Below are 144,179 nucleotides of genomic sequence, written 5' to 3'. Positions count from 1 at the left end.
GGCCTTGAGCATCTGCGCATGCTCAAGGCCTTCTGGCTCTTGTTCTCTCGGAGATCTCGTTCTTGGGAGGAAGGGCGGGCAGATGCCGCTTTCAGCACGGGGATGCTTTGCGGTTCTCGCGGGTTGGGAGGGGTGTTCACGGGGGGGGGGGGGTTGCGATGCTGGTTCGGGGGGGGTGCGATGCCGGTTAGAGCGGGGGGGAGGTGCTTGTACACCGGAACATGCTCGGTTTGCAAGGCAAAAGTTTGCTGAGTGTTTTGCTCATCTTGCAAAACACTCGTAAACCGGGTTACTCGCAAACCGAGGTTCCACTGTATATTCATGCGAAAGAAAAATCATCTTTCAAGACTCTTGACAAATGTCAGTGTCGAGTCTTCGCAGTGCTCCTACCAATAAAGTGTACTTTGAACTATATACCCCTGGCAGAATTATTGACATCTTATCCTCACGACTCTGCCGTTGTGCTGAACCACTAACAATAGCATAGTCAATGACAGCAGATAAAGACCTGAATGGTCCATCTAGGCTGCCCTGTAATTACATGCATTACAATTTCATGATTATGTTAGGTTACGTTAAATCGGGTTTTCTATTCCGCCTTCACCTGTTCAGTTCAAGGTTGGATTACATTACAAGAAGTTGGGTCAGTTACCTAGGTAGTTACAACAGACTGACATGGATATTCAATAGGGTTGCTAGTACACGTAGATCAGTACAAATGTTCATACAGTTAAGTCATATTTACGAATACATAGTTACAAGTGCAAGTAATAATAATAATAATTTTATTTTTATACACCACCAAAGCCATAGTAGTTTGAGGTGGTTTACAATAAGAAGAGCTGGACAGTCAACAATGAAGTCTTTGAATACATGAATATTTGTAGGGAGGGAGAGAGACAGAGTAAAAAAAGTTACAATGTAGGAACAAGAAGTACATATAAGTAGAATACAGTGGTGAGGCTTTAGAAGTTCTTGGTTACAAATTGGTTGAACAGGTTGGTTTTAACTAGTTTTCTGAAGTTAAGATTGGATGAGGAGTGCTTGATGATGTTGCCTAGCCAGCCGTTCTGTTGACTTGCTTGGAAAGCAAGAGTTCTCTCAAGGAATCTTTTGTATCGGCAGGCTTTTATTGTAGGGTGGCTAAACATATGTATTCTGCGTGTAGGCCTGGTGGTACAATCCAATTTAAAATGGGAGACCAGGTATAGGGGGGCCAAACCAAGAATAGATTTGAAACATAGGCAGGCAAATTTGAACAGCACTCATGCTTCTAGGGGCAGCCAATGAAGTTTTTGGTAGTAGGAGGTTATGTGATTCCATTTTTTTATACCGAAAATCAGTCGCACTGCTGCATTTTGTATAATTCGGAGTCTTTGAATGGTTTTCTTGAGAAACCCCAGATAAATGATGGTGCAATAGTTGAGTAGGCTTAAAATGGAAGTTTACATCAGTAAGCGGAATGATGCTGCGCCAAAGTACTTTCTGATGGTTCATAGTTTCCATAGTGCCGAGAAGCCTTTTTGATCAGTAACTGTGTAGATATCTAGAGTGAGGTAATGGTCCAGCGTCACTCCCAGGATTTTTATGGAATCGACAATAGGGAAGTTCTATCCGTTCAGGGAGATTGAAGTATCTTTGATTTTGTCATTCAGGCTCGCCAGGAAGAATTTGATTTTAACAGAGTTGAGTTTCAGTTTGAACTCAGTCATCCACAGTTCAATTTGATTTAAGGTTGGTGCTAGGTGATTTTTTGGTCTCGGGGGGTCAGGCTTTTTAGGGGACGTACTATGGTGATGTCATTGGCATAGATGTAAAATTTGATTTTTAATTTTTGTAGTAGATTCGCCAATGAGGTTAGGTAAATGTTGAACAGAGTGGGGGATAGGGGGGAACCCTGGACTCCGCATGGGTTTACCCAGCTGGAGGATTGATTATTGTCACTGTAGACTTGGTACGATCATTTAGTCAGGAAACCTTGGAACCATTTTAATACATTACCAGAGAATCCAGTTGTCTCCAAGCAGACAATTAGGATAGCCATTGTTGGTTCTTCGTTTTGTCCCAGGAGTTGATTAAATTAAAATGTACTTTTTCTTTGTTATTTCCGGGCTATAGACCTTAGAAGTCCACCCTGTACAGTCTAATCTAATCTAAGGCTTGGTTTTATACACTGAGGCATCAGTCCAAGAAAACTCGACTCCGTTTACAATAGTTAACTTAACAAATAAAGACCATGAGGAATGAGACTAAGTTTCGGGAGATTAATTTTCAAAGTGTTTAGCAAATAAAATGGTTTTTAAAGATTTACAAAAAAGTTGAAGTGAATAGGAACTCCTTAAAAGGAGTGGGAGATCATTCCAAAGTTGAGAAAACTTAAAATCAAAGATTGAGTGAAGCTTATTCCAGCCTATCCAAGCTCTTTCCAGCCTATCCAAGCCATCTCCTTTGAGGGATTCAAACCGAGAATAATAATAATAATAATTTATTTGTATGCCGCCATACCAGGGAGGTTCTAAATGGCTCACAACACAAGAACTAATACATACAATTCTGTAAAAAATATCCTGGTAAAATACAGCAAGGAAACTACCATATACATACATTTCAATAATGCATCAGAATAAAAAGCAGACCATATAAATAAAAATGCAAGTGATAAAATAACATAAATTAAGAGAGAAGCGTTAAGATATCAGCTTATTAAATAATTTAATCTTTAGCAATTTCCTAAAATCTAAATAAGAAGAAGCTTCTAACATCATTTTACCGAGCCATGTAGAAAGATTGTCCATTCATATTCTAATTAGAGATCCTCTGTGTTCATCCCACGCTTTTTTGAATTGTCAACATTTTTCTCTCCACCACCTCCCTCGGGAGGGCTTTCCAGGTGTCCACCACCCTCTCAGTGAAAAAGAATTTCCTAACATTATTCTTAGTCTACCACCTTCAACCTCAGTCAGGCTTTTAAGATATCCACAATAAATATACATAGTAACATAGTAACATAGTAGATGACGGCAGATAAAGACCCGAATGGTCCATCCAGTCTGCCCAACCTGATTCAATTTAAATTTTTTTTTTTCTTCTTAGCTATTTCTGGGCGAGAATCCAAAGCTTTTCCTGGTACTGTGCTTGGGTTCCAACTGCCGAAATCTCTGTTAAGACTTACTCCAGCCCATCTACACCCTCCCAGCCATTGAAGCCCTCCCCTGCCCATCCTCCTCCAAACGGCCATGCACAGACACAGACCGTACAAGTCTGCCCAGTAACTGGCCTAGTTCAATCTTTAATATTATTTTCTGATTCTAAATCTTCTGTGTTCATCCCACGCTTCTTTGAACTCAGTACATGAGAGAAATTTTCAGATATATTCTCCATTATATGCAAGTCTATCTCATATACATCCATTGTGAGTATCCTGAAAACCTTTCTGGTTTCCTGTGTCCTGAAGACAGAGCTGAGAACCCCTGAACCAGACCCATCATCTACCCCTTTCCTTTCTAATTCATAACCAAAATATGAGGGGTCTTTAAAAAGTTTCCGCACTTTCATGTTTTCACTGGAAATGATTGGGGCGGGAGAAGTGGTAAGAGGGCGGGTCTTAGAATGTCATGTGACTAGTCAGTCAGGCAAAAGAGGGTGATTAGGTGGAAAAGTGATGTAATTTGCTTTTGAGATGTTTAATAGTGTTGAAAAAATAAAAGTCTGAGGATCTCTCGTACATATTTATATCCCGTTTTAACACTGCTTCCCTGAAATCAAGCAACCTTTGATTCTCCTATCCTTTCTTGAATTCTGAAACCAAATTTTTTTCACAGAAAGGAAATAAACTGGAAACAAATGGAGATCTTAATGGTTTTACCAGGCACTGATGCAATTTTTTTTTTTGCTAGCAATGTTACTTTAAGAGGTGCTGACAGTGTAGGATTTCAAATTTGTACATGAACATCAGAATTTACATTAAATGAGGATTTTTGGAAGTCTTTAAGTAGGCAGATGACACTGGTAAAATATATATGTTTGGCCATCATGAGAGAAAAGAAGAGAGAAAAAAAAAAATTTTCTGCACTGTGATAGTGCATTTCAAATAATGACAGAGGTTAAAATTGTGTAATTAAACAAGGGATGATGAGACTGACTTAGCAGCTGTATAGTTAACAAGGGGGGTTTTATTTTCAATATGTGCGTCTAATGAATTTTCTGTCAATAATTCAAATTATCTGCTGTGTGCTCCTGTAGAAATATTGACAAAAATATGCTTTCCAAGTAGCATATTAGCTGCTCAGTCAAGCATTTTGTTTCTTTTTAATTTATGATTTGCAATTCAGCATGTTATGTTCCTTATCAGTGAATGAAGGAATAGTTCTAAAAGTTTTTAAAAAAAAATTCTGATACCTCCTAAACATTAACCCTTAGCCTGTGCCACTCAGATTGAAGGTCCATATGTACATATGGCATCTCAGGGCCCCTGTGTAGCTCATTTGTTCAGAAGCACTTACCGTAACTGTCATTGAATGTCTGCTCTGACTGCCGTGGCACTTTCCAGTTAGTTCCGGTGTGGTCCAGGGGCAGAGAACATATGAACATAAGAACTGCCATCTCCGGATCAGACCCATGGTCCATCGAGTCCGGCGATCCGCACACGCGGAGGCCCAGTCAGGTATACACCTGATGTAATTTTAGTCACCCATATCCCTCTATGCCTCTCGTAAGGAGATGTGCATCTAATTTGCCTTTGAATCCTAGCACAGTGGATTCCTTAATAACCTCCTTTGGGAGAGCATTCCAGGCGTCTACCACTCGCTGCGTAAAGCAGAACTTCCTGACATTTGTCCTGGACTTGTCCCCCCTTAGCTTCAAACCATGTCCTCTTGTCCGTGTCGTGTTGGACAATGTAAATAATTTATTTTCCTGCTCTATTTTATCGATGCCTTTCAGTATTTTGAACGTCTCGATCATGTCCCCTCGCAGCCTCCTCTTCTCAAGGGAGAACAGTCCCAGTTTCTTGAGTCGTTCCTCATATTCCAAGTTCTCCATACCTCTTATTAGCTTCGTTGCTCGTCTCTGCACCCTCTCCAGCAGTTTTATAGAGCTGGAAGTTACGAGGGTAAATCAAAAAGCAAAAGCAACAGAAGCACCTGTGAGCAATTGAACATAACACTTTTCCACATAGTCTCCGTGCATGACGACGCATTTGTTGTATCGTTCATCTAGCTTCTGCATTCCCGCAGAGAAGTTTTTCGGCTGCTCTAGAAGCCAGGCGAGCACCTCTTCCTTTACTTCATCATAGTTTGTCTTTTGCTCTCTGGGTCGCAGTGATGCACCCATGTCTCATCACCGGTGACAATTCCCTCCAGAATACTCGGATCTTCTTCATACTATCTCAGGAACTGGATCACAACCTCCACACGCTGTTGCTTGTGCCGATCAGTAAGCATTGCAAATCCGTAGCTGATATCCAAATTTGCAGCCAACTGAGACACCATTATTCGTTGGCCATCTCTAACCAAGGCATCACTCCTGTCAATGTGCCTTTGTATGTGTGATGTTGATGGGCGACCTGAACGACCTTCATCGGTTAAACATGTTCTTCCTGCTTTAAACCTTTTTACCCGCTCATAAACCTTTCGTTGGTTCATGAAGCCAATATACGACGGCGAATTTGCACAGGTTTCACTCCCTCTGCCCAATGAAAGCGCACTGCTACACGTTGTTCTTCAATGGTACAATCTTGCAATGGAACGCTGACCTCGTGGCTGCCACATGACTAAAGGCAGAGAGCTGCACTGTGCGTAGATGAACTCTCCAACAGGCAACGTACGAGTACATATGTTGCATTTCACTAGCTGTGTTCCGATTATTGCTTTATTTAACAATTGCCTTTCATTTCTGGTTCACCCTCATATCTGGGCAGCACCATAATTCAGTGCTGGTATCCGAACAGCTATCTAGGCAAGTAGGTCTTCAAAAATGACACCCTAACTCACTCAGCCATTTGGGTACCATCACTGAATGTCAGCTGTACCGTAATAACTTTCAGTGACTGTGCACGACCCAGATATTACATGCTGGTAACCACTAACACCAGCTTCTATAAACAGTGCCTGTAGAAAAGCAGCACCTTCTGCATGTCAATCACAGTTAGGCGCTCTTTGTAGAATTGAGCCTACCGGCATCTAAATCAACGTAGGCACTAGTAGGCGTGTTCACCTTGGGTGCCGGTATATTAGAAACAGAAACATGATGGCAGATAAAGGCCAAATGGCCCATCTAGTCTGCCCATCTGCAGCATCCATTATTTCCTCCTCTCCCTATTGGCTAAGGCTCTTAACAGTTGCATCTCCTCTTCCTATAGGCTAAGGCTTTTTACACCTGCATTGTGATGTCATAGAACTTTATGGTTATGGAAACATAGAAACATGACGGCAGATAAAGGCCAAATGGCCCATCTAGTCTGCCCATTTGCAGCATCCATTATTTCCTCCTCTCCCTATTGGCTAAGGCTCTTAACATTTGCATCTCCTCTTCCTATAGGCTAAGGCTCTTTACACCTGCATTGTGATGTCATAGAACTTTATGGTTATGGAAACATAGAAACATGACGGCAGATAAAGGCCAAATGACCCATCCAATCTGCCCATCTGCAGTAACCATTATCTCTTTCTATCTCTGAGAGATCCCACGTGCCTATCCCAGGCCCTCTTGAATTCAGACTAGAGAGTTGCGCGGGGACAGAAATCCCACCCGTCCCCATGAGGAATCCCTCCATCCCCACCCGTCCCCACGAGGAATCCCCTCCGGCCCCGCCTGTCCCTATAAACTTCAGAAATAGTTATTTCATTTAATTATACTACTGAATTAAAGGCTCTGGTAGAAACCCATTTACAAATAAGCAAAGAGACTTTATTAATTTGGAAATATTAATTGGGAAGAATACATACTTTGTAAACGGGTTTCTACCAGAGCCTCTAATGTTTATAAATCCTCTATTCCTCCTTACTCTTAATCCACAACCATCCTTTGGAGTTCCATTCTATCTTAATCCTGTAAACTGTGCCGAGCTCCACAATCGTGGAGAAAATGCAGTATACAAATCTAAGGTTTAGTTTAGTATAGTTTAGTTTAATATACTACTTTATCCTGAAGCAAAAAAAAAAAAAAATTGAATTGAATTTTTTTTCTATCTTTGTTGCCTGGTTTCTGCTTTTCTCATGTTCTCATTCAATTCTTTCCATCCACTATCTCTCTTTTCTCTGCGTCTTCCATTTGCTTTGTTACTGTGCCTCTCCCTTTCTTTCTTTCTGGCACCCATCTTCTTCCCTCCACTCCCCCCGTAGTCTGGCATCTCTGTCTTCTTCCCAGCCAGCGTCTTCGCCCCACTCTCTCTTCCTCATTTCCCTTCAGGGTCTTCTCCCCACTCTCTCTTCCCCATTTCCCTTTAGCATCTTCTCCCCACTCTCTCTTCCCCATTTCCTTTCAGCTTCCTTCTCCCTCCGTCTTTCCCATGTCCTGTCAGAGTCCTTCTCCTCCCTCTGTCTTCCCCATGTCCTTTCAGTGTCCTTTTCCCCCTCTGTCTTCCCCATGTCCTTTCAGCGTCCTTCTCCCACCCCCATCTTCCCCATGTGCTTTCAGCGTCCCTCTCCACCCCTTTATCTTCCCCATGTGCTTTCAGCGTCCTTCTCCCCCCTCTGTCTTCCTCAGTGCTTTCAGCGTTCTCCTCCCCCCTCAGTTTTACCCATTTCCCTTAAGCGTCTTTTCCTCTCCACTCCACCTTTCCTCCCTTTCTCCCTCCCTGCCCCATACCTTCATGGTGCTTCCCCGCCCACCCGACAACAGAACAGGCTCAATCTGACAAACCTCCCTGCCCTGAATCCAGCTGCTGTAAGAAGGTAATTTAGATTCGCGGCTACAGGGCAGGGAGGTTTGTCATACCGGGCCTGTTGTCGGTCAGTCGGGGGAAAGCGCCAAGAAGGTAAGGGGATCTGGCCTGCTCTGCACCCCCCCTAAGGCTGTCCCGGGGCGGACCGCCCCCTCCCGCCCCCCCCTTGGTACGCCACTGCCTTGAATTTTTCCTACTTGCCCTGCCGCAGCACACAGCTGACCGGAAGTCTTCCTGATGTCAGCGCTGACATCGGAGGGAGGGAGGGCTTTGCGTGTATGGCAGCATGATGCAAGAAGTTTAAACCAGCACTAAGTAAACATTGCATTTTTTGGGGAGAAGCATGGAATCTACTCGCATCGTGGTTTGTGAAGTGAGGCGGGATTTTTTAAATGAGATAAGTGCACTTAGGCCCTCTTTTACCAAGGTGCACTAACCGATTAGTGCACGCTAATTGATTTAGCGCATGCTAAATGCTAACGCGTGCATGTTAGTCTATGGACACATTAGCGTTTAGCGTGCGCTAATTCGATTAGCGCTCCTTAGTAAAAGAGGGGGTTAATTTGGCTTTTTATCCCTAGGGATTGTCTCTCCAAATTTTGGGACTGTAGTGCGATGATTGAAAGTGGTGCGATTTTACTTTTTATTTAAATGTGAAACGAGCACAATAGCGCTAGCGGTAGCCATTTTCTGAGCACTGCACAAAATCACTCTAAAGTAAACGAAACCTTAAGTTTGTATACCGCATCATCTCCATAAAGACAGAGCTCGGCACGGTTGACGGGTAATTCAATAAATGAGGGAAGGACATAAGAAATTACAGGTTATGAAGAGGATAGCTAGCTTTATATTTTAAATAGATAGCTTTACGTTTTGGAGAAAAGCCAGGTTTTCAGATGCTTTTGGAATAATTGGAATGAGCCTAGGTTCAGAAGCAGGGCAGGGAGGTTATTCCAAAGCTCAGTGAATTTGAAGAAAAGGGATTTCCCTAACTTCCCTTTTAATGAGAATGAGAAAGAGAGAAACAAAGAAGAGAGAGAGATTAAAAAAAAAGAGAGAGGAAGAGAAAGAGAGAGAAAAAAGAGAGAGGAAGAGAGAGAAAAAAAAGAGGAAGAGAGAGAAAAAAAGGAAAGAGAGAGAGAGAAAAGAGAGGAAGAGAGAAAAAAGAGAGGTGGAGAGAGAGAAAAAAGAGATGAAGAGAGAGAGAGAGAGAGAGAAAAAAAAAGAGACACAAAGAGAGAGACACAAAGAGAGAGAGAAAAGAGAGGAAGAGAGAGAGAGAAGAGAGAGAGAGAGAGAGAGATAAAAAAGAGAGGAAGAGAAACTAAACTAAACCTTAAGTTTGTATACTGCATCTCCATAAAGATAGAGCTCGACATGGTTTACAGGTAATTCAATAAATGAGGGAAGGACATAATAAGAAATTAGAGGTTATGAAGAGGATAGCTAGCTTTATATTTTAAATAGATAGCTTTACGTTTTGGAGAAAAGCCAGGTTTTCAGATGCTTTCGGAATAATTGGAATGAGCCTAGGTTCCGCAGTGGGGCAGGGAGGTTATTCCAAAGCTCAGTGAATTTGAAGAAAAGGGATTTCCCTAACTTCCCTGCATACATGACGCCTTTTAATGAGAATGAGAAAGAGAGAAACAAAGAAGAGAGAGAGATAAAAAAGAGAGAGAGAGGAAGAGAAAGAGAGAGAAAAAAGAGAGAGGAAGAGAGAGAAAAAAGAGAGTAAGAGAGAGAAAAAAAGGAAAGAGAGAGAGAAAAAAGAAGAGAGAGAAAAAAAAGAAGAGAGAGAAAAGAGAGAGGAAGAGAGAAAGAAAAAAGAGAGAGGGGGAGAGAGAGAAAAAAGAGAGGAAGAGAGAGAAAAAAAAGAGAGAGAGAAAAAAAAAGAGACACAAAGAGAGAGAGAAAAATAAAAAAGAGAGGAAGAGAAACTAAACTAAACCTTAAGTTTGTATACTGCATCTCCATAAAGATAGAGCTCGACATGGTTTACAGGTAATTCAATAAATGAAGGAAGGACATAATAAGAAATTAGAGGTTATGAAGAGGATAGCTAGCTTTACATTTTAAATAGATAGCTTTACGTTTTGTAGAAAAGCCAGGTTTTCAGATGCTTTCAGAATAATTGGAATGAGCCTAAGTTCCGCAGCGGGGCAGGGAGGTTATTCCAAAGTTCAGTGAATTTGAAGAAAAAGAATTTCCCTAATTTAGCTGCATACATGACGCCTTTTAACGAGAGGAAAGATAGTTTGAGTTTGTGGGCGGATCTTGTAGTGTCAGATCTCGAAGAATTCCAGGATAGTGGGATTAGGGGGGAAGAATGCCATATAGGATCTCGAAAATTAGGCAGGTACATTTAACGTGAATTCTAGAAATCACCGGAAGCCAGTGAAGTTTTGACAGAATTGGGGAAACATGATCGAATATGCTTTTTGCGAAGATCAACCTAGCCGCAGTGTTCTGGATCCGCTGAAGTCTTTGAAGATTATATACTCTAGTAATATATAATAAAAAGAAAAGCAATTGTGTGAAGATTTGATTTAGATATTGTGTTCTGAGATTGAGAGGTTACATATGATTTAATCCAGAACTGAATAATTTATTTTTGCATATTATGTTTAACTAAAATATCAGCGCCTATCCATGCCCAAACGCTGCCCAAAGCATGCCTACATGCCGGTAGATGCCTACATCGAAGTGGGAGGTTATCTACCAACTAAATTAAAAAAATCATTTTAATTGGTTTTTTATGTATAACAATTTTTATTGAAAGAATCAAATAATCAGTACAATAGGATAATACAAAAATACATTCAATACAATAAGAATTACAATAAATTTCATACAAATTTAAATCATTCTTTCAAATTTAATTTCCATATGAATTAATTCAATCTTATCTACACCCCCCTTAATTCCATCCCGTATCCACTATCATCCCCTAAATGAAATCCCTCACCCTGGATGAAAGTTGACAAAAATAAAGAATTAAAATAAATAACTGGAATGTAATTATTAAACCTAATTTTCATAATAAATCATTGATAACCAAACTTCGTATTTTTGGTGAAAGATTCTGAATATAAGGATCCCAAACGTCCATAAAAAGACGAGTTTTTTTAGGCGAACCTCGAACCTCCCAACTCTCAAATAAAAATAAGCGATGTAATTGATTCCTCCAATGCCAAAAACTTGGAGATTCTTTCTGCAACCAAAATTGCATAATACATTTATGCCCAATCATACAGGCTTTCTGAAATAAAAGACATTTTAGTTGGCCAAAAACCCCACAAGCTGATGCTTTACCAAAAAATATTCCCCTAGGACAACCCACTATCGAATTACCCCATAAAGAATCCAAAAATAATAGGATGGCAGACCAAAATGAGTTGATCAAAGGACACAACCAAAAAGCATGAGATATTGTGCCAGGATCTTTATTACATTTAATACAAACTGGAGTATCTATTAAATTCGCATGAAAAGCTTGAATTTGGGAAAAATAAGCCCTATGCAAAATTCTATAAGTACATTCTCTCCAAACAAACCCTTTTATAATCTTTGGTAGTCTATTAATAGATTGAGTAAAATCAAGAAGAGAAATCTGAATTCCCAACTCCTCATTCCAATTTTGTAGAATTTTATCATATGTATGGGTAGGTAATATATTCCGCCACCACTTGTGTAATAAAGAAACTGAAATAGGGACATCATCACATTGATTAAAAAAAAGAAATAATTCTGTCATGAACTCCACAAGAAAAATTCAATCTCTTCAATTTATTAATATAATTTACCAATTGCATATACGCATATAATAATCCAGGACCCCTTCCCACTAAAATAGAAAGGTTAGGAAAACTTGCGCATTCAATTATCAGCACCATAAAGGCAATTAAAAATTAAGTTGGGTGCCTAGATTGGCTAACTGTAAGTAGGCACCTTTTATAGAATCAGGGCCTAAATATTTGGCTCTAGAACAGCTCGTGATGGCCAGTATTAAAACAAAAAAGGCTGCTACTGGCTGAATATTGCCAGGTCATTTTTCTCCAGGTTCAATATGGCTTTTACTCTCCAGTCTTGCAATCATGCTTGATTGTAGGTTTGATTTTCATACAGTTGGATATGGTAAATTTCTCCTAGAACAAGGGTTTTAATCATTACACGCATTGGGAACAATGCTGTTTGGTTTGATTGTTTCTGGAATAAGAGCCCCAGTAGTTGTTCTACACACATTCTCCGAAGCAATTAAATATTAGTCTCTTGATCTCAGAAGTCATTCAGAAATAAATGCAGTATATAACGTCAAGAAGTCTTAAACATTATTTATTAGTTTTAATAAATCTAGATGCATACTAGCCCTCTCAGAATCTTGTTTCCTTCATTCATTTTTAAAGCATTGGCAAACATTCAGGAGAAATATACAGACCCACTGTTACTTTGGTGTTATTTGCTCGAGCTGTTAGCCAGAGGCGCAGGAACTATGCTAAGGGACTTGGGCCGGCCTGAGTTTGATAATTCATATCTCAGCTCTGTTTTCATGCCATGGTTCCGCTCACGTCTTTGACCTGGGTTAAGAAGCGAAGATGCTGCACATTTGCAGATAATACGAACTATTGGATGTGTTTGTATTTATCTTCTCTACGGCTTCCTATATCGCTCTCCTGTGGAGAGAAATCAAAGCAGTTTTCATACAAATTAATTTCACACAGAAAAGAACTTCGACTTAACACAGAAAAAAAACCCCCAAAATTAAAAGAGAGGGAGGTCAAGGGAGTTGATGCAAGCAGGCTCAAGGCAAAAGCATCACACTAGAGCAGTGGTAGGCAATTCCAGTCCTCGAGAGCCGGAGCCAATTCAGGTTTTCAGGATTTCCACCTTGAATGTGTATGAGATGGATTTGCATGCACTGCCTCCTTGAGATGCAAATATTTCTCATGCATATTTATTGTGGATATCCTGAAAACCTGATCTAGCTCCGGCTCTCGAGGACCGGAATTGCTCTACTGCACGACAAAAGCTTTTTGAAAGAGGTACATATATTCAATGCTGCCTTAAACTTAATGAAATGAGGCTTAAAATGTAGAACTGGGGGGGGGTCGAGGGTTATATAATGTAAGGACCATATAGAAAAACACTCTCTCCCACAATTCTATAAACTTTTGTGTACAATCAACACTTAGGGGGGAATTCTATCCATGGTGCTGAAAACATTGGTGCCCAAAAAGTACTATTCTATAAGCTGCGCTTAAACCCCCTCTTTTACGAACGCATAGCGTGGGTTTTAATGCCGGCAGGGGTGGTAACTGCTCCTACGCCACTCGACAGAGCTCCATTTCGCCACTTTCGTCAGGAGCGGAGATTGCCAACAATACTGTAAGGTGCCGACATCCACTATTAAGGCTTGTTGGTATGAGCTTCCCAAGCGTATAACAATCAAAACACTGGAAAAGAGGAAATGGTAATGGTGTCTTCACCATAAACCCCTTATAATTTATGGTGAGTCCCCCAAAGCCTACTATACCCACCTGTGTGCCACCCCAATAGCACTTATGGCTGCAGGTAGCACCTATATGGCAGTATAATAGGGTTTGGATGGGTTCATACTTAATACCATAGATGTTGTGATTTGAGTGCCTTATGGACCTGGGTCCCCCCTCTCTGTGGTTCACTAGCTCACCCACCGGGTAACTCTATACACCTGATGCTCTACTAGGCTTCCCCATACCAGATGCTGCTGTTCTAGAACTAGATAGGTACCTCTTTGTTCACATTTTTGTGTGATGGAAGGGGGTCCCTGAGCCTCAGGGAAGTATGGGGGTGGTCTTGATGCATACAGTGGTGGTCTGGTTAGTTTGGGCCCCTTTGTGGCCTAAAATAGGTTTAGGGCCAAACGTCTAAATTCTATCCAGGATGTCTTGCAAAACCTTTGATTATATCCACAAGACGTCCAAGTCTAATCCATCCTTATGCATGCCCAAAGCCCACCCATAACATGCCTTCACCTTTCTGTCTTGAGCTCTGGATTCACAGAAGCTGGGACATCTCGCTAGACATCCAGAAAGGTGGTTTTGATTATTGGCACTTGGTTACCTGGCGATTAGGACGTCCAAGTGCCGATTTAGGACACTTTTTGGACATTTATATTTTTTTATTTTGAGCCCCATTAATGTCATCTCAGTTGTAGTATATTTGCAATAGTATGTATATTTGTAAAAAGTGGCTGTTGAATAGTTTTTGCATACAAATAAGCAAATTTATTTGATTAATTGTGAATGTCTTGTGTACACAGAGCTCAACACTTGAACCGAGTGTGCTGTCTGGTATTAAAAAACAAACCAAGGAAAAATACCTCAAATCCCACAGACACCGAGAACAACCCTTTGTCTGTAATGTGATTATGAATAATATTGGTCAAGAAACCTTGTAGTTAATATTTTATTTTAACACCATATATGAACATCCCTAAACTAAACTTCCTCCGCTACCGGAGGAAGTGATCAGGCAGAGTACGGTACAAGGATTCAAACAGGGATTGGACGGATTCCTGAGGGATAAAGGGATCGTGGGATACTGAGAGAGGTGCTGGGATGTATCACAGGTATAGAAAGCTAACCAGGTAATAAGTATAGAAACCCAACCAGGTCGTGCATGTGCAAGACCGGAGGGTTAGGACTTCGATGGGAAGCTAGGACTTAAATGGGAAACCAAGGTGGCAAGGGGACCCCTTCTGGAGATTCAGACAGGTCGTGACCTGTTTGGGCCGCCGTGGGAGCGGACTGCTGGGCAGGATGGACCTTTGGTCTGACCCGGCGGAGGCACTGCTTATGTTCTTATGTTTGTATACCGCATCATCTCCACATTCGTAGAGCTCGGCACGGTTTACAGGAGATGGGATGGAAAGGAACTACAATGAAGGGTTAGAGGTCCAAGTATGAAGAGTTTTTTGAGGGTTTAGGATGTCATACATGGAAAAAGAATCAGATTTTTGAGAATAGCCAGGTCTTCAGATGTTTGCAGAAAAGTTGGAGGGAGCTCATGTTCTGTAGAGGGGAGGAAAGGTTGTTCCAGAACTCGGTGATTCTGAAGGGAAGGGAGGTCCCTAGTTTTCCTTTATGGGAGATGCCTCTTACTGAGGGGAAGGATAGTTTTAATTTGTGAGTGGATCTGGTGGTATTAAGATTTGAGGAGTTCCAAGAAAGAGGGATACATGGAGGGAGGATCCCATGTAGGATTTTGAAAACTAGACAGGCCCTGGCGATTATCGGTAGCCAGTGAAGCTTGGATAGAAGCGGAGAGCCTTGGCTGCAGAACCTAGAAATAAAACCAATCTCAAAAATCCTTTAATGTATTTATGTGGAAAAAAATGCAACTCAAATTGATATAGCAACATCTACACTTCTCCCTCCATATTCGCGGTTTCGACATTCGCGGTTTCACGTATTTGCAATTTTTCATCGGCTGGCTCCACCCCCCAAAATTGTGTCATGATTAAAGTTCCTTTCCTGTTGCTGTACAGCTGAAAAGTTATTTGCGGTTTTAATAGCAAAACCGCTGTCTCTTACAAAAAACTACGAATAACATATACAAAATTTATTCGCGGGTTTTCCATATTCGCAGCTATATCTGGAACGCATCCACCACGAATACGGAGGGAGAAGTGTACATGCTCAAGAAACAATATGAAAAAGAAACACTTAGGGTCCAATGTAGGTGCCTATCTTAGGGGTCTTTTTACTAAGGTGCGCTAACCGATTTGGAGCACGCTGCGCCTTAGTAAAACGACCCCTTAATTGGTTAATAGACTTAATTGGCACCTATAATTGGCACTTAACATCTCATAATTCCCGTTAATTGGAGATGATGTCCTTGCTGGCAGAAAAGTTCTTCAGTTGCAGATTAGCTGGGAGCACATGGCGTCATGGAGGTAGAAGAGAGATTCCAGCAAGGTGTGCTGCAGAATGTCCAGCGGTGATCCAAAGAGGAGAAGCTTAGGTGACTCTCCCCTTTTTATGGACTATAGGGGCTTGAAGTCAGGTCTAATCACAAGACAGGAATTCAATTCCAAACTGGTTCTTGTTCTGAGTGGATGATGTCACCTAGTTTGGCTCCCTAACTGGGCAGCCTTGATTGAATTTTAATAGGGCCCTTGTCTGGAAATGTCCAGTGGCTGTTCTGGTATCCGTATCTCTGATTGCTAAGTATTGTTTATGTAGACTGGGGGTAGTTAACACTTCTGATCTAAACTTTGTGTCCTTTTGTTCTACTCCAGCCTCTGTTTGCTGTTTACAGCTGAGGAGTAGTGGCTCGTGGCCAGTAGGGGGTGATGTTTATGGGACGGTAATGGAATGGATATCAGAACATGATAGTGCAGTATTTTTGTGGAGTTTTTCTACAAAAAGTGCCTATTTTTCGTATGATTCTGGGTAATTCTAGTTAGATACAAACATATGTGTTAGTTAAGGACACGCCCAATAGAAGCGTACGACACACTGGTGAATAAAAATCTGAATATAAATGAAGCTAAAGCCAGAAAAACACACTACAGATTAATATAAGGGAAAGAATGGTGTTCTTTTTATGTACTTTGCTGTTGGGCCAGATCATGGAGGAAATCATAAAGGATACATGGACTCCATTTTGGTTCTCTGTCTTTTCTATATATTCTCAGTCTTTGGAATCCATTTTGTTTTCCAAGTCTTTGTTCTCAGCATCGTGGTGTTAATTAATACCACATGTGCTTTAGACTGGTTAGGAAGATAACGTGTCCAAAACTAAGATATAACAGTAATTAAATATAGTTATTAATCAAGTTATGAATGTATGGAATGCTTGGCCAAGCAAATATGACTGAAGTATGTGATTGTGTGACTTTATTGAACAAAAGAATGGGTTTTGGAAAAGCATGTTGTGTATCTTTGCAACCTAAAGAAATCCTAAAACATCTGGAAATGAGTAGCAGTTTCTAGTGAAAAGAAGGGGAGACCAGCCCCTCCTCCTCCTTTTCTAGGAAGGCTTCTGTGTAATGGCTATGTAATTTGAACCTGTCAGTTTAGGGAGAGCCCTCTTTTCCTATAAGGCTGACTAATTTTCAGCATGGTTCATAGGGCTGAGAACATTTCAGCATCTTTTTAACAAATAATTTCTCTTAATATACTTTTGTGAAAATTATGATTTATATTCAGAAACGATTATAAGCAAATGTACTTTTCTGAAACTTTTGTCTTTGTCTAATTTGAAACACCTCTTTTGTTAATTGTTATTGGTTGAGAGACTGATGATGTCACAATGAGCCAAAAGTATATAATAGAGGGTCATGAGATCCTGAGGTGAGCTCGTTATCAGAAGGCCAGCATTAAGTAACTATAATGATCTCCCATTAGCACAACTGTTAATGCAAGCAATTATGCTTTATTCTTTTGAATCTCATAATGGAAAAATAGAAACAATAACTCAATAAATCTTAATTATAATTTTTAAAACCTTGTGCTGGTGTCATTTTGCATGTTTTATTATTTTTCAAATCTTGAGCTTTCAAGAAGGCGTCAATGTCCCTTGCTCACAGCTTGGAGAATAGAGTTTTGTTTAACGCTGCTGGACCTTCTGTTATTGTGCATATCTTGCAGAGTACCAAGCCCAACTATCTTTTTGTATTCACTGAAATGGATACTTTTCTTGTTCTCTCAGGGTTTTTGCAACGGGAATTGTGCTTGTTGCAGGTTTCCGGGCCTTGTTGCATCTTTGGGCTAGATTCACTAAGCAAACCGATCGTGTACCACTCTGTTTGCGCTCACTTTCCTACTAAGGCTCGATTCACTAACCTTCCTCCAGACCCCATCCGCACCCGATCCGATCTGCGCATGCAAATGAGTAAAAAGGCATGTAAATTTCTTAAGGCATCGATTCATGAAACCATTTCGTCCATACCGACTGGCCTTTCCATTCCAAAAAGTTTTGACTGCTGAGGACCAGTCGCTTTAAATCCTCGCCGACTATTCCTACCTAGAAACTGCCATGTTCATGTTAAGAACCCCATAAAAAATATATATCTACCCCGCAAAAAATCCAAAATATATCTAAACTTTAAATATATGTAAACTTTTATATACATAAGCATTAGAAATATTTTTTGGATTTTTTTTGGAATGCACATAGCGAGCACGGGAGTGAATCTCGGATTTGTAATGCGCATGGTGAGAAAATCGTGGATTAACCCTGTGCTCTCCTTGTGCATTGTACATTTCATATATCAATGCCAAATTAAAAAAAAAATCAAAAATAACTTTTAAGGGCCAGCTATCCCTCCCCCCTTCCTTCCAGCTAGATTGTCGCGTGCATCTGATGTCGCCTTTGGTTGCTTCGTGCTTCACGGCAGAAAGAGCCGCACAGCCTCCTGGCTGTATATAACAGTGCGTGATCCCACCGCATTCAACTGCTGTTAACTGTTATGCCTTCTAGCAACTTAGTACTTTTCCTGAGAGAAATGTTAAGCTATTTGGAACCGCGCAATAAACTTCGAGATTGATCCATAAAAAAAGGACAAACTCAAAGAATTCCACTGCTCACTCAGAACGATTAAACCCCGCCCCATTTCTAGGCAGTGAAGTCCTAAAGAGATAGCGTTATGTGCTTCAAAACCAATGAGACAGTGCGCACGCGCGTTGATCGATGTTACAGCGAGATGGGGGTGCGTGTTTATGATTTGATCATTTACATGGAGAAGCTTTACTGAATCGATCGGCCAGAATGACTCTGAAACAGAACATAAATAGGATCCATACCTTGGTCAGGTAGAAACCAACGTTTCAGCCATTCTATGAACTTTCACAACAAAACTCAAATTTCTGACCAACTGACTTTCCCGCCAAAATTCAAATTGGTGGACTGCCCTGTTCCCAGTCAGGTCAGTGAACCCACTACTTACAAAGTCACACTGCAGACTTCAGAGCATACCCTGATGAAAGCCACAGCATTGTGGCTGAAACGTCGGTTTCTACCAGACATAGACGCAGTGAGACTCGGAAACCTGCAACAAGTACAAGGATACTTTTCTTGATTTCAGGCAGGCTATGAAGATAGATTGCTAGGGCCTTTCATAGTAACATAGTAGATGACGGCAGATAAAGATCTGAATGGTCCATCTAGTCTGCCCAACCTGATTCAATCTAAAAATTTGTTGTTGTTGTTTTTTTCCTTCTTCTCCTTAGCTATTTCTGGGCAAAACTCTGCCTGGTACTGTTCTTATGTTCCAGCTACTGAAGTCTCCATCAAAGCTCACTCCAATCCATCTACACCCTCCCAGCCATTGAAGCCCTCCCCAGCCCATCCTCCCCTAAACGGCCATATACAGACACAGACCATGCAAGTCTACCCAGTACTGGCCTTAGTTCTTCAATATTTACTATTATTTTCTGATTCTAGATCCTCTGTGTTCATCCCACGCTTTTTTGAACTCCGTCACCGTTTTCCTCTCCACCACCTTTCTCGGAAGCGCATTCCAGGCATCCATCACCCTCTCCATAAAGAAGAATTTCCTAACATTGCTCTTGAATCTACCACCCCTCAACCTCAAATTACGTCCTCTGGTTTTACCATTTTCCTTTCTCTGGAAAAGATTTTGTTCTACGTTAATACCTTTCAACTATTTGAACGTCTGAATCATATCTCCCCTGTCCCTTTCAGATATCAGCTTGAGAAATAATTTATATAACTCCTAGCTATAACTTTAATCATATCATGTTACAATATTATTCCAGGAGTAGGAACTGTCTGTAGGCTTATCCATTCTTTTCTGTAGCTAGAACTTTCTGCCACAGGAAAGTCCTCCCGCACCGCTAAATGACAAATCTACTATTATGACAATATCCTCATCCGCGCAGAGTTACGACTCAGTATTGTTTTTCAGTTTTTAATCCACCTGTTCTCATATCGGGACTTTTAGGGACCTCTGAGGAAGACAGCATTGACGAAACACGGACCGTGATGGGTCTACAGTTCCCAATGGTTTAGGTCCTAGATATATTTGATGGGGATTATCAAATTGTATCTTCTTAAATAAAGCCTGCATCTTGAACATCACCATCTTCACAGAGTTTCCGTTTTCGCTGGATTTGCATTTTCTGTGGGATTAAGGGTCATTTTTTTTGTTTGTGTTCAAGGTGGTTCTGCCACTGTGAGGGAATGTCCTTAAAGGGAATGGCAACTTCCTAAGGACTCCCTCGCAACTGGGTTTATGAAAATATCTACTTAATGAAGCCAAAACAATCTCATACTTCGGAACTTTCCATCCCAGAGCTATAACAGATGAGTACGGTAAGATGGATGCATTCCCACTATTTTAAATGCATTGACTAGTTTATTCTTTAATATGTTTGGGCTTACAGCAAGTTTTTGCATCAACTAGATTTTATTGCAAAACAAATGTTCATTCTGTATAATTGTTGTTTTTTTTTTAATACTTCTGGCTCCATGGTCATGAGAATTACATTAAAATTTGGTACTTCACCGAGTTTTATATGTGGAAATCAAAATGCCATTGCAGAGATTCAGAACAGATGGGGAAAGGTCAGGGTTTCTTTGCTGCTAAGTGTGTTTCTATAGCAACTGCAATATGTGTATATTATCAGATTTGCTAATCTTCATTCCAGCTGCTGCATCACTAAGCCAGCAGACACTTCCTTTGGAAATTTAGAGGAGGGTATTCTGATTTTTGTTGAAAGTAATTTCTACTACCTGCTTATCTGAACCTTCCTTATACAGTAAAACCTTGGATTGTAAGTAACTTGGTTTTAACTTGATATACAAGCAATATCTTGCAATACAAGTACATACAGTATACACACATCACAACTGAGCTGATGGTTCTTTCTCTGATGCTGCGGGAGTGTAGTGACTGTTCTAAACGAGCAAAGTATTCCAATACGAGTACATACGGTATACACACGTCACATCATTACGACTGAGCCGATGGTTCTTCTCTCTCTGACGCTGCGAGAGTGTAGTGACTGTTCTAAACGAGCGAGGTCTTGCAATACGAGTACATACAGTATACACGCGTCACATCATCACAACTGAGCCGATGGTTCTTCTCTCTCTGACGCTGCGAGAGTGTAGTGACTGTTCTAAACGAGCGAGGTCTTGCAATACGAGTACATACAGTATACACGCATCACATCATCACAACTGAGCCGATGGTCTTCTCTCTTTGACGCTGCGGGAGTGTAGTGACTGCTCTAAATGAGCGAGGTCTTGCGATAAGAGTACATACAGTATACACGCGTCACATCATCACAACTGAGCCGATGGTCTTCTCTCTTTGACGCTGCGAGAGTGTAGTGACTGTTCTAAATGAGCGAGGTCTTGCAATACGAGTACATACAGTATACACGCGTCACATCATCACAACTGAGCCGATGGTTCTTCTCTCTCAGATGCTGCGGGAGTGTAGTGACTGCTCTAAATGAGCGAGGTCTTGCGATAAGAGTACATACAGTATACACGCGTCACATCATCACAACTGAGCCGATGGTCTTCTCTCTTTGACGCTGCGAGAGTGTAGTGACTGTTCTAAATGAGCGAGGTCTTGCAATACGAGTACATACAGTATACACGCGTCACATCATTACGACTGAGCCGATGGTTCTTCTTTCTCTGACGCTGCGAGAGTGTAGTGACTGTTCTAAACGAGCGAGGTCTTGCAATACGAGTACATACAGTATACACGCATCACATCATCACAACTGAGCCGATGGTCTTCTCTCTTTGACGCTGCGAGAGTGTAGTGACTGTTCTAAACGAGCGAGGTCTTGCGATACAAATATGTATAGTATTTTGTATTAAAGTTTTTGGGTTGTGGAACGAATCGTCTGAGTTTCCGTTATTTCCTATGGGGAAATTCGCTTTGATATACTAGTGCTTTGGATCACAAGAATGCTTCTGGAACGAATTATGCTCGCAAACCAAGGTTTTACTGTATTACTTATCTATCTTTCCAGCATTGTTCCCCTTCTGCCTTAATCTTGGTTAAGGCTGTACAAGTAATAGGTGTTTGTTCAGTTTTTGTTGCATTAATGGAGCCTTTTTAATGCTTATTTCATTTTGGGCCTGATTATGTAAATAACACCTAACTCATGTCATCAGAGAAGGGTGACAAAATTGATAAAAGGTTTGGGATGACTTCCCTATGAGGAAAGGTTAAAGCGGCTAGGGCTCTTCAGCTTGGAGAACAGACGGCTCAGAGGTGATTTGATAGAGGTCTATAAAATACTGAGTGGAGCGGAAAGGGTAGATGCAAATCGCTTGTTCACTCTTTCCAAAAATACTAGAACTAGGGAGCATGCGATGAAACTACTACATAGTAGATTAAAAACAAACTGGAGAAAATATTGAAACATCACCGTCTTCACAGAGTTCATTTTGGAACATATGTAAATCGCATTGGATTTGGACTATGCGAGGTAATCAAAGAAACTAAATAAACTTGAAACTTAATACCGTGTAATTCAACTCTGGAATTTGTTGCCAGAGAATGTGGTGAAATCACTTAGCTTAGCAGGGTTTAAAAAAAAAAAAAAGGTCTGGATAATTTCCTAAATGAAAAGTGTATAGGCCATTATTGAGATGGCCTGGGGAAACCCACTGCTTATTCCTAGGATAAGCAGCATAAAATCTGTTTTACTACTTGGGATCTACAGTATCTAGGTACTTGGGACCTGGGTTGGCCACTGTTGGGAACAAGATACTGGGCTTAAAGGACCTTTGGCCTGTCCCATGATGGCAATCCTTACGTTCAGTAAGTGCCTAGGAAAATAGCACCTATCACATGCCATTCAAAGTTGGTGCCATTTGTGGATTTACACCTAGCGGAGCCTAAATCGAGTTAGGTGCCGATAGAAGTCTGCAACTTAGACGCTGGTATATTAGACCAGGGTTTTAGATTAGTTTTAGTTTATTTAAGATTTGTTATACCGCTTATCATACTTCTAAGCGGTGTACTGAATATAGAATAAACAAAAACCAGGAGAATTACAAACTATGGGCTCCTTTTATCAAGACGCGCTAGCGGGGTTAGCGCGTCGGACATTTCATCACGCGCTAACCCCCGTGGCCGGCTAAAAAAACTAACGCCTGCTCAATGCAGGCGTTAGCAGCTAGCGCGGCCGGCGGTTTAACGTGCGGTGTTATGCGTGTTAAACCCCCCTACCGCAGCTTGATAAAAGGACCTCTAACAAAATAAAATTAAACGGACAAGGCGTTACAGACATATTGGAGACAGAGGGAAATGGGAGGGAAATCCATACAATATATAGAATAGGAAAACATTTAAGGAAGTACAATAGGAAGGGAGGATCTCGTTTGAGCAGCGATTGAGGTTTTTTAAATTTATTTTAAGGTTTCTCTGTATTTAAATACTGGCGACTAACTCAATCCATGCCCAAACACCGTCCCTAACCACACCCACTTTTTAGGTAGGTTCTGCTAGACGTCTAGGGCTTAATGGTAAGCACGTTTTATAGAATCAGGGCCTTTTTCTCCGTGTTTTGGTTTTGTTCTATTTTTAAAATGACACACTAAAAGGAAGGATGCTAAATCTGCCCTCTCATCTTCCAGCTAAACAGGTTCAGAAGATCGGAAACATAAATAAACATACCTGTAACCCATTCTGAGCTCTTTGGGGACAAGGGGATAGAAAAAAAATTTAAGCTTTTTGAGCTCCCGCCCAGCCCTGCGAGAACTGGCGGCAATCTTTCAGAGAGCGTCGCAGGGAAGGTGGGAGCTCGAAAAGCTCGCTCCTGCTTGCCGGCCCGGGTTTGCTGATGGCTGCCAATCTGCTTGAGATCGGCAGGAGGGGCTCAGGGTGGGATACACCGCTGAACAACCAGGGAAAAGGTATGCGAGGGAGGGAGGTAAAAAATTGTTAGTATCAGCCAGGACGGGAGACGGGAGGGATCCCTCCTGTCCTGGCCTAACGGCAGGCCTGCTGTAAGTCCGGGAGGGTGTCGGGTGGTCACTGGGTGATGACCCGAATATAGGCCGAAACCCCCTTTTTTGGGCCATTTTTTTGGCTCCAAAATCTAATCCTATATTCGAGTATATACGGTAGTTACAAGTGGGCACGGTTAAATGATTGATTGTGGGCGGGATTTTGAGTTAGGAGCCATTGGTATCTAACTTAGGTGCGGGCATTTAGGCCAAGTAAACCCTGGCATAATTAGGGTACACCTAAAAGTTAGCATGCTTAGGCACCACTATGCACGATTCTATAATGGGTGCCTAACTATTATAGAATCGCACTTAGGGCTCCTTTAACTAAGGTGCGTTAGGGCCTTAACGTGCGGAATAGCACGCGCTAGACCTTAACGCCAGCATTGAGCTGGCATTATTCTAAAAGCATACCGTGCAGTTTAGCACGCGGTAATTTTGTGCATGCGCTAAAAACGCTAGCACACCTTAGTGAAAGGAGCCCTTAGTGCCGCAGTAGTCGGTCCTGATTTTTTTAGGTGACATATATAGCATTAGGCCCTTTGCTTAGTTAGGCCAAATAAATAAATGCATGTGGAGGTGTACAACAAAGTGGAAGAAACAGAATGAAATCGTAAATTGAAATAATATGCAATACATGCTGTATATTATTTATGAGGGAGGGAGGATTTTCAATCAAAATTCTTTCTGAAATATTCATAGTAGAATTACCTGAAACAAACTATATTTTCTACCAGTCCCATTTGGCAACAAAAACATTTGCATTTTGTTTGAAATGTTGCTTCTTTTTTTTTTTTTTTCTGTAAACATGCAAGGTGTTTATTATTTTTTATACAGTGAGCTCTCAGACAGCTGCATATTAAATTCAAGTCTATCAATGTTTTTTTTCCCCCAAGAGCAACTGCATTTCTTACCGTGTATCCTGGAACCAAATTATATTTGACATTTATTTTAAAGCCCCAGATCTGTGCAAAACAGTGACAATAAATTAGGTCATTCAGTCTGATAGAGCTGGATATGTCTATTCCCGTCTCAGCTTTTCTGCTAATAGGGCAAATCCTGATGCTTGTTTTATTTTATGAGAATACTAGACCAACAAACTCAAGTTTAAAAGGTTAGTAAATACTAAACTATCCAACGCCCTTCTAACAAAGTTGCACACTCCTTAGATGAGGAAATAAGCCAGAGGCTAGTATATTAATCTTTGACAAAGCAACGCTCAAAAGACGTATTAAACACCCAGGACGAAGGCAAAAGCCTCAGAACCCCTCCCACCAATCTAAATTGGACAAAGTGTGGGAAATCAACCGGGGTAAATTACCTCATCGGCATAAAACGCATTCTCAACTGGTTGATGTCAAAAGAAGCCTTGTGCAATGCAATCAAAAACTACACAATCAAATCATTTCCGAATTTAATTGAATAAAAGGAATACTTATCCAAGTATGGAGTCACCTAAGCTTTTTCCTTCGTCCTGGGTGTTTAATATTTCTTTGAGCCTTGCTTTGTCAGAGATTGATATACTAGACTCTGGTTTATTTCTTCATCTACTTCCTGGTTTTCTCATCTACTTCCTGGTTTATTTCCTCATCTACTATGTTAGAAGGGTGTTGGATAGTTTATGAGAAGGAGGTTCAGGGCCAGCCATTAGATAGATCAGGCAGTCACCTAGGCAGTAGCTTTAGGAGGAGGGGGCACCAAAGAGCAGCGGCTATCAAAGGAAAACAATAGGCCCTGTTAGTAGCTACACAGACTCAGAGAAACATCAGGATGCAGTTTCACCCCCGAGAAGGCTGGGCAGTTTTCACATAGCCATATTTATCAAGATTATTCTGAGGAGGTGGTATTGGGGTGATTATTTAATATCTATTTAGCCCCATTGGGAAGATTGTTGCATAGTCTGGGAGTCAAATTCTTTATCTATGCTGATGATATTACCATAGTATTACCGCTTATGCCTTTTACAGGAGAGATAACAAACTGATTTTCCTCATTATTAATTCATATTGAGCAATGGACAAAGAGGGCAAATCTTAAATTGAATCCAGAAAAATCAAAATTTTTTCATGCTAGTCCCTCAGATAATATAAAAGAAAAAGAACTACATCTGAATGGTCAAACTTTTATAATTTCCACTTCGATTAAAATTTTGGGCATCATATTGGACCGCCATTTAACTCTCGAAGATCACACAAATTTAGCATAGAACAATGTTATACATTGGCAGGGCGAACAAGAAGTGTGAAACCTACAAGCAAGATCAGCATTCCCAACACTGAGGTGATCCGGGAGGTGACCTCAGCCTGTGCACAGACGGAGGAGAACACAGCACCAGGAAAGGATGTCTCCGTGCAGACCGAGAACATCCCACAGCAGTACATTACGGCCTCTACACAGACAGAGGAGGTCGGCCAGCAGGATGACATCATGCAGGAACTAAGGAGCCTCAGGGAGGAGGTGAAACGTCTGAGAGGCATTAGAGAGGATGAGGCCTATATCGATGGGATAGTGCAGGAGCTATCCCAAATCACAGAACGGGATCGTGACGGATCTCCCATGATGACACCAGTGCTGTCGATAAAGAAACCAACTGTTGCTGTTCAGGAGATGGATGGAGACACTGACTCCTGGCAGTTAGTGACCTCCTCCACAGGTAAACGTAGGAGACACCCCCCCCCCCCCATTTACAATCTCTTCACCTTCTCACTCTTTCTCTCACCAGGGCAGCTCCACATCGACTCCGCATCTGAACCTGAAGAACAGATTCCAGGTCTTGCAGGAAGAGACTACTTTTGTGGACATGGAACAGGATCAACACACATCTCCATCTCCAGGGACAATGGATCGACACCCCCAAAAGAGGCGTAGAGTGATAGCCATTGGGGACTCCATGTTGAGGGGCACCGAGGGACCAATATGCAGACCGGATATGCAGTCGAGGGAGGTCTGCTGTCTGCCCGGAGCCAGAATACGAGATGTGACCACCTGTCTTGATAGACTTCTCAGGCCCCAGGACCACTTCCCCATGCTGCTCATCCATGTCGGGACGAACGACACTGTCAAGAACACCCTGGAGGACATAGCTAGAGACTTCGGAGCTCTGGGAAAGAGGCTAAAGCAGACAGGAGCACAGGTAGTATTCTCTTCAATTCTTCCTGTTAGGGGCAGAGGAAGGGACGTATCCTGAAGACGAATGAGTGGCTACAACGATGGTGCCGGGAAATGAACTTCGGATTCCTGAATCACGGAGAGGCACTACAGGGACTACAGGGACCAGACGGACTCCACCTGACCAACAGAGGTAAGAATGTCTTCGGACACAGGCTAGCCCGCCTACTTCGAAGGGCTTTAAACTAGGTAAGTCGGGGGTGGGTACCCACTTTTACACCGGAGTAGTAAGTAACAATCCTGATGGGGCGAACCAAAACTCCGCTTCTAAGTCTAAGGTAAGTACCCTTATTGCTAAAGAATCACTAGGTGACACTTTAATTCAAATGGATGGCTCACTACAGGAGCTTAGTAAACAGAAAGAGTGGAGAGCTATGTATGTTAACGCACACAGCCTAGGGAATAAATTTCTAGAACTAGAAACAGAAATAGTTAATGCAGACCTGGACGGAGTAGCAGTATCCGAAACATGGTTCACAGACTCGCATGGGTGGGATATAACTATACCAGAATACAACCTGCTTCGACAAGACAGAGAAGGTAAGTTAGGAGGAGGGGTAGCACTTTACATCAAAGAGAACATCAAGACAACCAGGATCATGGATGTCAAGTATACTGGGGAATCCATCTGGGTAAACCTGGCCAGAGGCAGAGAAAAATGCCTGTACCTTGGTGTGGTATACAGACCTCCAAGGCAATCGGAGGACAAGGATGCAGAATTAATTGAAGACATTGAGAATATCACCTTACGGGGGGACGTCGTTCTGTTGGGAGACTTCAACATGCCTGATGTAAACTGGAACACACTCTCAGCAACAACTTGTGATAGCAGGAGGATATTAACATCCATGAAGGGAGTAAGGCTCAACCAAATGGTACTAGAGCCCACTAGGGCCCAGGCCATCCTGGACCTGGTACTTACGAACAGGGAAAGCGTCTCGGAGGTCTCGGTGCGAGAAAAGCTAACCACCAGTGACCATAACATGGTATGGTTTAACCTTAAGAAAGGCTTCCCTAGGTCAGAAACAAAAACAAGAGTACTTAATTTCCGAGGCACTGACTTCGCACGCATGGGAGATTTCGTCCATCAGACGCTGCAGGTTCAAGAAGTAACTGATAATGTGGAAACTATGTGGTCAACCTTGAAATTGACCCTTCATGAGGCAACTAAACGCTACATAAAATCGGTAACCAAACAGCAAAGAAAAAAGAAACCCCAATGGTTCACTGATGAGGTCTCGTACCTCGTCAAAGAGAAGAAAAGAGCATTTCTCGTATACAAACGCACGGGGGAACAAGAAGCAAACATTGAATACAGGACAAAGTCTGCAGCGGTCAAAACAGCAGTCAGGGAGGCCAAACTTCGAATGGAAGAAACTCTAGCGAAGAACATTAAGAAAGGGGGCAAATCCTTCTTCAGGTACATTAGCGACAGGAAAAAGAACGCAAACGGGATAGTACGCCTTAGAACGCCAGAAGGGAACTATGTGGAAACAGATTCCGATAAGGCCAAACTGCTGAATGATTACTTCTGTTCAGTCTTCACCTGCGAGGCACCAGGGCACGGGCCATGTCTGGAAGCAAAGCAAAGCATGGAAGACCCATTTCAGAATTTTGAGTTCACACCAGCTGATGTTTACAGAGAACTGTCAAGACTCAAGGTGAACAAAGCCATGGGACCGGACAATTTGCATCCAAGAGTGCTCAGAGAGCTATGCGATGTTCTGGTGCAACCGTTAGCCATGCTCTTCAATCTCTCCCTAAGTACAGGGAGAGTCCCCCTGGACTGGAAAACAGCCAACGTTGTTCCTCTGCACAAAAAGGGTTGCAGAGCAGAGGCTGCGAATTACAGGCCAGTGAGTCTCACATCAATAGTGTGTAAACTCATGGAAACTCTACTTAAAGGTAAATTAGACACGATATTGGATGAGGGAAATCTGAGGGATCCCTGTCAACATGGATTCACTAGGGGCAGGTCATGCCAATCCAATCTCATCAGCTTCTTTGACTGGGTGACAGGAAAGCTAGACTCGGGGGATTTCAGTAAAGCTTTTGACAGTGTCCCGCACCGTAGACTATTAAACAAGATGAAATAGATGGGGTTGGGTGAGAAACTAACTGCATGGGTCAATGATTGGCTGAGTGGAAGACTTCAGAGGGTGGTGGTCAACGGCACCCTCTCTGAGACATCGGAGGTGACTAGCGGAGTGCTGCAGGGATCAGTCCTGGGACCATCCCTTTTCAATATATTCATAAGGGACAGCTTGCATAATGAGACTCCGTGCCTGGTCCCTCTCGGTACAGATGAAACTAAACGAATCTAAAACAAAACTACTCTGGCTCGGCCCAAAATTCGAACACCTGCCCACACTTTTCGCACTACCCACAGGCGATACACTACAGCTCGAGTTCTCATGCAAGGTCCTTGGTATCACTATCGATTCCTCTCTCTCCCTCAATGACCACCTCAACTCCTTGGCAAAATCATGCTTTTTCAGCCTTCACATGCTGAGGAAAGCTAGATCCTACTTCAGCCAACAACACTTTGCCATCCTTGTCCAATCCATCATCCTCTCCAAACTAGATTACTGCAACGCCATCTACTTAAATCTATCTAAAAAAAGTATTCTAAGACTCCAGCTAATCCAGAATACTGCAGCCAAACTGATCTTCTCAAAACGCAAGTCTGACCATGCCTCCCCACTCCTTGCCAAACTTCACTGGCTCCCAATAATCTCCAGAATCCATTTCAAATGTTCCTGCCTGGCTTTCAAGATCATTCATGGAATCCTGCCTCCTCTTATCCCACTTTCTTTCAACTCCTCCAGTTCCGACTCCTCCAGAACTGCCCAAAGGCTTAAACTAGCCTTCCCCTCTCCACGCGGCATCCACTATTCAGGCAAACTGGGAAAATCCCTTCTCTTCAAAATCACAGGTCTTTGGAACGACCTCACCACCCCGTTGCGGAACCTGAGCTCCCTTCAGTTATTCCGCAAACAACTGAAAACCTGGCTTTTCAGCAAATTGTAGCTCTATCTTTCCCCCCTTTCTCTCCCCCCTTCTACACATAAGTTCATGTAATCCTTTTTCTTCTTCTCTACCCACTATTTTAAGTTCTTGTAAACCGTGTTGAGCTCCATTCTCATGGAGATGATGCGGTATATAAACTTAAGGTTTAGATTAGATTAGATTAGACCCGGGGGCTTCAGGGTAAAGTAGCACTGTTCGCCGATGACGCCAAACTGTGTAATATAGTAAGTGAAAGCAATCTCAAGGATAGTATGAAGCAGGATCTGATCACGTTGGAAAACTGGTCCTCGACATGGCAGCTGGGCTTCAACGCTAAGAAGTGTAAGGTCATGCATCTCGGCAGCAGAAATCCATGCAGAACATACACCTTGAATGGAGAAGCACTAGCTAGGACTTCAGAAGAACGGGACTTGGGAGTAATCATCAGTGCAGACATGAAGGCTGCCAAACAAGTAGAGAAGGCCTCATCCAAGGCAAGGCAAATGATGGGATGTATCAAGAGAAGCTTCGTCAGCCGCAAACCTGAAGTCATAATGCCACTTTACAGAGCCATGGTGAGACCTCATCTGGAGTACTGTGTGCAATTCTGGAGGCCACATTACCGTAAAGATGTGCTTCGAGCCGAGTCGGTCCAGCAAATGGCCACTAGAATGGTCTCCGGACTCAAGGGTCTCTCATACGAAGAAAGACTGGGCAAATTGCAGCTCTATACTCTAGAGGAACGCAGGGAAAGGGGTGACATGATTGAGACATTTAAATACGTCACAGGTCGTGTCGAGCTGGAAGACGACATATTCGTTCTCAAGGGACCCTCGGTCACAAGGGGGCACCCACTTAAACTCAGAGGAGGGAAATTTAGTGGTGACACCAGGAAGTACTTCTTCACAGAAAGGGTGGTGGATCATTGGAACAAACTTCCGGTGCAGGTGATCAAGGCCACCAGCATGCTCGACTTTAAGAATAAATGGGACATCCAAGTGGGATCCCTACGAAGGTCGAGCTAAGGAACTAAGTCATCAGCACTCAGACTTAATGGGGTGGGTCAGTAGAGTGGGCAGACTTGATGGGCTGTAGCCCTTTTCTGCCATCATCTTTCTATGTTTCTAACCTTGTGGAAACTTTGGACGATAAAATTTTTTTTGATAATGCATCATTTAGAATACTGGTACAATCATCCATTTTGTCCATTCTGGATTATTGTAATATAATATATTTGGGATTTCATAAAAAGCTTCAAAAGAGACTGAGACTTATACAGAACACGGCGGTCCATCTAATTTTGGGGTTGAAAAAATATAACCATATTACTTCATCTTATCAACAGTTGCATTGGTTATAAATAAAAAAAAAGAAATTAGAGGTTTTTGAAGAGGATAGCTAGCTTTACATTTTAAATAGATAGCTTTACGTTTTGTAGAAAAGTCAGGTTTTCAGATGCTTTCAGAATAATTGGAATGAGCCTAGGTTCCGCAGTGGGGCAGGGAGGTTATTCCAAAGCCCAGTGAATTTGAAGAAAAGGAATTTCCTTAATTTACCTGCATACATGACACCTTTTAACGAGGGGAAAGATAGTTTGAGTATGTGAGCGGATCTGGTAGTGTCAGGTCTCAAAGAATTCCAGGATAGTGGGATTAGGGGAGGAAGAATGCCATGTAGGATCTTGAAAATTAGGCAGGTACATTTAAAGTGAATCCTAGAAATCACCGGAAGCCAGTGAAGTTTTGACAGAAGCGGGGAAACATGATCGAATTTGCTTTTTGCAAATATCAACCTAGCCACAGTGTTCTGGATCCACTGAAGTCTTTGAAGATTTTTCTTGGTTAGACTTAGATAGATGGAATTACAATAGTCCAATCTGGAAAGAATGATTGATTGTACAAAGTCAGCAAAATGTTGTTGGCGGAAGCAGGATCTCACTTTCCTCAACATGTGAAGACTAAAAAAACATTTTTTTTTTACCAGAGAGTTGAGATGATCAGTAAAGGAAAGTGTAGAGTCAATAATGATGCCCAAAACTTTGCTTGAGAATTTGATCTGCAGTGTGGGACCAGAAGGTAGTGGAATGAGTGTGGGTAAACTGATCTAATTTCGGGCCAAGCCAGAGTAGTTTCGTTTTGGACTCATTCATCTTCATTGAACAGAGAGGGCCCAGGATTGGAATTTTGTTATGCAAACTGTTATATTTTCGGTGAGGTTAGTGAGGTTCGAATCTATCTCAAGAAGGACAAGGATGTCATCTGCACATGTAAATAGAGTTTCAAAGGGAGATAGATGGAAGAATTTCAAAGATGTTGAAAATAATTTCTCAGAGTTTTAGTCTGCAAAGAGGGGGTTAGACAAGGTTGTCCCTTGTCTCCTTTGCTTTTTGATATTGTATTAGAACCCTTGTTATTAGCTATTCAGCAAGCGAAGGAGATACAGGGTATTCCTTATTCAGATCGGGAATATAACATCTCTGCTTATGCAAATGATATTTTGCTTTATTTGAGAAGTCCTGAAACAACCATTCCATGTTTGCTTGAATTGATAGAGAAATTTGGAAAATTTTCAGGATATAAAATAAATTGGAGCAAATCAGAAGTTCTTCCACTTAATGTCCATTGTACAAAAGGTTTATTTGATTCATTTCTCTTTCTATGGAAAGAAGATGGAATAAAGTATTTTGGCATTTGGATAAAAAAAATACGCTGGAAGAAACAATGAAGGTAAATGATTATTACAGAAAGTAACGGAGATGTGTGAGCAATGGAATCCTTTACATCTGTCTTGGTGGGGAGAATCCAAACTATTAAAATGATGATTTCCCCTGTGGTTTGTTACCAAATGGGTATGATACCAGTTTTTTTCAGGGGTCCTTCTATAAAAAGTTTAATTTTATTCTTACAAAATTTATTTGGTTGGGTAAAAAAGCTAGAATTGCTTTAGTATCTCTACAAAAACGATTACAGAGGGTGGGGTAAATTTTCCAAACTTTTAAAGGTATCATCAAGCCTATATTATGCGCCTGGGTATGTATTGGATCCTCCCAGAGCCTGTGGATAATATCCCGGATTGGTTATGGTTGGAATGGCGACTCATGTTTCCTCTGCGATTGTGCCATGTTCTCAGCATCAAAATGCCCAGATTATATAAAGATAATAGAATATTAGTAGACACTTGGAAAACATTAAGATATGTGAGTAATTTAACACCTATTCCAATTCACAAATCAACAAAACAAACTATATGGTTGAACTCCAAGATTCAAATTGGCGGATTTAAGGTCATCTGGAAGCATTGGATGATTGCAGGAATAAGTGTATTAGAAAATGTTATTTCTAATGGTAAACTGCTTGATTTTTCACAGTTGCAACATAAATATGGCCTCAACAAATCACAAAGTTTTAGAGGTAATGGCAGAATAGAAATCTCTAATGTAATGTAATGTAATGTATGCAACTGAAGCAGGCCATTCAGGCAGGGTTCCCTGAATGGAAAAATCTTAATGATAAATATAGCTTGGAATTCTTATGTTTTCAAGTGGACTTCCTGGGACATCAGGCCGCTCAGTGGTACAATTTAGTATCTGGATTTATGAATAAAAAACCAAAGACTGGTCTTAGAGACATTTGGAGCATTGAGAATAAGCATCAAATTACTGCGTCTCAATGGCCACGAATTTGGTCTTGGAGGATGAGATGTAAAATGTTTGCATCTATGAGACAAACATGGTTTTTTTTTCTGTTGCATAGAGCATTCTGGACTCCTGTTCGTTTAAAAAAATTAGATTGCTCTAAGCCTGATAGATGTTGGCATTGTCATCTTGAAGTAGGGACTTTAGACCATTTATTGTTCTATTGTCCATTTATTATGGATTTTTGGAAATTAATTTGGGGCCAAATTAATAGTTTATTAGAAAATCATGTTGCATTATCTTATGATACAGTATTATTTGGTATGTCTATGAGGGCTAAGAGCCAAATATCTTCCAAAAATAATAAGCTCTTACTTATTTTAACTGGAGTTGCCATTCAGCAGATTACATTTAATTGGAAAAATTGGAATAGATTAAATTATAGTTTTTGGTGGAATTCATTGTGTCATATTTATAAAATGGAAAGAACTTTAGCTATTCAGAAAGAAAATTTTAATAAATTTCAAGATATGTGGGGGTCATTAACAAATTATTGTAATGAATAAGTATTATTTTCCCTAATTTGTACAAATGAAAGAATGGGGTCTGAAATTGGGTCTGAAGCCATATTGGCAAGGTAATAGAATAGAGAATCTCTCTAAGTAAGATGAGAGCTGAGTGGATATAATAGCCTTGAGCATTTTGGTCAGGAGAGGAATATTTGCTATAGGACGATAGCTGAAAGGGGAGGATGGGTCTAGATTAGCTTTTTCAGAAGGGGGAGGGGGGACTTTATTATATGGTGTAAGTGTTATGAAATGTTGAAAGAATGGGAGGGAAAAGGATAATTCTATTTAATATGAAGAATTGTAGAATTCAAGTAATGTATTTAAGTCAAAATGGTTGATACTTTTTGATGCCTTTGATGTAAGTTATAAAATGAATAAAGAATTTAAAAAAAAAAAAGAGAAAAGAAAAGAAGAGGGGACAGGGGTGATCCCTAGGGAACACCACATAGCGGTCTCCAAGGAGAAGACATAGTTTCATTCATGTTAACAGTGTAAGAGCGGGATCGTAAAAATTTCGAGAACCAGTCTAAGACTGTGGAATCAATGCCTATCTCAGAAAGTTGGTAAATTAGGATATCATGGTGGACAATATCAAAGGCCACAGATAGATCGAATTGTAGTAGGATAGCAAACTTATTACGAGATTGAAGTTGTTGAATCTTTGAGATTAAAGAGGCCAGCAGAGATTCAGTGCTGAAATTGGGTCTGAAGCCATATTGGCAAGGTAATAGAAAGGAGAATCTCTCTAAGTAAGATGAGAGCTGAGTGGATATAATAGCCTTGAGCATTTTGGTCAGGAGAGGAATATTTGCTATAGGACAATAGCTGGAAGGGGAGGATGGGTCTAGATTAGCTTTTTCAGAAGTGGGGTCAGGGCAATGTGTCCCATTTGTACGGAAAATAGGCCAGAAAGTAAGGCTAAGTTGATAAGTCTGGTGAGAGATGTAGGAAAGGTAGGAAGGGTCCAGGGCACATTTGCAGGATCTTAATTTGTGGCACAGTTTAGAGACCGGGGCTTCAGATACATGCTCAAAGACTGTCCAGGATCTGTCTATTGGGATAGGGTTAGTGTCGCTGGGAACCAGAGAACTGTAAGTGACTACTGATGGAAAAGAGCTTCTTATAGGGCTCCTTTTATCAAGCAGCGGAAGGCGGTTAACGCACGGAATACTGCGCGTTCAACCGCCTGCCGTGCTAGTCACTAATGCCTCCATTGACGAGGCATTATTTTTTGGTGTGTCAAGGGGATTAGCACGTGATAAAATGTCCGACACGCTAACCCCCGTAGCACACCTTGATAAAAGGAGCCCATAGTAGCAACCTTTTCGTTGAAGAATTTTGCTAGGTCGGCCGCTGCTGGAGAGGAGGGGAGAATAGAGGAGTCATTTTTAGAGGTTAAGGAGCGCAAGATGTTAAACAATGTGCTGCTTTGGTTATTGGATCTGGTGATTTTGTCACCGTAGAAATTCTTCCTTGCTTTTTTTAGTACTGTATTGTAGAACTTGATACTATCCCTCCAGGACTATCTGCGGGGGATTTAGATTTTTTCCATTTACGCTCCAGTACTGGGCATTTCTGCTTCAGTTCTCTGTGGTACGGAAGATACCAGGGGGCCTTACAGGAGTAGGAGACCGTTTTAGTAGATAGAGGGGCAAGAGAGCAGTATGCAGACTCAGAGAGGTTTACCAGTTGTGCCAGTTGGTTTCTGGAGTATCAGGTTTGGGACAAAAGGAAAACTATTGTGTAAACCGCCAAGAACTGATGGTTTGGCGGTATCTATATATATAAAATCAGAGGTATGTATGTGTGTATGTAAGTATGTATGTGTGTGTGTGTGTATGTGCCGCGATCACGCAAAAACGGCTTGACCGATTTGAACGAAACTTGGTATGCAGATCCCTCACTACCTGGGATGATATGTTCTGGGGGTCTCGCGGCCCACCTGCACACGTGGGCGGAGGTACAAACATAAAATCAGATTTCACCCATTCATGTCAATGGAAAAAATGTAAAAAGCTGCCATTCTCACAGTAATTCAAAAACGGCTTGACCGATTTGAACGAAACTTTGTATGCAGATCCCTCACTACCTGGGGTGATATGTTCTGGGGGTCTCGCGGCCCACCTGCACACGTGGGCGGAGCTACAAACAGAAAATCAGATTTCACCCATTCATGTCAATGGAAAAAAATGTAAAAAGCTGCCATTCTCACAGTAATTCAAAAACGGCTTGACCGATTTGAACAAAACTTGGTATGCAGATCCCTCACTACCTGGGGTGATATGTTCTGGGGGTCTCGCGGCCCACCTGCACACATGGGCGGAGCTACAAACATAAAATAAGATTTCACCCATTCATGTCAATGGAAAAAATGTTAAAAGCTGCCATTCTCACAGTAATTCAAAACGGCTTGACCGATTTGAACGAAACTTGGTATGCAGATCTCTCACTACCTGGGGTGATATGTTCTGGGGGTCTCGCGGCCCACCTGCACACATGGGCGGAACTACAAACAGAAAATCATATTTCACTCATTCATGTCAATGGAAAAAATGTAAAAAGCTGCCATTCTCACAGTAATTCAAAACGGCTTGACCGATTTGAACAAAACTTGGTATGCAGATCCCTCACTACCTGGGGTGATATGTTCTGGGGGTCTCGCGGCCCACCTGCACACATGGGCGGAACTACAAACAGAAAATCATATTTCACTCATTCATGTCAATGGAAAAAAATGTAAAAAGCTGCCATTCTCACAGTAATTCAAAACGGCTTGACCGATTTGAACAAAACTTGGTATGCAGATCCCTCACTACCTGGGGTGATATGTTCTGGGGGTCTCGCGGCCCACCTGCACACATGGGCGGAACTACAAACAGAAAATCATATTTCACTCATTCATGTCAATGGAAAAAATGTAAAAAGCTGCCATTCTCACAGTAATTCAAAACGGCTTGACCGATTTGAACAAAACTTGGTATGCAGATCCCTCACTACCTGGGGTGATATGTTCTGGGGGTCTCGCGGCCCACCTGCACACATGGGCGGAGCTACAAACAGAATATCAGATTTCACCCATTCATGTCAATGGAAAAAATGTAAAAAGCTGCCATTCTCACAGTAATTCAAAAACGGCCTGACCGATTTGAACGAAACTTGGTATGCAGATCCCTCACTACCTGGGGTGATATGTTCTGGGGGTCTCGCGGCCCACAACTCTATGTTGCTTGCTCAAGGGTGAATTTATATGTTCTTGCTCCTGGAGGTGAAACTAAAAATGTTGTTTATAATCACTTTTTGCGTTAGTTGTATTGTATTCATTTTGTCAAATATTTCACATTATAATTTGAATATATGCTTGTTTGTGTATGTATGTTTGTTCCAGCATAACTCTGAAACGCATGGAGAGATTTCAACCAAACTTGGTACACATATGACTTACTATCTGGGGAAAAATATTGTGCAGGTGGGACAGGGTAAAATACTGTGGGGGTGGGAAGGGGGTGATATGTTAAAATTATCAAAAGCGACTGATATTAATGTCCAACCCATAGTTTTCGGGCTCACAGAGATGAATACCCACACTCCCAATGCCGTTTAAGTCTAAGTTCAGCCCCATAGAGAGGGACATTCCTTTGGGACATGTGGAGGGTAGGGGGTTGGGACATGGGGGTGGGGCATATGGGACATGTGGGGGGGGGGGTAACGTGGGGGGTGGGACATGTGGGACATAGGGGGGTGGGACATGTAGGGGGTTGGACATTTTGGGATAAATAAATATCCGGGCAACGCCAGGTAATCAGCTAGTATAAAAATAAACTATTATTATTATTATTATAAAGCCCTAAGTTCCAGACTCTATAAAAGATGCACTTAGATTTCCTATGAGTGTCGGAGCTTTTACTGCAGCGACCTGCGAGAAAAAATCCTAACAGAGCTTGATAAAAGTGTGTGTGTGTGTGTGTGTAATTGTGTGTGTGTTTATGTAATTGTGTAATTGCATCACAATTTCATCAGATCCTTAGGATGCTATTATCATTATCTGTTTTGACGTAACACATCTTGCTTATATTACATTTATGCTTTTTCAGAAACTCTGCAGTTGTGATTGTGTGGAGTTGACCTTCTTGTTGGAGGAGTTTGTGTAATGGTTGGGAACATATGGTTTTTTAAAAATGTTTTCTAATGGTTTGCAATTGTTTTTATTAATTATCTGTTTGTTGAGTTTATATGTCCGTGCATATAGACTCTCGACGCAATCACTTGCTTTCGGGTCTTGAAATAAAAGTTGCTTCCTTAAGAATGTGACTGTTTTGTTGCGCCATCTGTGGCCTTCTACACTCTCTGTACGCCCATATATTCTGATCAATATATTTTGTGTTATTTTCAGTTATATAGCTTGAACTGGTAATATATGTGTGCAATTTTCAGTTGATGGCACCAAGTCCCTCCTTTTCATAGTTTGCTTGGTGAAGATACTAATCCCAGTGTGATCACATCAATAAGCAACCACAGCAGATGTAACACAAAAATCAATGCTGTCATACTTATCTTTATTATCAGGGCTCAGTAAGGTTGCAGTAAAGTTAAAATTGTCCCCCAGACTGCCATTGCTTCAGCACCATCAAACATTTCTTCTCTGAGTTCTTTATATTGCTGAGAAAACATTCCCGTCCTCGTTTCATTAGAAATAGACCAGTAGCTATCTTTTTGCCTGGAAAGCACCAGTTAAGGGCTTGATGCACTAACAGGTTTTCCTCATTTTGGGAGCAATTCTATAAAATGGACCCAACCATTTACACATTGATTGCACGCATCAACTCATGCTCAAGTCCTAGCAACTTGATGAATTGCAGATCTAAAAAGAAATCGGTTTCTTGCTAGTCCGGAAAGGTCCTCCAGCGTCAGCCCCACGGTTGTTTTCAATGTGTCGAGCCATCTGATCGCAGGTCGCCCTCTTCGCCTGGTTCCTTCGATCTTCCCAAGCATGACGACCTTCTCCTGTGATCTCTCTCTGTCTCTTCTGATGGTGTGACCAAAATAAGACAGTCATAACTTCTAGAACACTAAGGGCTCCTTTTACTAAGCTGTGCTAGCGGTTTTAGTGTGCGCAAAATTACCACACGCGCTAGACGCTAACGCCGCCATTGAGCTGGCGTTAGTTTTTACGCGTAGCGTGGGGGTTAGCGTGCGCTAATTGGCAGTGCGCGCTAAAAACGCTAGTACACCTTAGTAAAAGGAGCCCTAAGATCTAATACTCAGAATCTTTTATATATTCCCTCTATTAGACATTCATTTATTCTGTTAGCTTACCCGAACATTGGAACTCATTACCGGCACAATTTTTATTATTTTTAAAAAATCTTTATTCATTTTCAAACTTACAATAAGTGTGATAAAATGTCCAAACAAATTAACAATATCTATATCACTTAATAATCATCAATGGTAACAGTGATAAATACTTAACTCCCACCCTTCCCCCCTTACCTATCAAATAATCAATACTTATACAATACATAACTATAAAATTTCCCCCCCCCCCTTCCCTCACAATTGAACTTGTAAATTTAAGGGAAAAGAAAATTTCATCTAATCAGTACAATACTTTGTTAATGGCTCACAAACATCTTGAAATTTCTTGAAACTACCCCGCTGTATTGCCAGAAATCTCTCCATTTTATATATATGACATAAGGAATTCCACCAAAAATTATAATTTAATCTACTCCAGTTTTTCCAATTATACGTAATTTGTTGAATGGCAACACCAGTCATTATGAGTAATAATTTGTTATTATTTGTAGAAATCTGACTTTTTGCTCTCATTTCCATACCACACAAAACAGTATCATATGATAATGCCACTGGGTTACCCAATAAACAATTAGTTTGGTCCCAAATTGATTTCCAGAAATTCATAATAAATGGACAATCTATATATATAAAATCGGAGGTATGTATGTGTGTATGTATGTATGTGTATGTATGTATGTGTGTATGTGCCGCGATCACGCAAAAACGGCTTGACCGATTTGAACGAAACTTGGTATGCAGATCCCTCACTACCTGGGGTGATATGTTCTGGGGGTCTCGTGGCCCACCTGCACACGTGGGCGTAGCTACAAACAGAAATTCACATTTCACCCATTCATGTCAATGGAAAAAATGTAAAAAGCTGCCATTCTCACAGTAATTAAAAATCGGCTTGACCGATTTGAACGTTACTTGGTATGCAGATCCCTCACTACCTGGGGTGATATGTTCTGGGGGTCTCGCGGGCCACCTGCACACATGGGCGGAGCTACAAACAGAAAATCAGATTTCACCCATTCATGTCAATGGAAAAAATGTAAAAAGCTGCCATTCTCACAGTAATTAAAAATCGGCTTGACCGATTTGAATGAAACTTGGTATGCAGATCCCTCACTACCTGGGGTGATATGTTCTGGGGGTCTCGCGGCCCACCTGCACACATGGGCGGGGCTACAAACATAAAATTGGATTTCACCCATTCATGTCAATGGAAAAAATGTAAAAAGCTGCCATTCTCTCAGTAATTCAAAAACGACTTGACCGATTTGAACGTTACTTGGTATGCAGATCCCTCACTACCTGGGGTGATATGTTCTGGGGGTCTCGCGGGCCACCTGCACACATGGGCGGAGCTACAAACAGAAAATCAGATTTCACCCATTCATGTCAATGGAAAAAATGTAAAAAGCTGCCATTCTCACTGTAATTCCAACTATAAAACACTTTCTATGACACTATAACCACTAGGGACATCGTTCCTATTCTACCACGGACACCATACATATAGAGTTTGTATGTTCTAACTGTGTTTGTAACTGTTTCCTTCATGCACCCCAGTTCATAATGTTATTACATTACATGAGTACTCACATATCCTGAACTAGGAACACAGGTTCCATTCTGAACCGGGAACAAACTGCATGGAGTTTCTTTTCAACCTGAGTTTCCACATATTGAGTTGTTTAAATCAATACTGAAACTTTTGGATGCCACTTATTCCAACAGATCTTCCTTTTCAGTTTAAGAGATTGCAAATTCCAGTGAGACTTGCATTCTCTATCACAATCAACAAATCACAGGGACAGACTATTACATACTGTGGAGTGGATTTAAGATCCCCCTGTTTTTCCCATGGACAACTCTATGTTGCTTGATCAAGGGTGGGTTCACCCAAGAATTTATATGTTCTTGCTCCTGGAGGTGAAACTAAAATTGTTGTTTATAATCAAGTTTTGTGTTAGTTGTATTGTATTCATTTTGTCAAATATTTCACATTATAATTTGATTATTGTACTTTTTATAAAGCTGTAAAAAAATAATTTTATTCACCACTATAAAGTATCTTTATTTCAATCCATTTACTGTGTTATTGCTATAATTAAATACCCATGCAACGCCGGGACATCAGCTAGTAGAATAATAAATGATCTAAAGTCCCGGTGAGTCTGACCTCGGTTCCAGGGAAAATGATGGAAGCACTTATAAAAGACAACATCGATGAACATTTTGAAAGAAACAAACTTCTGACAACCAGCCAACATGGTTTCAGCAAGGGGAGATCGTGCCTAACTAACTTATTGCACTTCTTCGAAGGAATTAACAAACGGATGGACAGAGGTGACCCCATAGACATCATATATCTAGATTTCCAAAAAGCCTTTGACAAAGTACCCCACGAACGCCTACTTCGGAAACTGAAGAACCATGGGGTGGAAGGAGACTTACATAGATGGATTAGAAACTGGTTGGCGGGTAGGAAACAGAGGGTGGGAGTAAAGGGCCACTACTCGGATTGGAGGAGGGTCATGAGTGGTGTTCCGCAGGGCTCGGTTCTTGGGCCGTTGCTATTTAATATATTCATAAATGATCTAGAAACAGGGACGAAGTGTGAGATAATAAAATTTGCGGACGACACCAAACTATTTAGTGGAGCTCGGACTAAAGAGGACTGCGAAGAATTGCAAAGAGACTTGAACAAACTAGGGGAATGGGCGACGAGATGGCAGATGAAGTTCAACGTTGAGAAATGTAAAGTATTACATGTGGGAAGCAGAAACCCGAGGTGCAGCTATACGATGGGAGGGATATTATTGAAGGAGAGTACCCAAGAAAGGGACTTGGGGGTAATGGTGGATATGACAATGAAGCCGACGGCACAGCGCGCAGCGGCCGCTAAGAAGGCAAATAGAATGCTAGGCATAATCAAGAAGGGTATTTCAACCAGAATGAAAGAAGTTATCCTGCCGTTGTATTGGGCGATGGTGTGTCCGCATCTGGAGTACTGCGTCCAATATTGGTCGCTGTACCTTAAGAAGGATATGGCGTTACTCGAGAGGGTTCAGAGGAGAGTGACACGTCTGATAAAAGGGATGGAAAACCTTTCATACACTGAGAGATTGAAGAAACTGGGTCTCTTTTCCCTGGAGAAGAGGAGACTTAGAGGGGATATGATAGAGACTTACAAGATCATGAAGGGCATAGAGAGAGTAGAGAGGGACAGAAAGAGAGAGAGAGAGAGAAAGAGAGAGAAAGGGAGAGAAACAAAGAAAGAGAGAGAGAGAAGGAAAGAGAGAGAAAGGGAGACAGAAAGATAGAGTGATAGAAAGAGAAACTGGATCTCTATTCTCTGGAGAAGAGGAGACTTAGAGGGGATATGATAGAGACTTACAAGATCATGAAGGGCATAGAGAGAGTAGAGAGGGACAGATTCTTCAAACTTTTGAAAAATAAAAGAACAAGAGGGCATTCGGAAAAGTTGAAAGGGGACAGATTCAAAACGAATGCTAGGAAGTTCTTCTTTACCCAACGTGTGGTGGACACCTGGAATGCGCTTCCAGAGGACGTAATAGGGCAGAGTACGGTACTGGGTTTCAAGAAAGGATTGGACAAATTCCTCCTGGAAAAGGGGATAAGGGGTATAGATAGAGGATTACAGTTCAGGTCCTGGACCTGTTGGGCCACCGCGTGTGTGGGCTGCTGGGCACGATGGACCTCTGGTCTGACCCAGCAGAGACGCTGCTTATGTTCTTATGCTTCGAGATGACAGTGCCAACATTTATTAGACTTAGAGCTATCCAATTTTTGTAACCGAACAGGGGTCCATAACAATCTATGTAACAGAAAAACCCAAGTTTTTCTCATAGATGCCGACACTGTACATCTCATCCTTCAAGACCAAATTTGTGGCCATTGAGATGCAGTAATTTGATGCTTAATCTCAATGCTCCAAATGTCTCTCAGACCAGTATTTGGTTTCTTTTTAATAAATGCACAATTTAAGAGAAGAGGAAAACATCGATAAATTTAAAACAGATTAAAAAACTTTCATGTTTAGGGATGCTTATAATGCATGACCCTTTTCTGAGAAAAATGGAAATCACTGACCTCTCCCAATTAAATATTAACTAAGGAAGAGCCTGGCTCCCCATTCCTATTGTGCTACCCTTTCTCCTTCTTTCCTATAAACGATTGTAGTTCCACCCTTCTTCCCTTTCGTCTCGATCTGTCACATATCTACCCAAAGTACTAATGGTGTGTCATTGAATTTTATGATTTTAACGTAATGTACTCTCGAGACTACGACGGGAGCTCAAGGCAGCCATTTCCTGTGAGCGATCTGCACAGGGCAGGAGCATGGGAAGATCTCTCCTGCCCGAAAACCCGCTAGACCACCAGGTAAGGCTTAAGGGGGTGTGGGGGGGAGGGGGGCTCACAGGACTTAAAATAGCCCATAAAATGAAAATGATTTTTTTTGGCAGAAAATCCACGAATAATCGAAACCGTAGATACGGAAACCGCGAATACGGAGGGGGAAGTGTACTAGTCTGCAGACTAGAGAATGACACTATGACAGAATTCATCACCATTCCCATCTCCACGGATAACCATGGGAAACCATCCCCTTGTTATTCTTTAAGGAGAGAGGAAAGAATCTGAGTATGAATGGGTTCAGCCACTGACCCTCAAGCCTTGCAGTAAATAATGTTGGTAAAGAAGGACTGAGGCTGAAATAAACACTCAAGAATGACAGTCTCTGGTATCCAGAGCAGATATTGTGATGTCATAATGCCTCATTCCACCAGTGCCTAAGAGCCAATCACATCAGTGATGTCACAATGGCTTCATTATCCTTGGCTCACATAAGAATCAGAGTATGAATGGCCACAACCACTGACCCACAAGCTTTGCTTTGAAGAATGCTGATGTAGAAGGACCGAGGTTGAAACAGACACTACAGAATGACAGTCTCTGGTATCCAGAGCAGATATTGTGATGTCATAATGTCTCATTCCACCAATGCCTAAGAGCCAGTGATGTCACAATGGCTTCATTATCCTATACTTGGCTCACATAACAAGCAGAGTATGAATGAGCCCAGCCACTGGCCCTCAAACCTTGCACTGAAGAATGCTGGTGTAGGAGGACTGAGGTTGAGATAGACACTAAAGAATGACACGGTTATCCATGGGACGGGAAAGGTCACCGTGACATTCTCTACGCAGACCACAACAGAAGACAAACCAAAATGCAAACCAACAAACTTCTGTTCAGTCTGTTTATTGATAACAAACCCGATGTGGACACGCTTTGCCCTCAGGCTGCGTCAGAAGGTAAAAGCTATAAAACCAAAACAGATAATACAAATCATATAAAATCATGATTAAAAACATAAATTCATTGAATTCTTATCAGTACAAAAATGTTCACATCGTTGGAAAAAACAATGCATATTTAAAAGTTATATGCTGGTATAATTACTGCGATGCCACATTCAAACATATGTACTATGAATGAATATATTCTATGCCTATAGGGAGTTAAAAGACAAACTTCCCTTAATAGCTGCAAATACTGTACATCCAAAGTAGCCTGGAAAATAACCAAAAATGTAGTCCATTTGAACAAAAAACAATTTAGCTCAATAGGACCAAACAGCAATTATCAATAAAATAGCATAAGAAACTTACTGTTGGCAGTGCAAAAAAATGTTCATCTCTCCTCTCATACATGCAAGAACATAAGAATAGCCTTAGTGGGTCAGACCAATGGTCCATCAAACCCAGTAGCCCGTTCTCACGGTGGCCAATCCAGGTCCCTAGTACCTGGCCAAAACCCAAGGAGTAGCAACATTCCATTAAGAATCCTAATGAATAGCAAAATTCCGGAACCCTAATAAGAGCAACATTCCATGCTACCGATCCAGGGCAAGCAGTGGCTTCCCCCAGGTCTTAATACCAGGCTATGGACTTTTCTTCTAGGAACTTGTCCAGACCTTTCTTAAAACCAGCTACACTATCCCTTCTTACCACATCATTAGAAAATCCGCTCTTACCACATCATTAGAAAAAACAATGTATTTATGTTTTTAATCATGATTTTATATGATTTGTATTATTTATTTTGGGTTTAAAGCTTTAACCCCTGATGCAGCTGAGGGCAAAGCGTGGTCATGTCGGATTTGTTATCAATAAACAGATTGAACAGAAGTCAGTTGGTTTGCATTTTGGCTTGTCATCTAACGACAGATAAGCATACACATGGGTGGAGTCTGGGTAGAATGTGGGTGGGCCTCAGATGCACATAACATAAAATTGTGGCTGCCATAATTACTCATGGGAAAAGGGGGCAATGTCTGGAAAGCATATACTAATGCTCAAAGTATGGGAAACAAGATTCTGGATCTAGAAGCTGGGATGGGAGATGAGTTGGATATAGTTGTGATCACGGAGACAGGGTTCATGAAGAAACATGACTGGGATGTAGTTAATACCGGGTTATAATCTGCTCAGGAAAGGCAGGGCAAGGAAGAAGTACTGTGGATCAATTTGGAAAGAGGGATTGGTGAATATATTTACATTGATGTGATATACAGGCCTCCTTCACAGACGAAAGAAGTGGACAGAGATTTAATAGTAGACTTTCAGAATATATCTAAAAAAAGGGGAAGTTTTACTAATAGGTATGCCCAGATGTTGAATGTGGTATTCCTATTGTGGGGTCTTCTAGAAGTAGGGAGATCCTGGATTCTCTACAAGGAGAACTGTTCCAGCAGTTGGTAATGGAACCCACGCGGGATGGGGGTCGTACTGGACCTAGGCCCTCTTTTACAAAGGTGCGTTAAGCGTTTTGGTGCGGATTTAACGCATGCTAAATCAACGTGTGCGTTAACCGCTAACATGTCCATAGGATAACATGCATGCATTAACGTTTAGCGCGCGCTAATATTTACCGCGTGCTAAAAGAGGAGGTTAGTGCTTACAAATGGAGAAAGTGTTTCTGATGTTAACCCCCTGTTTTACTAAGGTGCATTAACTAATTAGCGCGTGCTAAACGCTAGCGCGTCCCTAGACTAACATGCACGCACTAGCGTTTAGAGCGTGCTAAATTGAAAACAGGGCCTAAATGTTTTTGCAGCCCAAATGCCTGACCTTCCATTTTTTAGCATTTTGAGCACTGTTGAAAACAGGATACTGGGCTTTGATGGACCTTCAGTCTGTCCGCAGTATGGCAATTAACCCCCTCATTTACAAAGGTGCGCTATGCTTTTTTAGCACGCGCTAAATATTACCAGACGCTAAACACGCGCTAAATGCTACCATGTGCATGTTATCCTATGGCTGCGTTAGCGGTTAGCGCACGCGTTGATTCAGCGCGTGCTAAAACGCTTAACGCACCTTTTGTAAAAGAGGGGGTATGTTTCTGTGCTCTTATCTGCTTCTAAGAAACTATGAACCCCAGTTCTCTGAGAGACTGACACTTTCCCTCTCTTTTACTCAGGTGTGCAAAACGAATTAGCGCACGCTAAACATTAACGTGTCCATAGACTAACATGCACGCGTTAGCATTTAGCGCCCGCTAATTGGTTAGCACACCTTAGTAAAAGAGGGCCTTTATGATTTACTCTCTTCCTTTGCAGGTCTAAGAACATAAGAACATAAGCAGTGCCTCCGCTGGGTCAGACCTGAGGTCCATCGTGCCCAGCAGCCTGCTCACGCGGCAGCCCAACAGGTCCAGGACCTATGCAGTAATCCTCTATCTATATCCCTCTATCCCTTTTTTCAAGCAGGAAATTGTCCAATCCTTTCTTGAACCCCAGTACCGTACTCTGCCCTATTACGCTCTCTGGAAGCGCATTCCAGGTGTCCACCACACGTTGGGTTAAAGAAGAACTTCCTGGCATTTGTTTTGAATCTGTCCCCTTTCAACTTTTCTGAATACCCTCTTGTTCTTTTATTATTCGAAAGTTTGAAGAATCTGTCCCTCTCTACTCTCTCTATGTCCTTCATGATCTTGTAAGTCTCTATCATATCCCCTCTAAGTCTCTTCTTCAGGGAAAAGAGTCCCAGTTTCTCCAATCTTTCTCTATCTCTCTCTCTTTCTCTTTCTCTCTCTCTTTCATATAGTAACATATAGTAGATGACGGCAGATAAAGACCCGAATGGTCCATCCAGTCTGCCCAACCTGATTCAATTTAAATTTTTTTTTTTTTTCTTCTTAGCTATTTCTGGGCGAGAATCCAAAGCTTTACCCGGTACTGTGCTTGGGTTCCAACTGCCGAAATCTCTGTTAAGACTTACTCCAGCCCATCTACACCCTCCCAGCCATTGAAGCCCTCCCCTGCCCATCCTCCACCAAACGGCCATACACAGACACAGACCGTGCAAGTCTGCCCAGTAACTGGCCTAGTTCAATCTTTAATATTATTTTCTGATTCTAAATCTTCTGTGTTCATCCCACGCTTCTTTGAACTCAGTCACAGTTTTACTCTCCACCACCTCTCTCAGTAGCGCATTCCAGGCATCCACCACCCTCTCCGTAAAATAGAATTTCCTAACATTGCCCCTGAATCTACCACCCCTCAACCTCAAATTATGTCCTCTGGTTTTACCATTTTCCTTTCTCTGGAAAAGATTTTGTTCTACGTTAATACCCTTTAAGTATTTGAACGTCTGAATCATATCTCCCCTGTCTCTCCTTTCCTGTAGGGTATACATATTCAGGGCTTCCAGTCTCTCCTCATACGTCTTCTGGCGCAAGCCTCCTATCATTTTTGTCGCCCTCCTCTGGACTGCCTCAAGTCTTCTTACGTCTTTCGCCAGATACGGTCTCCAAAACTGAACACAATACTCCAAGTGGGGCCTCACCAATGACCTGTACAGGGGCATCAACACCTTCTTCCTTCTACTGACTACGCCTCTCTTTATACAGCCCAGAATCCTTCTGGCAGCAGCCACTGCCTTGTCACACTGTTTTTTCGCCTTTAGATCTTCGGACACTATCACCCCAAGGTCCCTCTCCCCGTCCGTGCATATCAGCTTCTCTCCTCCCAGCATATACGGTTCCTTCCTATTATTAATCCCCAAATGCATTACTCTGCATTTCTTTGCATTGAATTTTAGTTGCCAGGCATTAGACCATTCCTCTAACTTTTGCAGATCCTTTTTCATATTTTCCACTCCCTCTTCGGTGTCTACTATGTTACAAATCTTGGTATCATCTGCAAAAAGGCACACTTTTCCTTCTAACCCTTCAGCAATGTCACTTACATACATATTGAACAGGATTGGCCCCAGCACCGAACCCTGAGGGACTCCACTAGTCACCTTTCCTTCCTTCGAGTGACTTCCATTAACCACCACCCTCTGGCGTCTGTCCGACAGCCAGTTTCTGACCCAGTTCACCACTTTGGGTCCTAACTTCAGCCCTTCAAGTTTGTTCAACAGCCTCCTATGAGGAACTGTATCAAAGGCTTTGCTGAAATCCAAGTAAATTACATCTAGCATATGTCCTCGATCCAGCTCTCTGGTCACCCAATCAAAAAATTCAATCAGGTTCGTTTGGCACGATTTACCTTTTGTAAAGCCATGTTGCCTCGGATCCTGTAACCCATTAGATTCAAGGAAATACACTATCCTTTCTTTCAGCAACACTTCCATTATTTTTCCAACAACTGAAGTGAGGCTCACCGGCCTGTAGTTTTCTGCTTCATCCCTGTGACCACTTTTATGAATAGGGACCACATCCGCTCTCCTCCAATCCCCAGGAATCACTCCCGTCTCCAGAGATTTGTTGAACAAGTCTTTAATAGGACTCGCCAGAACCTCTCTGAGCTCTCTTAGTATCGTGGGATGGATCCCGTCTGGTCCCATCGCTTTGTCCACCTTCAGTTTTTCAAGTTGCTCATAAACACCCTCCTCCGTGAACGGCGCAAAATCTACTCCATTTTCTCGTGTAACTTTGCTAGACAATCTCGGTCCTTCTCCAGGATTTTCTTCTGTGAACACAGAACAGAAGTATTTGTTTAGCACATTTGCTTTCTCCTCATCACTCTCCACATATTTGTTCCCAGCATCTTTTAGCCTAGCAATTCCATTTTTTATCTTCCTCCTTTCACTAATATATCTGAAAAAATTTTTATCTCCCTTTTTTACATTTTTAGCCATTTGTTCTTCCGCCTGTGCCTTCGCCAAACGTATCTCTCTCTTGGCTTCTTTCAGTTTCACCCTGTAGTCCTTTCTGCTCTCCTCTTCTTGGGTTTTTTTATATTTCTTTATTTTCTCAGCCACTAGGTTGGAGAACCATATCGGCTTCCTTTTTCTCTTGTTTTTATTGATTTTCTTCACATAAAGGTCCGTAGCCATTTTTATCGCTCCTTTCAGCTTAGACCACTGTCTTTCCACTTCTCTTATGTCCTCCCATCCTAACAGCTCTTTCTTCAGGTACTTTCCCATTGCATTAAAGTCCGTACGTTTGAAATCTAGGACTTTAAGTATCGTGCGGCCGCTCTCAACTTTAGCCGTTATATCAAACCAAACCGTTTGATGATCGCTACTACCCAGGTGAGCACCCACTCGAACATTAGAGATACTCTCTCCATTTGTGAGGACCAGATCCAATATCGCTTTTTCCCTTGTGGGTTCCTTCACCATTTGTCTGAGCAGAGCCTCTTGAAAGGCATCCACAATCTCCCTACTTCTTTCCGATTCCACAGACGGCAGGTTGAAATCTCCCAACAGCAGAACCTCCTCTTTCCTTCCAAACTTTTGGATATCCACAATCAGATCCTTATCAATTTGCTGCGATTGAGTCGGAGGTCTGTAGACTACACCCACGTAGATAGAAGTTCCATCTTCTCTTTTCAGAGCAATCCATATCGCTTCTTCCTCTCCCCAGGTCCCTTGCATTTCGGTCGCTTGGATATTGATCTTTACATAGAGAGCTACTCCTCCACCTTTATGACCATCTCTGTCCTTCCTAAAAAGATTATATCCCGGTATGTTTGCATCCCATCCATGTGATTCACTGAACCATGTCTCTGTGATAGCAACAATATCTAGATCTGCCTCTAATATCAGGGCTTGCAGATCATGAACTTTGTTGCTTAGACTGCGAGCATTTGTGGTCATCGCTTTCCAGCTATTTTTCAGCGATAATCTCCTTTTTCGTATGGGTTTTTGTGTCGTTTCACTTTCCGTTGCAATACTAAGAAATGAGTTGCTGATATTGCTTATGTTGCAGCCTTTACTACTATCACATCTTTTCTTTTGCCGGGGGTGGTCTCTATAATTGTCCTTCGTACATACACCACCCCCACCTTCTAGTTTAAATGCCTAGAAAAATATTGTCTAAATTTCTCTGCAAGGTTTCTTTTTCCTGCTGTAGTAATATGTAGCCCATCAGTGCAATATAGCTTCTTGTCCTTCCATGTATTTCCCCATCCTCCTATGTACCTGAAGCCTTCTTGATGACACCAGGCTCTGAGCCATCTATTAAAGTCCTCTGTGTTTTTCACTCTTTGCTCTCCTTTTCCATATGCAGGCAGTATTTCAGAAAAAGCTAAAGTCTTTACAAAAGGTTTCACGCCCTCACCAAGCTCCCGAAAAGCTTTCTGTGCTGCAAGTGTGGAGTTGTTGGCCAGGTCATTTGTTTCCAGATGGATAACAACATCAGTGTTAAAATCCTTAGTTTCTTCCTTAATTATAGTCAGTATTTGCCTGGAACTCCTGGTAGCTGAGGATCCTGGAAGACATTTCACTATTTTGGTCTCCTCGCCCTGTGTTCCAAGGTTAATGCCTCTGATGATGGAATCCCCCAACAGTAATAGTTTTCTGTTTTTGGCTTTTTTATTTGTACTTAGGGTGCTCTTGTTCTCTTGAGTTTCCTTCATTGGTTCAAGTCCCACCTCCCTTCTGTTTTCCTGAGTATCGCAGTGCACTAGTGGAGCGAAGGAATTCTGTAGAGGTAATATTAGTGAAGGTGGATGTTTCTGTGTTATATGTCACAGTCTTCCTGAGCCTACTGTGACCCATTTATTCCTGGGCTGTTTTATTCTTTGAGGTAGAGGTGGTAAGTTGGTATGATTTTGTGGAGTGATGGAAGCTGCTTTAATTGTATTCAATTCCTGTTTAAGTTTGCAGAGCTCCTCCTTAATACTGGCAAGTTGAAAACAGATGGGGCAAGCCTTAAGCCTCCAAATAGTATGTCTTGGAATTAAAGCACCACAGTGATTGCATAGAATAAAGGTCATCTTGATTGGTTGTGAAGTCCTGATTATATGGGTCTCTATATATGAATAGTGGTCCCTGGGGTTGGTGGGACTATAAGTAAGACTACTAGTAAGGCAGAAATATAGGCTCTATACCACCTAAAACACAGTATTTTAAACAAAAATGCAGGTTCTATCAGTGCTACCCTAAAACACAGGATTTATAACAGGATTTTCCCTACTTTAGTCACCCTGAGCCACAGGCACCAGAAATATAGGCTCTATACCACCTAAAACACAGTATTTTAAACAAAAATGAAGGAAGAGGAAATAAGATTTAACAGATCTGTCTCTCTTTCTGTCTCTCTCCCTTTCTCTCTCTCTTTCTTTCTCTCTCTCTCTCTCTCTCTCTCTATTTCTCTCTGTCTCCCTTTCTCTCTCTCTTTCTGTCCCTCTCTACTCTCTCTATGCCCTTCATGATCTTTTAAGTCTCTATCATATCCCCTCTAAGTCTCCTCTTCTCCAGGGAAAAGAGACCCAGTTTCTCCAATCTCTCAGCGTATGAAAAGTTTTCCATCCCTTTTAACAGACGTGTCGCTCTCCTCTGAACCCTCTCGAGTGTCGCCATATCCTTCTTAAGGTACGGCGACCAGTATTGGACGCAGTACTCAAGATGCGGACGCACCATCGCCCGATACAGCGGGAGGATAACTTCTTTTGTTCTGGTTGTAATACCCTTTTTGATTATACCTAGCATTCTATTCGCTTTCGTAGCGGCCGCTGCGCACTGTGCCATCGGCTTCATCGTCATGTCCACCATTACCCCCAAGTCCCTTTCTTGGGTACTCTCATTCAATAACATCCCTCTCATCGTGTAATTGTACCTATGAGGAAGCAGAACTTCAGGTAAATATTCTCCCTTTCCCTCTCCCTCCTGTCCTTTTGTCAGTCCTTTTGCGTTGGTTAAACATTGCTATCTCACCAATCTTTATAGAACTTTAACATTGGGACTCTCTCCTAGGATTTTCTGTCCTTCTGTTCCAACTGCCTAAGCTTTATGAACTCGATAAATAAATCTAAGTCCCTCGAGTCCTTCTCTATCTAATTAAAAGAATGTATATCATAGTCCCCTACTAAACCACCCGGTGTCAGGTCAAAAGCGCGCCGGGACAAAGGCACACGCAGACAATTGAGCGCAGTGCGGAGGTGCGCGCCGCAGAAAATTACAGTTTTTACGGCTCCGACGGGGTGGGGATGTGGGGGGGGAACCCCCCACTTTACTTAATAGAGATCGCGCCACGTTATGGGGGGTGTGGGGGGTTGTAACCCCCCACATTTTACTGAAAACTTCACTTTTTCCCTGTTTTTAGGGAAAAAGTTAAGTTTACAGTAAATGTGGAGGGTTACAACCCCCCAAACCCCCCACAACGCCGGCGCGATCTCTATTAAGTAAACTGGGGGGGCTTCCCAACAAAAACCCCTGTCGGAGCCCCTAAAAACTGTAATTTTCTTCGGCGCGCGCCTCCGTCTTGCGCTCAGTTGTCGGCGGGCGCCTTTGTCTTTCGCGGGGTTCTCTATGAACCAAACCACCCACAAGAACTGCTTTCTCCACTCAGATATTCTTCTTTTTTTTATTTTTTAACAACATGCACCACTCTCAAACTTTACTTTTACTAAGCTGCGCTAGCGTTTTTAGCGCATTCACAAAATTACCACGTGCTAAACCGCATGGTACGCTTGTAGAATAACGCCAGCTCAATGCCGGCATTAAGGTCTAGTGCGCGGGGCAATTTAGCGTGCGCTATTCCGCACGTTAAGGCCCTAACGCAGCTTAGTAAAAGGAGCCCTTAGATTCTTTCAACTATACATCAGATCTTGCATCCTGTTTCTCTGGTTGTTTTACAAGGATTAAAAAAAAAAAAAAAAATTTACCGTATTTTCACGCATATAACGCGCACACGTGTAAAACGCGCACACGGGTATAGCGCGCGGGAACAAGGCATTTATGTATGAAAATTTCCTTATAGCGCGCACATGCGTATACCGCGTTCCTCTCCCCTGTACCTTATTTTAGTTCCTCCAGCGCAGCTTGACAGGCCTGTTCCTCCATGTTCTCCTGCCTGCTGTGGGGGCTGAGGCGAAGGGAGTCAGAGGAGCAGCGGTGGAGGCGGCTGAAGCCCGAATGTGCCGCCCAGCGCTGCCATGGGGGAAGGGAGGGAGGAGAGCGGGAGGCTGGAACAAGCCGCTGCTGCCACGGTTGCCTTGCCGTAGCTGCTAACTCTCTTGTCAGGGCCGCCATGCCGGGACTCTCAGCGGCTTCCGGTTTCCGAAGGCTGCTGCTTGTGTCCGGCCCGCGGGGAAGATGATGTTCGTGTGGGAAGCAGGACTCGCTGTTCGTAGCAGCAGAGCGGCGCGCAAGGCTGCCTGCCTGGTTGGCTGACGTGGCTGCCTCTTCCCTTCTCTAGCGACAGAGTGGCAATGTAAAAAAAAAAAAAGTATAACGCGCTCACGGATATAACACGATGGTCAGGGCCGCCATCAGGGCAGTACTACCAGTCCTGCATTCAGGGGCCCGGGCTCCCCCAGGGTCCTAGGCAGTGTTCTAAGGCAGGGGCGCCAGTAGCTCGCCAAGGCAAAGTGAGTCGATCACCCAGGACTCACTTTGTCTTGGCGATCTAATCTATCGGGCCGATCAGTCTTCCTCTCCCCGACGTCAATTCTGCAGTCGGGGAGAGCCAATCGCTGTCGGCAGAATTGACGTCGGGGAGAGGAAGACTGATTGGCCCGAAGCAGAGAGAACATGCGTCGGTGTCGGGGCCTGTTATCCATTGGTGGCGTTTGGGTCCTGTTCCCCGACGGCAGCGGCAGCGGCAGTGGCAGTGGCTTGGGGAACGGCAGGGAGAAAGAAAGAAAGGGGGCAGGCAGGGAAACAGAAGGAAAGAAGAGAAACAGAAAAAAAGAAAGGGGGCATGAAGAGAGGAATAAAAAGTTGGGGGAGGGAATGAGGTGTGGAGGAGAGGAACCATACAGGCTGATAGAAGGGAAGAAAGATTGGATGCACAGTCAGAAGAAGAAAGTGCAACCAGAGACTCATGAAATCACCAGACAAGATAGGAAAAATGATTTTATTTTAAATTTAGCAAAGTGGAGGCAGTATTACCACAGTTTTCAAAGGAATTTGCCCAAATAACTTAATAGTTAACTGGGTAAATTCCCAGAGATGAAAACTTCCCTTCACTTACTATGCACAGTTCTGAATTTATATCTGCTGTCTATATTTTACAATATGGTCCCCTTTTACTAAACCGCAATAGTGTTTTTTAGCGCAGGGAGCCTATGAGCGTCAAGAGCAGCGCTGGGCATTCAGCACAGCTCCCTGCGCTAAAAACTGCTATTGTGGTTTAATAAAAAGGATGGAGGGTATATTTGTCTATTTTTGTATGGTTGTTACTGAGGTGACAATGCATAGAGTCATCTGCCTTGACCTCTTTGAAATAAAACCAGAATAGGAATGATAATTAACATTTTCTCAGCGTATAGTGTGCTTTGTGTTTTTTAATTTTATTGTTGGTAGATCATTTTGACTTGGTCATTTTAAAGTAGCTCACAAGCTCAAAAAGTTTGGGCACCTCTGAGCTAGAGCGTTGAAACTGTGTATTTCTATTTTATCCCCCCTTTTACAAAACTGTGGAGCGTTTTTTAGCGCCAGCCGTGGTGGTAGCAGCTCTGATGCTCAGAATTCTATGAGCGTCAGGGCTGTTACCACTGTGGCTAAAATCCACACTACAGTTTTGTAAAAGAGTGAGGGGTTAGTTTGTGATGACATATTCCATACTAGGCAAAGGTGTTTTCTGTGTTCTGTGTGTTCGAAAGACATGGTTTTCTGTTAGGATTGACGGTGTAGGATTGATCTGTGCTGGTCTGGCTTGTTTAGTTTTACAATGGGTGTATTGATGTACTGCTCACTGCAATATGTAAGATGCTGCCTTTTCCTAGGTACTCATGTGTGACGTGTGGTTTGTTACTAAAAATCATGTTTTTCTTACAGATGGAGGGGGTGCCAAAAAATGATGGGCCCCGGGTGTTACATATGCTACGTACGCCACTGTATGTAAAGATACCAGAAAGCTGGCGTAGCAAAAACTTTAAGTAAATTGTTATTCTTCTAAGTTTTGAGTATTTAACCCTCCCACAATCTCACGGGCACTCGTTTCAAGTTTCAAGTTTATTGAGATTTTGATTTAAACGCAATATCAAATATTTTCAATGCGTATAACAAAAATAAATTTGGGGAAATAAATAAAACCATTTGAACAATAAACATACAAACATATCCATAGATGATTAAAATTACATAAGGAGTACAAGGATAAACTACATTTGTTTAAAAATGCGTTCTCCGCGCCTGCTCATAAATTTGTTGATTGGAAGGATCCAGCAATGTGGCCAGATGCCATTCAGGACAAAGACAGAGAAAGAATTGTGCAATTTGGATTAATGATCGAAGATGATTTAAAGCAAATGGCACAGTCTATGAGTAAAGATCTTGACGGATGTTCTTTTTATGAATATCTCCTCTATGCCAAATCACCCAATGGACGTGAGAAGATTTTACGGGACTGGCTTAGGTGGAGCATTAGCAGAAAAGTATGTGTGTATTCGGCCCATGGAAGAAGGGGGGGCGTCGAGGGGGGGAAGGGTGCGAGGGGGGCCCAATAGGATTGCTCAGTAAGGGGCCCAGAAATTTCTGATGGCGGCCCTGCGCATGGTTATTCCGTGTTTGTAAAATCTTGTATAGCGCGCGCGTTATATGCGTAAAAATACGGTAATCAGCCTAGAAGGTGTCTGAGATCAGAAAATAGTATGAAACTGAGCTTAGAGGGCAAGGTGTCAATCTCTCATGTAAGGATTGGTGCAGCGATGCTGTCTGTGGCAGGTGCTAAACTTTGGAGTACGTTGGCTGGAATTTTGCTGTGTTGGGAGGATGAATTTTAAGAAAATGCTGAAAAATCAATTGTTAGCGCTTCCTGTGTTAGTTGTTTTTTTTAAATTTTAATGAGAGTTGTTCTGCAAATGTGGTGTTCAACTTGTTATAATTGTAATTTTTGTAAACCGTATCACTAATGTACGGTATATAAATTTTTAAATAAGTTTTAGAACTCAAACCAGGGTTGTCAACAAGAGCTGTGCAAATGCTTCAACGGAGCAGTGTCTCTCTTGATTTTTTTTTTTAAATCTAATCTAATCTAATCCTTAGGTTTGTATACCGCATCATCTCCACGTTCGTAGAGCTCGACGCGGTTTACAGTAGGAGAAATAGGAAGGAACTACAACAGAGGGTTAGAGGTAGAAGTGCTATCTCCTCCTCTCCCTATTGGCTAAGGCTCTTAACATTTGCATCTCCTCTTCCCATAGGCTAAGGCTCTTTCCACCTGCATTGTGATGTCATAGAGCTTTATGGTTATAGAAAAAGAGAAACATGATGGCAGATAAAGGACAAATGGCCTATCCAGTCTGCCCATCCGCAGCATCCGCTATCTAATCTAATCTAATCTAATCTAATCTAATCCTTAGGTTTGTATACCGCATCATCTCCACGTTCGTAGAGCTCGACGCGGTTTACAGTAGGAGAAATAGGAAGGAACTACAACAGAGGGTTAGAGGTAGAAGTGTGAAGAAAATTTAGAGGACTTGGGATGCCAAGATATAAGAGTTTCCTTGATTCCTAAGTTGGAGGGAGACTTACATTTTTTGAGAAAAGCCAGGTTTTCAGATGTTTGCGGAAAACTTGGAGAGAGCTCAAGTTCCGAAGAGGGGAGGTAAGGTTGTTCCAGAGCTCAGTGATTTTGAAGGGGAGGGAGGTCCCTAGCTTTCCTGTGTGGGAAATGCCTTTTAGCGAGGGGAAGGATAGTTTCAATTTGTGGGAGGATCTGGTGGTATTAGGGTTTGAGGTATTCCAAGAAAGAGGGATAAAGGGAGGGAGGATACACAGTGTAATCTTTCAAATACATTGGTGACAAGTTGATAGATCAGACTTACAAGCCGATTTAGATAAGGTTTGTTTTAAAATAGAATTTTCCTACAAAAGATTTTTTAATCCAGAAGCAGTTTCCTTTTAAAAGGTCCTCTGTTAGAGGATTCTGTCTCAGTTAATAAGACGCAATAAACTAATTGCAGTTCATGCTTTTCTAAAACTCCAGAATGACACGGGGATGGGTACCCATGGGGTAGGGATAGAGACAGAAAAATTAACTTGTGCACTGAGCTGAGGGTTTCAGCCAGTGGCATAGCGAGCGTGAGAGGTGCCCCCCCTGGGCGCCCCTCCCCTGCCCTATTCTCTATTCCCCACCTCCATACACTCCTCCCCCGCCCCCTCCTGCCTTGTGCGGGCCACTTCCCTTCCCCCTGTACCTCTGTAATGTTTCTGGCACAAGCAGCAACCCCCAGAGGAAGAGTGTGGGCTCTTCCTCTGATGTCACTTCCTAGGCATGGTTCCAGGAAGTGATGTCAGAGGAAGAGCTAACACGGATGCGACAGCAGGTTGGGGATTGCTGCTCGTGTCAGGAACGTTACAGTGGTAATGGGGGAAGGGAAGCGACACAAATACGCAGCAGTAGGGTGGCGGGAGGGGAGCGGGGAAGAACGGGTACCTGTGCCCTCAACAAGACGGCACCTGGGGAACTGCTGTTATAAAATACCAGTGTAAATCTGTGGTCTTCACGCCTAATTTTAGGCATGAACATTTATGACATATCAAAGGATGGTGTCGGTGCTCATGCCTGACTATTGCTAGTTGGGTGCATAACTCCTTCTATTCTATAAGCTGTGTTCTAAAAGTCTAGGCATGCTCCTGGTTTGACCAGGCCCCTCTCATCCCCCCTCTTCCCCTGTGAAGCTGATATGTTCAACTTTTAGAACAGTGTATAAGAGCAATTGTGAATGCAAATACTATTTGTTTTAAATTACTACCACTATTACTATTTCTCACTTCTATAGCATTGAAGGGCGTACACAGTGCTGCACATTTTGACATGAACTAGATGGTTCCTACTCGGAAGAGCTTACACTCTAACTTGGACAGACAGACATGGCAAATAGGGTTGGTGATGGAGAGCCCAAGGTGAGAGGAGTTAGGAGTCGAAAGCACTCTCAAAGAGGTGGGCTGACATTTATAGAAGGTCCCTGCTCAGAAGAGCTTCCAATCTAACTTGGAAAGACAGACATGACAAATAGGGTGGCAAGTCAAAAGTGGAAAGCAAATGTGCAGACAGTTGCGTGCAGAAATTTCAGCGCACCGACAATTGCGTGCAAGACATTTCAGCGCAACGACAATTGCGCGTATGACAACTCAGCGCACCGACAAATGCGCAGATAACTCAGCGCAAGACAATTGCGCGAAATGACAATTACATATTGTCTTGTGCTATAAAGTCCTGCGCGCTATTGTCTTGCACTATAATGACTTGCGCACTATTGTCTTGAGTTATAAAGACTTGCGCGCATCTGACCGCGTGCATTTATGCGCATTTGTCTTGCACGCAAATAACTATGAACCGACAAATAGGGTTGGGGATGGATAGCCCAAGGTGAGAGGAGATAGGAGTCAAAAGCACTCTCAAAGAGGTGGAATGACATTTATAGATGGTCCCTGCTCTGAAGAGCTTACATTCTAACTTGGAGAGACAGACATGACATAGAGGGTTGGGGATGCAGAACCCAAGGTGAGAGGAGTTAGGAGTTGAAAGCACTCTCAAAGAGGTGGAATGACATTTATAGATGGTCCTTGCTGTGAAGAGCTTACATTCTAACTTGGAGAGACAGACATGACATAGAGGGTTGGGGATGCAGAACTCAAGGTGAGAGGAGATAGGAGTCAAAAGCACTCTCAAAGAGGTGGAATGACATTTATAGATGGTCCCTGCTCTGAAGAGCTTACATTCTAACTTGGAGAGACAGACATGACATAGAGGGTTGGGGATGCAGAACCCAAGGTGAGAGGAGTTAGGAGTTGAAAGCACTCTCAAAGAGGTGGAATGACATTTATAGATGGTCCTTGCTGTGAAGAGCTTACATTCTAACTTGGAGAGACAGACATGACATAGAGGGTTGGGGATGCAGAACCCAAGGTGAGAGGAGTTAGGAGTCGAAAGCACTCTCAAAGAGGCGGGCTTTTAACTTGTACTTGAACTCTGCCAGCGACGGAGCCCACCGTAGGGATTTGAGCCGTTTATTCAAGGCATATGGTGCAGCAAGACGGACAGAACATAGTCTAGAGTTGGCAGAGAAAAAGAAGGGCACAGATAGGAGGGACTTACCTGCTGAACAGAGCTTGGGGGGAGGGGACATGGGGGAGATAAGTGAAGAGAAATAGTGAGCGGCAGCCGAGTGAATGCATTTTTACCACCCGACTCATATTCCATGAGAGGGTCAGTAAGAGGAGTTTGAATTGTATTCAGACATGGATGGGAAGCCAATGAAGTGACTTTAGGAGAGGGGTAACGTGGGTCTAGCGGCTCTCCTGGAATATGAGTCATGCAGCCAAATAAGGGGAGAAAGATGGCCAAGCGGAAGACCGGAGATTAGTGAGTCGCAGTAATCTAAGCGCGAGGTGATGAGCGCGTGGATAAGGGATTCGGTATTACGTTCAGAGAGAAAGAAGCAGCACGTTTTAGCGATATGCTGTGACTGGGCTGGGAAGGACAGAAAGGAGTCAAAGATGACCCCGAGATTGCGAGCAGACAAGACCGGGAGGACGAGAGTGGCGTTGTTGATAACTCCCCCCCCCCCTCAATGTGCCTTAGCCCAGTGTGTCTCATCCCTCGCCTAGAGGCATACCCAGCCAGTCCATTTTTAGGATTACCACAATGAATATGCATGAGGTAAATTTGCATTTAGGAGAGTCAAATGAGCAGAAAAACGAAAACATTTTGGGCCCCTTTTCCAAAGCCATGGCAGTGATGCTGCTCTGCTGCTGTTCTTGATTCTTGTCTTTTGGTATTGCGGTATATAAGCTGTTATTATTATTATTTGTTGCGCTTTGGCCATACTGTTTGCTCCAATAAAGATATTATTACAAAAAAACCCCCAAAACATTGAATTCCTTTGGGCTTCGGTGCATTTACTGCGGCACCATCACCATCATGGCTTTGTAAAAAGAGCATAAGAATTGCCGCTGCTGGGTCAGACCAGTGGTCCATTGCGCCCACCAGTCCTCTCACGCGGCGGCCCTCTGGTCAAAGACTCACACCCTGAGACTAGCCCTACGTGCGTACGTTCCGGTTCATCAGGAACTTGTCTAACTTTGTCTTGAATCCCCGGAGGGTGTTTTCCCCTATGACAGACTCCGGAAGAGCGTTCCAGTTTTCTACCACTCTCTGGGTGAAGAAGAACTTCCTTATGTTTGTACGGAATCTATTCCCTTTCAACTTTAGAGAGTGTCCTCTCGTTCTCCCTTCCTTGGAGAGGGTGAACAACCTGTCCTTATCTACTAAGTCTATCCCCTTCAGTACCTTGAATGTTTCGATCATGTCCCCTCTCAATCTCCTCCGTTTGAGGCAGAAGAGGCCCAGTTTCTCTAATCTTTCGCTGTACGGAAACTCCTCCAGTCCAGTCGCTCTTCTCTGGACCCTTTCGAGTAGTACCGTGCCCTTCTTCATGTACGGTGACCAGTGCTGGACGCAGTACTCCAGGTGAGGGCGCACCATAGCCTGGTACAGCGGCTTGATAACCTTCTCCGATCTGTTCGTGATCCCCTTCTTTATCATTCCTAGCATTCTGTTCGTCCTTTTCGCCGCCGCCACACATTGCATGGACGGCTTCATCGACTTGTCGATCAGAACTTTCAAATCTCTTTCCCGGGAGGTCTCTTGGTTTTCACACATCCCTAATAGCTGTAAATCTCCCATTAATTAATTAGTATAGTAAATTTGATGATTAGCGTATGGTGGAGATAGTGCAGTCATTTTCACTGGTCATGGACCTGTAAATTAAATGGTTAATATTCTTGGGTTAACTACTGCTATTTATCATTCCTATAGCGCTGAAAGACATACACAGTGCTGTACATTTAACACTCAATAGACGGTCCCTGCTCAAAAGAGCTTACAATCTAATTTGGACAGACAGACAGGACATTTCAGGTTGTGGAGTTAAGTCTGTGAAAAGCAGTCACAAATGACAAATTTGAATCCCCGTGCTTGCTTTTTTAAAGCCTGCTTCCTGAGAACTCTGGCCAACTTTGCAGGGAATTTATAGATGACTAGTCTTATAGCCCGTTATATTAATGGGTGCTAGAATATATGTGTGTGTGCCTGTCTTTCTTTTTCCTCGGCTGTCCACCACCACCCCTTGCCTGCTCCCCCTGTCCATTCTCCCTTCCTTTTACCTCCCATGTCCACCACCACCCCTTCACTGCTCCCCTTATCCAGCAGCAGCCCTTCTCCCTTTGTTTTACCTCCCCCTGTCCAGCAGCACCTCTTTCCTGCTCCCCCTGTCCAGCAGCCTCCCTTCCTTTTTCTGCCTCCCGTCCATCAGCACCTGTCCAGCAGCACCCCTTACCTCCGTTCGCGTCTGCCCTCCGCCACAGCTGCCGACAGCCACAGCCACTGCTGCCGACAGCCACTGCGGCCTGCAGGCGCCGACAGCCGCCACACACGCCTGAAGCTGACACGCCTTAATGTTTCTGCCATCCCTGCTCCGCTGCTGCTTGAGAGGCCCGCGGGACCGAAGGCAGTCAGCGTGTCTGGGGCTCAGGAGGAGGAGTCCTAGTGTCGCGCATGCGCACTCCTGCCGACCACTGACCTACAGATCAGGGATCAGGGAACACGCGGTAAGAGTGCGCATGCGCGCTTAGCATTTTATTATTATAGATTAAGTAACCATTTATGTACTGAAATCTCTGAAAAAGGCTGCCTTAATAGATACAGAGGCAATGAAAAAATATGCATTCTTATTTTATAATTGATAACTGCATATAATATAACAAACCCCTCTGACTTTTTATGTGCTTGTTTTCTTTTCACATTTGCTTGCCGATTGATTTTTGAAGAGATGATTATCATATCTGTTCTGCTAGCTGCTTTCATTAGAAACCCATTGATTGCTGGGTCTCATTATAGTTCCGAGTATCAGACTAAAAACATACCTTGTAATTTAGTCTGGAGAGCACAGATAAGGAAGAAAATTAAGACAGATACTTTAATGTTTTTCAGGATTTTTATTTTTTTTTTTTTTAGGTGATATCTCATCCTCCACATCTCTCTCCTGAGACGCAGACGCAATAACAGGCGTGAAGATAACCTCCCGGGCTCTTCTAAGGTCATAGCGGGACTTTATCTCATCTCCTTTCTCATAAAGCAAGTTCTGTATTGATTTTGATGATGAAGACTTTGGCTTCCTTTTTATTACTTTTTACGGCTAAGCTGATCTGCTCTGGCCAAGGCGGCCCTTTCGTACTTTTTACGCAAGAATAAATATCAACACTTATTTATATACACTACCGACACAATGAGCTTCTCCACAATATCCCTGTACATTGGAATAACATAGCAGAGTAATATAGCCAATGACAGCAGATAAAGATAAATGGTAGTTATTAAGGTGTGGTAAAAAGGCAGACTTCTACCTCACCTCAGTTTACTGGGGAAGTAACTAAGCTGTGCTATCTTAGTACTTCAGGTTAGTGACTCCTGAGGTACATGAAAAAATGCAGCTTACAAATGACCTCACAAACTGCGATATTCATACTGGCGGGGAACACGGGTCATTAAGCTGCAGCCTGATGCTTCCAGGCCATATTATAAAGGGTGGAACCAATTGGAACATAGGATCCATTAAATTCCAATTTATTCCACCGTGTATTTTGCATAGTAATATATTTTTTGGTGGACCCTGCCTATTTTTTTTTTTAAGTATAGCATATTATAGTTATTCCCACAATGATCGATGCTCCCCCAGCAGATATATTTCCTCCTCATGAAGATCTCCCCTAGAGCACTGTTTCTCAACTTGCGGTACGTGTACCCAAGGGGGTACGCGGCCTGACCACTGCCAGGGATCTCTCCCTGCTTCTCACCAAGAATCCCTGCCTGCCCCTCCCCCCCTCCCCCGGCTGAAGCCGCCGTCGTTAGGATGCCTTCATGCCTCTGTCTTTACGCCCACTGCACAACCCTCCACCCCCAAAGCCGACCCGGAGCCGACACGCTCCATCCCTCCTCCAGCAGAAACTCAGAAGCAGGGACTGGCCATGGCCGCGTGCAGCAGTCGGCCCACGAGACTTCCCTCACCCACCCCACACGTCAATTCTGACATCGGAGAGAAAGTCCCGGGCCAGCCAGGCAGTGATTGACTGGCCCGGGACTTTCTCCACACGGAAATGGCCAGTCCCTGCTATGGAATCTCTGCTGGGGGAGGGATGGAACATAAGAACATAAGAAGTTGCCTCCGCTGGGGTCAGACCAGAGGTCCATCGCGCCCAGCAGTCTGCTCCCGCGGCAGCCCATTGGGTCGGCTTCGGGGGTGGAGATTTGTGCAGCGGGCGTAAAGAGCTTCTGCATGGAATTTCTGCACGAGGAAGAAAAAGTTGGACTTATACAGGGACAGAGAGAGAGAGAGATGTTGGTTGGGGAAGGGAATGAGGTCCGGAATCATGCAGGAGAAAGACAGGAAGAAATATTGGAAATGCAACCAGAGACTCATGACAAGAAAGGTAGGAAAAATAATTGTATTTTTAATTTAGTGATCAAAATGTGTCAGTTGTATGAATTTATATCTGCTGTCTATATTTTGCTCTATATTTGTCTATTTTTCTATAGTTGTTACTGATTGCATATTTTAAAGTCTTGACCTCTCTGGAAAACAAAACAAAACAGAATATAAATGATAATTAACATTTTTTGTGCGTACATCTCTAAGCTCTCTTCTCGGTTTATAGATCTCAAAGAATTCTTGTAAGACCTTTGGGGAAGCATGATACAATGTCTGATGTACATATATATTCGTACATATAAGAGCTGCCATACTAGGTCAGACTAGGCAGGGATCTCAAAGTCCCTCCTTGAGGGCCGCAATCCAGTTGGATTGTCAGGATTTCCCCAATGAATATGCATTGAAAGCAGTGCATGCACGTAGATCTCATGCATATTCATGGAGGAAATCCTGAAAACCCGACTGGATTGCGGCCCTCAAAGAGGGACTTTGAGATCCTTGGACTAGAGCTCCATCTAGCCCAGGGGTAAGCAATTCCAGTCCTCGAGAACCACAGGCAGGTCAGGTTTTCAGGCTATCCACAATGAATATGTATGAGATGGATCTGCATGCACTGCCTCCTTGAGATGCAAATCTATCTCATGCATATTCATTGTGGATAGCCTGAAAACCTGACCTGGCTCCGGCTCTCGAGGACCGGAATTGCCTGCCCCTGATCTAGCCCATTATCCTGTTTTTAACACTGACAGGTCACAATTCAGAACGCTGTTTATAGAATAGTGCTCTGCATGCATGTACTTCGGTGGCCAAATTTGGATGCCATTTGCTGAATCTAGTCCGAATTAGGATATCTCTAATTGTTTTATAGTTATACTGAGAGCACAGTGCTCTGAGTTAGACTACCTTTTATTTATTTCTTTACTCAATTTTCTGTACTATTCTCCCAGGGGAGCTCAGAATGGTTTACATCAGGGGTCTCAAAGTCCCTCCTTGAGGGCCGCAATCCAGTTGGGTTTTCAGGATTTCCCCAATGAATATGCATGAGATCTATGTGCATGCACTGCTTTCAATGCATATTCATTGGGGAAATCCTGAAAACCCGACTGGATTGCGGCCCTCAAGGAGGGACTTTGAGACTCCTGGTTTACATGAATATATTCATGTACAGTGTTCCCCCGGTTGTTCGCGGTCAGCGATCCCGGTCATTCGCGGTATTTTCAGACCGCGAACCGCCAATTGTCTTTTGATGTTCACTCTTCCCCATATATATATATAATTATTATTTTACTTTTTATCTCTTTTTTTCTTTTTTTTAGTATCGTAAACCGGCCAGCTCCTGATTGGATAAGGCCCGACTTTGTGCAGGAAGAGGCAGCCGGAGCGTACCGCGAGTGATTTCCTGCACTCGCGGCGCTCCGGCTGCTCTCTCCCGCTGCCCTCTTCAGGCTCCCCAACGAAAAACCGTATTCGTGGTTTTTTGAGATTCGCGGGGGTTCCTGGAACGGAACCCCCGCAAATCTCGGGGGAGCACTGTACTTAAGCATTTTTCCCAGTCATTCCCAGTGGACTTTTAATCTATCTAATGTATCTTGGGCAATGGGGGGATTAAGTGACTTGCTCAGGGTCACAAGGAGCAGTTTTGGATTTGAACTCACAACCTCAAGATGCTGAGGCTGTACCTTTAACCACTGTGCCACTCTAGAAGTGAGCCAAGAATAGGACAACGAAGCCATTGTGACATCACTGATGAGGTTGGCTCTTAGGCATTGGTGGAATGAGGCATTATGACATCACAATACCAGCCCTGGTTATCAGAGGCTGAAACTTGTCACACTATTTATTCAGTTTTCTATACTGTTCTCCCAGGGGAGAATACAGTGGACTCTACATGCTTTGCTAGTTATTGTTGCATTTAAGTGTAGAGCCGGAAATAATGGACGTATTGATTCATGGTTGCTGACATCTATTGATGATTAAGTTACATTGAATGACTGTGCATATGCTTGTCTGTTTCTTGGAAAATGAAGGTAATTGTGAGCCCTGCTTTCTTTCACCCTGCATCACCACTAATTAAGAGTGGTTCCTCCCTCTCATTGCCTTCGCTAGAACTGACCATTTACATCAGCGTAAGGATCTAACAGGACGACTCTTCCATTTGATATGCATTTATTGTTTGTCCGGAAGCTGATCGACTAGGAAATTCCCACCTGTGCCGACTCTAGGCCAAGAGGAACAGAACAACCGAAAGTCAGATAAAACAGCACAAAAGGCTTTTCTGCAAAAGGTCTTGGAGAGAAAATCCAACCCCTAAAAGAGTATTAAAAATGTAGGAAACTTAGTCCCCCTTTTATCAAGCTGCGTTAGGGGTTTTTTTTTTTTTTTTAATCGCAGGCCATGGTTTTTCATTTGGACAATTTTTTTAAAAAAATCTTAAACCCCCAAAGAAGACAGGAAAGAAGACGATGAAGGTCTGGGGTGGAAGAGAGATGAGCCATTCTGCAGGAGTGAGGAAGAACGAGGCTGACCAGAGGAAGAGGAAACACAGGCAAGCCTGGGCCAGAGCACAGCTGCAGGCTGCAGGAGGAGGGGAAATGCTGAGAGACCAACCGGTTGCAGGGGACCTGCTAGAAGAGGTGAGCCCTAGGGCAGTGGCATACCAAGGAGGGGTGGGGCGGTCTGCCCCCGGTGCCAGCTATGAGGGGGTGTTCCCTGCCTGGGAGTCATGGTCCGGGAACTTCCTTTCTCATGGCCCCTTGCCAAGGCTCTGGATAGTCCCTGTGGCCCAGCAAGTTCCCAGACTTCTCTCCCTTTACCTTCTGTGAAGCTGAAAAAACTGCCGGCCTCGGCAGTGATTCAGCTACATCACCTGCGGCTCCCCTTCCTGCTTTCCTCGCCTGCCAATGACGCAACTTCCTTTTTCCACCCAGGTGGATTGCAGAGGCAGACACAGAAAGCATGAAGGGGGGCCACGGGCGACCTAGCTGAATCGCTGCCGAGGCCGGCAGTTTTTTCAGCTTCATGGAAGGTAAAGGGAGAGAAGTCTGGGAACATGCTGGGCCACAGGGACTATCCAGAGCCTCGGCACCGGGCCGTGAGAAGGAAAGTTCCCGGACCATGACTCCTAGGCCGGGAACACCCCCTCATGGCTGGCACCTGGGGGGAACATTACTAAAAATATTTTTTTTATATTGGGGGGGGGGGGTGTCAATAATGATGGCAGGGGGTGTCAAAAAACAATGGGCCCCGGGTGTCACATACCCTAGGTACGCCTCTGCCCTAGGGGACACTGAAGTGGGAGAGCCTAGTTGGAAGAAGGGGGCTGGAGGAAAGACCTGCATGAGAGGAGGAGAAGAGAGATGTGAGCACAGAAGCCATTGCTCTTGGGGAAGGATAGATAGGAAACCCCTGTTCCTTTTTTTTTTTTTTTTTTTTTAGATTAGGGTTTTCCTTCATTGGTTTGTTTTCAGCTAGCGTAGTTGCTTATCCAGAGTTCCTAAGCCAATGAGCTGACTCTAGACCCGGTGAGGACGTGGACGTCGAGGATCACGGTACCCAACGCAAGACAGCTGCAACGTTTCCAGAGACTTTCTTAGACTGGTAACATTGTGTGCCCACCGGTATACTACATTAGGCCTCATTTATGCAAATGAAATTCCTCAGACCTGAATAATCTAAGTAGTGGTAAGTGTGTCAAACTGATTGCAGATTATAAAAGTTAATCAGGCCTTTGAACTGTTGCCGATCCGGAGGGATAACCTCTAACATCCTTTTGCCTCTGTAATTTACCTTTGCATTATCTAATTGTACCAATCGGTACCTATTTGAAGAGCTTACCCACTCTTCTCCTATTTCTATCTAATAAATCTTACAATTCCTTTTCTTGTCGAATCCCTTGGTTGTGTGGAGTTATTTTGGAACCCTGCTAGGTACCGTGACACTTGCACCAACTTAAATCTAGAGGAAGATATACCGGTGTCAGGTCAAAAGCGCGCCGGGACAAAGGCGCGCCCAGACAATTGAGCGCAGCGCGCGCTGCCACACCGCACTAAATTACTGTTTTTAGCGCTCCGACGGGGGTGTGTGGGGGGGAACCCCCCCACTTTACTTAATAGAGATCGCACCGCATTGTGGGGGCGTTGTGGGGGGTGTGGGGGGTTGTAACCCCCCACATTTTACTGAAAACTTCACTTTTTCCCTGTTTGTAGGGAAAAAGTTCAGTTTACAGTAAAATGTGGAGGGTTACAACCCCCCATAATGCCGGCGTGATGTCTATTAAGTAAACTGGGGGGGTTCCCCAACAAAACCCCCCTTCGGAGCCCCTAAAAACTGTAATTTAGAGCGGCGCAGCGGCGCGCGGGGCACTCAATTGTCGGCACGCGCTTTTGTCTTTCGCGCCGTTGTCTATGAACCAGATATACCAGTCCACCAACAAGGGGTTCACAGTGAGCCTGGCCTTGGCTTATGTCCAGCTCAGCATCTGTAAATTTAACTTTCTTTTTGTAAACATCTAGTCCAGATACCCATTCCAAAGTGTAGGGTTACCAGACGCCCAGATTTTCCTGGACAGGTCCGGGCGTCCGGATGGCTTTTCAAAACCCAGCACTTTGTCTGGGTTTTCAAAAGCTTCTAGCCAACGAGCGACGTCGGGACGGCATCTGCGCATGCGTGGATGCAGTAAGGTGACATCACGTGTGCGCGCGTGACATCATGGCGTCATGCGTAGAATCCTACCCAACGGGCAAACAGGTCGAGGGGGCAGGGCCAGGGGGTGGAATGGGGCGTGACTCGGGCAGAATGGGGCGTGGCCAGGCGGAACAGGGCAGGCCTGAGGCGGGGCCATGGGTCCAGATTTGGGGGGAATGAAAATCTGGTAACCCTACCAAAGAGCTAGCTGGTGCCCAGAGTCTTAAGGTAGCGGGGCCAGGGTTACGGTAAGATAAACACAATTGCATGCAACTGACAAATACATTCTGGACAGAACCTAGAATCAGCTCATTCTGCGCAAGTACTGCGATTTATACGAGGGTCATTTCAGAAATAATGCACACTATTTTTTAAAATTTATATGTATATTTTCTTTTTTCAAGTATTTCTTTACAGTCCTTCAATATAGGCTCCCTGCTTTGCAATGACCAAGTCCCAACATCTGGGAAGCCCACCCCCACCCCCCCGATCCATTCTATCCTTCCCCCCAATTTCATCTACTTCGTTGCCCGCATCCCTATTTAATTGAACACTTAACTCTACGTAAATTTGTTCAATTAATACTTAACTGCATGCAACTATGTTTAAATAATGTGTACCGCATGTAACTATGCACGTAACTATGTTTAATTAATGTAAATCTGTTCAAGTAATACTTAACTGCATGTAACCATGTCTAATTAATGTGAACCGCCTAGAACTCACTGGGTATGGCGGTATACAAGAATAAAGTTATTATTATTATTATTCCATTCAAGACACCATTTTATTCAGGTGCCCAATGGCTCGGATACCGACGGAAGAAAGCTCTTCCAGAGATGCAAAATGATGTCCACGCATAGGTTGTTTCAACTTTGGAAAAAGGTCAAAATCTGGTGGACTCATGTCTGGACTGTAGAGAGCATGAGGTAACACCTCCCGGCTGTATTTACATAGTTTTTCAATGACGACATTCCCTATGCGCGGGCGAGCGTTGTCATGAAGAATCAGTGGCCCGGTAAAGCGCGACTGAGGTTGGGTTTTGTGCATTTTTCTGCGCTTATTTTGTAAAAAAATACACTGTTGTGACACTTCTTCCACATGGAACTTTGTCTGTAATGATGATACCTTCATGGTCATAAGCAAAAACTATTATTTGTTTGACTTTTGATTGAACTCGTCGAAATTTTTTGGGCTGTGGGGAAGATGGAGCTCTCCACTCGTCATTGAAAAACTACGTGAATACGGCTGGGAGGTGTTGCCTCATGCTCTCCTACAGTCCAGACATGAGCCTACCAGACTTCGACCTTTTTCCACAGTTGAAACAACCTATATGTGGACATTGTTTTGCATCTCTGGAAGAGCTTTCTTCCGCCGGTACCCGAGCCATTCGGCAACTGAACAAAAACAGTGTCTTGGATGAAATAATGAAGCTTCCTGGATGTTGGGACTTGGTCATTGCAAATCAGGGAGACTATATTGAAGGATTGTCAAAGAAATACTTGAAAAAAAAAAAAAGTAAATTTTTTAAAAATAGTGTGCATTATTTATCAAATGACCCAGTTTTGAATGCAGGTTATTTATACAACAACAACTATACTTACATATCTCATACTGGATAAATTATTCATACATCCGATTCTGAAACGGCAGCTGTTGAGGACCAGCAGTTAGAACAGTGGTTATGGTAGCCTGGAGAATTTTGGTCCTGCAGCAGCCAAGGCTGTACATTGCCAAACATATGGCTCAAAATATTTAAGATGTAGCCTGAGTACTCCCAAGCACTACGGGATAAAATGACGCGTAATAACCACACACTGAGCTCTTTTTTTTTTTTTTTTTAGAACCGCCCCTTTTAATGATTTCATTCCCTCGTCTCCATTGTAAAGCGCAGCTTTCAAGGCTCTCAGCGAGAGTTACTCTTTTTTTAAACAGCCCATTATTAAACAGATGCAACCGAACGCTCTTTAAAATCCCTAAAGTATTGCTCTTCCATAAAAAGTCCTCCTGTGAGCACCACAATCAGAGAGACATTTAGATGAATACATGCATTCAAAGTCTCTACGTCTGTGACATTGTTTAATCAAGTACCGCGGTTGCTATAGTTCTTGCTCTCATTTGTCACTGCGCTGTAAGGACATGATTGACTCCTCTAGGAAGCAGTAAATAATGAATCCATCCACATGCATCGTCACTCTGTAGGAAGAGTTTGCCATCAAATAGTCCATTTTAAAACCAACTTTACTTTCTTATTAGTTTTTTTTTTTCTTCTTGTTGTTGTTACACAGGAGATGCATGGGTAGGTTAACCCCCTAAGTAGGATCAAGCAAATGATATGTAAGAGGAAATGAGGGGAAGCAGATTGAGGCCGTTGTGGGGTGGTTGATAAAAAGATGAGCTATACAAAAAGTGGGCGAAAACACACACAAACACGCAAGGTTTCCGCTTGCGGAATGGTTAGTCGCTCCAAAGGTTTGGAACGCCCTCCCACTATACTTAAGGGAAGAAAAGAACATGGACCGTTTCAAAAGCAGCCTGAAATTTTTTTTCCTAATTAAGAACATTTATGGTCTTTAAATTCTCTTTGACACGATCTCTGACTTAATACATTTCAACCCTATCCTGTCGTTTTCGTCTTTTTTGTTCCTTTCCTTACAAAGATTGTTTTTCTCCTCTCTTCCCTTTAGTCAATATTTTTTTTTGTGTGATGTTATGATGTCTATAATTTGTTTTTTAAAATGTACCCTTTTTTAAAAAAATTGTATTTTGCTTAGTAAACCAAAATAAGCGATTATATCAAATTTGAATAAACTTGAATGTATTCTGGATTGGCCACTGTTCGAAACAGGATACTAGATGGACCATCGGTTTGACCTAGTATAACAATTGTTATGTCCTAAATTAGGAATGATAAGTTCTGGCATATTTGGTTCAAGTAGTCTTATCATTCCGGGTTTTCTGTCAGTTTTACCTCATTTGCGAAACTTGAATTTTTGCATATGGTTGGGACACAAGATCAGTAAAACATGCATATAGAAGATTTGGAAGGGCAATTTTGATATGATGTCTAAATAAGAGTTTAGATGTTTTATGGAACATGCACAAAAATCTAGTGCCGAAAATATTCATTCTCAAAACTGCAAGACGTGTATCTTGGTTTTTCGAAAATGGATGTGTTTGTGCTCAGTGTGTCTATCTTTTTGAACCATAAAAAAACAAACAAAAAACACATCCAAATCAAAAACACACAGTTCAACCATTGGAATGTAGGAGGAACCTGCTGGAGAATGACATGGGAACAAATTTTTCCCCGTCCCCGCGGGAACTCATTTTCCCGTCCAGCCCCAGTAAGTTCTTTTCCTGTCCTTACCTCATTCCTGCAAGCTCTGAACTCATCTGCACAAACCTCAAACACTTTAAAATCATAAGTAGCAACATTCTAGAGCTCAGACTGTGATGTCATAATGCCTCATTCCACCAATGCCTAAGCTCCGTCCTCATCTGCACAAGCCTCAAACACTTTAAAATCATAAGTAGCAACATTCTAGAGCTCAGATTGTGATGTCATTATGCCTCATTCCACCAATGCCTAAGCTCCGTCCTCATCTGCACAAGCCTCAAACACTTTAAAATCATAAGTAGCAACATTCTAGAGCTCAGATTGTGATGTCATAATGCCTCATTCCACCAATGCCTAAGCTCCGTCCTCATCTGCACAAGATTCAAACACTAACATCATAAGTAGCAATATTCTAGAGCTCAGACTGTGATGTCATAATGCCTCATTCCACCAATGCCTAAGCTCCGTCCTCATCTGCACGTCTCAAACACTTGAAAATCATAAGTGTTTGAGGCTTGTGTGGTTAAGGCAGAGCTTACAGGAATGGGACAGGGACAGTGACAAAAACTCATGGGGACGGGACAGGGAAATTGCGTTCCTGTGCCATTCACAGGGTTAAACATCATGATCTAAGACTTTTCATTGCCCAGTAGTCTTTTACGTTTGAATATGTAATTTGTAATTTTAATGCCAGTGCATATAACTACTTTCCCAATGGTTTATAGCTTTAGATCCTTTTTCTTGTGTGCTCCCTTTTCCAGGAGAATTTCATTGCACTGTTTTATTGAGAGCCAGTCTAAATCTTCTTTATAAGAGAGGTGAGTTTGAATGATAAATCCCTGTGGCACTACTATTGGGTTTTTTGGGCTCTCACATAATATCCCACTTTTTTGGCTTTTAGGTGACATTTTTTTTTTTTTTTTAAAGAAACATACCTTTAAAATATAACCATTTGTTTTTTGAGCAACACATTTCAAGGTACTGTTAAAATTCTTTCACAGGTTAGAAAATTCTTCTTCACGGAGAGGGTGGTAGATGCCTGGAATGTCCTCCCAAGAGAAGTGGTGGAGAAGAAAGCCGTGATGGAACTCCAAAAAGCATGGGATAAAAATAGAGAAACATAGAAAGATGACGGCAGAAAAGGCTATAGCCCATCAAGTCTGCCCACTCTACTGACCCATCCTCTTAAGCCTATACCTAGTGACCAATTCTTTAGTTCGACCCTCGTAGGGATCCCACATAGGCATCCCATTTATTCTTAAAGTTCAGCACGCTGCTGGCCTCGATCACCTGCACTGGAAGCTTATTCCAACGGTCAACCACTCTTTCTGTGAAGAAATACTTCCTGATGTCGCCATGAAATTTACCGCCCCTGAGTTTGAGCGGATGCCCTCTTGTGGCCGAGGATCCTTTGAGAAAGAAGATATCATCTTCCACCTCGATACGTCCTATGACGTATTTAAATGTCTCAATCATGTCTCCCCTCTCCCTACGTTCCTCTAGAATGTAGAGCTGCAATTTGTTTAGTCTCTCTTCGTACGAGAGACCCTTGAGCCCCGAGATCATCCTGGTGGCCATCCGCTGAACCGATTCGACTCTGAGCACATCTTTACGGTAATGTGGCCTCCAGAATTGTACACAGTATTCCAGATGAGGTCTCACCATGGTTTTGTACAATGGCATTATAACTTCAGGCTTCCAGCTGACAAAACTTCTATTGATACATCCCATCATCTGCCTTGCCTTAGATGAGGCCTTCTCTACTTGATTGGCAATTTTCATATCTGCACTGATGATTACTCCTAAATCTCATTCTGCCGAAGTCCTAGTTAAAGTTTCTCCATTCAAGGTGTAAGTTCTGCAAGGATTACTGCTACCGAGGTGCATAACCTTACATTTCTTAGCGTTGAAGCCCAGCTGCCAGGTCGAGGACTATCTTTCCAATGTAAGCAGGTCTTGTGCCATACTATCCTGCAAATTGATTCACTTACTATGTTACATAGTTTGGCGTCATCGGCGAATAATGTTATTTTACCCTGAAGCCCCTGAGTCAGATCCCCTATGAATATGTTGAAAAGGAGTGGACCCAGGACTGAGCCCTGTGGTACTCCGCTGGTCACCTCCGATGTTTTAGAGAGGGTACCGTTAACCATCACCCTTTGAAGTCTTCCACTTAGCCAATCATGGACCCATGCAGTTAGTGTCTCTCCTAACCCCATCGTTCCGGACCAGCCAGGCAGTGATTGGCTGGCCTGGAATGGCCTCTCTGACGTCAGAATTGACGTCGGAAAGACTTCTTGTCGGTGGGGAGAGGTAAGATTGCAGCGGCGCAGACCGGGGGAAAGGAAGGGGAGAGGCGCTTTTTTTTTTCCGCGGCAGGCAGGGAATGTAGGCAGGCAAACTGGCTGACTTTAGCGCAGCAGGGAGGGAGGGAGATAGGTAGGCAAGCAGGCAGGCTGGTTTGGGGGTGGACAAAATCTGGAAGGTAGTGGGGGGACATAAGGAGGCACTGAGAGCACTAAGGACACGGGAAGGGGGCACTGGGGGCATTATGGACACAGGTAGGAGGCACTGGGGGCACCATGGACACGGGAAGGAGGCACTGGGGGCACTATGGACACAGGACGGAGGCACTAAGGACATGAGAAGGAGGCACTGGGGGCATTATGGACACAGGTAGGAGGCACTGGGGGCACCATGGACACGGGAAGGAGGCACTGGGGGCACTATGGACACAGGACGGAGGCACTAAGGACATGAGAAGGAGGCACTGGGGGCACTAAGGACACAGGACGGAGGCACTGAGGGCACTAAGGACATGGGAAGGAGGCACTGGGGGCACTAAGGTCATGGGAAGGAAGGAGGGAGGGAATAGAAAGGGACAATTGTTGGGCCTAAGTGCAGAAAGAAAGAAATGAAAGAAAGGATACACAGTTAATTAATAGATGTCCCCTTTTGTTGAAAAACATAAATGGTCACATTACCTCTGACTTACTTTCTCTGCAGGAGTCGGCAGCCGTGCTGAGATGCAGGAAGGTCCCGTGATGATTCATCTGCTGGATCTGCTCTGGAAGAAGTTACGTCGGAGGGGGTTGACCCCGCAGACGCAGTCACTGCGAGACTTGCCACAACTCCCTGCGTCTGCCGGGTTCACCTCCTCCGACGTAACTTACTTCTTCCGGAGCAGAGCCAGCAGACGAGTCATCGCGGGACCTTCCAGCATGCGGCTGCTGAGTCTGCTCCAGAGCAAGTACGTCGGAGTGGGGTGGACAGGCAGCCGGCAGCTACAGTCATTGTGGGACCTTGCTGCATGAAGGGAGAGAAAGGAGCAGGATTGCTGGAATGGAAGAGTGGTGGAGGGAAAGAAAGGGGGCAGGGTGATATGGAAGGGTGGTGCTGATAGAATTGATGTACAGAGAAAGGAGAGAGACATAAGGGGGAAGGATATTGGAGAGAAAGAAAGGGGGCAGATGCTGATTGCAGAGGGGTGGATGGCGAGAGAAAAGGAAAACATTGGATGGTGGTGGGGAGCCTATGCTGGATGGAAGTGCAGATGGGAGAGATAAGAGAGCAAATGCAGGAAGGAAATGGGAGGAGAGAAAGAGGGGAGCAGACGCTGGATGGAAGTGGACAGAGAGAGGAGAAGGTACTAGATGGAAGGGTTGGAGAAAGAGGGTACATGATGGAAGGAGGGGATAAATAAAAGGAGGGCACATGATGGGGAGAAAAGGATTGAGTTAGGGTAACACTGGAGGGGTGAGGGAAAGAGGTGGCAAGCTTTAGGTAGACAGTAATAAAGGACATTGATGAGAGGGTAGTAAGAACGTAATCAGATGCAGAAAATAAATTGAAAAGGAAAATGAGGGGAAAAAGGGAAAGGGATTGCAGAGGAAAGGTGTGGGAGAGGGAAGGAGAGGAGAGAGATGCCAGGCCAATGGGGGTGAAAGGAGAGATGGAAGGGGGAGGCATACAGTTTCTGGAAGGGGCATAGAAGGAGAGAAGATGCCATATAGGGGAAGAGAGACGGTAGACAGTGGATGGAAGGAAGAGAGTTACAAGAAGATGAGGAAAGCAGAAACCACAGAAGACAAAGGTAGAATAAAATTTTGTATTTATTTATTGCTTTAGGAGACATGTGTCACTGTTTCTGTGGTGCACTGTATGCAGAGTCCAGCTTCTTACCACAGTGGTGCCTCGCATAACGGACGCCTCGCACAGCGAACGCTGCGCATAACGAACTTTTTGTCTTGCTCCCTATAACGAACTTCGTTTCACACAACGAAGTCGCCCGAGGGGCCCGGGGGGGGGGGGGGGGGGCGGAACTACTCTCGCCGCTTCCTAATGTGAGCCGGGAACAGCAGCACCCTCACCTTACCTCGGATGCCGAGTTTTCCGGCTTTCTTTTTCGGCCAGCCACACGCTTTCAGGGAGCAGCACATGCGCGCATGCACTGTTGTTCAATCTTCTCCTCTGAGAGGAGAACATTGATCAACTCCAGCAGCTGCGCGTGCACAGCTTTTTGAGATCGTGCCGGGAGCCAGACCCGCTGATGCACAGCAGCAGTGAATATTGTGCAGACAAACTAACCTGCTGGTACAGCCGAAGAGGGAGGAAGGAAAACTGTTGAATTTCTTGGGGGAAAGATGAGGAGTTCTGGCCAGCAGGGGAGGGAAAGCTGGACAGTACGGGGGAGGAGCAGTAGGGAAGGCAAGAGATCACTGTCCTCTCCAGCCAAAATTTTCCTTTTCAGAGGGACCCCGACATGGCAGCCATTCTCACAAACTGCCTGCGGCTGCCCCGAAGTTTTCCCTCTGCTGCAACTTCCCGTTTCTGATAGGGCAGATCGCCGCAAAGGGAAAGCTTCGGGGCAGCTACCGGCAGTTTATGAGAACAGCTGCCATGTCGGGGTCCCTCTGAAAAGGAAAATTTAGGTGTTTAATAAAGAAGTTTGGATCGCAGGGCCCCTTAGATCTATGCTCCCCCCTCTTACGCCAGCCCTGGGACCCTTCTGACAGTTTCGGGCCCTAGGCAAGTGCAGAGCTGCACTCAAGTGGCTAAAGAGCCACATGCGGCTCGCGAGCCGCGGTTTGCCGACCACTGTCCTAGGACAACTGGAGGGTCAGGTGATTTGCCTAGAGTCACATGGAGCTGCAGTGGGAACTGACCCAGTTCCCGAAGTTCTTAGCCTCCTGCAGATCGTGCGGCTGGGTGAGGGAGAAGGCTGGCAGGCTCTGCATGTGAGGTGAGGTGGAGGGAGGGAAATGTAGGGCTGCAGAACGAATTATTTTGTTTTACAGGTATTCTTATGGGACAACAGGGCTGCAGAACGAATTATTTTGTTTTACATGTATTCTTATGGGAAAACGCGTTTCACACAACGAACGTTTCACATAACAAACTTGCTCCTGGAACGGATTAAGTTCGTTGTGTGAGGCACCACTGCAGTTCAATTTAACCTTTGTCTATGTATTTCTATTTTATACCCCTTTTACAAAACTGTGGAGTGTTTTTTAGCGCCAGCCGTGGTGGTAGCAGCTCTGATGCTCAGAATTCTATGAGCTACAGAGCTGTTGCTACTGTGGCTAAAATCTACACTACAGTTTTGTAAAAGAGGGAGGGGTTAGTTTGTGATTACATATTCCATACTAGGCGAAGGTGTTTTCTGTGTTCTGTATGTTCGAAAGACATGGGTTTTTGTTAGGATTGATCTGTACTAGTCTGGCTTGTTTAGTTTTACAATGGGTGTATTGATGTTGTACTGGTCACTGCACTATGTAAGATGCTGCCTTTTCCTAGGTACTCATATGTGACATGTGGCTTGTTACTAAAAATCATGTTTATCGTACAGATGGGGGGTGTCAAAAAATGAGGGCCCCGGGTGTCACACATGCTAGGTACATCACTGCCATCTCTCCCTCCTATCCGAACCCCGACTGCGAGACTGAAATATCTGGTACAAATGGCAGCGTTGGCAGCGCAGGCTGAATCATGGCCTGCCCTCCTCATGCCCGGCCGTTCAGTGTCGCGTTGCTGATGACATCATCAGTGATGCGGCAGAGGAACGCCTGGATATGAGAAGGGCAGGCCGCGATGCAGCCTGTGCTGCCGACGCTGCCATTGTTTCCAGGTTTTTCGGTTCACGGGCGGGGTTCGGATGGGAGGGAGAGATGAAAGGATCAGCAAGGGGGGAGGAGGGGTATGTAGCGGCGGTGGGGGGAATGGGAGGGATAGAAAGATGCTGCACAGTAGGATGGGAGGAAAGAAGCTTCAAGGGTTCTGCTGCACAAGGGATGGTTGGGAGGGATAGAAGCTGCAAGGGTTCTGCACAAGGGGATGGGAGGGAGGGAGGGATGGATAGAAAGATACTGCACAAGGGAATGGATGAGAGGGGAGGAAAGATGCTGAACATGTGGGGGAGAGAAAGGAAATAGGAAGAATTGGGGTGGAAGGGAGAGATGATCATTGTACATTAAAAAAAGGACATCCCTCAAAATAAGACCTAGTGCCTTTTTTGGGCCCAAAATTAATATAAGACAGTGTCTTATTTTTGGGGAAACACGGTATATATACAGTATATATGTATAAATAGTGGCAACTGGGTCTCAAGAGGTAGGAAAATGCCTCAGAACCCCACCTATGCCTTCTATGAATTTGGCAATTCAGGTTTTCAGGATATCCATAATGAACACATATGAGATGGATTGGGAACCGTTTAGGGGTAAAGACAAACTATCTAAAATGTGCCTCTTAATGTTTTGAAATAATTTCAAAGAACAAGGTGAGTGGGGGAGCGGTGAATAACGTCAAACTAGGCCTACTTCCTGTTGCAAATAACTTTCTGTCAGATTTACAAGCGTTCCGACCAACCATCTACCTGTCTCTTTTTTTTCCCCCCAAAAGAAACAACACTTTTCAGCTTTTCTTATGTTTTCATCATTCAGAGGTTAGTAAAAATAAAATTGCCATCATAACTCACGCAGTGCTGTGTGGTATGGCCATTTGCAGCTTCAGGGACATTTACAAGCTGAAATATCTCTTTTGGTGGCAGCAAATATATTGTGATTTAGTACACGCCAGATGATGATCTGGTATTAGGGCATTTTGGTGTCATAAAGTTGTGTCACGCTTTCCTGTCAGAAAACCTGCGGCCCTTTTTCTTCTGGGTAGCACTTTAGCTCTCTTTGTTCATAATACAGGCCTTTTTTTTTTTGTACCTGCAATAATGATCTAAAGATTGGAGATTTGTTCTCTCTGCATTGTCCTTTTCCTAGGTTATATCAGACCATGACGATGCTACCGTCTCTACTGGCGCAGTAATGGGGGTGTGCGGTCTCTGCCCCATCCTTCCCCTCGTACATGAAACACCGAGGCGGGGTCTAAGGCCCAGCAGACGCGTCGCTGGAGCAGGAGGGACTGAGTACCCCTCCTGCTCCCAACATAGAGGTACTGGGGGGGCTGGTCTGGGCAGGGGGTGGGAGGCCTAGGGAGCAGAAGGGACTGAGCAACCCTCCTGCTCCCAACTTTTAGGTATGGGCCGGGCTGGAGATGTGCCTGGGGGGGGGGTGTGTCGATTGCCGTGCCGTGTCGGGGGGGGGGGGGTGTTGAGTGCCGTGCCATGCCGAGGGTGGCTCGTGCCGTTCAGGAGGCTTTTTTTTTTTTATAGGCCTGATATTTTGCGACCTAAAAAAAAAAAATAAGCCGGCAGAGCCCTGACAGCAGTGACAGGAGGCTGCTTCTCCTGTCACTACTATCAGGGCTCAATCCGATCCGTGCAGTCTGTTGGGGGCATGCCTCCGATCACCTCCATTTGCATGAAGATGGTTGGTGAATCAGTCGGCCTGCCTCCAATCGCACACGGATCGGACACGGATCGGAAGGTTAGTGAATCTAGCCCAAAGAAGCCGGTGACTAATCCCACCTACCATTCCTGTAAGTGTTACACCTTCCTTACCAATTAAACTAACCATTGTTTCAAACAGTTTGCAAATTATAAACAGAAAGATACTGGGACATACAATAGCTTTTATTTTTAGGATAAGATTCCAACCTTTAAAAGCAACACCCCCCTCTTTCTCTCTGGAACCTGAAGTCTGGACCATCACCCCCTCCGGACTCTGTAATGCAGGTAAACTGTCCTATCTCTCTCACACACACACACAAGCAGACTCTGAATCCACTCTGGGCTAGATTCACTAAGCAAACCAATCATGCACCGATCAGTTTGCGAGCCGACTTTCCTCCCACCCGATTCACTAAACTCTCCTCCGAACCGATCACAATCCATGCATGCAAATGAGGAGAATCGGCATGCAAAGCAGGAAGGACGTGATTCATTAAACTTGCCGACTGGCTGGCCGATCAGTGAGGACCAGTCGCTTGTGCTAAAACCCTGCTCTCTGCCCCGACTCTCCAGCCCTTCCCCGCAGTGCGAGCCCGTGGTTTTAACCCGCGGGTTTAAAGCGGGTTAAAACCATGGGCTCGCAAAGTTTAAAAAATAGTTGAAAAAAAGAAAAAAAAAAACGGGCACGAAGGACCACCAGCGCATGCGCAGCCCATCTATAGTCTAGGAAGATGGTCTGCACATGCTCAAGGATCGCTCTCCAGCGATCCGTGCGGTTGTTGGGGGGGGCGTGCCAACGATCGCCCCCATTTGCATGCAGGCCTCTAGTGAATTCGTCAGCCTGCATGGAATCGGGCACGGATCGGACACGGAAAGGAGGTTAGTAAATCTAGCCCTCTGTATTTGTGAACCTTATGTCTATTTCTTTCTGTACATTTGTAATCCAATAAAGTTTATGTATCTTTCTAAAGATTGCCTTTCTGTAATATTAAGCCTATTTCTACATACAATCACTTCTGGCTGTCATTGTCACTCATTTCACTTCCCCCGGAATCTTCTGCGGGGGGTATCGAACCCGGGACCAGGCGGAGTGTAAGGCCGCCACATTATATCATTGGGGCTTGTTTGCTTCAACATTACCCCTGTAAAACCTTACATTTTGGGTGCTAATCTACCCCATTCTGCCCCTTAGACCCACCCCCACACAGCCTCGTCTCTTCTTTCCTGCCGGGTCTGGAGGACCTCCGAGCATATGCAGATGCGTGTGACATCATCCATGCATGCTCAGAGACCCTCCAGACGAGGTGGGGGCTTTCTAAACTATTGGGTTTGGAAAGTCTATCCGGGCAAGTCCGAAAGACATTTTGCATTGTTCAGTATCTTATTTATTTAAATGGAATTATATGGTAGATTATGGACACCACACCTTACTATTACTGCTACTACTATTGTTTCTATAGCGCTACCAAACGGACGCAGCGCTGTACAGAGTCATAAAGAAGACAGTCCCTGCACGAATGAGCTTACAATCTAAATAGCCAAGACAGACAAACAGGATGCCATGGATGCAGTTAAGGGGAAGGGTTAATCTGCCGGCTGGGTTGGAGGGCAGAGGGGAGTACAGGATAATGAAGTCATTGTGACATCACTGAGGAGGTTGGCTCTTATTGGTGGAATGAGGCATTATGACATCACAATCTCAGCTCTGCTTCCCAAAGACTGAAGCTCTTCACACTACTACTATTACTATGAATTATTACTATAGCACTGCCAGACATAGAAGACAGTCCTTGCTCAAAAGAGCTTACAATCTAAACAGCCAAGACAGACAAACAGGATGCCATGGATACAGTTAAGGGGAAGGGTTAATCTGCCGGCTGGGTTGGAGGGCAGAGGGGAGTACAGGACAATCAAGCCATTGAGACATCACTGATGAGGTTGGCTCTTATTGGTGGAATGAAGTATTATGACATCACAATCTCAGCTCTAGTTCCCAAAGACAAACTCTTTACACTACTACTACTACTATTATTATTTCTATAGCGCTACCCGGCATGCGCCGTGCTGTACGGAGTCACAAAGAAGGCAGTCCCTGCTCGATAGAGCTTACAATCTAAACAGACAAACAGGACAAACACCTTACTGCCGACAGCGTTATTAAATGGCTTGGCATGTTTTGTAGACACCAGAAGAAGACAATGGGCTCCTTTTACGAAGCTGCGGTAGTGGCTTTAACGCGTGCGACATTTAATCACGCGCTAACCCCACGCTAGCCGAAAAACTACCGCCTGCTCAAGAGGAGGCGGTAGCGGCTAGCACGTCTGGCGGTTTAGCGCACGCTATTACGCGCGTTAAACCGTTACCGTGGCTTCGTAAAAGGAGCCCAATGTTTGCACTGCAAAAGCAGAATAGTACGAGCTGATCATTCATTTCTTTTTTCATCAATCTTTCTAAAGTCTGCGGGATTGTTAAATCCAAGAGCTAAATGAAGTGCCTTTACTCTATTATCAATTTCAGATGGAGTTACTGAGCATGCCTTTCCAGCGTAGAAATACATTTCTTTTTATGCCTATGACTTTGCTCATTTATAATATATATATTTTTGGTTAATGAAATGTCCTGAGTTTTATATCCTTTATGATTAGCTGAACAATGTTTTGTGCTATTTAAGAGCATTTTAGAATCCAAAATATATGTAGCAATTAATGAAAGCAAATATCACTTCCCACAGCTGGTTTACCTTTATAGCATTTATTACAGAGTAATTGGTAGAACAAGAGAACGCCAGGAGAAAGGAGAAACTGCCTCTCTCTTTTAATTTTTGTTAATTGACTTATATAAACTATTTGCCGTTTGCTTCTAATCCCTTGTCAAGATTTTATTTTCAGACAGTAAGGCAAAAGTTAGAACGTGTATCTCGTTAAATGATCCTGACTTCTTGGAATTAATATTAACCGTATGCAGTGACGTACTTAGCATATGTGACGCCCATCATTTTTTTGAACCCCCCCCCCCCATCTGTATGAAAAACATAATTTTTAGTAACAAGCCACACGTCACACATGAGTACCTAGGAAAAGGCAGCATCTTACATACTGCAGTGAGAAGTACAACATCAATACACCCATTGTAAAACTAAACAAGCCAGCCTAGTACAGATCAATCCTAACAGAAAACCATGTCTTTCGAACACACAGAACACAGAAAACACCTTCGCCTAGTATGGAATATGTCATCACAAACTAACCCCTCCCCCTTTTACAAAACTGTAGCATGAATTTTAGCCACGGTGGCAACAGCTCTGACGCTCATAGAATTCTGAGCATCAGAGCTGCTACCACCACGGCTAGCGCTAAAAAACGCTCCACAATTTTGTAAAAGAGGGGATAAAATAGAAATACATAGACAAAGGTTAAATTGAACCAGTAAGAAGCTGGACTCTGCATACAGTGCACCACAGAAACAGTGACACAGGTCTCCTAAAGCAATAAATAAAATAGAAAATGTTTTTCTACCTTTGTCTTCTGTGGTTTCTGCTTTCCTCATCTTCTTGTAACTCTCTTCCTTCCATCCACTGTCTGCCGTCTCTCTTCCCCTATATGGCATCTTCTCTCCTTCTATGCCCCTTCCAGAAACTGTATGCCTCCCCCTTCCATCTCTCCTTTTACCCCCATTGGTCTGGCATCTCTCTCCTCTCCTTCCCTCTCCCACACCTTTCCTCTGCAATCCCTTTCCCTTTTTTCCCTCATTTTCCTTTTCAATTTATTTTCTGCATCTGTCTAGATTACGTTCTTACTACCCTCTCATCAATGTCCTTTATTACTGTCTACCTAAAGCTTGCCACCTCTTTTCCTCATCCCTCCAGTGTTTCCCTAACTCAATCCTTTTCTCCCCATCATGTGCCCTCCTTTTATTTATCCCCTCCTTCCATCATGTACCCTCTTTCTCCAACCCTTCCATCTAGTACCTTCTCCTCTCTCTGTCCACTTCCATCCAGCGTCTGCTCCCCTCTTTCTCTCCTCCCATTTTGGAAGTGCAGATGGGAGAGATAAGAGAGCAAATGCAGGAAGGAAATGGGAGGAGAGAAAGAGGGGAGCAGACGCTGGATGGAAGTGGACAGAGAGAGGAGAAGGTACTAGATGGAAGGGTTGGAGAAAGAGGGTACATGATGGAAGGAGGGGATAAATAAAAGGAGGGCACATGATGGGGAGAAAAGGATTGAGTTAGGGAAACACTGGAGGGATGAGGAAAAGAGGTGGCAAGCTTTAGGTAGACAGTAATAAAGGACACTCTCATCAATGTCCTTTATTACTGTCTACCTAAAGCTTGCCACCTCTATTCCTCATCCCTCCAGTGTTTCCCTAACTCAATCCTTTTCTCCCCATCATGTGCCCTCCTTTTATTTATCCCCTCCTTCCATCATGTACCCTCTTTCTCCAACCCTTCCATCTAGTACCTTCTCCTCTCTCTGTCCACTTCCATCCAGCGTCTGCTCCCCTCTTTCTCTCCTCCCATTTCCTTCCTGCATTTGCTCTCTTATCTCTCCCATCTGCACTTCCATCCAGCATAGGCTCCCCACTACCATCCAATGTCTGCCCTTTCTCTCGCCATCCACCCCTCTTATTCCTTTGTATGGTATTTGGCATACTCTTAAGTGTGGCAGAATGGATCCCATAGTATGTATTTCTTTCTTTTTCTTAGTTTTCTTTATTTATAACAAAAAGTATCACAAGTGTGCATGTGTGGTTTTCAAACTCCTTTATGGAATATTTGACTCTTTGATTCCCCTTAGTTGGAATTCCTTTAGATCCTTCTATTCAAGAATTACAACAATTCAAAAATTAGCATTTCCTTCTCTGAAATTATTAAAAGCACTGGGAAGCTTAGTAAATCTTTTACTTTTAAATTGGTGAGAATTTGGAATGGACTTCCAGATTCTCCAAGACTGGCAGATCAATTATTTCAATTTCGAAAAAGTTTAAAAACCTGGTTGTTTTCACAATAGTTAATCTGATTTTAGCTGTCGTATAGTAATTTTAAGCAATTCAACATACTTTTTTTCTAACTTTTTCCATCCATCTAATCTAACCAATTTCTGTTTTTATCCCACAGTTTTTACTTGTTACATTTCATTTTTTAACGAACTGTAAACCGAGTCGAGCTCCTTAGGGAGTAGATTCGGTATATAAAATGAAGATTAGATTAGAAAACCTAAATAATACAAAAAGTGAAAAAGAATAACAGAACAAGCCAACAATGGCTAACAAAGCTACTAGAGCATATTGCACTTGGACTTCAGCAAAGCTTTTGATAGCGTCCCGCACCGCAGATTGTTGAGCAAGATGACTTCGATGGGATTGGGAGTGATATTGACGACATGGGTCAATGACTGGTTAAGCGGTAGAATCCAGAGGGTGGTGTTAACGGTACCCCCTCCAATACATCGGAGGTGACCAGTGGAGTGCCACAGGGATCGGTCTTGGGACCGATCCTTTTCAAAATATACATAAGAGACCTGACTCAAGGGCTTCAAGGTAAAATAACACTATTCGCCGATGACGCCAAACTATGCAACATAGTAGATAACAGCACCTTACCCGACAGTATGGAGCAGGACCTGCTCTTATTGGAACATTGGTCCTCGACTTGGCAGCTGGGCTTTAATGCCAAAAAATGTAAGGTCATGCACCTTGGAAAAACCCATGCAGAACTTACACTCTGAATGGTGAGACCTTAGCTAGGACTAGGACAGAACGTGATTTGGGAGTAATCATTAGTGCAGACATGAAAACTGCCAAGCAGGTGGAGAAAGCTGCATCCAAGGCTAGACAAATGGTGGGATGCATCCGTAGAGGTTTCATCAGCCGGAGGCCCGAAGTCATAATGCCCCTGTACAGATCCATGGTGAGACCTCATCTTGAATATTGTGTTCAATTCTGGAGACCACATTATCAAAAAGATGTGCGGAGAATCGAGTCGGTTCAGCGAATTACCACCAGGATGGTCTCGGGACTCAAGAACCTCCCACATGAGGAAAGACTGAATAAACTGCAACTATACTCGCTCGAGGAACGTAGAGAGAGGGGGGACATGATTGAGACTTTTAAATATATCACGGGCCGCATCGAGGTGGAAGATGATATCTTCTTTCTTAAAGGACCTTCAACCACAAGAGGTCATCCGCTGAAAATCAAACGTGGGCAATTTCATGGCGACACCAGGAAGTATTTCTTCACCGAAAGGGTAGTCGATCATTGGAATGAACTTCCATTGCAGGTGATTAACGCCAGCAGCGTGCTCGATTTCAAAAAGAAATGGGATATGTATGTGGGATCTCTAGCCGGGTGAAGTCTGGGGGTGGGTCATTAGCGTGGGCAGACTTGATGGGCTACAGCCCTTTTCTGCCGTCATATTCTATGTTTCTATGTTTCATATAAACCTATCCCATCATCCACCAGTATACTTTATGTGACTGGAAAACATTACAAAGAACAAGGGGGAGAATGTGGCACAGTGGCTAAAAGTACAGGTTCAGCACCCTGAGGTTGTGGGTTCAAACACCCCACTGCTCCCTGTGACCCTGAGCAAGTCACCTACACACCCACCCCCATTGCCCCAGGTACGTGAGATAGTTTATGAGTTTGTCATGAATACTGCCAGAGCTGGAGCTTGGCATACCAATTCCATTGCCAGGTTGTTCCAGCCACATGGTGCAGCAAAGCAGAAAGGGGGCGGAGTTGAGAGTTGGCAGTAAAGGAGAAGTGTACAGACAAGAGACATTTACTTTAGAGAATGACACGGTGGCGGTTACCCGCGGCTAGCAGCGTTTAGCCGCGGGTAACCCGCGGAAACGGGGAATGAAAACTAGCAGTGTCTGCGGGGATGGGGACAAGGCCATTCACCGCCCTGTGGAGCGGTGAATGGTCTTGTCTCCGCAGTGAGGCATCAAGGATCGCGCGGTCCCCGCAGACCCCACCCGTCTGCCCAATCGATCCTAGCTCTCTCCCTTCTCCTCACCTTAGTTTGTAGGTTTTCTTTTTCGGCGACCCACACGCTATCAAAGAGCCGTGCACTTGCAGCTGCTCAGTATTCGATCTTCTGCTCTGACGCAACCGGAAACAGGAAGTTGCAGCAGAGCAGAAGATTGAACACTGAGCAGCCGCGCATGTGTGGCTCTTTGGGAAAGCGTGCAGGTCGCCGAAAAAGAAAGCCTGCAAACTAAGGTGAGGAGAAGGGAGAGAGCTGGCTAAACATTAGGATCGATTGGGCAGGCGGGTGGGGGCTGCGGGGACCGTGCGATCGCGCTTGTTCCCGGCTCAAACTGGAAGGAGGGAAAGAAAGGGAAAATGATTCTGGGCCAAGGGGATGAAGACGGAAAGAAAAACCCACAGCAGGAAAGAAAGGGAAGGACAGGCAGGTGAGCCAGATGCTAAAAGCAGGGGGGGGGGAAGAAAGAGGGAAAAAAACTAGATGGGGTTGAAAAGAAGAGACACACTGGTATGGAAGAGGAAGATAGGAGAAATCTGGACACAGGAAGGTAACAGAAAGAGGGGAAATTATGTGCATGGGGCATAGGGACAGAGACATAATGGGGACATGCCATGGGAATGGTATATGGACACAGGGGGGGGGGGCAATGGCAGATACATAGGGGAGATATTAGAAATGGGGAAAATAGGAGCACAGAAGCGAGATGGTTTGTGGGGATGGGACAGGGACCGAGCTCGCAGGCTCCAGTGGCTTGCACAAATTACATTGTAACGTGCCATGAAAATAAGAGGGAGGAAGGTAGATAGATAGGCCACGCGAGAGGAGCTGAAGGGTGGTAGAAAGGAACAGATGGTAAAGGAGGGAGGGAAGGGTGGTGGTGGAAAGGAATAGACCAGACATTGAAGGAGGGTGGAGAGGAACAGACCCTAAAGGGAAATGTGGAAGGCAGAGTGGGAAGAAGACAGATGCCAGACTATGGGGGAGAGGAGGGAAGAAGATGGGTGCTAGACCAATTGGGGGGGGTGAAGGGAGAGGCACAGTAACAGCAAATGGAAGACGCAGAGAGAAGACACACAGTGGATGGAAGGAATTGAATGAGAAGATGTGGAAAGCAGAAACCAGACAACAAAGGTAGAAAAAAAAATTGTATTTATTTATTTATTTTTTGCTTTAGGATAAAATAGTATATTAGTTGTGTTGATAAAAATTTATAAACAAAGCCCTGCCAGCTGAACATCTCTTTCTCTAGTTCAGCAGCAGGAACTTTGATTTATAAGAAAGGAATAAGCTAAATATTACAGTACTAAGGCTTATATGGATGCAGAGGGGACGGTGATGGGGCGGTGAATGGGATGGCAGTGGCGGTGATGGGGAGGTGAAAGGGATGGCGGTGACGGGGCGGTGAAGGGAACGGCGGTGACGGGGCAGTGCAGAGGATGGTGGGCCGGGAACGGGGTGGTGAAGGGGACAGATTTTTTCCCCCGTGTCATTCTCTAATTTACTTGAAGAACAGAGCTCCTGGGCATGGTGGAGGCAGGGATAAGAGAGGAGAGATATTGAGGTAGGGAGAACGAGAGGGCACTCTCTAAAGTTGAAAGGGGATAGATTCCGTACAAACTTAAGGAAATTCTTCTTCACCCAGAGAGTAGTAGAAAATTGCAACGCTCTTCCGGAGTCTGTCATAGGAGAAAACTCCCTCCAGAGATTCAAGACAAAGTTGGACAAGTTCCTGCTAACTTGAAGTACACAGGTGAGGCTGGACTCATTTAGAGCACTGGTCTTTGACCTGGGGGCTGCCGCATGAGCAGACTGCTGGGCAGGATGGACCACTGGTCTGACCCACCAGCGGCATTTCTTATGTTCTTATGTTCACAGAGTGTGGATATTTGTATATCAGCAAGAGGAGTTTGAACTGTGTGCAGAAGCAGACAGGATAGCCAACGAAGCGACCCGAGGAAAGGAGTGACATGAGCATAGTGACCCTGATGGAATACAAGATGGTTGCGAGAAGCACGCTTCAGCAATCCAGGCGAGAGGTGGCGAGGGCATGGATAACGGTCTTGCTCAGAAAGGAAACGCCAGGTTTTTGTGACGCCCTATAGAAAGAAGTGACACGTTTTAGTGGTTTGTTGGATATGCAAAGAGAAGGACAGAGAGGAGTCAAAGATGACCCCGAGGTCGTGCGCCGCCAAGACAGGGAGGATGAGAGCGTATAAGTGGCCTATAAATATAAAAATAAATAAATATAATCGAGGCAAATATTGGTCCATGATTATGGCCAGAGTTATCAGGGTCAAACGTTTCCGTTTCTACCATAAAGGCACTTTCTCTAAATAATTCTAATAGGTATGAGGGTGACCCAAACTAAGCATTATGCTTTTCGCTTCATATAGTATTTACTGCTTAAGTAGAAGAAATGTATGGGTGGTCAGCAGTTCTCTATAAAGTGTATTTTCCCCCCCCCCCCCAACATAAACTTTTCTATTTATTTTACAGGCATGTAAACCTTATCCAGGAGAAAGCCTGGCAGTAAATCTTTCTTGGACCCCTTCCATACCCAATCAAAACGCTTGACAAGCTATTGCAAAAATATATCCAGCAGGTTTTGAAACCAATTCCAGCGACACTAAATCTAAAATCTCTGGCATTAGGTGTTGTCCCTCACATTCTAATTTAGTGGCCTGTACTTGCAGATTTACAGTGGCACTGCATGCATATTATAGCACTTTTTGAACACATCAGCAAAAAAAAAAAACAACCAACCCAAACCCCCTCTTAAGTTTCAAAGAGACAGCAAAAACATTGTGAAGGAAGAGAGAAAATGAAGCATTCGGAGGTCTAACTCTGTAGGAATGAATCATGCGAAAAAAAGAATGGTTTTCTAGATTAAGAATAAGGTCGTGTATGAAGTAGGGATGTACAAGCCACCTGCGTCCTAGACAAATTCAGTCCAGCCCTTGGTTTTCTTCGTGAGAGTCTGTGAACCAATAGTCATCTAAAGCAGTGGTCCCGAACCCTGTCCTGGAGGACCACTAGGCCAATCGGGTTTTCAGGCTAGCCCTAATGAATATGCATGGAGCAGATTTGCATGCCTGGCACCTCCAATTATAAGCAGATCTCTCTCATGCATATTCATTAGGGCTAGCTTGAAAACCCGATTGGCCTGATGGTCCTTCAGGACGGGGTTGGGGACCACTGATCTAAAGCAAATCAGAAGAAACGATCTCTGTAATGTCTAAATCCCATCTTTGCACAGTCTTCCTAAGGGTAGGGTTAAGTAAAATCTGGACCTTAGATCCGCCCCCCTCTTCCCCCCCACTGCCTGTTCTCATCGGGCAGGAGGAACTCCACACATGCGCGGAATTCCTCTTGCCCGACGCAGTGTAGAGGAGACTTTTCAAAACCCCGGACAAAGTGCCAAGTTTTGAAAAGCCGTTCGGACCCCTGGGCATGTCCTCAAAAAGGAGTACGTGTCCGAGGAAATCTGGACATCTGGTAGCCCTACAAAAGGGGGTGACCTGATTGATCAGCTGGCCACTGGAGGGATGAAGGCACGATCCCTCCTTAATCTTCCAGTGGTTACTGATTCCCTCTCACCCGCTGAGCAGAGAAAGTGACAGTGGGATGATGGCCATTCCTAATAAAGCAGCAAGCAGGCTGGCTCAGATGGGGACGGAGCTTGCAGGAATGGGGTAGGGACAGGAAATGAACTCATGGGAACTCATGGGGAAAAAGAGGGTTCATAGACAACCCCGCGAAAGACAAAAGCGCGCGCCGACAACTGAGCACAAGACGGAGGCGCGCGCCGAAGAAAATTACAGTTTTTAGGGGCTCCGACGGGGGGTTTTGTTGGGGAGCCCCCCCCAGTTTACTTAATAGAGATCGCGCCGGCATTGTGGGGGGGTTGTAACCCTCCACATTTTACTGTAAACTTAACTTTTTCCCTAAAAACAGGAAAAAGTGAAGTTTTCAGTAAAATGTGGGGGTGTTACAACCCACCACATCCCCCACAACGCCCCCACAACGTGGCGCGAACTCTATTAAGTAAAGTGGGGGGGGGGGTCCCCCCCACGCCTCCCCCCCGTCGGAGCCGTAAAAACAGTAATTTTGTGCGGTGCGCGCCTCCGCGCTGCGCTCAATTGTCTGCGCGCGCCTTTGTCCTGGCGCGCTTTTGACTTGACACCAATAAAGAGTTCCCACGGGGACGGGGAAAAATTTGTCCCCGTGTCATTCTCTAATGCCCACCTCTTACGGTGCAAAATTTTCCGTTAGGTCTGGAGCTGCCAGTAACTGTTTGTGCTTGTAAAGAGTAGCCTATTGGTCAGTGCAGTGGACTTTGAGCAACAAGACCCTAGTGTAACTCCAACTTTTCCTCTTTTTTTGGAGCATAGAAATACCTTCTGTACCTGTGTGATGGCTATTGTTCTGGTATACTTTCAGGTACAGTAGATTTTTATCAGTTCCTGGAGGACTAACAATAACATACAATATAGAGAAATGAAGGTGGGATTTGAACTTGGGTCCCATTGTTCCAAGCACCACTACTACTATTAATTATTTCTATAGCGCTACCAGATGTACGCAAGCGCTGTACAGAGTCACGAAGGAGACAGATGCCATGGATACTGTTAGGGGGAATGGTTAATCTGCTGGCTAGGGTGGTGGGCAGTGGGGAGTAGGGCTATGGATTGAAGGCTTTATCAAAAAGGTGGGGTTTCAGTCTACTTTTAAACAAGGAAAGGGGCATGGCGGACCAACTCAGGTAATTTATTCCAGACATACGGGGCAGCTAGATGAAAGGGACGAAGTCTAGAATTGGCAATTGAGGAGAAGGGTACAGCTAAGAGCAGCTGATCTCAGGAACGGAGTTCTGTAAGGGAGGGGGGAGGTATAAGGAGAGAAAATTAAGCCAATGAAACAATTTTGAGGTCCACATGGAACTCGGCTAGGCGCCACTATTTATAGAATCGGGCCCATTTTGATTAGCTTCTCCTCTGTGCTACCTATAGAGGGGCATTTTCGATATGACATCTAAGTCCAAGTTTGGACGTTTTGGCAAGTGGGTCCAAAAATCAGCTAGAGAAAATGGTCATTTTCAAAAACCACAAAGGTGACCTTTCAAGACGTGTTAGCCCTTGGTGCGTCTATCTTTGACCATTTTCGAAAAATAAAATGCCCCAAATGAAAAACGCACGAAACGAGCCATGTAGGAGGGGCCAACGCCCATAGCAGACTGGCCACGCAGACATCACAGCACAGCAGTGGGACACCTTAGCGGGCATTGCATAATGGTTCCCAGGTACACATCTCACCATAATCTCTTTATGGTGTATGGTGACCCCCTCTAAAACTCACCTAAAACATACTGGACTCAACTGTATACCACAATAATAGCTATATGTGGGTACAGTGGGATTTGTATGAGTTTTGGTGGGCTCACACTCTCCATCACAAGTGTACTAGTTAGAGCGGGATATGGGCCTGGGTCACCTTCTCTGGAGTTCATTGCATTGACTACTAGGCTACTCCAGAGACCTGCTTGCCACTCTATTAGGACTGGACATAACCTCTGCAGCTTTCGTACAGGCAGGTATGTACTGCTCCATTCACATCTTTGTGAGGTGGGAGGGGGGGTCAGTGACCACTGGGGGAGTGCAGAGGGGTCAAGCTTCCATCCCTCTAGCTTCCGATCTGTCACAGAATTTCTTTGAAGATCATATCATTGCCGTTTAAAGCGCTACTATCGAATGAACCACAATTCATAAATAATTTTTTTTATTCCTTACATTCCGTCGTGTGCGCTTCGATCATCCGACCAACATTTACTGACTCTTCCATCTTTAAAGATAATATATCTTTTTCTGTAATCCCTTCAACTATTTGGAATGCCCTCCCTCTATATCTAAGGGAAGAAAAGAGCGTGGACCGTTTCAAAAGCAGGAATACGTATATTAGATGATATCATTTCTAATGGTACTATGCTTGAATTTTCACAGTTGCAACATAAATTTGGACTGAATAAATCAGAAAATTTTAGATGGATGCAACTGAAGCATGCCATTCAGGCGGGGTTCCCTGACTGGAAAAATCTTAATAATCATTATAGTATGGAATTCCTTTGTTTTCAGACAGACTTCCTGGGTCACCAGGCCTCCCAGTGGTATAAATTATTAAATGGATTTACTAAGAAGAAATTAAAAACTGGTTTAAGAGATATTTGGAGCATTGAGATTAAGCATGAAATTACTGCATCTCAATGGCCACGAATTTGGTCTTGGAGGATGAAATGTACGGTTTCAGCATCTATGAAACAAACTTGGTTTTTTCTGTTGCATAGAACGTTATGGACCCCTGTTAGATTACAAAAACTAGATAGTTCTTTGTCTAATAAATGCTGGCATTGTCATTTAGAAGTAGGAACTTTAGATCATTTATTGTTTCATTGCCCATACATTATGAATTTTTGGAAATCAATTTGGGACCAAATTAATAATTTATTAGAAAACCCAGTGGCATTGACTTATGATACTGTAATATTTGGTATGGAAATGAGAACCAAAAGTCAGATTTCGGCAAATAACAACAAATTATTACTAATAATGACTGGAGTTGCCATTCAACAAATCACATTTAACTGGAAAGATTGGAAGAGATTAAACTACAATTTCTGGTGGAACTCTTTATGCCATATTTATAAAATGGAAAGGTTTATGGCAGTACAACGGGGCTATTATTTTAAAATGCAGGGGGGGGGGGTATTTTAATATCACATGTTTTATATGATAATAAAATATATGGGTGGGTGGAATGGGATAGGGATGGGGATAAGAATTTATGAGATGTATCAATGAATAATTCTAAGTGATGTATTTATTATTTATGTGAGTGAATATATTATAACACTTTATGTAATCTTGAAAATGAATAAAGAATACAAAAAAAAAAAAAAAAAAAAAAAGCAGCCTGAAATATTTTTTTTTATTTACGGATGCCTATGACGTTTAATTTCCCTTTGATGCATGCTGTGATTTAATACGACATTCCATCCCCTCCCTTTTGTTTTTGCCTTTAATGTAGCTTTCCTTTACAAATAATGTATTTCTCCCTTCTTCCCTTTTGTACCAGTCAGACAATGGAGTCCTTTCACTAAGGTTTGAAGAAATATGACCACGTCACATTGTTCTATTGTGAGCTGCACTGGCTGCCTATGGAGGCCCAGGTGTTGTTTAAACGGGGCTGTTTTTGTTATAAGGCTTTATATGGTACAGCCCACCTTTACTTGGTAAATAGACTCTCTATGGCTTCATACAAACACAGTAGAAAAACTCATGCCCTGTTTAACTTTCCTTCTGTACAGGGCTGCAGAAGTAAGAAATTTCATAATCATACCTTAGCGTTTCAGGCGGCTCTTTACGCTAAAGAACTTCGAACATTGTTGCTCACAGCGTGCTCTTATAAACATTTTTAGAACACAGCTGAAGACCTATCTTTTTTCCAAGCACTTGACTAACTGACGTGGAGGAGCATAATCGAAAGGGACGTCTAAGTCCATTTACGTCCATCTCGCAAGTCGTCCAAAGTAAAAAACAGCTTAAGACACATTTTCGAAAAATACGTCCAAATTTTTTTTTCGTTTCGAAAATCGTCTAATTATACGTCCCTGCCGATCTGATCGTCCAAGCCGCTAAATCATCCATCTTTATACCACATTTTCGTCCAACTTTCCGTCCAAGTCCAAAATGCCTAGAACAAGCCCTGTTGGACGGGGGAGGGGGGTCTGTAAAGTGATGGACTGTACACCCAGACATGCCATCTAAATAGTGAGGTACCTTAAAGGGCACCGCTGTGAACTTCAGAAAAAGGATGCCATGTCTTCTTCTCCCTACAGCTCCCTTATAGGTTACAGTGAGCCCCCCAAACCACCTCCAGAATCCCCTAGACCCACTTATCTACCACCCCAATAGCCCTTATGGCTGCAGGAGCCATTTATATTCCAGTAAAAAAGGGTTTTGAGGGTGTATAGGGGAGAGCACATGTTTCAATATCAATGCAGTGATTACAAGGGATTATGGGCATGGGTCCTCCTCTCCATGAGTCCCTAACCCACCCCCAAGACGGCTGGATGACTAGGCTTTCCTATGCCAGGCGGCCAGGTGATGATGGTCTGGAGGCTGAATTTTAAAGTTGTGATTAAAATTTTTATGGGGTGGGGAAGGGGGGTCGGTGATCACTGGGGTAGTGTGTGGGGGTCTGTATTATATGTTTTCAGTACTTATCTGGTGAGTTTAGGTGGGTTTTGTGACTTAGACCATGTTTTACATGGTCCAAGTCACAATGTCCAAGTTTCGTCGATCGTGGACTGTATAACTTTCGGTTATACATGCTGTACAACTAAGTCTAAGCCAACCCATGTCTCACCCAACTCCCGCCCTCGACACTCCTCCCGAAATGCCCCGTTTAGCTTTGGTCGTTGAGCAGCACTATGAAGGCCTAGGGCGTTTAGAAATACATCCAAAACCCGTTTTCAGTATCGGCACTGGACGTATTTGGGAAATGTTCGTCCAAGTGCCGACTTAGGCTGGTTTTTGGATGTATTTCTCTTTCCATTATGAGCCCCTTATTCTATTCCCTGGATCATGTTTACTGTTAATAATTTTTTGTTTGTTTCCGGAACTTGGAGGCTTGAGGAATGGCTGTTTAGCAGTTATGCTCCCTCCTTTAGACATCATTTGATAGACTTCAAAAATAAAATTGTTCCTCTATCTGAGAATAATTACTTTAAAAACAACAATAATAATAATGACATCAATCAAACAGAAGATACAGGAAAGACAAAAAGACTAAAGGAAGATCTACAGACTCCTGATGGGATTCCATTGCCTATGGATGCCTTAGATATTATGGAGGTAATGGAGGAATATTAACTTAACATTAATTGAGATGAGAAAAGAGATGAGCATAATGAATGGAAAATTTGATATACTAAATAACAGAATGGATAAATTGGAAAATAGAATGGAAAAGATTGAACATGAGCAGAGAGAGTATAAGGAAGATAATAAGATTCTTAAAGAGATGAGGAAAAAAATGACGGATTTGGAAAATAGATCAAGGAGACAGAATATAAGAATCTTTGGATTAAAAGAAGAATCTGAGAATGGAAATATCATACCTTTTCTAGAAGAAATAATTCCTAAAATTCTTCCTATTAAATTTAAAACACCATTGCAAATAGAAAGAGCACACAGGATTGGAGGTAGAAAATCTCATCAGGATAAGCCTAGCCCAGTAATAATAAAATTATTTAGGTTTCAACATGTAATGGACATTTTAAAAGCTGCAAAAGAAACAAAGAATCTGGCTTACAAAGACTCTAAACTTTTATTTGTACCAGACTTTGCTAAAAAAACAGTTCAGCTGAGGAAACAGTTCCTGCAATTAAGGCAACCATTAAGAGATCTGGGAGCTAAATATGGGCTATTTTATCCAGCTCTGATGAGAGTTACCTACAAGGACAAATTTCATCAATTTGAGGATCCTGAAAGTCTCAGAGAATTTCTGTCAACTTTAGAAATACCTATGAATTAATCCATATATGAGGAAAAATGTGGATTTGGAAAGTATTGAGGAAATACGTAAGTAAATGAATGACTTATTATTGACTTTTTTAATATTAAAAATCGATTCTGCAAGTGAAATTAACTGTAATGGAACCATTTGGAATATTCACCTTTTCAAAATAGAAGAAGATTCTACATTGGAGCAGGAAATCAGTTGATACTTTACTACATTCAAATAATCACCTGATGTCAGATGGTGATGGGTGATGGAAGGAGAGGGGAGGATAAACAGTAGAGGCCTCGTGTGTCTTCATTCTAGAACACTTTACATGCCTCCCTCCTCTGGTGCAGGCTCACTGGTATCCATGGAGAAGGTGTGACTGATGAGTGTCGGCAGCTCTGGGAACTGTGGAAAGCGGTTCTGAATTGGAGTAGTGATATGGGAGGTGACCTTTAGTGAAGGGATGCAGTGGTGTCGTGGGAAAGTGAACGGTGTGGTGTTTCTGGTGATGCATGATTTTGGTCTGTCCCCTTTGACTTTTGAAAACGGACGTTGCGCTGGGGATTCACTGGAGGCGGAAGCTCTGGTTTGGAAACGAAGACCGCGAAGGAACTGGTTCTGTCAAGTTCAAAATGGCTCCGAGACTGTGATGCAAAGAGTTTATCAGAGCTTCCGCTGGCCCGGTCCTCGTACAAACATACTCAGGACCCTTCTGAGGCCCGTCTACAAAATATCCTTCAGAACGATGTTCGCTTTGTAGTGGAGATGCTGCCCAGGGTTTGCTGGAGACAGTTGTGAGCAGGAGTGCATGAACTGCACGGGACTGGCTGGTGTGACTAAGGGGCTGACCATTGTTAAAGCTAAGATCCTTCTGTTAAAGGCAGCAGCAAATGATTTGGCCTATTGAGCAGGAACTGAGGTGTTGTGTGAGTTGATCCAGAAGTCTCTGATTCTTGTACACATCCTCTGTGGCTTGTCTGTCAACAACGGAAAGTGAGATAAGGAGGTCCTAATGGGAATTGCTGGGGGTTTTGCAGACAAGAAGCTTACAACGGGGTCACTCCCTTGATAGTTCAAATGTTCTAATAGACATTTGCTTCAAGCTTAAGATGGCAGCCTAGACACTAGTCATTTGAATATTTGCCTTTAACATCTTCTTCAATGCCTTAAGGTTTTCATATCGTTCGATTCAAGAGAATATTGAGCAATGGATGCTTTTTTGTACATCATTCCTTTGGTATAAGAGGTTTTGTAAACAATTGAAAGAACATAAATATTTGAGTGCTCATAAGTATAAAACAGCTCTTCTTCTCCATTTAATCTGAAGTATATGTTCCAATTATAATTTAGTTAATATAAGATTTCATATGGAGTCATTATAAAGATATTATATATTATTTATCTTAGAAAAGGATATGTGAAATAATTTAATCCAATAGTCATAATAATAAATGAGAAGGATTCTTATTAAGTTATTTTAATTGTATTGATTTGAGTAAGGCTTTGTGAATTGAATACATTTATTCATGTATTCTAATTAATTATTTTATGTGGTTAACATAATTTCGTATATATGTATTCTTATATGAAATGATACAACTAAGATATTTATGAATTATTATTATTTTAAGGATGATTAAGTTTATTTTATGAAATAGTGAAAATAGGTTTCTTAAGTGTATGAATTTAATTTTAACAAGATTTAAAATTGATTATTTTTGTATGAATTATTTAATTTTAACAAGATTTAAAATTGATTATTTTTAAATGAATTATTCTGAATGGATTTTAAGGGATAGATATATTGAAGTGCACATATATTTTAAAAATTGATTTAATAATGTTCAGGGAAATAAAGAGAATGCGTATGTGTTTAAGAAAAATTGATTGAGGTTGTGAAGATACGGTAACATTTAATTATTCATTCTTATAAATATGAAGAAACTCAGATATTTGTGTAATGTTATTGAGGTATAGGATTAATTGATAATTTTTCATATTAAAGGGGAAAATAAATGATTATATATGAATTGATAAAACTAAAATGTTTAATTATATTTCATGAATGGGTAAACATATTTCTTAGATTTATAATTTATTTTGTTTAGAAAGTTTTAAAAATGGATAAATTTGCAAATTGAAGGGGAAATTAATTGGTTTATTCCCTTTAAGTAGGATTATATATCTAGTGATAAATCCTATAATCATATAAGATGATTAATTTTTATAGGTTAGAGGAAACATGGAAGTAAGATGCTTGGGGGAGGGGAGGGGCTACCAGTCTGTTTTTATGTCTTCAAGTTATCACAATATAAGAAGAGGGGGGATAGGGGAGGGATTAGGGAAGGGATTTTAGGATATTAGAAGTATAATGTGTAAGAGATCAAGAGGGGGAGGGGGTTTTGAGAAAGGGTTGTCTGAGAGAAATTGGTATTATATTTCACATATTAATTTAAAGGAAATGAGATATTTACAGGAAAATCAATACTTGAAATATTGGATGAGATTCATGGGTCCTGTAAGTAAATTATTTGATGGAGCTTAAAATACTTTCGTTAAATGTTAATGGCCTCAACCATCCGATATAGAGGAAGAAAACACTTTTGTTTTTAAAAGAACAGCATATAGACATATGTTATATCCAAGAGACTCATTTATCAGCCTTAGAGTCTAAAAAGGTAGAAGGAAATTGGATAAAACATTGTTTTTATGCCCTAGCTGTAAAGAAAAAAGCATGGGTTGCAATATTGGTGAATAAAAGATGTAATGCTAAGTTCAAGTTAATTGCTGCCGATCCTTCAGGAAGGTGGATTCATGTGGACATGAATCTGGGAAATACTACAATGGCGCTTTTCAATGTATATGCACCTAATTGAATTCTTTAAAACTCTACAACAATTGTTATTACCACTGGCTTCTTCTAATTTAGTTGTGGCAGGGGATTTTAATGCTGTTATAGATCCTAGTAGAATTATGAAGTCACTAGGATTAGAGAATTTGATACAAAATTGTGATTTGAAGGATATATGGCGAATATTTCATTTTAATGATTGGGAATTTTCATTTTGCTCCCTTGTTCATAAATCTTTTTCAAGAATAGATTATATATTTGTTTCAAATAAATTAGCTCAACAAGTAACAAAAGCCTCCATAGATCCAATTATTTTGTCTCATCATGGTGGTGTGTGGATTAAAATGAAAATAATTGATCAAGATGATAGTAGACCTGTATGGAGATTTGATAATACATTGCTGGCAGAACCAAATTTTATTGAGGAAATTCAGTTAAAAATAAATGATTATTTTCAAATTAATAATACAGATATCTCCATGGAAACTCTTTGGGATGCTGTTAAGGCAACCATGAGAGGGCAAATTATTTCTTTTTTGGCATACATTAAGAAACAAAAAACAATTTTCCAGTTTAGAACAAGACATAAAGTTATTGGAATCAAAATTGGTTGATAAATGGGAATACTCTACATTAGAAGATCTCTTGAAAGCCAAAGGGAAATATAATGAGATTTCTTCTAAACTGATAAGAAAAGATTTATTTTCTCAACAGGCATTGTATTATGGAAATTCAAATAAGGCGGGAAGATTATTGGCAAATTATCTAAAAGCAAAAAAACGGAAAACAAAAAGTGGTGATAAAAAATGAAAAAGGGAATACATATTCTTAAATTGGACCGATTTTAAAACAATTTTTAAATTTTTACAAAGACCTGTATTCTTCTGAGCCTTATTTAGATAAAGAAAAGGATGGATTGGAATTTTTAAACTTAAGGGGCCGAAAATTCCTGAGCATATAAAAGAAAGCTTAGAAAAGCCAATATCAATAAAAGAATTGCAAGCAGCATTGAAGTCCCTTAGAGTTGGATCCGCTCCAGGTGGAGATGGTTTTACTGTAGAGTTCTACAAATCATTCCAAATTACCATATTTGTTAAATTTATATCAGACTCAACTAACTAAAGGTTGTATTACGGGTACCATGGCGGAATCATTAACTATAGTCTTGCCAAAGCCAAATAAAGATCCCACACTGGTTTCAAATTACAGGCCTATTTCTTTAATTAATGTAGATGGAAAACTTTTAGCTAAAACTTTGGCAATACGTTTGGCTAAAGCTCTCCCTTTTATTATTGGAATGCATCAAACAGGATTCGTTGCTCAAAGACACTCTTCTAACAACACTAGGCTTGCCTTGCATATGTTGAACTTGTCAAAAGCTTTAAATGATCCGGCTTTTTCTGTATCCCTTGATGCAGAGAAAGCCTTTGATCGTGTTGAATGGATCTTCATGTATCAAGCGTTGGAATGGTTTGGTATTGGTGCAGGATTTATACAAATGGTTCGAACATTGTACAGCTCCCCTGTTGCTAAATTGTATATTAATAATAATTTTTCAGAAGGTTTTAAGTTATGGAGGGGGATTAGACAAGGTTGTCCCTTATCTCCTCTGCTTTTTGATATTGTATTGGAACCTCTTGTTATTAGCCATTCAGTAAGTGGAGGAGATTCAGGATATTCCTCGTAGAGATTGGAAATATAAGGTCTCGGCTTACGCGGATGATATATTGCTCTATTTGAGGAATCCTGAGACAACCATTCCGTGCTTACTTGAAATGATTGAGATATTTGGAAAATTTTCAGGTTACAAGATAAATTGGAGTAAATCTGAAATTCTTCCACTCAATGTCCATTGTACAAAAGGTTTGTTTGATTCATTTCCCTTTCTTTGGAGGGAGAATGGAATAAAGTATTTAGGCATTTGGATTAAAAATACAATGGAAGAAACAATGAAAATAAATGAAAAATCGTTATTACAGAAGGTTACAGAAATGTGTGAGCAATGGAATCCTTTACATCTTTCATGATGGGGGAGAGTCCAAACTATCAAGATGATGATTTTGCCTGTGGTTTGCTATCAGATGGGTATGTTGCCAGTTTATTTTCAAGGGTCCTTTTATAAAAAATTAAACAGCATTCTTATAAAATTTATTTGGCTGGGTAAAACTCCTAGAGTGGCCTTGGTATCTTTACAAAGACCAATTTCAGAGGGAGGGGTAAATTTTCCCAATTTTTATAGGTATCATCAAGCCTATATTTTGCGCCAGGGTATGTATTGGGTCCTCCCAGAGCTCACGGAAAAACTTCCAGATTGGTTGTGGCTAGAATGGCAACTCATGTCTCCATTACGCCTTTGCCATGTGCTCAGTATCAAAATGCCTAGTTACAGTAAAGATAACAGAATATTAGCTGATACATGGAAAACATTGCGTTATATAAGTAATTTAACAACTATTCCAATTCACAAATCTACAAATCAATCTATATGGCTGAACTCCAAGATTCAAATTGGCAGAGAAAGACTCGCCTGGAAGCATTGGATGATAGCAGGAATACGTTTATAAGATGATGTCATCTCTAAAGGTAAAATGCTTGAATTTTCACAGTTGCAACATAAATATGGCCTTAATAAATCAGAAAGTTTTAGATGGTTGCAACTGAAGTAGGCCATTCAGGCGGGATTCCATGACTGGAAAAACTTTAATAATCAATATAGTATGAAGTTCTTATGTTTTCAGGCGGACTTCTTGGGTCACCAGGCCACCCAGTGGTATAAATTGCTGACTGGATTTATTAAAAAGAAACCAAACACTGGTGTGAGAGATATTTGGAGCATTGAGATTAAGTATCAAATTACTGCTAGGTTTCAAAAATAGCGATTTGGATGGTTTGGTGAGAAAAACGTCCATCCGTCACTTTTTGCGCATTTTTCTCTTTTGAAAACGAGCCCCATAATCACATACTGTCACATACCTTAAGCATTTAGCCGTTGAGTATAATTTTTGATTAGCTGCCTTGGGCTCCTTTTACAAAGGTGCGCTGGGGCCGTTAACGCACGGAATAACACGCGCTACATTGCTATGTGTGCTAGCTGCTACTGCCCCCTTTTGAGCAGGAGGTAGATTTTCGGCTAGCGCGCGCTAATCCAGTGCGTGCGCTAAAAACGCTAGCGCACCTTCGTAAAAGGAGCCCCTTGAATGTATTGTGGTTGAGTGGATCGTAAATACTAGGCTGAACTGAAAAGTTGACTAGAATCATAACAGGAGATGAATCATTTTAATTCAGCAAGAAGTATACCAATCATCGATTCCACTGACGTATGAGGCGGTCATATATGGAACGTTATTACATGTTAAACCTCCTATGGATCGATATAAATGCCATCTTTTTCTTGTCTTGACTGGGATAGCCATGCAGATGGAAACCCGAAATTGGAAGAACTACAACCGCCTAAATTTTCCTTTTTGGTGGGCAAATTTATGCTCCAGCTATAGATGAAAAAATGAATGCTGATAGTTTGGGGCACAATAATTTATTTAAATTGGTTTGGGGGCCTGTTGACATCATATATTACCTCACTATAGTAGGTTTTTGATTATGAGTCATGTGGGGTGGGTGGGAGGATGGGAGGGCATTATTAATTAGAATAGGGTAAGGATATTGGAAAAAATCTATGTTTCTGTGTTATATTGAATAATTACGGGGTGGGTAGGTGGGAGAAAATGGTTTGGTTATGCATGTTGAATGTTCTTTTGTTGACTAATTGTATGTTATATATGTATATTGCACGATTGCAGTTTGGAAAATCAATAAAGAATATAAAAAAAGAAGTATACCCATGCCCTCAAACAATTTTTGGTACATTTCAACCTTGAACTTCAGGTAATGAATTCAAAACGTCTTTGATGTACGATGGATGTCTATATTGTGTCTAAGGTTTCTTCTATTGACTTTCACCTCTTGATACAAATTATCTTTTGCAAAAATGCTTCCTCCTTGGACTGTCACCAACAGCTGCTTACCAGATGGCACAAGCTATATTAACAGCCTTGTTGATTGTTTCCTTGTAATCACCGCTGAATTATTACGTCAACGTCTTGTTTAAAACTGCATTAATGTGTTTCACACTTTGGGAACCAGGCAAGAATGAAAATGCTTTGTGAGACATTGCATTCAGTCCAAAGATAAAGCTTTTACTGCAGTGATGTTAACACATTACACTTATTTAATGGGCATACCAAACTGTACAGTATGCAAATACAGTGGAACCTTGGTTTACGAGCATAATTTGTTCCAGAAGCATGCTCGTAAACCAAGTTACTCGTATATCAAAGTGAGTTTCCCCATAGGAATGAATGAAAACTCGCTTTGATTCGTTCTACCTCCTCCTCCCCCCCCCACCGAGGCTACCGGCGCTGCTCCATCACCCCCTCTCCTCCGCTCTAACTGGCATCGCACCCCCCGAACCGGCATCGCAACCCACCCCCGTGAACGCTCCCCCCCGCAAGATCCGCATCGCACCCCCGTAGTGGAAGCGGCATCCGCCTGCCCTCCCTCCCAAACATGCTCCTTACCCCATCTGCTGCTTGTGCAAGTGAAAGAAAGCTCCCGCCTCTTGCCTGGGCTGGGTCTTGAGCATCTGCGCATGCTCAAGGCCTTCTGGCTCTCGTTCTCTCGGAGAGAACGAGATCTCGGAGTGAATGAGATCCAGAAGGCCTTGAGCATGCGCAGATGCTCAAGACAAGTTCAAGTTTCAAGTTTCAAGTTTAATATATATTTGATTGATCGCTTTATCGGTTTCAAAGCGATTTACACATGATTAAAATTACAATATAAAAGAAGTTTTAAAAATAATTAAAAACAAACGAGACATGGACAGTTACGTGATAAACTGGAAACATTAGGATAAGTAGGGGGAAAAATTACAATATATTTGAGCAGAATGGGAAACATATAAAGGAAAACACATGTGGATGGGATAAGAGAGGCGATAATTGAAAAAATGTTATAGAAAAGAGAATAGAATTGGTTCCAAGACTTGTAAAAAATATATTAAATGAGACCAAATAGTATTAAATAACAAAGGCGTCGTTAAATAAGAAAGTTTTTAGTTTACTTTTAAATTTTTCTAAGTTGAGTTCTTCACGTAGATAATTGGGGAGAGAATTCCAGGTCTGGGGAGCTGTGACTGAGAAGATATACTGCCGACGCGTATTGATCACTTTTAGCGAGGGAATTGTTAATAAGTGCTGTTCATCTGATCTTAAAGTTCTATTAGAAGAATAAGGGATTAATAATTTATGAATAAAAGCCGGAGTTTTAAATAGAAGGGATTTAAATGTGAGTAAGCAAAGTTTGTAAATTATTCTGTGGGCCACTGGGAGCCAATGGGCTTCCTTAAGAAGAGGAGTTATATGATCAAATTTATTAGCTTTTGAGATAAGTCTGATAGCTGTATTTTGTATGATCTGTAAACGTTTGATTTCCTTTTGTGCTATACCCTTAAACAATGCGTTGCAATAATCTAATTTCGATATAACGAGAGAATGGATGAGTATTTTCAAAGAGTCAGTATTAAATAATTGTGAGATAGAGCGTATTTGTCTAAGTCTAAAGAATGAAGACCCAGCCCAGGCAAGAGGCGGTAGCTTTCTTTCACTCGCATAAGCAGTAGATGGGGTAAGGAGCATGTTTGGGAGGGAGGGCGGGTGGATGCCGCTTTCATCACAGGGGTGCGATGCGGTTCTCGCGGGGGGGGGGGGGTTGCGATGGCGGTTCGGGGGGTTCGATGCCGGTTAGAAAGGGAAGAGGTGCTCGTTTATCGGAACATGCTCGGTTTGCGAGACAAAAGTTTGCTAAGTGTTTTGTTTGTCTTGCAAAACACTTGCAAACCGAGGTTCCACTGTATTAGGTCCTTAATAAGTCACCATTTCCTCCACAAAAGTTCTCTCCTAAAGCTAATCATCTTTCATTCCAAATAGAAAGCTGAATAGTTAAATAGCAAGAAAATTATAAACATGGACAACAGTAAGACTGGGCGTCCAAGTGGCAGATGAAATTTAATGTGGACAAATGCAAAGTGATGCATATTGGGAAGAATAACCCAAATCACAGTTATCGGATGCTAGCGTCCACTTTGAGGGTTAGCGCCCATGAAAGGGGTCGGGGTTTCATTGTAGACAATATGACAAAACCTTCTGCTCAATGTGCGGCAGTGGCCAATAAAGCAAACAAGATGCTAGGAATTATTAAAAAAAAGGGATGTCTAACAAGACTAAAGATATTATAATGCCTCTGTTTCGCTCCGTGGTGCGACCTCGTCTGGAGTATTGCGTTCAATTCTGGTCTCATCTCAAGAAAGATATAGCGACACTAGAAAAGGTTCAAAGAAGAGCAACCAAGATGATAAAGGGGATGGAGCTCCTCTCATATGAGGAAAGACTAAAAAGGTTAGGGCTCTTCAGCTTGGAAAAGAGACGGATGAGGGGAGATAGGATTGAAGTCTACAAAATCCTGAGTGGAGTAGAACGGGTAGAAGTGGATCGATTTTTCACTCCGTCAAAAATTACAAAGACTAGGGGACACTCGATGAAGATACAGGGAAGTACTTTTAAAACCAATAGGAGGAAATATTTTTCACTCAGAGAATAGTTAAGCTCTGGAACGTGTTGCCAGAGGTTGTGGTAAAAGCGGATAGCGTAGCTGGTTTTAAGAAAGGTTTGGACAAATTCTAATCTAATCGAATCTTGCATTTGTGAGTCACATAAACCCGTTCAAGCTCTAGGCGACTTACAGGGATCAGGAAGGGGTGGTGGTGAGGGGGGGGGCAGGGAGGGACAAGGGATGGTTGGGGAAGAAGGTATGGAAAGAAAGCAAAAGCATTAATTGTTAAAGAGATGAGGAAAAGGCCATAGTCTGTTATTTAGACATGGGGGAAGCCTCTGCTTGCCCTGGATCAGGAACATGGAATGTTGCTACTCTTTGAGGTTCTGGAATCTTTTGTTACTCTTTTGGATTCCGGAATCTTGCTATTCTTTAGGATTCTGAATGGAATGTTGCTACTCTTTGGGTTTTGGCCAGGTACTAGTGACCTGGAGTGGCCACTAGTACCGTGAGAATAGGCTACTGGGCTTGACGGACCTTTGGTCTGACCCAGTAAGGCTATTCTTATGTTCATAATAAAAAGCATTAAGCAGTTGACAATTATACTGGTACCAGTGAGGGGTGGTACTTCAATATTGCGCATTCACTTGCTAGGAACTGGCAGGTTTTCTGGAGTCCTATAGAGTTTGCCTACCCCTTACTATTGAAAATTTGATGGCAAAACAGCACCCCCATGGCAGGACACTAGATGGAGGACTCCTGCTAAGCTTAGAGCGGTGAATCGCAAACCGTGTGCTGCGAAATGCCAGTGATGAGGAGAAGCATCGGTTACAGCTGACTGCTTACAGGACGTGCCGAGTATGGTACTATTTCCTCCCTCTCCAGGTTCCACTTTTGACAATTAGGGGGTTGCCTTGTGTGTTTGCACACCTTCCCACTTCCTACCTGTGTTCAATACTGTATCTGTATTACCATGTACAGTGGTGCCTCGCATAACGGACGCCTCGCACAGCGAACGCTGCGCACAACGAACTTCAGGTCTTGCTTCCCACAACGAACTTCGTTTCACACAACGAAGTCGCCCGAGCTGCATCCTTCCACGCAGGCACCGCGCTTAACTGCCCTCTCTCCGCCTGGCTCCCTGTGCAGTGGCGGACCGTCGGCTCGCAGGGGCCCGGCGCCTACTGCTGATGCGTTGGGGGGGGCGGAGCTACTCTCGCCGCTTCCCCGATGCTAGAAAAAAAAAAAAAAAAAATGAACAGTTAAGTCCCAGTTTTTGCCGCTGAGACTCTGCCCTCTAAAATTAGACTCTACTTAGTCTGTCTTTAAATTTAAAAACAATTATAACAAAAAATTTATCTTTTTTTATGTCATCTTAGCATATTTTATGCTGCAGAACGAATTATTTTTTTTAACATGTATTGTTATGGGAAAACGCGTTTCACATAACGAACTTTTCGCAGAACAAACTTGCTCCTGGAACCAATTAAGTTCGTTGTGTGAGGCACCACTGTACTCATACTTTGGCAAACCCCGTTTCTGTTCTACTTGTTCTGTTTTATTTGACTAAAAGTTTCATTAAACTTATTTTAAATGAACATCATTTTGCCAGCCTTGTGAGCAGGTGCATTGTCTTGCAAAAAGGTAACTCCTTTCCATAGCTTCCATCTCCTTTTTGCTTCCAATGCCCTCCTTTAATCAGCACAGAAAACTACAATAGTTTTCTGCATTAACTGTTTGGCCCCTTGGAAGATAGACAGTCATTACAACACCTTCCTGAACCCAAAACACTGTAGCCATGACCTTTCCTGCTGACTTTTGGGTCTTGAATTTCCTTGGCCTTGGAGAACCTGAGTGTCACCATTGCGTGGACTGTTGTTTTGTCTCAGGATCGTTCCAAAAAGCTGGACCAGTTCACTGAAAATGCTGCAAAATCAACTTGGAAGTATCCACTCAATGTCATTTTTTTGTCAGCATTCAAATATTTGGGCACCCACTTGGCAGACAGCTTCTGCATACTCAGCTACTCATGGGTTATATACCCAACACATTCCCTGGATATCTGTAGTGTCTCGGCAATTGTTTTAGCTGATCATAAGAACATAAGAAATGCCATCTCCGGATCAGACCTTCGGTCCATCAAGTCCAGCGATCCGCACACGCGGAGGCCCTGCCAGGTGTACACCTGTCGTAATTTATAGTCCACCATATCCTTACATGCCTCTCTTAAGGAGATATTCGCCGATCTTCCAAAATCAGGTCATGGACATGGTCAACAATTTCAAGAAGTTGACACTGTTTGAGGCCTCCCAGATCTTGCTGCATATTCGGGCTTGAAATCTCCTTGCTGAAAGTTTTCACCCTACTTCTTCACTGTGGAGCATGATGGCAATTTGTTAGTCAATGTTTGAATCATGCATTCATGGATTTCCTTTGGAATTTTCTTCTGCAGGGATAGGAACTTCATGATAACTCAGAGTTCTACACTTGAAAATTCCACACTTTTCGCTGACATGGCCCAATCAATGATCTGAAACAATGTCAAAACATAGCATTACAATTCTGCAAATTGGCACTTTGCAAAACACTCTTTTCAGCTACAGTGGCAAAATAACGCTCAGGAATTTAGGAAGTTGGTTGGGCTGAGAACCTTTCAGCATCCACTCGTAGGAATGCAGACTTTTTGGAGGAGTGGCCTACTGGTTAGAGCAGCTGCCTCAACAGCCTGAGGTTGCGAGTTCAATTCCCACTGCAGCTCCTTGTAACTCTGGGCAAGTCACTTAACACTTCGTTGCCCCAGATACAAAATAAGTACCTATCTAAAATATATAAACCACTTTGATTGTAGAGCCACAGTATAACATGTCCCATCTCCTTTACCATTTATTATCTCCTAGCTGTTCCAACTCTTCTTGGATAAGCTTCTTGGATTCCTCTCTTTGTGGTCTATGTCCATGTGTTGTAATAGCATGTTTAATTTCTTTATACCACCAGATCCTCCCCACAAATTAAAACTATCCTTCCCTTCGCTAAAAGGCATTTCCCACACAGGAAAGCTAGGGACCTCCCTCCACTTCAAAATCACTGAGCTCTGGAACAACCTTACCTCCCCTCTTCGGAACTTGAGCTCTCTCCAAGTTTTCCGCAAACATCTGAAAACCTGGCATTTCTCAAAAAAATGTAAGTCTCCCTCCAACTTAGGAATCAAGGAATCTCTTATATCTTGGCATCCCAAGTCCTCTAAATTTTCTTCACACTTCTACCTCTAACCCTCTGTTGTAGTTCCTTCCTATTTCTCCTACTGTAAACCGCGTCGAGCTCTACGAATGTGGAGATGATGCGGTATACAAACCTAAGGATTAGATTAGATTATACTGTTTTTTTAATTCTTATTTTTTTTTTAGTACAAGTCAGAATTATTATTTTGCTTGTAACCAAGTTCTAAATGTAAGGAAATATGCAAATTAAAATTAAATTAAAAACTGAAGTATCATTTACACTCAAATAAAAGCAGAACATTAATAATAATATTAATAATTTATTTTTTATATACCGCTATACCAAAAGGTTCAAAGCGGTTTACAACAAGAAAAGTTGAATTGAAATAACATAAGATATAAAATAAGCAGATAAAATTGGAGTAGATCAGTTAAAACATGAGATTTTTTTTGTAAAAACACAGAACGTATTAAAGCGTCAACCTATCAAACAGATGGGTCTTTAGCAGTTTTCTAAAATCAAAATAAGAAGTAGCCTCTAACATAGTTTTTCCAAGCCACGTATTCAATTTAGCGGCCTGGAAAGCGAAATTTCTCTCAAAAAACTTCTTGTAGTGACAGGATTAAATAGAGGGATAAACACGTTAATTCTACGTGTACTCTTGTTAGAGTGATTCAAGAGAAAATGAAGAGCAAGATAGTCTGGTAACATACCAAAAAACTGCTTTATAACAGATACTAAAGAATTTAAACAGAACTCTGGACTCTACCGGCAACCAATGAAGTTTTTGATAAAAAGGAGTGATGTGCTCCCATTTTTTTAATCCAAAAATGAGGCGAACAGCTGTGTTCTGAATCAGACTCAGACTCAGTCTAAGTTTCTTGTGTATTAGGACTCAGGTTATGATTTAGCACTGAGATTTATGTATTAGAGAGTGATCTTTAAGAACGGGAAATTGAGTTGAAATCTACAACAATGAAAACATCATAAACTTCCATGAGAAACGAGGAAAATCCCAAAACAAAGGAAAACTGTGGAAACGTTCTTGATAAAAAAAAAAGTTTTGATCACAAATGTTCTTCACTTAGGACCCCAGAGGAAGGTCTTTCAACCGTAACACGGATCGTGTCGGGTTCACGCCACCAATCTTTGCTGTGTATCATGTAGATGGATTTTGTCGTGTCTGCGAAGAACATTTGTGATTAAAATTTTGTTTTATGAAGAACACCGTTTTTCTTTTTTTTTTTAAATTGAGTTGGAAATGCATGTGTCATTAACATCAACCATAAGTATATGACATAAATACTGTAATAGATATGTTTCATTGACCAATAGTAACATACCTCAGTACTAGAGAGTTGCGCAGGGTCAGAAATCCCACCTATCCCCGCCAGGATCCTTTCCGTCCCCACCCATCCCCGCCAGGATCCTCTCCGTCCCCACCCATCCCCGCCAGGATCCTCTCCGTCCCCACCCATCCCCGCAAGGAATTACCTCCATCCCCGCCCGTCCCCATAAAAAGCAGCAATTACTTCTGACAGAATCATCAATTCCACAGTTTCTTTTGTGTTTGTGTTGCTGTTTTCCTTGTGGAATCTCTTTGGTGGAACCCTTTTTTTGTTTTCTGTTCAGGTAATTAACTTATAAACCCCCCCCCCCCCTTTTACTAAGGCTGACGTGTCCTTTATATTATATGGACGAACTTTGCTTCCAAAGCCTTCCATCCCCGTGGGAGTCCCGTTAGTTAGAGGGGGGTCCCCGTGGGAGTCCCGTGGGCCAGAGGGGGGTCCCCGTGGGAGTCCCATGGGTTAGGGGGGGGATTCCCGCGATCCTCGTTCCTGTGCAGACCTCTACTCAGTACACTGGCCCCCAAATCAGAGTTTCTTATGTATGCATGGCATTTCAGAGATCTTTTGAATTTATAGCTTAACTCGACTCAATGGTAACTTGTAGGTTGTTCTCATTTTAAGTCAATAGTTGAAGAACAGTAAAACAAAATACGGAAAGTGAGGTGGGAAAGAATCATACAGCGTTAGAGAAATAGAATCAAATTAGAAACACGCTTTCATTAATGAATATTCAGTCAATTTGGGCACTTAAAAAGTTTACCCCCCTTTTAGAAAACTGCTGAAGTGGGTTTTAGCACCGGCTGGAACGCTGAATGCTCTGCGCTGCTCCCAACTCTCATAGAGTTGGGAGCAGCACAGAGCATTCAGTGCCCTGGCCTGCGCTAAAAGAACGCTTTCACAGTTTTGTAAAAAGGGGGGGGGGGGTTAGTGTAAACAAATCAGTGAAGACTTAGGGCTCCTTTTACGAAGGTGCGCTAGTGTTTTTAGTGCACGCACCGCTATAGCGCGCACAAGCTGAAAAACTACCGCCTGCTCAAGAGGAGGCAGTAGTGGCTAGCGCGCGCTGCATTTTAGCATGCGCTATTCCGCGCGTTAAGGCCCTAACATGCCTTTGTAAAAGGAGCCCTTAATTCCTAGCTCTAACTCACAAATGATTGATTTGCACATGAAAAATTTCCAGCACGTATATCCCGAAATAAACCGGAAAGCACTCAAAAGAAATGGGGGAAAGCTCAGAAAATGCAAACACAAACCCAATTTTTGGCCCGTGCAGATGCCTTAAACAAAACGGCGTGGTGTCAGCTTGTGTGGTAGGCGCGGGAATTCACCGCTGTAAAGGCAATGGCTCAAAATTCAGCCTAGACGAAATGAAGAAGGAAGTGAGACATTCTAATAAGCGTACAGCAAACACAGATGCACTTGGGACTTAGATTTCATTCAGAGGCGCCATTAGACATTCAAAAAATTATATCGTGCTGTGACAGCTGTCAGCTTGAATCTTTACTATCTTGGTTTTTCTTCTGTGTTCAAAGCCTCATGGGGAGCCAGCTGGTAGTCAGGTTGTTCGGGGACTGCCAGAATATGTGTATCAGTTAAGTTTGTTGAATTCTTCGGTTTTTGAGTGTTCTCTTTTTAAGAGTGGCACAGCGGGTGCAGGAGTCCGCCCGATGCTCCGGACCCAAACACTGCAAACACCAATTGTGTGGGTCAGTGAGGGAGATCGGGCGTGCACACCGCTGGCACTTTTTAAAACCGACCTGCGGGGGCATGAAGGGGAAAACAGCCTCCACAAAATCGAACCCCGAGGCCTGTATAATGGCAACAGGCCCCGCCGGGGCAAAATCGAAAAAAGGGGAAAAAAAGCAAAGTTTTTTTTTTTTTTTTTTACAAAGCAAAAGAAAAAGATACCCGAAGGCAAAAGAAGAAAAAATAGGGAAAAAAGCGCGAGCGGGAAGGCAAAAAAGTGGTTTCAACGGCCGTTGAAAAAACACACGCGTCTTCTTCGCTCCGCGGAAACGAAGAAACTGGGGACCACGCACTCCTCCGTCGGGCGGGAAGGCACTCGCGCACGCGCGGTGCGGCCAACTAGAAACTTCTAGTTAAAAAGGTCCGTACCGAGGGCTCCGTCGGTGACGTCACCCATGTGTTAAGAATATCTGCCTGCTGTCCCTGGATAACACCTGTTACGGTAAGTAACTGTGCTTTCTTGTTATGTACAGTGTAGAAGAAATGATTATAACGTTACCATACGATGCATGCAGTTATTTTGATATGGGGGCCACTCAACAAATCAATGAACACAAGTAGAAGCACGTGATGTTACGTCGCCCCCTAGAATGGAGGTATGACCTAGTGGTTAAGCAGCTGTCTCCGCAAATTTTGAAAAACCGTGAATATGGTTTTTATAGGCAGGAGAGGGCAGCTGGGGCGCCGGCGGGTGCAAAATCACTCGCGGTCTGCTCCAACCGCCTCGTCCTGTTGCTAAAGTCAGGCTACACCAATCAGGAGCTGCTTTGACACACAGCTCCTGATTGGTGTAGCCTGAATTTAGTACAGGAAGAGGCGGTCGGAGAATACCACGAATTAGGGAGTCCGCGATTCATGAACCGTGAATTCATGGGGAACACTGTACATCAATTCCTATCCCCTTTATCCTATTTAAGCCCTTCTGGCCTGGGGTCCCTTACAGCTGCTCTTTTCAGTCTATGGCAGACTGGGAGCACAGCTTCAGGGATATGTCACTGTAATGTTCAATTCTAATTCAAGATGGAATTTTCTTATACTGTATTGCAACCTGGGACAAATCATAAACCGCACATCTCAATGATGTCTCCAAGTGAACCAATATTCTCACAAAACCTATGAAATATTCACGGGTATTAAAGACTCACCCCCTCTTTTACAAAGGCGTGCTAAGCTTATTAGCGCGCGCTAAATGTTGATGTGTGCATGCTATCCTATGGATGCATTAGCGGTTAGCGCATGCGTTGATTTAGCGCACACTACATCTGCACTAAAACTCTTAGTGTGCCTCTGCTGGGTCAGACCAGAGGTCCACCATGCCCAGCAGTCTGCTCATGCGGCAGCCCATCAGGTCCAGAAACCTGTATTTAACCCTCTATCTATACCCTTCTATCCCCCTTTCCTTCAGAAAACTGTCCAAACCCTTCTTGAACTCCAACACTGTACCTTGTCCTATCACGCCCTCTGGAAGCGCATTCCAGGTGTCCACCACCCGTTGGGTGAAGAAGAACTTCCTAGCATTTGTTCTAAATCTGTCCCCTTTTAATTTTTCCAAATGGCCTCTCGTTCATGAAGTTTTCGAAAGTTTGACGAATCTGTCCCTCTCTACTCTCTCTATGCCCTTCATGATCTTGTAAGTCTCTATCATATCCCCTCTAAGTCTCCTCTTCTTCAGGGAAACGAGTCCCAGTTTCTCCAATCTTTCTCTATCTCTCTCTCTTTTTCTCTCTCCCTTTCTCTCTCTATTTCTGTCTCTCTCCCTTTCTTTCTATCTCTCTCTCTATTTCTCTCTGTCTCCCTTTCTCTCTCTTTTTCTGTCCCTCTCTACTCTCTCTATGTCCTTCATGATCTTGTATGTCTCTATCATATCCCCTCTAAGTCTCCTCTTCTTCAGGGAAACGAGTCCCAGTTTCTCCAATCTTTCTCTATCTCTCTCTCTTTTTCTCTCTCCCTTTCTCTCTCTATTTCTGTCTCTCTCCCTTTCTTTCTATCTCTCTCTCTATTTCTCTCTGTCTCCCTTTCTCTCTCTTTTTCTGTCCCTCTCTACTCTCTCTATGTCCTTCATGATCTTGTAAGTCTCTATCATATCCCCTCTAAGTCTCCTCTTCTTCAGGGAAACGAGTCCCAGTTTCTCCAATCTTTCTCTATCTCTCTCTCTTTTTCTCTCTCCCTTTCTCTCTCTATTTCTGTCTCTCTCCCTTTCTTTCTATCTCTCTCTCTATTTCTCTCTGTCTCCCTTTCTCTCTCTTTTTCTGTCCCTCTCTACTCTCTCTATGTCCTTCATGATCTTGTATGTCTCTATCATATCCCCTCTAAGTCTCCTCTTCTTCAGGGAAACGAGTCCCAGTTTCTCCAATCTTTCTCTATCTCTCTCTCTTTTTCTCTCTCCCTTTCTCTCTCTATTTCTGTCTCTCTCCCTTTCTTTCTATCTCTCTCTCTATTTCTCTCTGTCTCCCTTTCTCTCTCTTTTTCTGTCCCTCTCTACTCTCTCTATGTCCTTCATGATCTTGTAAGTCTCTATCATATCCCCTCTAAGTCTCCTCTTCTTCAGGGAAACGAGTCCCAGTTTCTCCAATCTTTCTCTATCTCTCTCTCTTTTTCTCTCTCCCTTTCTCTCTCTATTTCTGTCTCTCTCCCTTTCTTTCTATCTCTCTCTCTATTTCTCTCTGTCTCCCTTTCTCTCTCTCTTTCTGTCCCTCTCTACTCTCTCTATGCCCTTCATAATCTTGTAAGTCTCTATCATATCCCCTCTAAGTCTCCGCTTCTCCAGGGAAAAGAGCCCCAGTTTCTCCACTCTTTCAGCGTATGAAAGGTTTTCCATACCTTTTATCAGACGTGTCGCTCTCTTCTGAATCCTCTCGAGTATCGCCATATCCTTCTTTAGGTACGGCGACCAATATTGGACGCAGTACTCCAGATGCAGGCGTACCATTGCCCGATACAACGGCAGGATAACTTTTTTCGTTCTGGTTGTAATACCCTTCTTGATTATACCTATCATTCTATTCACTTTCTTAGAGGCCACTGCACATAGTGCCGACGGCTTCATTGTCTATTACCCCCAAATCCCTTTCTTGGGTACTCTCTCTCAATAACTGCCCTCCCATCGTGTAGCTGTACCTTGGGTTTCTGTTTCCTACGTGCAAGACTTTACATTTCTCTACATTGAACTTCATCTGCCATCTCGTCGCCCAATCTCCTAGTTTGTTCAGGCCTTAGAGAATTTATCATGTGTTTAAAAAAACTTTTTATGGCCTCAGAGGCACCACTCCACCGCCCAGAAAAACTTTTTGTTGCGGGAAGCACCGTTCTCTGGTGAAAGTTTAGGGAGTCGGATGATGGCGGTGTTTCTGGGGCGATCCTCGATAAAGCTACGGCGAAACATATTGGATCCAACCCTCCTCAGTTACGTCTAAGACAAGTTTGAAGCTTTAAGCTAATTTAATTATATGAGAAAGTACATATTAAAAAATTGATGAATTAAAATTGAAGAAAAAAAAAATGATATAACATATAATAACAATAACGATTAAAATAACAAACGGGCCGGTGAGGATACTAAAGAGATAAAGCTTCCCGCGAGAAAAAAGTTTTTCTGGGCGGTGGAGTGGTGCCTCTGAGCCCATAAAAAGTTTGTTTCAACACATGAAAAATTATCTAAGGTCCTCTTTTAGTAAGGTGCGCTAAATGCTAACATGTGCATGTTAGTCTACGGAAGCATTAGCATTTAGCGTGCACTAATTCAATTAGCACGCGCCAATTGGTTAGCGTACCTGAGTAAAAGAGGGGGTAAGTCATTAATAGCTGTGAATATTTCGTAGGTTTTGTGAGAATATTGGTTCACTTGGAGACGTTATTGAGATGTACTGTAATGTTCAAGCCATCCTCTCTGGGATTTTTAGGGGTTCAGATCAGAACCTGTAAAGCTAAGGACCTTAGGAACCCGGTTTCACGCTCTCTTCTTAGGGATCCTTTTACTAAGCTGCGATAGCGTTTTTAACGCACGCTGAATGGCCGCGCACGCTAAACCCACGCTACACGGCTAGAACTAACACCATCTCATTGCTGGCATTAGCGTCTAGCGCTTGCGGCAATTCTGCGTGCGCCAAAACCGCTATCGCAGCTTAGTAAAAGAAGCCCTTAAAGTGGACAAAAAGGGGACGGCAGCTGTAACAATGGCATGCCTACACTCAGCAGAATAAATCTATATATATAAAATCGGAGGTATGTATGTGTGTATGTATGTGCCGCGATCACGCAAAACCGGCTTCACCGATTTGACCGAAACTTGGTATGCAGATCCCTCACTACCTGGGGTGATATGTTCTGGGGGTCTCGCGGCCCACCTACACACGTGGGCGGAGCTACAAACAGAACATCAGATTTCACCCATTCATGTCAATGGAAAGGATGTAAAAAGCTGCCATTCTCACCGTAATTCCAACTATAAAACACTTTCTATGACACTATAACCACTAGGGAGATCGTTTCTATTCTACCACGGACACCATACATATAGAGTTTGTATGTTCTAACTGTGTTTGTAACTGTTTCCTTCAGGCACCCCAGTTCATAATGTTATTACATTACATGAGTACTCACATATGCTGAACTAGGAACACAGGTTCCATTCTGAACCGGGAAAAAACTGCATGGAGTTTCTTTTCAACCTGAGTTTCCACATATTGAGTTGTTTAAATCAATACTGAAACTTTTGGATGCCACTTATTCCAACAGATCTTCCTTTTCAGTTTAAGAGATTGCAAATTCCAGTGAGACTTGCATTCTCTATCACCATCAACAAATCACAGGGACAGACTATTACATACTGTGGAGTGGATTTAAGATCCCCCTGTTTTTCCCCTGGACAACTCTATGTTGCTTGCTCAAGGGTGGGTTCACCCAAGAATTTATATGTTCTTGCTCCTGGAGGTGAAACTAAAAATGTTGTTTATAATCACGTTTTGCGTTAGTTGTATTGTATTAATTTTGTCAAATATTTCACATTATAATTTGAATATTGTACTTTTTATAAAGTTGTAAAAAAATAATTTCATTCACCACTATAAAGTATCTTTATTTGAATCAATTTACACTGTTATTGCTATAATTAAATACCCGTGCAACGCCGGGGTATCAGCTATTAATGTATAAATACACTCAAACTGACTTCCTTGGTGAAAGCAGATTTCCCTTCTAAACTCTTCAGACCTCTTTTTCACCAATGATTTCTATTCTCCCCGTTCAGTAGGGGTGCATGCTGGGATAGCCAGAACAGCAGTCTTGACGTGGGGCATAGGTCTAAGCTGCTTATGTCCCCTTGTGTGACTGGCCAACTGTTTCTTAGGAAGCCAAAGACTCAGACTACATTTGGGTTGTATACAAGGCCCAGTTTCCCTCCATAAGATATCGCCTAGTATCATAAGCTCACTGGTCAAGAGAGCACGCTGTTGTTCTGGTACCTCTGTGGAAGCGTCAGGGTTTTGGGGTGGGAGGGGAGGGTTGCCAATTGGAAGGCTTCTTTATTTTTTTAGTTCAAAAATTGTTATTGGCATTTTTGTAGAACAAAGCATAAAATAAAACCACAGGAAAAACCAAATAAACCAATGATGCAAATTATTCAGATGCAACATAAATAACTAAGGAGTCCTTTTATTAAGGTGCGCTAACCGATTTAGCACGTGCTAAAGATAAGTGCGTGCTAAATGCTAAGATGCCCATCGGAATATAATGGATGTCTTAGCATTTAGCGTGCTAAATCGGTTAATAAATGGACCACTAAATTTATACAAATATTAAATTAAGAACATAAGAATAGCCTTACTGGGTCAGACCAATGGTCCATCAAGCCCAGTAGCCCGTTCTCACGGTGGCCAATCCAGGTCACTAATACCTGGACAAAACCCAAGGAGTAACAACATTTCAGCATCTCAAAGAATAGCAAGATTCCGGAACCCCAATGAGAGCAACATTCCAGAGCTGAGATTGTGATGTCATAATGCCTCATTCCACAGTGCCTCAGAGTCAACCTCATCAGTGATGTTACAATGGCTTGATTGTCCTACACTTGGCACACATAAAAGCATAAGAAGAGCCTTACTGGGTCAGACCAATGGTCCATCAAGTCCGGTAGCCCATTCTCATGGTGGCCAATCCTGGTCACTAGTACCTAGCCAAAACCCAAGGTGTAGCAACATTCTATTCAGAATCCTAAAGAATAGCAAGATTCTGGAATCCCAAAGAATAACAAAACATTCCGGAACCCCAAATAGTAGCAACATTCCATACAGAATCTCAAAGAATAGCAAGATTCTGGAATCCCAGGAGTAACAAGATTCTAGAATTCCAAATACTAGCACCATTTCATGCTACCAATCCAGGGCAAGCAGGGGCTTCCCCCATGTCTTTCTCAATAACAGACTATGGACTTTTCCTCCAGGAACTTGTCCAAACCTTTCTTAAAACCAGCTACGCTAATAAGAAAACCAGCTACTCACTCATACTTACAGAAGCCACAAGCCATATTCCACCTGTGGTACAATTGGGAGGCTTTTATGGCAAAGAGGAAGTGCATAGGGAGACTTGAATTAGGGTGGGGGGCATGTCAAGAGGGGATATAACCCGAGATGCCTGTTCGGGAGGATGACTTTGGAGTAAGTGTGTCTTTGGGAGCGTCTTGTGGAAACTGAGGCCAGCGCCTTTAAGAGGTAACTGGGAGCGTAGAGTAGCCGCTTTGTAGCTGGATGCTCCCATGTGATAATGCCAGCTTTTAGTAATGATCTGCTTTGCATTCATTTGCATCTCATTATGTAGAACAAAGTAACCTACATAATACTGTGTTAAAACACTGAAACCAAAAATGGATTGAAATAGATTCTATTATAGCATTAAGACTTATACTCTCTAATTGGAAGTCATTTGAATCTATTTCAATCCATTTTTGGTTTCAGTCAGTGCTTCTTTACATAAACGTGAAATTTTGATTTCCACTTATACGCCCATGTCTTCCAAGGCTCGTCTAAAATGGTCTGCCTTCATAGACTATCTTAACCTTCTTTGATTCTCTCTTCTAGCTTTCTCTTCTTCTCTTTCTCTCCTCCTTCTCCTTTCTTTCCTTGATCTCTGAGGGATTTTCTTTCTTCTTTTCTTCCCTTTCCTTCCCCTTTCTTTCCTTTGTTTAGCCTCTCCTCCCCCTCCCTTTTTACTTTTTTCTCTCCCTCTTTACTTTTCTTTCCCTCACCCCCTTGTCTTCTCTTCCTACCACTTTTACCTCCCCTTTTTGTGTAACATAATTGGACATGCTTGTCCATCGTACTGTATTATATTATCTATTATCATTAATGTCTGATTTCTTTGATATTGCCTTTATATGATTGTCCTTGATTGTTCTTATGACCCTTGTATACCTTTTTTCCTTTTTGTATTTCACTAAAACTCAATAAAATTTCAAGTTAAAAAAAAAAGCACTGAAACCAGGTTTACGGTCATTTACCACATATCAAAGGGCAGCTTGATAAGTGCCCCCCTTTTAAAATTGCCCCATAAAAGCTACACAGATAAAAAGCAATAATGCTTGAGAGTTGGTATAAATGTACAGACATACAAAATGTGAGAACGCTAGAGCTGCATTTGGATTCAAATTTTTAATTATTAAATGCATGATTAAAAGGTGCCTACCAGCATCTTATTTCTGCCCTGTGTCCAACTCTTCCTCCCTCCCCTCTGCTGCCCCTCCCCCTTTTCCAATGCCTCTCCTTGTCTTCTCCAGGGTCCAGATCTCTTCAAAAAATCACTGCCTCTCTTCTCCCCTCCTCCGAACCTTCCAAGTTGTTTAGAGAGTGGCAGTAGCAGAGCAAAATCTATACGCTGCCTACTTCAGAAACTAGAGAATGGCAGGGGGACAATTTTTCCCCCGTCCCCGCGGGAACCCATTTTCCTGCCCCATCCTGGAGAGTTCTTTTCCTGTCCATGCCCCATTCCTGCAAGCTCCGTCCTCATCTGCCCAAGCCTCAAACGCTTTAAAATCATAAGTAGCAACATTCTAGAGCTGAGATTGTGATGTCATAATGCCTCATTCCACCAATGCCTAAGCTCCATCCTCGTCTGCACAAGCCTCAAACACTCAAAAATCATAAGTAGCAACATTCTAGAGCCGAGATTGTGATGTCATAATGCCTCATTCCACCAATGCCTAAGCTCTGTCCTCATCTGCACAAGCCTCAAACACTTTAAAATCATAAGTAGCAACATTCTAGAGCCGAGATTGTGATGTCATAATGCCTCATTCCACCAATGCCTAAGCTCAGTCCTCATCTGCACAAGCCTCAAATACTTTAAAATCATAAGTAGCAACATTCTAGAGCCGAGATTGTGATGTCATAATGCCTCATTCCACCAATGCCTAAGCTCCATCCTCGTCTGCACAAGCCTCAAACACTCAAAAATCATAAGTAGCAACATTCTAGAGCTGAGATTGTGATGTCATAATGCCTCATTCCACCAATGCCTAAGCTCCGTCCTCATCTGCACAAGCCTCAAACACTTTAAAATCATAAGTGCTTGAGGATTGTGCGGTTAAGGCAGAGCTTACAGGAATGGGGCAGGGACAGAGAGAAAACTCTCGGGGACGGAACGGGAAAATGAGTTCCCACTAGGACGGGGACAAATTTGTCCCTGTGTCATTCTCTATCAGAAACTCCTAGTGCTCCCGCCCTCTTCTGGTATCATTACCTCCTTCCTCAGGGGCGAGACGGGTCATAAAGAGAAGATAGCAGACAGTATAGACATCGCTGTGCTGTAGTTGCTGCTCTTTAAGCAACTTGGACCAGACAGGGGACCCAGCAATGGAATAAAATGTGTGTGTGCTTGGGGGAGGGGGAGAGGAGTAATAATTTTATATACCATGGTTAATTTTTTAATCATGACTAATAATTAATGTGTTCATTATAGCATTAACTGCAATTAACTTGCAGCCTTAGTGAGCACACACATTTTTATTAAAAATGCATTTTGTATAAATTGTGATTTCACCTGTGCTCTACCCCAAACCTATCCTTTACATATCTCCACTAGAGTCATATAAATCTGCGTGTTTTTGTCATTGCACTTGTCCTTGAGGGGTTGATTGTATAGGCAACATTTTATGTGCATGCACTGGCACATGCTTGAGCAAAAGCCTTTAGAAAATTACCCCTGCTGTGAGAGTATTCATACTATCAGACCCTCGGCGAGGATACTTTTGAATTGTGTTCTCTTAGGCTTCCATGGATGGTGTCATGATGGTTGCAGTTGATGGATTTTTTTTTTTAATTCCGTTTTCAAATATATTAGCATTAAACATGCATTAGGAAGAAAAAAATTCAATTTGAAATAAATACCAAAAAGGAGAAATCTTTCTTAACAATAATTCTATATCCTAGTTGCAAACAATTGAATTTCCTATAAGCCCCCCAAATATAGAGAGGAAATCTTAGGAAAAAGAGGCATTCATATTAGAAACCCTGCCCCCCCCCCCCCCCCACACACAAAATTAAGTCAAATCGGGTATCTAGACTGGAATCCTTTTATTTTATAACTTCCCTTTTCAAAATAAAGAAGAGCTCCAATCTTTAATCACTCCCTCCAATCTGCACCTGGGTCTGAATTAGCCGTTTGTTCTCAAGAAAAGCCTTAAGTTGTTTCAGGTCATAGAATAGGTATCTATTTGATTCAAAAAGAATTAAAGCAGGGGTGTCCAACCTTTTGGCTTCCCTGGGCAGCATTGGCCGAAAAAAATGTTTCTGGGGCCGCACAAATGTGCAAATGCTGCAGCAAGACAGAGGAGGGAGCTGCATTGCCCTCAACCAGGGCCACACAAAATACTTCATGGGGCTGCATGCGGCCCTTGGGCCGCAGGTTGGACACCCCTGAATTAAAGCATTTGCAAGGAAAATGTAAAAAGAAATGAGCACCCAGGGATAATACCCGAGGACGAAGCAATAAGAATTGCCGCCTTTGGATGGATGGATGGATTATGGCACTGAGTTGGCCACTAGGCACAAAGAAGGGAATCCAGCAAAACTGCAGAATGCATCGAACAATGGAGAACCAAAGAAAAGTACTGCAGAGACGATGCACTCGATGCCAAGTCTTTATTTCAAACAGTAAACGTTGGTGTTTCGTAGAAACATAGAACATGACGGCAGAAAAGGGCCACGGCCCATCTAGTCTGCCCACACTAATGGCCCACTCCCTAACTACCTCCTTGAAGAGAGCCCACATGCCAATCCCATCTTTTCTTAAAATCTGGCACGCTGCTTGCCTCAATTACCTGTTGTGGAAGATTATTCCAGCGGTCAACCACCCTTTCAGTGAAGAAATATTTTCTGGTGTCGCCATGAAATTTCCCACTCCTGATTTTCAAAGGATGCCCTTTTGTTGCCGTGGGTCCTTTAAGGAAAAAGAGATCCTCTTCCACCTCGATACGGCCTGTGACATATTTGAACGTCTCGATCATGTCTCCCCTCTCTCTGCGTTCCTCGAGTGAGTACAGCTGCAACTTACCCAGTCGTTCCTCATACGGGAGATCCTTGAGTCCTGAGACCATCCTGGTGGCCATTCGCTGAACTTACTCAACTCTCCGCACATCTTTTTGATAATCTTTTCGATGTGCTCCACCTTTGACACATAGGTGGACCGCACCGAAACGCCAACATTTAGGGCTCCTTTTACAAGGCCGCGCTAGGGCCTTGACGCGCGGAATAGCACGCGCTAAATTGCCGCACGCGCTAGCTGCTACCGCCTCCTTTTGAGCAGGCGGTAGATTTCCGGCTAGCGTGCGCCATAGCATGCACTAGCCCGGTGCGTGTGATAAAACCGCTAGCACGGCTTTGCAAAAGGAGCCCTTAATGTCTGGAATAAAGACTTGGCATCGAGTGCATCGTCTCTGCAGTATTTTTCTTTGGTTTGCTGAGTTGGCCCCGTGCACAGTGAGGAATCCAGCCTGTGATGTTTCATGGCAGAGAACAGGAGCGGTTCGCCATCGTCTTCTCCTGCTCGATGCGTGGCTCCACTATGTCACTCATGCCCAACATAGGGCCCCTCGGCCTACAACACCTGCTATTCCCAGGTAGTCTCTCATCCGGTGAACCTTCATTCGCGCGCCGGACAAAAGTGCGCTGACAATCCCACGTAGGACTTAGGCACACAGGCTTAAAACGCTTCCTGTTAGCGCTGTGAGGGGGCGTATGTGGGGGAACCCCCCTAAACTTACAAGTGTTTGTGCTCCCGTTGGGGGGGGTGGGGGAACCCCCCCACGACACTAAAATCTGGCGAATACCCAAAAAACTAAGGAACATAGCAGTTTGCAGTGTCGTGGGAGGGGGTCGGGGGGGGGTCCCCCTCCCCACCCTTCCCCAATGGAAGCACAAACAGTTGTAAGTTTACTGGAGGGATTCTCTCCCCCCCTCCACATACCTCCTCACAGCGCTAAGAGGAAGTGTTTTAAGGCGGCACGCATAAGTCCTGCAAGGATTGTTGGCACGCAATTGTCAGCGCACTTTTGTTCGGCGTGCTTCTGTTACGGTACCCTCTCATCCAGGTATTAGCCAGGCCTGATGCTGTTTAGATTCTGATGGTAAGAGCGGCCAGGCTGTAGGCTGAAGATAACTATAGAAAATATTAAAAAATTCTCTGCTTTTTCTAAGAGATTATCAGAAGTTTAAAGCCAATTCTACCATCTGTGAAACGAAAAAATCATGAGTGCCCTTACTCCTTGTCAGCCCGCTTTGATTTTGTGGTTTGCATCTGTAAGTTACATCTTCAATTCCAGCGAGTAGCTCTGGTAGTTGAACTCATTAGAGCCCTGAATATCATTTCTGTTTTCTCAGGATGCCACTGCGTTTTTATGGTGTCTATCAATTCAAAGGGAAACTACAGAGTCCCTGGTGAACCTTTCATATGCCCCTCGGTTCAGAAGCTTACTTGTTATTAATCTTCAGCTTTCATAAGAAGAAAGCTGCCTCTACGGCACAGAATGATTGGAACTACTGCGGGATTTTCAGACAGAAATGCCGGCTTATTTAATCAATCTGTGTAAAGAATTATGGAAAACAGTTTGATGAATCGCTCTGCTTGACAGAGCAAAACTGCTTCTTTATATAGGCAGCCGGAATAAATCACTTTAAGGTCTAAAGGCCTTTTAACTAAGCTGTGTTAAGCAGATAACACAGGTTTTCGCCATGTGATGGACAAATAGCGCAGGCCCATACTACTGTAAAGGCAGCCTTCATGTTTAAAAGACCTAACACAGAAGTGGGCGAGAGGCGTGACTGGCAGGAAGAGGCGTGGCTAGCTAGGAAAACTCCACAATCCCAAAAAAGAACAAGAAGGGACAATTTCACATTTGTTGTCCATAACGGAACCACTGTTTTATCCAATTATATTAGGAGGTTTGGGGCTGCACCTTAGTAAAAGGACTACTATTATTGTAGGGGACAGAAAAAACAACCTGAAGTAGGCCTAAATTACTAACTGCAAGCATCATTCTTGTGTATTGATAGGGGCACTTACAGTCATCACCTCTTTATCTACAATAAATCGAGATAACTGTGTAGAATCAAAGAAAATATACCTGGCTCCTTTGAAATTAATTAAACATATACATGGGAATCTTAGTACAAAAGCAGCGCCCAATTTTAAAACCTGAGGTCTCTAAAGCAAAAATGGTTTCCTTTTTTTTTGTTTTACTCTGGACATGTCTGGATTAGAGGTCTGCATGGGAATGGGGATCACAGGAATCCCGCGGGTCCCGTGGGGTTCCCGCGGGAATCCCCCCTAACCCACGGGACTCCCATGGGGACCCCCCTCTGGCCCACGGGACTCCCATGGGGACCCCCCTCTAGCCCACAGGACTCCCACGGGGATGGAAAGCTTTGGAAGCAGGGTTCGTCCATATAATATAATGGACACGTCAGCCTTAGTATAAGAGGGGGTTTATAAGTTAATTACCTGAACAGAAAACAAAAAAAGGGTTCCACCAAAGAGATTCCACAAGGAAAACAGCAGCGCAAACACAAGAGAAACTGTGGAACTGATGATCCTGTCAGAAGTAATTGCTGCTTTTTATAGGGACGGGCGGGGATGGAGGTAATTCCTTGCGGGGATGGGTGGGGACGGAGAGGATCCTGACAGGGACGGGTGGGGACGGAGAGGATCCTGGCGGGGATGGGTGGGGACGGAGAGGATCCTGACGGGGATGGGTGGGGACGGAGAGGATCCTGGCGGGGATGGGCGGGGATGGGTGGGATTTCTGTCCCCGTGCAACTCTCTAGTCTGGATACATTCCAGTTTTTTGATTAAGAAATGATACATCTTTATGCTTGAAAAACATCTTTAAGAGCCAATCGCTATCTGAATCTAGAGCTACTTGAGCAAATAGTGTAGCAAAATTAAACTGTTTTGACTCTGATGTCTCTAATAAATTTGTCAAGTCCAATGCATCTATTGCAGGCTCTTGTGTGGTCTTCCGGAGATTTCTTCTTTCCCATAGGAATATAATAAATTTTTGGAAATGTGCGGAAAAGAATTTTGTAGGACTTTCAGAACCTCCAAAAGATACCGTTTGACCATAGTCAACGCTGAAACAGTAATTGATTTAGGAAAATTAATAAATCTTAAATTTTGGGCTCCTTTTGCAGTAGCGGTTTAACGGGCGTAATAGCGCACGCTAAATTTCCGGCCGCGCTAGCTACTACCGCCGCCTCTTGAGCAGGCGGTAGTTTTTCAGCTAGCTCGGGGGTAGCGCGTGATTGAAAGTCGCGCACGTTAAAGCCGCTACCGCGGCTTCTTAAAAGGATCCCTTTGTCTTCTTTTTATATTTTCCAACACTTCCATCTTAAAGTTAATATTGCCATTTTCTTTTATAAGGAGCTGATTTTAGATTCAAGAGCAATGTTAGGAAGTTCTACTTTATGGAGAGGGTGGTAGATGATTGGAATGCGCTCCCGAGAAAGGATTGTGGAGAGGAAAATGGTGATGGAGTTCAAAGAAGCGTGGGATGAACACAGAGGATCTAGAATCAGAAAATAATAGTAAATATTGAACCAAGGCCAGTATTGGGCAGACTTCCACGGTCTGTGTCTGTATATGGCCGTTTGGGGGAGGATGTGCTGGAGAGGGCTTCAATGGCTGGGAGAGTGTAGATGGGCTGGAGTAGGTTTTGACGGAGATTTCGGCAGTTGGAACCCAAGCATAGTACCGGGTAGAGCTTTGGATTCTTGCCCAGAAATAGCTAAGAAGAAAAAATTAAAAAAATAGAAATTGAATCAGGTTGGGCAGACTGGATGGACCATTCGGGTCTTTATCTGCCGTCATCTACTATGTTGCTATGTTTTCTTGTTCCGATGATTTTTTTTCTCTAATTTGCCCATTTTATGCTGCAACTTTTTTTTTCTTTTTTAATTCTTTAAGTATGCATTTTAACTTTTTGACAAACACATAATCAAAAAGAAAGAAATAATACAAAGCCAGTTTAACATTCTCAAAAAGCAAATCAACAATTTTCCAAGAAATAACAACAGTGTCAGCTTGTATAATTAGTCCACAATATGGGAGGCAAGAACTGCAAATTTAACTGAATATTTCACTGGTAATTATTCAAAAGAAAATAAAGATGTGACTAGGTGGGCCCTGAACTTAACTTCATTGAGCGAATATACAAGTAGCATAACCCACTTAAAATCTACAATTTGCCCTTTGGCAGAAATACATTTTGACAACTGCTGAGGTTCAAAAAATACATATCTATTGGTACAATCCCTCGTATTAAGTCAACTCGACTACTGTAACATTGTCTACTTAGCAATCCCCCAAAATAATATGCGACGATTACAACTAATGCAAAACACTGCGGTCAGACTAATCTTCGGTCTAAAGAAGTTCAATCACGTGACGCCATACTTCAAACAGCTACACTGATTGCCGATGGAAACTCGTGTAAAGTTTAAATTCGCCTGCCTCTGTTTTAAAGTTTTCTACGGTCTAACCCCTAAATACATCACTGACCTATTCTTCTCAGCCAACAAACACAAGAGAAGTTCCCACTCGCACTTCGTTTCTCCCCCGGTTAGAGGATGCAAACTAAAAAAACACCATGAGCATCTTCTCTCACATCAGGCTGCTCTATGGGGTAAAGACCTAGAACAACTCCTATTGCCCACCACTTATGAGGTATTCAGGAAACGCCTCAAAACCCACCTATTCCTGAAATACCTAGACAGTTGACCCACTTCCTCTTTCCCTTCCCTTGCCCTTTCTCCCCATTGTTCCCCACATCCCTTAAGTTAATTCAACTTGTACGTCAACTCAACTTGTACTCCACTAATCTTTTGTAAACCGCATAGAACTTAACGGTATTGCGGTATATAAACTGTTATTATTATTATTCCCTTCATAGTGCATAACACATTTGAGGGTGTCTCAAAACAAACGTTGCGCCCAACTGCATAAGCTGGGGCCTCAAAATAAGAAACTGTTTTCTTCTCCTCTGAGTTGAACGTGACACTTCTGGATACATTCTCACTACTTTTGACATAAATAGAACATCTTTATATTTGAAAAAAAGCTTAAGCACCCATTCCCTGTCTGAATTGAATTCCCTGGCAAATTGTACAAGCAGTAACCGGTATCTCGCTATCAGATCTCTCCAGGAAATTCGTTAAATCCAAACTATCAGCAGATCAATTCTACTGGTTTGGATTTTGAGCCTTATCTCTATTGGGTAAATAATAAATTTTTGAGAGAGGCGGATAGGAAGATTCGGGAACTTTCAAAATTTCAGTTAAGCATTTCTTAAACGTATCATGCGGTGAAATAAATGGTAACTTTGGAAAATTTATGATCCGAAGATTACATCTCCTTGACACATTCTCCAGCATTTCTACAGTACTTTGAAATGAAGATTCCCACTGTCCTTAACCCAAGTTAAGGCCTGAGATTCAACAACTTTGAATCTGGTCTCATGTCCGACCATCTTATTTTCCAAGCCTGATACTCTATTACATTACATTAGTGATTTTTATTCCGCCATTACCTTGCTGTTCAAGGCGGATTATAGAAGAGGATTTCTGGACATGTCCAGGGGTGTTAAAGAGTAGAGCGGGTTGCTTCAGAGGATTGAAATGTTTCATACGGTGTTAGTTAGTCTTCACGGATTTCTTGAATAGCAGGTTTTTTATTTCTTTCCTTAAAGTTTTGTAGTCTGGGGTTCGCGATTAGTAGATTGGAGAGTTGTTGGTCTAGTTTTGCTGCCTGTGTGGCTAGTAGGCCATCGTACAGTTTTTTCCATTTGATGTCTCTGATTGGTGTCTGGGTTCTCCTGTGTCTGGTTGTGGTAGTTTGGGTTAGACGGTTGTTCAAGTAGGCTGGGTTGTCACCATTTATGGATTTAAATAATAGACAGTAGAATTTAAATAGCATTCTTGCTTGAATTGGGAGCCAGTGCATCATTAACGTTTCAGATAGTATCCCAGAATGAGTTGTTAATGTTTGCAATTGAGTTCCTACCTGCTCAATGTTTCGGAATCCTCCTTATAGATAACCCCCCATTGTGCAGAGAGATAAAGGGGTCTGTGAAGGAGTGAATGAGTAAATTGGTAGAACAAAGGAAAGGGAACAAAAACCCCACGTAAAATCCAACAGAACAAGAACACGTGGGGAATGGGATAGAACCCGTCAACCTTGAGACAGTAAGGACATCACTTATATAGGACTTTTATTTCACGTGTTTCTACATATATTTTGTTATAAATTTACAGAAATAAAGATTATGGGGCTCATAATCGAAACTGAAAAACATCTAAAAACCGGCCTAAATCGGCACTTGGATGATCTAATAGACAAGTCATCCAAGTGCCGATAATAGAACCGGGTTTTAGACGTATTTAAAAACAACCTAGGCCTTCACAGTGCTGCTGAACGACCAGAGCTAAAAGGGGCATGTCAGGAGGAGTGTCGAGGGCGGGATTTGGGTTTTACAACATTGCCTAGGTGGAACCTGGACGTTGTGATTTAGGCCATCTAAAACCAGGTCTAAGTCACAAGAAGGTATCCAAAGTGACCAGATAAGCACTGCAGACTCAAAGTACAGACCCCCACACACTGCCCCAGTCATCACTGACCCCTCCCACCCCAATAAAATTCATAATAACAACTTTATATATCTGCCTCCAGAACATCAGCACCTGACATAGGAAAGCTTAAGTGGTCTTGGTCTTGGAGGTGGGTTAGTGAACCATAGAGAGGAGGATCCAGGCCCATAAGCCACTCTAATCACTGCATTCATGGTAAAAAATGTCCACCCCCAAAACCCTTTTCTACTGCCATATAAGTGGCTCCTGCAGCCATAAGGGCTATTGGGGTGGTAGATAGGTGGGTCTAGTAGGTTCTGGGGGCTCACCATGAACTATAAGGGATCTGTTATGAGATGTGTATGTGGGACTCTTTTTGTGAAGTTCACAACAGTGCCCTGTAAGGTACCCCACTACTCTGGTGCCATGTCTGGGTGTCTAGTCCCCTACTTTTCTGGCCCCTCCCACTCCCAAAAGGTCTTTTTCTAAGCATTTTTGACTTGGATGAATTTTTGGTCGAAAATGGGGTATAAAGATGGATGACTTAGCGGTCTAGATGATCAGACGGCTGGATGTACAGTTGGGACGATTTTCGAAAAATAAAATATGCTGGCCTTATTTTTCGAAAATGGACCTTTTCCTGTGTTCGAATTTGGGCGACTTGCGACTTAGGCCCAAACGGACTTAGACGTTTCTTTTGATTATGCCCCTCCACTTGTCTCACGGTTGACGTCTTTCTAAGTAAATTGGTATACATAAACCTGCTGTACCCCATTTCAGTACAAAAAAACCTAACATCTCATACACTGATTATCAATTTTTGAAAGTTGTATTGACAGAGACCTAGAGGCCTGCTTGGGACGAATCCTCAGGTTTTAGCCTCAACGTCCAATCATCGCATATAACGATTTTTCGTTGCTCTGTATTGTATTCTAGAATTCAGCAAAATTTTTTCTTCAAATCAATAAGTAAAGAACTTATCTTAAAGTAGTTTATGGGCCCTTTTTTGACATGGACAACGTTTTGTTACTGCTTCATAGAAACATAGAATATGACGGCAGAAAAGGGCTGTAGCCCATCAAGTCTGCCCACGCTAATGACCCACCCCCAGACTTCACCCGGCTAGAGATCTCACATACATATCCCATTTCTTTTTGGAATCGAACACGCTGCTGGCGTTAATCATCTGCAATGGAAGTTCATTCCAATGATCGACTACCCTTTCGGTGAAGAAATACTTCAGGCAACTCGATTTCAACCTTGAAATGTTTTCAATACTGAAGTCTCATAATTAAATGCTCTTCTCAATGAACGTTTCCAAAGGAAAATTAACGGATGTAGGTGTCGCTAGGTGCAATTCTACAAACAGCGCCTTGGCTGACATGCAATAGGTACTGATTTTCTAAGTGCCTTCTGAGTTAGGCGCTGTGTATAGAATCTGGCCCTTAGGACTCAATTCTATAAACTGCACCCAAATTTGGACGCCAAAAAGAATACACTAAACACTATTCTAAAAATGGTGCTCCAAGTTGGGATCCATTCCTAGGAAAGTGCTTGGTGGCAGGATCCATGCCCAATGATCGGTTCTGAGAGTTTACACCAACTGAACTCTGACGTAAATCCCCTGTACCTAGATTAGGCACGGATCCCCTGAATGTTATAACATTGTGCGCAAACCCTAGAAATGCCGCTGACCCATTTGTGGCCCTCGCATGGCCGTGTCTCCCTTTTGGATCCATGCAGAAAAATTTGCGCACAGAAAAATTTGTGCACACTATAACAAAAACAACTACAAACTATCCAACACACAGCACTAAGAAAGAAGTTGCCTCCGCTGGGTCAGACCAGAGGTCCATCGCACCCAGCAGTCTGCACCCGCAGCGGCCCATCAGGTCCATGACCTGTTAGGTGGTCCCTGACTTTTCCTATAACCCATCTCTACTTCTATCTGTACCCCTCAATCCCCTTATCCTTCAGGAATTTATCTAAACCTTCCTTGAACCCCCGTAGCGTTCTCTGCCCTATCACTAAGACTCATCTACTCTTTGAAGAAACATGACCACATTACAGAAGCATATCTCAAATCGCACTGGCTTCCAATCCCAGCAAGAATACAATTCAAATTCTCTGATCTAACTTTGTAACCCTTCCCTCCACAACTCTTATTTTAATCCGCTTTGAACCGAAAGGTAATAGCGGAATAGAAATCTGTAATGTAATGTCTACTATTTAAGACTTTATACGGAGACAGTCCAACCTGAACAACCGCTTCATCCACAACACCTCAACAAGACATAGGAAAACTCACAACCCATTCTCATACCCCCCAATTAAGGAGGTCAAACGGGAAAAACTATATGATGGCCTATTAGCCACTCAAGCAACCAGACTAGACAACCAAATCGCCAATCTACTGAAGGCATCCCTAGACTACAAAACTTTTAGAAAAGAAATAAAGACCATACTCTTCAAAAAATCCCTGAAAAAAGAAATAACACCGCAAGTTTCAAACACCGCCTCTCACTAAAGCCAATAACCCTAAACAAATAACCAAACTCATTTCTTACTCTCTTTGAAAATGTCCAAATCTCTTTTTGGTAAGATCTTGTTGTAATACTTCCTCGATAATTCTTTTGTAATCCGCCTTGAACTGCAAGGTAATGGCGGAATAGAAATCCCTAATGTAATGTAATGTAATCTTTATACAATGGCGGCTATAAAGATGGGCGTAAATTTCAATCATTGCCAAGTAGCACAATAATTGATTGTTAGCATCCAATTATTGGGGCTAATTGGCTTGCTAAGCAATTAAACTGTGCACACGGTATGCATCCAAATTTGCATGTGCAATTTTGAAAGCAGTATACACAATTATTTATTTATTTAATATATTTTTAAACCTAAACAGTTTAGAACATAAGAACATAAGAAGTGCCTCTGCTGGGTCAGACCAGAGGTCCATCTTGGCCAGCAGTCTGCTCACACGGTGGCCCATCAGGTCCAGGACCTGTATAGTGATCCTCTATCTATACCCTTCTATCCTCTTTCCCTTCAGGAAATCATCCAACCCCTTCTTGAACCCCAATACCGTAATCTGTCCTATCACACCCTCTGGAAGCGCATTCCAGGTGTTCACCACCCTCTGGGTAAAGAAGAACTTCCTAGCATTGGTTCTGAATCTGACCCCTCTTAATTTTTTCCGAATGCCCTCTCGTTCTTGTAGTTTTCGAACGTTTGAAGAATCTGTCCCTCTCCACTTTCTCTATGCCCTTCAAGATCTTGTAAGTCTCCATCATGTCCCCTCTAAGTCTCCGCTTCTCCAGGGAAAAGAGCCCCAGTTTCTCCAATCTTTCGGCGTATGAAAGTGTCACTCTCTTCTGAACCCTCTCGAGTATCGCCATATCCTTCTTTAGGTACGGTGACCAATATGTCACCAAACAATACATCAAAGTCTAAATGTGCACACAAAAGACAATCCTGAAATCCCAGTAAACATCAAGTTACCACCTGAATTGGAGAAATTCAACACACAAGTTCCTCAGAATGCCACACCAGATATACGTGTGGTAGCCGTCCTCATAGGAACATAGTAATGTGTGAATATGTTATTTTATAACGTTTCATAACGCTTCAATAAGTTATATAATGGTCATTTTTTAAGAGTAACTGCAAAGGCAATACTGGGGTTTTTTTATCGTTTAACAACATTTTTTATTTTCTTGTAGCTCTCCCTATCCCCGACCCTGATGAAATTATGAAACGCGTCAGTGGGGATTGAGGCAGACCCAGTTTCACAAAGCTAAGTATTGCCTTTGCAGTAACTCTTAAAAAATGACCATTATATAACTTATTGAAGCGCTTGCACTTTGTAAGCGTTATGAAACGTTATAAAATAACATATTCACACATTACTATGTTCCTATGAGGACGGCTACCACACGTATATTTGGTGTGGCATTCTGAGGAACTTGTGTGTTGAATTTCTCCAATTCAGGTGGTAACTTGATGTTTACTGGGACCAAACAATACATAGCACATGCTCTTTCAATTGCATAAGCACAACATAACGTGAAGCTTAAAATCCATCCATATCTCACACATAAACACAACATTCTCAATAAAGTGCAAAAATACGAACCATCAAAGTTTACTGTTCGCTCTAAGTTAAACAGGGTCCTCCACCTGCAGTCCTGCCAGTGGGGGGTGCTGTTTCATTATCATATTTTCAATTGTGAGGGACAGCAAGCTCTGTAGGACTGCAGAGAACCTACCTGTCCTTAGTGATTGAAAACATAATATTGAAGCACCGCCCCCTACTGACAGCAATGCAGTTGGAAGGCTCATGCTCAGCTTAGAGGAAGCACAGTACAAGTTATTTATATTTCTCTTCCATTTCTTACCTCAACCACCTTTCTTTTAAAGCAGTGACTCTCAAACTTTTTTTTTTTTTTTTTTAGCTCCGGCACACTAAACAGAGCAAATGTTTTTCGCGACACATCATAGTTGAAATTATAAAATTGCAAAGCCAACAAAAAAAATGTAAATTTGAGAGTTATTTATTTAAGGGGAGATATGACTGAAGTCTACAAAATCCTGAGTGGAGTACAACGGGTACAAGTGGACCAATTTTTCACTTTGTCAAAATTACAAAGACTCGAAGTTACAGGGAATTACTTTTAAAACCAATAGGAGGAAATATTTTTTCACTCAGAGAATAGTTAAGCACTGGAACGCGTTGCCAGAGGATGTGGTATGATCGGATAGCGTAGCTGGTTTTAAGAAAGGTTTGGACAAGTTCCTGGAGGAAAAGTTCTTAGTCTGTTATTGAGAAAGACACGGGGGAAGCCACTCCTTGCCTATATCGGTAGCATGGAATATTGCCACACCTCAGGTTTTGGCCATGTATTGGTGACCAGGATTGGTCACTGTGGGAATGGGCTACTGGGCTTGATGGACCCTTGGTGTGACCCAGTAAAGCTATTGTTATGTTTTTATGTTCTTAAGTTATGTATTGGTGATTGTAACAACGGCATAACTAAAGTAGACAGAGAAAAATTGCCAATCAATGCGATGGATGTGCTTGTTTTGAGTGCAAATTAATTCAAAACGTGGCTCAATAGTCGACAAGCAAACACGCATTTCATCATCTATCATCTGTAGTCATTCTCTTTCTCTCGATTTAATTTCTGTCAGAGCTGAAAATCCAAGTTTAGAAAGATAAGACGATCCAAACAGTAACAAAGCCTTGATTGCTTAGTGGCTCAAATTAGAATAAACTACTGCATAGAACATAAAAAAATAAAATTACTTGCCATCATTTTTCAAGGACCCGTCTGCTTTGTCTGGGTTGGTTGTATGTATCCTTAAGCACACAGAGGCTCATAACGTTGACAGACTCTTGCATGCGTGACGTACATGTCATCTATTCTAGTGTACACTTTTGAAGGGAATTTTTTTAAAAAAATAACATTCTGGAATCTCTTGGGGCATACCACTGTGCCATGGCGCACAGTTTGAGAGACACTGTTTTAAAGTGTACATATTGAGGGTGTCCGGTCAAAAGCGCACCAGGACAAAGGCGCGCGCAGACAATTGAGCGCAGCGTGGAGGCGCGCGCCGCAGAAAATTACTGTTTTTAGGGCTCCGACGGGGGGGTCGTGGGGGGGGACCCCGCCACTTTACTTAATAGAGATCGCGCCGCGTTGGGGGGGGTTTGGGGGCTTGTAACCCCCCCACATTTTACTGAAAACTTCACGTTTTCCCTGTTTTTAGGGAAAAAGTTAAGTTTACAGTAAAATGTGGAGGGTTACAACCCCCAACCCCCCACAACGCCGGCGCGATCTCTATTAAGTAAACTGGGGGGGGGGGGCTCCCCAACAAAAACCCCCGTCAGAGCCCCTAAAAACTGTAATTTTCTACGGCACGCGCCTCCGTCTTGCGCTCAGTTGTCGGCGCGCGCCTTTGTCTTTCGCGGGGTTGTCTATGAACCCATATTGAGGTCTTAAATCTGTCCCCATTCATTTTATGATGAAGACCCCCCCTGGTCATTTCAGTAGCTGCTCTCTGGCGTTTATCACCTTCTTGTTCCTGCTGCAAATTCCTCTCCCTTAAGCACCCAGGGATTCCTCTGAATTTGCAGGATAACATATTTGTGTAAAGTTATGACAGCATATTCAGTGCTCAGCCTTAAATGCATTTCTTTGCTTAAAATACATATAAAATGCATGGATTTGCTCTCCTTAAAGCTATGTGTTGACCTTATTATTTCTAGTTTATGCTATAGCAGTAAAGCTTGAAACCCACTGAGCCATATTTCTGACAGGACATTCTTCTCTCATTAGCTTCCCAGATGAGCCATTTTCCCATTTACATCTGCAGATTTCACTCCAGAATGCCGACCATTTGATACACAAAGCACATTCATATTCATGCAGATAATCACATCCAGCACATATCTGAGGTCTCCAGAATATTATGATACAGCACTATTTACAGCAATAAAAAAGTACCATCTCTTTATCCCCTTTGCTTACCGCAATAAAGGATTTTGCATAGTGGAGAAAGGCACGTTGCCTACCGGAAAGACACAGAGGACGGCGAAGTAATGCAAGCTCGGGTTTTGTGTTCAAGTTATTTCTATCTGAGGGCACAGATTTGTGGATCCCCTCTATAATAATAAAAAAAAATCTAGCACACATCAGTGCAATGCATATTTAAATCCATGGTGATGGATACAGCACCATGGTGGTGGATCGATTTTTCACTCCGTCCAAAAATTACAAAGACTAGGGGGACGCGCGAAGTTGCAGGGAAATATTTTTTAAACCAATAGGAGGAAATTTTTTTTTCACTCGGAGAATAGTTAAGCTCTGGAACGCGTTGCCAGAGGTTGTGGTAAGAATGTTTTTATCCCCTCTCTATCCATTTCCTTTCTACCCCCTCTCTCTTTTTTTTTTTCTCCCCTTCTTATCTCTAATAATGTAACTTTACCCCATTCCTTCTCTTCAGTCATCACTCTCAAGTCTGTCTTGTCGATGTCCTCAATGTTCACCTTCCTTTCTTTCGATAGTCATTACTTTTAAGTACTATTTTTAACTCGTTGATGGTCGGTATATTAAAAATCAATAAACTTGAAACTTGAATAGCGTAGCCCTGGATCGGTAGTATGGAAAGTTGCTACTCTTTGGGGTTCCGGAATCTTTTGTTCCAGAATCTTGCTATTTGTTAGGATTCTTAATGGAATGTTGCTACACCTTGGGTTTTGGCCAGGTACTAGTGACCTGGATTGGCCACCGTGAGAACGGGCTACTGGGCTTGACCCAGTAAGGCTATTCTTATGCTCTTATGAGGCAGTTCAAAAGGCTGAGCAGTATGCTGGGGCCTTAAGTGTAAAAGGCTACGGTCTTGTCGAGACTTGATTACTGCAATGCCCTGTACCTTGGCATAACAGGGCATTGCAGGTTATACAAATTGCAGCAGCGAGATTGATCATGGGATTGGCAAAATATGATCACATTTCGCCATATCTCCAACAACAGCATTGGCTACCGGTCGCCTTCAGAATACAATCTAAAGCAGTAATGATTTGCCATCAATTCTTGTATGGTAGCATACCAAAATTGTTTAAAAATAATATGCTTAGCTATGTACCAAACAGATCATTACGTTCTGAGAATTTAGCTCTACTGAAGACGAATGTGAACCCAGGGCTTGTTGAGATTGGCAAAATGACTTTATGCTGGGCATAGTAACATAGTAACATAGTAGATGACGGCAGATAAAGACCCGAATGGTCCATCCAGTCTGCCCAACCTGATTTAATTTAAATTTTTTTTATTTTTTCTTCTTAGCTATTTCTGGGCAAGAATCCAAAGCTTTACCCGGTACTGTGCTTGGGTTCCAACTGCCGAAATCTCTGTTAAGACTTACTCCAGCCCATCTACACCCTCCCAGCCATTGAAGCCCTCCCCAGCCCATCCTCCGCCAAACGTCCATATACAGACACAGACCATGTAAGACTGCCCAGTACTGGCCTTAGTTCAATATTTAATATTATTTTCTGATTCTAAATCTTCTGTGTTCATCCCACGCTTCTTTGAACTCAGGCACAGTTTTCCTCTCCACCACCTCTCTCGGGAGCGCGGGCCAGGCATCCACTACCCTTTCCGTAAAGTAGAATTTCCTAACATTGCCCCTGAATCTACCACCCCTCAACAAGGAACTCCCTTGTAGACCAAATACGAAACTGTAGTGAAAAGGGTAGGTTTAGAAAATTACTCAAGATGCAATTATTTGTAGATGCCTTTTTTAGCCAGTAATTTTCCTCTCTGCACAGTTGATGAATTATTCTTGATTCTCATTATATAAGCTAGGGTATTAGTTGGTAGATATGATTTCTGATTATTGTTTGTGTGTCTGATTTATGTCTGTTGTATTATGTTTGCACAAAATTACACTTCTCCCTCCATATTTGCGGTTTCAGCATTCACGGTTTCAATTATTCACGGTTTTTAGCTTGCTGGCTCCTCCCCCCCCCCCCCCAATTACATCAGCTTGCATAGAGAAATCGCTGATTCCAAGGATTTACAGAAAAAAATCACTGTTCCAAGCACTTTCTTCACCGTGTTTTGCCTCTCCTTCAGGAACAGGCCAGGTCTCCCACTGTGTTATTTCTGGTTTCACCATATTAACGATGGTTTTTAATAGAAAACAGCAAATAACATATGAAAAAGTTATTTGCGTTTTTTTCTGTATTTGCGGTTCTGTTAATCCCCTATCACAGCGAATACGGAGGGAGAAGTGTATGTATGTAAATTATGTAAACCGTTTAGTTTTAAACAGTATAGAAAATTTTCAAATAAAGTAAAATAAATAAATAATAATTTTTATCTAGTTTATTTATCAGCAGACACTCTACAATTTGAGGGGCAAAATCAAAAAAAGCGTCTAAGTCTCCTTTTGGCCTAAGTCCCTAAACGTTCAACCCAGAAGCAGGGAAAGTGTCCATAACCAAAACAAACGTCCATGTTTTGATTATGGCCTTCCTCTGCCTAAACGCCCAATCTCCACTACGTCTAAAAGTACCCCCACGGCACGTCTACACTTTTTAGCCATAATGAAACAAAAAAACGCCTAAACCACAAACGTCCAACAGAAGGGCTTTTAGGTGAAGGAGGAGCCATTCCTTCGCCTAAAAGATGGATTCTGTAACCGGTGTCTGTCAAAAACAACACCGGTTACAGAATCTTCCCCCACAACGATCCAGGCAGGAGGGTGCCCCAGCCCTCCTGCCATGTCAAACCACCAACCTCCCCCCCCCCCCCGACATGATCGGGGCAAGAGAGAGCTCAAGCCCTCTTGCCCCGCGGCAGCCACGCCCCCCCCCCCCCCCGATACGATTGGGCCAGGAGGGAGCCCAAGCCCTCCTGGCCCAGGCGATCCCCTACCCCCACCCCCCACTACATTACGGGCAGGAGGGATCCCAGGCCCTTCTGCCCTCGACAACCCCCCTCCCCCCCAACGTCAGCCCACCCAGAACCCCCGATCGGCCCCCCCCAGCCAACCCGCAACCCCCCGGCCGACCCTCCGACCCCCCCCACCCCAACCCCCCTTCCTCGTACCTTTGTTAGGTTGGCCGGACAGACGGGTGCCAAACCCGTCCGCCGGCAGGCAGCCCTCCGAAGAATGGGGCCGGATTGGCACAGCCTAACCAAAGCCCTGCCTACTGGTGGGGCCTAAGGTGCCTGGGCCAATCAGAATAGGCCCAGGAGCCTTGGGCCCCTCCTGTGGGCGGGGCCTAAGGCACATGGGCCCAACCCAGGCTCAGCCACTTAGGACACTTTTTAGACTTTTTTTTTTTTTTTATTATTATTACCCCCTTTATCTCTTCTATAATCCACACAGTGGACTCCTAATGGACTTTAAACTCAAACTCAGCCCAGACAAAACTAAAATCTCACCTTCCAATAAGATCACAGGGAATACGATAAAGTTGAACAGCATTACATACTCTATTATGCCAGTTATAAAATATTTTAGGGGTTTATTTAGACCAAAATCTATCACTCGATGCTCAAATTAACGCACTAGTTAGGAAAACTTATTTTACGGTACGGAAATTGCGATCGATCAGGGCATATGTTGATCCTTCCTCATTTAGACTACTGAGACAGTCATTGATTTTGAGTTCCCTGGATTATTGTAACATCATTTATCTACCCTCCAGTAAAAAGAATATCAAAAGGTTGCGGATCATTCAAAACACGGATGTTCGGTTGATTTTCAACTTGAAAAATTTGATCATGTAACTAAATGCTATCGGAAGCTACATTGGCTCCCAGTTGAGGCAAGAATATTACTCAAGTTAGGTTGCACCTGTTACAAGACATATTTTGACGTTATACCTGATTATATTATTGACCACTTTAAATTTACTGACAGAAAACGTTTTTCTGTGCATTTTACGTTATTTACATTACCTACTGTACAAGGTTACATATTCAAAAGATTTTTCCATAGAATTTTATCTTTTCAAGCTGGATGATGAGATATAAACCCTTTTCTGTCCTGATAAACGCCAACTCCTATCTTTCCTTTAGAAAAATGCCAAAGACCTACTTATTTGATAAATTGTTTTGAATGTGATTATAATATACCGTGCTTGTACAGTCTCTTGATTGTTGTTAACCGCTTTGAACTGAGAGGTTACTGCGCTATATACCATATATACTTGAATATAAGCCGAGAGCGACTGTGAACATTTGAAGCGAGTGAATCAGTGGCCTGAGAGGCGACAAGATAAGGGACTGAAAGAATAATCATACGTACCTAAAGGCATTAAAACCACATTCTAGGGAACCACATGGTATACAGCTGGATTTAAAAAAAAGTGCTAAAAGTGACATATAAATCAAAAGAAATGAGCGTTTAAAATTAGAATCAAAATTAAAAGGGACTTTAAGAAAACTAGAGGGGAAATGAACCATTTTTGCCATATGTATAAGTGTGCATCTTTCAATCTGTTTCACTTGCTGGGACTTACGAGCAAATACATGTGTCTAAATGCTGTTAACGTCTGTTGCTTCTCTGGCATACTGCCTTACAACCACACGAGCAAGACCGCAGTCATTTGTGTCACAACAGTCAATAATGTGTGTCTAGACTGTAGTTATGAAGGCTGTAAATCAATATGATACAATTCAACCGCAGAAGATATATAAAGAAAAAAATAATAATTGCTGCCTTTTTATGTGGAGTATGGCTTAAAATCCTAGCCTCCAGTGTTACATACCGAGTGTGTCGCCTTTAAACTTCTTTGTCACTTTGTCACTTCTTTGTCACTTAGAGAATGACACGGGGAAAAATTCTGTCTCCGTCACCGTCCCGTCCCCGGACCACCGCCCCGTCCCCGCTGGTCCTTTCACTTCCCCGTCCCTGTCTCTGCCGTCCCCTTCACTGCCTCGTCCCCGTCCCCGCTGTCTCTTTCACCGCCCCGTCACCGTCCCTGTCTTCAGCATCTTCTCATCTCCATCCCCCCCATCCCCAGCACCCTTCACGTGGTCCAGCAGCTCCCTCCTGCCAGCCAGCCGTGCATTTCCCTCCCTCCCTCCTTTTCCCTTACCTTTTCTTCTTGAAACTGGCAATTTCTATAAGGCTACAAGTTGTATTACAGCTGGAGCCTTGAAGCCGCGTCAGGTTGCCTGCTAGAAAAGTCTCCTCCGATGCAACCGGAAACAGGAAGTTGCGTCAGAGGAGACTTTTCCAGCAGGCAACGCAATGCGACTTCAAGGCTCCGGCTGTAATACAGCTCGTAGCCTTATAGAAATCGCCAGTTTCAAGAAGAAAAGGAGGGAGGGAGATGCATGGACGGCCGGCGGGAGAGAGTGGGCTGCCGGATCGAACCCTTGTTCACCGCATGTTCACTACTTGTTCACCGCCCTGTGCTACCATTCACCGCTCCACGGGGCAGTGAATGGCCTTGTCCCCGAACTCGACCTTTTTTTTGGTCACCGTTTTGGCGGGTTACCCGTGGCTAGTCGCGGCTAGCCGCAGGTAACAACCACCATGTCATTCTCTACTCAGGTGCTACGGAGAGCAAATGCTACATCGCAGCTAGGAAGGGAAGAGCTGTACAACTTTCACTGGCTCCCCTCCAGCACTCTTATCATAGGCCTTAAAAAACTCCTATCCACGCAACTTAGAAACGTAAATTAGAAATGCAGATTTCAGGCGTAGGATCTAAACGTAGATTTCAAATGTTTCTACTTCAAACAGGTAGGCAAAACAGCAGGTAAGCAAATAAAAATAAGAAATGCTTATCTCAAAGGTTCCTGCCAGAACGTGTCCTCATTTGCTGTCCCCGCAATTTCAGTGTTTTCCGTAAATCAAAATGTAGCTGTAGCAGACGGTGGCCATCGTCTCACGATTAAATCACTGCTTTGGGGCTCTACATGAATTCTTGTCAGGAACGCATAAACAAAACTAAGGGCACAAAATACTTTACAGGCTTTATTAAAAGCTAAATACTAATATAATGAAATTTTCTCACAACTGGCCAGGAAAGATTTGTTTTCCCAACAAGCTCTGTGTTATGGAAACTTGAATAAAGCGGGAAGATTACTGGCTAATTATCTCAAAGCAAAAAAAAAGAAGAGTAAAAATTGTTGCGATAAAAGATGAAAAAGGTGAGACTCATTTACAAATTGGAAATATCCTAAAACAATTTTTGAATTTTTACAAAACTTTGTATTCTTCTGAGCTTTGTTCAAATAAAGAAAAAGATGGAATAGAATTTTTAAAGTTAATTAAGGGCCCTAAAATTCCAGAGCATATAAAAAATAATCTTGAAATGCCCATATCAATGAAAGAATTGCAAACAGCATTGAAGTTAGTCCCTTAGAGTTAGATCCGCTCCAGGTGGTGATGGGTTCACAGTGGAATTTTATAAATCATTCGAAATTACCCGTTAAATTTATATCAGGCTCAACTAACTAAAGGTTGCATATTAGGTACTATGGCAGAATCCTTAACTATTGTTTTACCGAAGCCAAATAAAGATCCTATGTTGGTTTCAAATTACAGGCCTATTTCTTTGATAAATGTAGATGGTAAACTTCTGGCTAAGTTACTGGCTTTACGCTTAGTTAAGGCTCTTCCTTATATCATCGGAATGCACCAAACAGGGTTCGTTGCTCAAAGACATTCTTCAAACAACACTAGATTGGAGTTACATATGTTAAACTTATCAAAAGATTTGGAAGATCCGGCCTTCTCTGTATCTTTGGATGCAGAGAAGGCCTTTGATCGTGTTGAATGGACCTTTTTGTATCAAGCTATGGATTGGTTTGGTATTGGTTCGGGATTAATTCAAATGATTCAAACCTTTTATAGCTTCCCCTTTGCCAGATTATATATTAATAATACTTTTCCAGAACGTTTTCGTATGGAGAGGGGAGTTAGGCAAAGATATCCATTATCTCCTCTGCTATTTGATATTGTTTTGGAGCCCTTGTTATTAGCTATTCAACAAACAGGAGATTCAGGGTATTCCTTATGCAGGTCGGGAATACAAAGCCTCTGCTTATGCAGATGATATTTTGCTTCATTTGAGGAATCCGGAAACAACCATTCCACATTTACTTGAGCTGATTGAGAAATTTGGGAAATTTTCATGATATAAGATAAATTGGAGTAAATCAGAAGTCCTTCCTTTAAACATTCACTGTTCCAAGGGATTATTTGAAAAGTTTTCTTTCCTGTGGAAGGAAGGAGGTATAAAATATTTAGGTATTTGGATTCAGAGAACATTGGAAGAAACAATGCAAGTAAATGAGAAAGCCATACTGCTAAAGGTCTCAGAAATGTGTGAGCACTGGAACCCACTACATTTATCTTGGTGGGGGAGAGTTCAGACAGTAAAAATGATGATTATGCCTGTAGTTTGTTACCAAATGGGTATGTTACCAGTTTACTTTCAGGGGTCTTTTATAAAAAATTAAATAGTATTCTTACTAAATTTATTTGGCTATGGTATCATTACAAAAGCCGATTACGGAGGGTAGGGTAAATTTTCCCAATTTTTTGAGGTATCAGGCCTACATTATGCGTCAGGGAATGTATTGGATCCTCCCTAAGCTCATGGAGCATCTCCCAGACTGGCTATATTTGGAATGGAAAATTATGTCCCCTATGCAATTATCCCATGTATTAAGTATCAGATTACTCAGATATGCTAAGGACAATGTAATTCTATTGGCTACATGGAAAACAATTAAATTTATCGACAAACTTACAGATGTTCCTATAATTAAATCTACTTTACAGTCCTTATGGTTAAATTCCAAGATTCAAGTAGGCGGTGCTGGGATCGCTTGGAAGAATTGGATACAGGCAGGAATTCGGACATTAGATGATGTTATATC

The sequence above is a fragment of the Geotrypetes seraphini genome, chromosome 1 (assembly GCF_902459505.1).
Source record: "Geotrypetes seraphini chromosome 1, aGeoSer1.1, whole genome shotgun sequence".
Classification (NCBI taxonomy): domain Eukaryota; kingdom Metazoa; phylum Chordata; class Amphibia; order Gymnophiona; family Dermophiidae; genus Geotrypetes; species Geotrypetes seraphini.
The sequence above is the reverse complement of the archived record's forward strand: the minus strand, read 5'-3'. Positions refer to the sequence as shown.